The sequence below is a fragment of the Furipterus horrens genome, unplaced genomic scaffold (assembly GCF_987537825.1).
Source record: "Furipterus horrens unplaced genomic scaffold, mFurHor1.1.pri manual_scaffold_5, whole genome shotgun sequence".
NCBI lineage: Eukaryota > Metazoa > Chordata > Mammalia > Chiroptera > Furipteridae > Furipterus > Furipterus horrens.
This window is the reverse complement of record NW_028327175.1, coordinates 182,163,323-182,296,150: the sequence shown is the minus strand read 5'-3', so window position 1 is coordinate 182,296,150 and position 132,828 is coordinate 182,163,323. Positions and strand designations below refer to the sequence as shown.

The window sequence follows — 132,828 nt, the reverse complement described above, 5'->3', positions numbered from 1 at the left end:
CAAAGGCAGGCAGATCGATTTTGAGAGGAGATCAATTTTTACAGTGCTGGCAACTTGGTGGTGTGGGTGCTTGTGGGTGGAGAGAGTTTGCTGCTGTGAAGAACACGTGTGATTGCAGGGGCCATTCCCAGGGAAGCCAGAGTCGCCCCAGCTGCTGATCCCCCCGTGCCTCTCCAGCAAAATGTGTCCTCTGTTGATTGATTGGAGAGGACTGGCAGGAGACTTCTGCCCCATGTTGCAAAAAGAGCTTGTTTCCCTGAGTCTTAAGAAATCCCCAGCTTCAAACATGACAGCCGGCCAGAGCATCAGCCAGCTCCTGAATTGAACTCTGTTCTGGTGCCTGAGCTGAGGGGTTTTCAGAGAATGAATAAGAGACTGTCTAGTGGCTGACTGGTGGGCCTCAGGAGACCCACAGCCTTCTCACCCCAGGAGGCAGCGCTCCCCAAACGCACCAAGGCCTGTGAGCAGACCAGAGGGGCCACTCCAGCCCCTGGCTCTCTGTGCCCAGCTTTTCCGGACAGAGTTGTGCAGGTGAGGCTGATGCATGTCCAGCTTCAAAGGCCTTCTGGAGTGAAAGCCATCAATGCAGACATGAAAAGGTGCCCCAGGGTTGCTGTGGACAGACCTGTAAGGACTTGTAAAACAAAAGGAAGGTGAGGCTTTCTTTAAACCGCTGAGCTGGTTGCTTGCTCCCTGCTACCTCCTTCTCTGGCTCCTCTGTCTTACCTCAGCGCTTCTCTCCGAACACAGGCAAACAATTACGAGGAACCGAAACCCGCCTCCTCTGTCAGGCTGCAAATGTGGCCCAAGCCCATGAAAATGGGGTTTCCCTCCAAATAGGGGACCAAGACATGAGCTGAGGGGCAGAAGGCCTGCTCTGAGATGTGTCATTTTAGAACAATGTGATACGGAACTTTGGCAGTGGATGGTCCATCTGTAAAATACTTTTGTTCTTTTACAACCAACTTAGGGAACTGTTTGAAAGAGTCTTCCCCAGGCCTCGGCCAGCAGGCAGAAGCCACTCGCCCTCCTCTGATAGCAGCCTCTGTGAATGTTCAGACTGGCTTTTCAGCTAAAGACACAGTGACATGGTGGATGTCACAAGCTTTCATCTTCCCTTTGAGCCCTACTGAACCCTCCCAGGGGCTCATAGGGTAAAGAGAAGGCTGAAAAATGCAGACTTTGAAAGCTCCCATTTGTAAAAACAAAATGCTTCTCAAGTCCCCTTTCCTCTCCCCAGTCGCACCCCCACCCCCTGTAGCCGTGACCAGAAGACAGAATTTGAAGCTAGAAATGGGATACCTGGTTTCCCATCCTCCCACCCCCAACGAGTCTGAGTGAGACTTGCTCTGTGCTGGGCTGCATCTGAATGTGCGGGGGAGAGGGCTGGGGCCTGAGGGAGGCAAGGCTGGGACAGGGGCCCCACACTGTGAGCTCAAACCAGTTGTGAGAAAAACTCCTTCCCTCCCCTCCTCCCGACCTTCCCAGTGCGGCTCCTTCTGGCTGGATCCCCTGCCCAGGGCAGCACACCCTTTCCCCTTCACTCTCCCTTGGTTACTATGGAAACAAGGGTGTCATTGATGTGGGCTGAGCTGGGGAACATGTCGGCGCACAGCTGAAAGTCAGCGATTATGCCGTGGGTAGAAATGTGCCGGGGATGAGAGAAGTCCGCAGCTCCTGAAACTGCTGGAAGGACACAATCCTGACCCCTCCCTTCCTCTCTCCACTTCTCTCGCTCCCAGCTTTTGACAAATTTCTTTATTCCCCTCTGGGCTAAAGCAGTGGCTATTTTTGTGCCATTCTGTGCCCCACCCTCACTGCCAGTCGCTCCTTATCCGGGCCTGGCCTGGAGGGTGACACCATGTCACCCTCGTCAGGACTCGTCCCTTGATTCCCATCAGAGTTTGCTTCTCAGGGACCAGTTCTTACTTCTTTTATTTTTAGCTCTGCACTCCATGTGGTTTCAGGGTTCAGTCTGATCCATTGAAAGGTTCTTTTTTTTTCTAGTCCCTTTTGAAAACGATAATCAAAGAAATGGACGTGGTATTTGGTCATGTGGAAAATTCAATGTATAATTTAGACGTCTGTCAGAAATCCGACAAATAAAATTTAGCTGAAATGAAGGCAGCCTGGAATGTGTTGTGTTCTTTGCTGAAGCTCGGAGAGGCCCCGAAATCTGTTTGTTATTTCAGAGGTTAGCATTCCTCAAGGTGCTTGTTTTTCAGAAGAATATAATATGAACACTAATAACAAAAAAATAAAAATAACCCTTTAATAAGCTCTTCCTACATACCAGGCACTTTACATCATGGGGCAGCATCAGTCCTACCTGACAGTTGAGGAAACTGAGGTCCTTCCCTGGGTTAAGGATTTTGCCCGAGATCACAGGCCACTAGAGCAGGAGGGGCCAGGAACCTGGGTCTGAATGCCATGGCAGGCTGCCACCTCTGGGAGACGAAGACAGTAGCAGCCCATTTACCTGTATCTGAGCCCCCAGCTGTCCAAGCCCTTTCCGTGGGTGTCCTCTAACCAGCGCTGCTCCCCTGAGGTTTTCTGTCCCAGCTGTTGGGTGTCCTTGGTCCTCACAGCAGCACAATCATATATTTTGTACCATCCTTTGCACAGACAAAAAAGGGCTGATGGGGATATGTGCAGTTCCTAAGTACCTGACACTGGTTCTTCCTTTGAGAGAGGGTTCAGAGAGGGGATAGACTTGCCCAAAGTCACACAGTGGGTGGCACAATGGGCATCAGTACAGGGTTCTGCCCTCTGGAGAAGAGGAGCTCATCTTCCTCTTTGGTGACCTCACTTCCTCAGTCTTGAGACGCACCAGCACCCAGCACGGCTGGCCCTGAGGGCCCACCTTTAAAGGTAAACTGTTGGCAAAACAGAAGGGAGCTTGAGGCCGGAGGGGAGAGAAGGTCTAGTGTTGCCAGATAAATGGCAGAACATTCAGTTAAACTTAAATTTTGAATAAACGGAATAATTTTTAATATAAGTATACCCCACGCAATATTTGGGACATAATTATAATACTAAAAAAAATTTTAAAAAGTCTTTGTTTATCTGAAATTCAACTTTAACTGGTCATCTCCTTTTTTTCTGTTGTTGTTGATCTGCTAAACCCGGCATCTCTATCCAGAATGCCCGGCTCTGGTCCAATTTAAAAGTGTGTTCTCTGGAGTCAGAGAGACTTGGGGCTCAATCCTTGCTCATCTGTGAATCAGCTCTATGACCTTGGGCGAGTTGGTTACTCTCTTGGAGTCTTGCCTCTTCATCTGTGGAATGGGACTAAAGTGGTAGAGAGACTGAAAAGTAATATCATGTAAGTAAAATACCTAGACCTAGGGCAACAGCTAGCGTGTAGTGGGGACACTCCCCCTCCATTTCTTATCTGTGAAATGAGGGAATATTCCTCACCTCCTGGCATTATCCAGAGAAGCAGATAAAGGCATGGATATCCAGTGCATAGTAGGTGCTAAGTCAGTGATAGCTATTGGAACTGGAAGAAATTCTGGAGTGTAGGCCTTCCCAGACCCCTGAGGCCTCAGCCCTGCCACCTCCCCTCCCAGCTGGCTCTAACTTTCCAGGCAACTAGCACATGACAGCAGCCTTCCTGGAGGTGCTGGCAGTCCCCTCCTCTCTGGGGCTCCCTGGGTCACCCCAGCCACACCTCCTGCAATTAGATTTGTAAGTGGGAACACGCTTTGTCAGAGGCTTCTCATTGGCTCCGGGCAAAAACACAGTTTAGCGCTCAGTCAAGCTGCATTTTAGGGCCTCTGTCTCTCTCTCCCCCTTTTCCCCCCTTAATTGCAATCTGTTCAGCAATTTCCTTTTCCAACACTGCAGAGCACAGAGAAGCTTCAGCACCAGGAGCCGGGCGGGGAGGAGGGAAAGAGAGCTCCTGTCCCCTGCAGTGCATCTGCTGGCCCAGCACTGTCAGGGTGTGTGTGTGTGTGTGTGTCTGTGTGCACTCACGTGTGTGTGTGTGTCCAGAACCAGCCACACACATGGGCATGTGCAGATATGGCCAGGCCCCCAGGGTCAGTCAGACCAGGGCAAATTGTTAAGGGGGCACCCACCTGTGGCAGGTACTTCACAGCTGTCAATCTAATCCTTGCAGCACTATTAACTACAGGGATTATTGCTCACAGTGTGGAGAGAGGGCTCACAGAATTTGACCCACTTGCTCAAGAGGACACAGGAAGAACAAGGCAGAGTCAGAATTTGAACCCAGGCTCATTTGACTGCTGGGCCCCGAGTTCATATAATGATATCTTTTTCCCTTCAGGCTTCGAAGCTCCTTTTCTGTAATAAGGAGCATGGAGAGGTTTCTGTTCCCAGAGTGAATAGCAGTGTCCCAGGGACAAAAAGCCTGTGCTAAAGGAATTAAATATTAATAGCAGAATTGCAGCGAGCAAGCTGAGTCAAGGAGGGGCAGGATTTGGAGAAGAACTTGCTTGGATACCTGACGAGGAACACAGAAGGGTTGGGGGCCGGATTGCCGCCTAGCTAAGCAAACTGCTCCTCCTGTTAGTCATTCACTGCTTTGACCCTTTGACTGGCCCTACAAGCTAACCATTCCTACCTCTATTTCCCAGCTGAGGAAACCAAGGCTCTCAAAGGTTAAGCCACTTGCCTGGAATCACACAACTAGGAAATGGCTTGGCTGGGATTCCTGCCCACTTGAAAGCCCCTTTTTCTCCAGGACTCCATCTTGACTAAACGCAGGGCCAGGACATGCTGGAAGAGGGTCTCCAGGAAACAGGGAGGTGGGAGAGCAGGAGGACCAGCTTTCTCTGTGCTACCCCCTCTTCAGGATCCACCAGACCCTTCCCCAGAGTCCCAGAGGTGACTGCTGCTCTGAAGGCCACCAGCAGAGGGGGCAGGGATCCGGCCCCACCCAGACAATCAAGGGAAGAGGCTGGGTGGCTGTTGCTCTCTGGGTCCTGGCCTGGCCTCAGCAGCCCCATCTGTCCTTAGAGCCCACTGAGATCTCGGGAGGGAAAAGAGAAAGGACCACTGCAGACAGATGCACGAGGCCACTGTCCACCACAGTCTTTCTTTGCCTTGTTAGTGAAATTCATGTTTCTGAGGCTACATAGGCCTGTCACTTGGGCCATTGCTGACCCATATGTGAGAGGATGCCCCATACCAGGGCGCAAGGCTTGGCACTAGCTGAGGACCCCTCAGGGACGTGTCCTTGTGTAGGGCAAAAGCTGCACAGCTATACTTGCTGGCCCTGAGCCTGGCTCTCAACATTGATCACCCCCAACACAGTCCTCATTCCCACCTAGATGACCTGTTCCAGGGAGTTGGAGCCCAGCAGTCATTGCCAAGAGGTCAGAGTCACCTAAAATCATGCTGGCACACCACCCCCACACCTTAGGAATCTGTCTGAGGGCACAGATATGATCTAAGGCTTTCAAAGATGAATGGGGCCTTCCGGAAGCCTCCAGATGACAGGACCAGAGCACTTTTCCTGTCTGCATGCTACAGATAGCTTTTGGAGAGAAGGATCCTGTTAAGGAGCTCTGGCTTGTAAGCAACAGCCCATCCTACGACCAGGGGGTGCAATTTAGCCCAATTCTCCCTTCCATTCCCCCAGCTCCCATGGGGATTCAGACAACTCTGTAGGCCTCTTTCCCACCCTGAGACCCCCCAGATCTGCCAGAGCAATGAGCTGGAAGGAAGAAAAAGAGGGAGGAGGAAGGAGCATTGAGGGGCTGGGATGCTGATCCAGGCGGGGTGGGGGTGGGGGTTCTGCACAGCTGCAGTGGTCCCCTAGCCCCCTGTCTGTGAATGGGCACATCATTCCCTCCCGCCCGCCTGCCACAGCTCCTGAAACAGTTGGTCCTAATGAACGCAAAGCAGGCAGGGCAGCTGTGTGCATTATCCATATGCATGGGGAGGTGTATATTTATCCTCATGTCCCACCCCACCCGCAGCTGCTGCCATCCCCTATGCCAGCAGGGTGAGTGGACGCGAGCACCCAGGCTGCTCCCGGCCCCGGGCCTCCTCTCCTGCCAGCCCTCCCTCCCCAGCCCACGCCCACAGCCTTCACTTGACCCATTTTGGAGGCAGAAGTTTGTGTGTGTGTCTGAAAGAGAAAGAGAGAGTGCGCACTTCATTTCCCCAGTTGGTGCTTTTGATTTCCTCTGAAGTATCTTGATTGCGGACGTACAATGGCATCTTGCTGCCAGTGCTCCCTCAGCAGCTTCTGGCTCTGAGCCGCCTCCTCCCCAGAGCCGGAGTTTTCTGCTGACTCTGGGGCCCATGGCTGGCTGGCAGGGAAGGAGAAGGACTGATCTGGGCTTCCATCCCTTGGCCTGAGCAGCAGGACCTGCCACAGTCCTTCCTGGTTCTTGAGCTGGAGCCAGCCTGCCCCCTGCACCTCTACCTGCCCCCCCTCACTTGGACCTGCTGCTGCCTCCTTGTTCTCCACCCCCACCTGGCCGCTCGCCCCCTTTGTTCTGAACACAGTTCTCCCACTTAGATGCCTTCAGAGGCCCTGCTGCTGTTGGACACTTAAAGCCAAACTATTCACCCCATCATTCAAGGCCCCTCTCATCTGACCCCAAACCTTTTTTATAGACCTGTCAATCATGGACTCACACATATCCTGAGCCTCAGATGAGCTATCCTCACTGTTTCCCAACCTCATCCCACAATTTTACTTCCCCTCACCCGTACTCATAGCCACCTCCTCCCTGGGGTGTCTCCCTCCTTTTTTTCTCACCCCTTTTTCAGGCTATGATTCAAGTCCTGTCTCCCCAGGAAGATAGCCTGATACCCTCTAGCCCACAGGGCTCACTATGAAACTCCCAGAGCCCCCAAATCCTAGGCATTTGGCATTCATTGATTCATCGTTCATTCATTCATTCATTCACTCATTCATTCATCAAATCTCTCCTGAGCAGAAAAGCAAAGCACTTACAAAGTTCTGGTCCCATTCCCTCATGCCTTCCTGACCTCATCACTCACTGCTCTGTCCCTCACTCACCTTTTCCAGCCACACTCACCCTCTTGCTGCTCCTGAAACAAGCATCATCTGCCTCGGGCCACACTTGTACCCTCTTCCTGGAACACTCTTGCTCCAGAGAGCCTCAGACCTTGCCTCCACACATTCTGAAGTCTCTTGCTCAATTGTCACCTTTCCTATATAAAAACTGCCATGCCCCCTCTCCTACTGACATGCCCTACCCACTCACCTTGCTTTACGTTCCTTCATAGTACTTACCACCAACTCACATGTATTGACTTATTGTTTGTCATCTGTCTCTTCCTCACTAAATTATCAGCTCCAAGAAGGCAGAGAGTTTGTCTGTTTTGTTCACCAAAGTATCCCCAACTTTGGAACAGTGCCCGGTATTAGAAGGACTTCAATAATTATTTGTTGAATGAATGGCTGAGTGAAGCAGACACTGCGCTAGGCTCTGAAAATCAAAGATGACTTATGTTTCATGTCCTTCAGGGACACACAGGCTAGTTGGACAGGTAAGCTTTGCTTGTAAGCAGTTAGTTAAAATACCAAGAGCGTTAAATGTACAGAGTGTGATTGGCTCAAAAGAACATAAACATTGTGATAGGTATTAATGCCTGAGAGTGAACTATGCCAGCACCAGACCTGGCACTCTACAATGCATCATTTCATTACTCCTCACTCTGGAGAGGGTAGGGGGGGTGCAGAGAGGAGGCAAGATTCTGAATCTAAGTGGACAACCAGGCAGAGGGCTCAGAAGGCCCACTGGGTCCTGGAACCACATGGGCAGCTAGAGGACTGACTCTAAGCATAAGATTTTGCTGGGTGGAGCCTGGGGAGCTGCAGCTGGTGGGGCTGGCACTTGGTATGGCTGGAGAGTCCCTATCTGTTAGGCTTGGAGCTGCCCATTTGTATCCATGCTCCCTCCCTCCTCAGTGCCCTACAATGTAGAGAGTGTCTGATGACAACACCCAATTCACAGCCAGGCAGCCAGGACACCATATGTCAAATGACTCGCTGCCGTTTTTTTTCCAGGTAGACCAGAAACCCACACCACCCTTAACACAGGGTTCTTGAAAGCCTGCTCCCTCATCTCACTTCTGCAGTTTTGAGATGTTGCCTGTGCCACTTCTAAACCCGCATCCTACAATCTGTTGAAAATTATACCACACACCACCTCACATATCACCTCCTTCTTGCCTGAACATAAATAATGAAAAATAACTTGTGGCACTGAGCAGATGGGTCCTCTCTCAAGAAATAGCCAATTATTAAAGATCTGGTGCAAGGAGAAATAAATATTCCAGTTTGCTGCAGTTGAATTAGCCACGAAGCAATAAAAAAAAAAAAAAAAAAAAAAAAAAGCAACTGGTCGCCCATGGAGGAAACAGTCACTCCCAGTGCAGAACTCCTGGTTAAGTCCATTGCCAAGTCCCTGCATCATAAATATCAGGGACAGGGGATCTTAGGGAAGAAGCCCTGGGCACGTGAAGGCTTCCCTACGCAGAGGTATGATTCCCAAACAGCATGGAGAATATGGTAGAGGCCAAAGCTCTATCCATAAAGTTTCTATTTGTTACTTGTAAAAACTTTCACTGTAGAAAGGAGCGTCTTGAGGTTGTAATTCCTCAGTCACTGGAGGAATTAAAGCAGAGGATGAATACATCCTCCCCTGGAAGGGAAGAAACCCTTTGGGGTGCAGGTGGAAAGAGTGGAGTGTTGGGAGAAAGAGAGAAGCTGAAGGAAGAAGCTGATGTTCCCAAAGCCAGCACCCTGCTGGTCTGGGTCTCTAACCTCTCCCCATGAGCCTCCCAACCCTAGCTGCCACTGCTTCACACTCTGTTTCCCATTCCCCTTAGACTCCAGCCAAGTTTCTGGGATCTTAGCCCTGAATCCCAGGTCCTTGCCTCAGCACTTTTACACAGAGTAGGGAAGGGGCAATCCAGCAGCGCTCCTAATTCCATTTCTTGACACTTTAACTCACAGAAACAGGACTTAGAGCAGTGGTTTTCAACCTTCTTAATGCCACGACCCTTTAATACAGCTCCTCATGTTGTGGTGACCCCCAACCATAACTAAAGCATAGTGATTAATCACAAAAACAATATGTAATTATATATGTGTTTTCTGATGGTCTTAGGCGACCCCTGTGAAAGGGTCGTTTGATCCCCAAAGGGGTCGCGACCCGCAGGTTGAGAACCGCTGACTTAGAGGGTTCTAGAACCAGTACCAGGGTCCTAGGTTCTAGAGACCACTGTTTCTGAGCACCACCAAGGAAGTTTTCCAAAATCATACATAGAGACCCTCACTTTAGAAGAGAGGCTAAAATGTGGTGGGGTCTGCCCATGGATACCCAGCAATCATCTTCCACTTCTTTCTATCCCACAGCCCCAGTAAGAGCAACCCCTCTTCTTTGTAGGCCTAGAATTAGGTTGAGGAAGAACATGACCTAGACGCCCCCCCCCCCCGCCCCCAGACAAGTTGAAGAGGTGGGGTAGGGAATCCCCCAGGGAGCCAGGTCTGTTCCTGAAAATGTTCCTCGGTTCTTCCCCACCCTCAGATAGGAGAAAATGAAGGTGCCTGGGGAAAGGGCATGGTGACAACGATAGGAGCTGCGTGGGTGGGTGTGAAGCCAGAAGTGAGGTTAGACCGTGGGGTCCCGGCGGAGAGAGAGGGGCCTGGAGCACTGACTCAGCGGCTTCACTGCTCAGGGTGTTCCCGGCTGCCCTACCCGCCGCCGCCGCCCCCAGGGGGCCCTTTGAAGCCAGGAGGGGGCTTTGATCTGGGGTCTGCCCGGCTTTCAGCTGTCCCGGCCAGATGCTCTGGGGGAAGGGCAGAGGAGCCGACCAGCCCCCAGGCCTTGCCCTCCCCTGGTCCCCTGCACCCCATCCTGGGCACGGAGACTGTTTCCGGCTGTTGCGTGGGGCACCTGAGTGCACCACCACCACCTTGCAGCTGTTCCCCAGCTGCCCAGCCCCACCCCAAAGACAGCTGGGCGAGAGGCTGGGGGCGGGGAGCGGAGCGCAGCTGCTGGGCTCCGGGCTGGGACGGGGGAGGGCAGCGACATGAAAGAGCTGGAGCCGGCGGGGGTGGCGGGCTCAGGAAACCCCCCGGTGGTCGCCTCCCCGCAGGCCCCCACACATCTGGGCCACAGGAGCCGCCGCCCCCTCCCACCTCCTTGTCGGTGGGGTGGGTAGACACGGTCCCAGCACCCAGCCCTTCTCAGAAAGCAGTGATCGCTGGGGAAGTCGGGAGGGCACGGCTCGAGTGTGAAAGCCCGTACCTCTGAGTCGTTAGCGGAGTGAGGCACAGGGTGTGTCTGTGGGAGCAAGAGGTGCCCGAGCGTGCACACCAACACAGGGTGTGGCAGGTGTCCCGCAACACACACGCCCCTTCTCCACTGGGCCCTGTGTTCTGAGGCAGCTCCAGCTTTTTCTGGGCCTCCTCTACCCCTGACCCTGTTGGGAGGTGGGTGACAGCTGCTCCTACAAAGCCAGGGACAGCTGGGTAGCTGGGGACAGCTGGATGGGGTTGGCGTCTCCCTGCTTCCCTGGCTGCCCAGGCGCCCCCAGGCCATACTCTAGGCAGCTGGCTGCTTTGCCTACTACAGCCTGAGTGTGTAATTGTCTGGGGTAGGCTTTCAGAGCTGGGGGAGTGTGTGTTGGGGGGGATCCTTCAAGCTCATCCCATCACCGAGTCTCCTTCCATATCCCAATCTGAATGATGTACCTGGAGAAAGGACTCCTCCCATCAGCTAAAACAAAACTAGGCCAAGTGGGAAAGAAATTGGGCAGCTTTCTGTCTTGGCTCCCAACTGTTGGCACAGAAGATGTCCCAGGATTCCTGACAACTAGAGAAAGGGACAGTGAAACAGGAACAGATGTGAGCAGAGTAAATCTCTATCTGTCCACCAGCACCTGCCCCCAGGCATCCTTCCACCCTAGTTTGGAGGGGTACTGTTCTCCAGCCATCTGCCCTGTCTCTTTAGCCCTAAACAGGTGCAAGGGAAGAGAAGGGGCAGGCCAGCTGTTGTCATCCCGCTCCTGGCTCTGGTTCTCTGCAAAAGTAGGAAAGAGGGAGCAATGAAACAAGGGCCTACTCACCCCACACTGAGTTTTTTCCTACCCCCACAGGACAGGAGGACAGAGGTACTTAGCAGGATCAGAACTCTGATCTGGCCAGCCCAACTGGCTTGACTGTGTTCTCCAATTTGTGTCCTTATTTTTCAGAGAAAGGGTGACTAGGGGTCAGTGAGTCTCAGACCCCTAGCACAGGACTTAAGGCTTGCTGTAGGCTTCCTGAGGCAAGGGTGGGGGGGCACTCAGGCCCTGATTCTACCCCAGAAGCTACTATATGGAAGGGTATAGGGTACTTTACAACATAAGCAGATCCATGCAGTGTTAGGCAACAAACCAGAAATCTTTTTGAAGAGGTCAGCCCCTCTGAAAAGGAGGAGGGCCTTTGGTGGGTCCCATCCCCTCCTTCCATCTCAGGGGTCCCTGTCTTAAGCAGGACCCTGGACAGTCCCTCATGGCTGTATTTCTGAAACCCCAGGATATGTCAGAATTATTGTGGGGTTAGAAGTGCATATTTCTGGGTTCTCAGTGATTCCCACTGAGCCTAAGTGGGACTCCAGGAATCAACCCTTTGAATTAATAAGTTCCCAAGACATGCTAGACTTTGAGAAGCTCTGCCAAAGGGGATAAAGGCAGGATGTATTTTCACTTTGCAACCCTGCTTTCATGCCTCCCAGAGCCAAAGATTTCCGTGCCTCATCTTCTTTCATGCTCAGGGACCAGAGCTCAAGTCACCAAAGGAATCGTGGAGCTAAGCGACCCCACCCTCCTAATGGGGAAGGCAGGCAAGGCCCAGTTAGACCCAATTCCAAGACAGGGTCTTGTTCTGCTTCTACGCAGTGCCTAGTGCTCAGTATTTGTGGACTGAAGGAATCTTTGACTTATATAAAGATCATTCTTCCTTTGTCTGTCCTAGCTAAGAGCATGTTTGCAGAACCTCAGATGCCAGGGCCCATGCAGCAGGGGGCTAGGCCTGGGAGACTCTCAGCAAGTATTTCCCAAGTGAACCCAAGGCCAAGAATAGATATAGTTAGTGCCTTCTGGGCTCACATTCACAGGTTTGGAACAGGCTAGATAGACCCAGGAGAGAATTAGGCAAGGAGGCCAGGGGCTTCCATTCTTAGAGCCCCTCCCCACACAAATGCCTTAAGACCCCAGGGCTAAGGGAGTTGTGGGTAAGAGGCGAGGCAGGGAGTGGGACTGCGCCATTATGTTTATTAGAAGGTTGGATTTCGGTGTGTGCTCTAAACAGATTACAGAATAAATACCTGCGCCTTGAGAACAGAAGTCCACAATTCATACAAAGTGCTCACTACAGGAAGTTGCTGTGTCAAAACCCAGGCAAGGACCCAACTCGGGGCAGCCCCTCCTCCCCCACTGACCTCAACAAGGGCTGTGCTATGATTTTTTATTTAATTATTTCTTTTATTTCTCTTTATTATTATTAATATTATTATTATTTGCTTTTGCTGTGGTCACTATCATTGGCAAAGTTTCTTTTTCCCTTTCCTGGACATGGGGTTCCTGCCTGTAAGATTCCACTCTGAGGCTGACGATGCCAAAAGCTGCTTGAGAAGTGGCCTTTGAACTCCATCTGGGAGGATGGTGAGAAGAAGGAAGCAGGAGAAATCATTCTTGGTTTAAAAAAAAAAATTAAAAAACATAAGCCCCACAATCTACAGGTCATTCCTTACTCAGTCAGTGATCAAACTGCCCAAAAGAAAAACAAGAGGAGAAGCAGGCCAGTGGGCACTGGTCCTTCCTTCCAGGGCTGGGTGAGGAGGGTTGCCCCCCACCCCCCCACCCCAAGGCTTTAGGGAAAGCTGAGGCTCCTTCTAGCCATGGAGGTGGGAAGGAGGAGGAGTGGAAGAAAAAAGGAGACAGAGAGAGAGCTCAGCGCCTTGAGGTACACGCTTTCCCAAACTCCAGGGCCACCTGCGGCCCAGGCCCAGGCCAGCTCCCATGTCACCTCCGCGTCCAGGAGATTCATAATTAAAAAAAAATCAAAAACAAAGCCCAAAACAAAACAAAATTCAAAAGGACAAGACTTGGGGGAATGAAGGAGGAAGGGAGGGAGGACAAGAAGGTAGAAGGGCAGGTCTCTGGATGCATAATTCCCGAGCCACTGGGGGCTGGGGGGGAAGATTCCCCAGCGCCCCGCCACCTGCGTGGCGTTAGCTCGTCACGTAGTGTTTGGCGGACGGCTGCCCATACACCCTGTAGAAATCCTGGTGGCCAGGCTGCTGGGAGGCGTCGAGCCAGTCTCTGACCGCCAGGCCAGGAAGGGACTGAGGGACGGAGGGTGTGGGTGGGAGCGGGTGTGAGTACTCTTGCGAGGGCACTGTCCAGGGGAAATGGCCGGAGCGGGGGTAGGGCTGGTGGCCGCCATGGTTGGCCACGGAAGAACAGTAACAGTTGTCCACAGAACAGACGAGAATCTTGCGGCCACCATACTGGGGGAGCATGGGCTGCTGGGCAGCGGAGCCATTGGGATACTGCGATGGGGGAAACACAGGACTTGAGTGCACTGGTTGGGCACCAGCTGGCAGGGCCACCAAGTGCTGCGTGGAGCTGCAGGGCCCCAGGGGCTGCCCTGCCTGGCCCTCGCCGCTGGCTGTGCCCGCTGCCCCATACTGGCTGCCCACAGGGCCCGACGAGGTCTCTAGGAAACTGGCCTCAGGGAAGGCCATTGAGTGCTTGCGCTTTTCCGCCCCAGAGCTGCTCACGCCACAAGGATACAGGGGGACGCTTTGCAGGAAGGGCACCGGTGTGCTGAAGGGGCCTGTGGAGAGTTTGGGACAAAAGACACTGAAGTTTCACATCCTAAACAACCCAGCCCTCCTCTCCCCTGGGGACCTCTCTCATCTGCAGGACCAAGCACTTGACCTCATGCATACTTTTGGTTGATGCTCACTACTCCATTAGCAGGAAGATAGTATTATCATTCGCATTTTACAGCTGAAGAAACTGAGGCTCAGGGAGGTAATATGGCTTGCCCAAGTGCCACAGCTAGAAGTAGCCAAGCCAGGACATGAAGAAAGGTCTACCTGGCTAGGCCATGCTGCCTCCCACAGGGAAGGCTCCAGTATATTCCCCTGCCCAAAGGGGTCTCTCCCTTCCATTGAGGACCCCATCCTCACCTTCTAGCATCTTCCGAAGCTGCTTCTCCTTCTTGGCCACCTCGTTCAGGAAGAGTTTGGAGTTCAAGTGGCCGATCTTAGGGGGAGAAAGGCTGCTACCCGTGCAGGTCTGTGTCCTGGGGGCAGTGGACGGGGCATCTGCTGTGAGGAGGTATCACCGGTGAGCCCGCCCTACCACCCCTGCTATGGGCCTGGCCCTCCCTGCCCTCCCCTGGATATGCTCCCCTGAGGGCCAGTAACCATCTGCTCACCTGTCCATTAGGATTTTCACAGACTTGGTGTTCTAGGGAGAGAGAAGGCTTAGTCAGTGGAAACGGCAGCATGGGAGAAGAGAAGACAAAAGCTGCCCCCTCCTCCCTCTCCCCAGCAGGGCTGACCCTCTGATTCTGGCTACAGTGTGGCTCGGTGCTGGGGGATGGTGAAGGTGTCTTCATTTTTAGAAGAATAGCTAACATTTATTGAGCACTTACTATGTGACAGACAATACTGCAAGTGCTTTTTTATATATCCATCATTTTCTCCACACAACTAACCTGGAGGAAGGTTCCGCAGGCACTCAATCCTCTGTTCAAAATCTTTGGGGCCTGATGTGTTTTGGAATGTGAAATGATTTGGATTTCAGAAGGGAAATAAGGGAAATATGGTGCCTGGACCATAAATTACATTCCACCCCTACTAGGTACCATAATCCAATACATTAATGTTTCTGTAGCAAAATGTTTAATATTTGTACCAAGTAAGATAAATAAAGATCATAAATTGCCAACACCAGTTCAGGTCAATTTTTGCTGTTAAATGAGTTGCCAGACTTTTTTTCTGTGAGTGCAGAGTTAAAATTTGGATTGAGAATAAGTAGATGTGTATCATAAACCCCACTTTATAGGTGAGGAAACTGAGGCACAGGGAACATAGATAACTTGCCCAAGGTCACCAAGCTAGAAAAGAACAGGGTTGCTCCAAAGCCCTGTGAACACGCTGGTAGGGGACACTGGCTGGGGCGTAAGGAACTGCAGATGCCAACTGAGGAATGCCCCTGGATCCCACCAGCAGGTCCTGGGCCCAGCCCACCTTCATGAAGCTGACATCCTCTGTCTTGTCGAAGAGCAGCTGTAGGGAGCCCAGCAGCTTCTTGGCCTCCTGCATGCGCTCCCCAAGGTGCAGCGCCTGCGCTGCGTTCTCGCTGCAGAACTTGGCCTGGGCCTTGTCCAGAACCTCCACCGTCTGCCCCAGGTCCTCATCCAGCAGCTGGTGCAGCTTCTCATACTGCAGCCGCACTTCCTCCTTCAGTTGGCTCACCTTCTCCTGCAGGCACAGGGGCAAGAGTGGTTGGGACCTCTGGCTGCCACTTCTGCCTATCTCACATCCTGAATGGTGGAGTCTTGGACCCCAAACCCCAGGCTTCCCAAGGGCAAGGTGTGACCTGCTGGTAGCATAGGGCTCTGTGCCTGGTACCACCGGCCTCAGTAGGGCTTATCCACTAACAGTGCGCTGAGTGATTGACCAAGGGGTTCTGGCACAGAGCCGACCTCGCAACAGATCCTAGCCCAAGGTCCCGCCCCCCAGCCGCCCCCACCCCACACCGTGAACTTGGGCTTAGCTACCTCCACCAGGCGCTTGTCTGACTCGAGTTTGTACAGCTGGTCCTCAATGTCCTGCTCTCGCTCCTCCAGCCGGTCCTGCTGTTTCATCAGCATCTTCTGTGGGGACAGTTGAGGCAGGGGCATCAGAGGGGGCTGCAGCTCTACCCCTTACCAAGGAGAGGTGAGTCCCAACCTTCCCTCTATAGAACAGACTCACCCTATAGATCCTTGACCTAGATGACCTAAAATTTTTGCCACCCAACCTCTTCTGGCCCTCATATCCCAGGGGCCTGGCTGGTGACAGCTGTCAGGCCAGCCTGTTCCCAGGAACAGAATGCCTGGAATAGCTTCTCACACATATCTAAACCATGAGCTTTCTGAGGGCAGGGTCAGCCCATCCTCTGTTCTAAGCACCCCCACCCCCCACCTCAGATGAATCTAATCATCCCAGTAATGCTATGAGATAAGCACTACTATCCTCATTTTAGGGAAGAGGAAACCACAGAGGTTAAGTAGTTCATCCAAAGTACACAGCTGGTAAGTGGGAGAACTGGGATACAAACTAGGTGATCTGGCAGTAGGATCTGTTCCTATCCAGGTCAGGCTGCCTCTCTGGGGAGCCCTGTCTTCAAGATGAGTACCCTTAGATGCGGAGGATCAAACACCCTTGTTCTTGACGCTAGGAGCTAGGCCTCTGAAGTCCTTGCTACCTCCCTCAGCCCCTGAGCTGCACCCAAGGGGAAAGGAGACTCTGGCTCTCCTAAGACCTGAGGCCAGTCTACTGGGAGGTGCTGGACCAAGCTACTCATCTCAGCCCTTAATCTCCTATCTCTGCAGCCCCTACCTCCCAGCCGCTCCATCCATTCTGTCACGGCCCCCTCACTAGACACACCCCTTCAAACAGAGTCTTGCCCCTGTTCAAGAACCCTCAATGACTCCCTCCTTCCAAACAGTTTAGCATGGTAACGAAGGCTCTTTTAAGACCTGGTAGTATCCTGTCCCCAACACCCTGTGCACATCTGAACTCCCTGCACCCCATTGATGGTTTACTGCACTCCACAGCGCCTCTTCCCTCTCCTTGTCTACCTCAAGATTCAACATAAGGCCCCACTCCTCTAGGAAACTTTTCATGGCCCCTGCTCAGAGTGTGTGTAGGTCATGCCGTAGAACTGTCACATTCGGCCCTCTCTCTATAGCTGTGCTGTCCATTATGGTTGCCACTAGTCACATGCGACTAACATGCCAATATCTGAGAAAGATCTACAGAATACACTATTCTGTACTTCATATCACAAACCATGGTTTGATATCCCTACAAAACTCAAGGTCTCTTGAAAATAGGGCTTTGTCTATGGCCATACCACCCTGAACGTGCCCAATCTCGTCTTATCTCTGAAAATAGGGCTTTGTGCTCTGGCTGAGTAGCTCAGTTGGTCAGTGTCATCCTGATACATCAAGGTTGCAGGTTCAATTCCCAGTCAGAGCACATACAAGAAATCAACCAATGAATGCATAAATAAGTGGAACAACAAATTGATGTTTCTCTCTCTTTCTCCCTATAAATGCATAACATGTTTACTGAATAAACCCATGGGTTTTACACATAAAATAATGTTTGCAAAGCAAATTGCACAGAGCCTAGCTCACAGTGAGTCTCAACTCAACAAGAAATGATTGTTTTTCTTCCTCTGTGTGGGCCTCAGAGTGACCCTCAAGTTTGACCCGTGACTCCCACTCCCACCCACACACAGCTGGCTTCTCCAGCTGTCGCCAATCCCTTTCTTACACCCCCAACCCATTTTACATATGAGGAAAACAAGGCCAGTAAGGAGTTCAGGGACCCCCTTTTGTGTTTGTGGAGGAGGTAGGGGAGAGGCTCCCAGCTAAGCTTGGGAAGCCTGGGGCAACCTCCCCCAACAACTCAACCTTTCAAAGACCCAGGACAGGACCACTGAGAACCAGCCCTGGAGGCCTTGCCCCGCCCCCAGCACCTTACACTTACAGCAGGCTCCCACCCTAGTCCAACATGCACGGAGATCTGTTGGAATCTGAGAGTGAGCACCTGTTTAGAAATGTTGTTGGGTGGGGGGCAGGAATAGAGGTTGGCAACCATGGTTCTCCCAGCCTGTGAAACTGCCCACAGGTGTGTGAAGAGGGCAGGCAGCACCTCCCAGTATTGCCCAGATACATGCACACAACTGCACACACACACACAAGTACATACTGCCTTGCGAACACCTCACGCACAGTGTTGTACAAAGCTGCACCTGTCCCTGTTTCCAACCCCCCAAAGGGTAAAGGCTGGACCTCCTGAAGGCCCCAGACAATTGAGGGATGTCTACCATAAAGGCAAGGTGGCCAGAACACCCTTTCAGGAGCATCGTGCCTTTTTACCTCCCCTGTGACAACTGGCCCTCAGATTTTTGCCTGCTGGCTACCTTATACCCATACTCAGGAGAAAAGCCCCCCCATCCCCAATGCCCCAGATATCTGAAAGCCCAGGTCCCACGCACCCACCCGCCCAATCTGTGCAGCATGGACTCCTTGCTCAAACCACCAGTATCTGATGATGGGTGCACCTGGGGCAGAGTCCCAGGAAAGGGCAGCCCAGATGGGCTCCCAGCTCAGTTCTCCTCAGAGGACAGGAATTGGGGCTGCTCTACTCCAACCCTCCAGACCAGTGGGAGGCTCCTCCCCCACCCCCTGAAACTCCTTCAGGGAGTTCATGGCTGACCCCTCAGGGCAGAGCCAAGGAAGGCACCTCTTGTCCAGTCCTGGGGGGAGGAGAGTGGCTCAGCCCCTTCCCTCTTCTAGGGTTTTCTCGGAGCCTTTCCTGGCGGCACGTCTACCCTGGTACCCTGCCGCATCTTCCCTTAGCTTCACCAGTCCCAGGTCCCAGTTCCTGCCTGCCCAGAGCCCTCTGAGGTGGGAGCCCAGTGTGGCTGGGTTTTCCATTTCCCCTCTCCTAGCTCAGAGGCCCTGAGCTCCTGTCTCTGCTGCAGGGGCAGGGGAGGGGGCCGTGCTGACCAGCTCACCCTCGCAGGAATTGTCCCCCCTAGGGCCAGGTGATCTTAATCCTGCCACAGACAAGACCTGGGGTAAGCAGGGATTCAGAGGACCAGAGCCACCTCAGGCACTGGGGCATTGGGGGACGGAAGGAAATATCCACTTGCTGCCCCTTCATTACCCCTCACCTCAGTTACCCTAAATGCCTGAATCAGGTTGCTGGGAAGCTGGAAGAAGGGCAGCAGAGAAAGCAAGGCCTGGACCCCTCTCCACATCCCAACCCCCAGGCAGTTGCTGAGAGCTGATGCCCCATTTCCCACCTGGAGAAAACCAACAGCTGAGATAGGACCAGATTTCACACCTTGATTCAGAACAAGGGCTCTCATTGCAGTGGGGGGCACTTTATAAATGACTCCCAGCCCACAGTAAGTCCCCTGGACTGTGGCACGTCTCAAGTGATGCAGCAGTGGAGGGGAACAGAGTGAAGTGGGGAACCTTGGTCTAGACTAGACACACTAGAGGGACCACGCCTCCAGCAGAAGGGGCAACTTGAGGCCCATCCCCCCCTCAGCAGCCCCTGGGCCAGACAGGTCCCTGTCCCTTAGGTCTGCTCCTGGGTCTGTGAGGGCAAAAGCATCAAGAAAGCTTGAGGGCACTGCATTCCCCTTTCTCTGAGGCCCCAGAATATCCTGCTCCATGTTCCTGTCACCCAGTGTTCTACACTCTGCCTCCAGCTGCTCCCTCTGAAGCTCCTCCCAACCTGGAGAGGGGCAATCAGTCGTAAGCCCCTTACATTCCTGCCCTGGGAAAGCTTCATGTCCCTCTAGAGCCTGACTGGCCAGGCCCAGCTGACACTTTTGGTGCCAGCCTTGACTGGGCAGACGGGTGAGGCCATGGGGACTCTAGGCCATATCAAAGTTAATAAATAATAATAAAACTCACAAGTCAACCTTGTAGAAAAGCAAGGTCAGAGGGAACAGGGCCCCAGGGGCTGGGCAAGAGGCAGGCCTGAGGCTTTCAGACAAGGCCAGGGCTGGGTATAGCAGCCCCTGTGGTGGGAGGGTGAGGGGCCAGGAAGAGGGAGCTAAACCACTCAGACCCCTACCCAGATGATTTGAATGCCAGCTCCAGCTCTGGCTGCACCCCCTGCTCCAGAGCCTACCCTATCCTAACCTCCTCCCCAGCTGCCAAACCCACCCCCCACTCGCCCACGTTAAGACCTTCTCCTCACAGGAGTTAGCCCTCTCACCCCCTGTGACGCAGCACCCTCCCCTGTCTCAGGGCAGTGTCTGCCTGCCCTAGATGCCCCTTTCTGTGCCTTGGCTCCTGCCTTGGGCTACGCTGTGAACCCCCAGGCTGGGGCAACCACAGACCCAGAGAGAAGAGGTTACAGGACAGGAGCCAGGGCAAGGAGAGAGGCAGCACCTGGGAGGCAAGCCCCCACAGACCCCAGAGAGGGTTTCCCAGCTGCAGAGTCAAATTAGCTTTTGCCATGCAGAGAGCAGCGCTCTGGGGCAGCAGAACAAAGAGGCAAGAGAGAAAGCCCCCCTTTGTCTGGGTTTGAATGCCAGGCCAGCCGGGAAGGAAGGCTTTCCCAGAGCCAGGGATGAGGCCAACCAGGCCTGCCTGCTCAGTCCAGGGTAGGGGTCCAAGCCAGGTTCACCTTCTTCCTATGCCCACCCAGACTGCTCCCAATACAGCATTGCAGGAGGGCCCATCCAGGCAGCTACGTCTGATACTGCCTGAGGCAACAAGCTCACCCTAACGGGAGTTCCACCTGCCCCTTGCCTCCCTAATTCCCACCCCACCAGGTGGGAAAGGTTGCACAAGGCTCACAACCACCAACCACAGCCTGAGCAGGCAGCCCCACTGGCGCCATCACGCTGACAGTCATGCAGGCATGCTCAACTTCACCCACAGGTGTGCGCATGCTTGCTCCTTCACACGCACACGCGATCTTTCTGCCCCTACACCACACATACATGGACAACTATATAATTTTGTCAGTCACTCACACTACCTTCTCAGACATGCACATGTGAGATACACAACCAGACATGCCAGCTACACACACACCTGCAGACTGACATGAATATACAGCTCCCCAGAGCTGCAGGAGGCAGAGGAATCAATAGGCTGTGCATGATAGGCGCCCAGCTGTGTCAGCAGTATCTTGGGGTGGGGGTGGGGTGTGGGCCTCTGCCTGGGGTCCATGGAGGCAGGCCAAACCAGTCCCCCTTTTGTGCAGACTCAGGATGGTCAAGGAAGTGGCAGTTACATGATGCTCACACCTTGAATACACAGCCTCTCCACCCCAGCTCCCACTCTGCCTCAGGAGTATGGTGGGGGTTGAGGCAGCAGTGGGCAACCCTCACTTCTACAGCCTACATAATACAAACACATGGAGCAGAGATCAGGATCCCCACCAGGGTCTCGTGCAACCTCTCCAGCCAAGGGCAATGTCAGCAGCAGGGTAATATCACCCCCAGTAGCTGCAAATCACAAACTGGCCCAAGAAGTGGGATCCCCTCTGCAAAAAACATCTCAACTCTAAACCTCCAAGAATGCAAAGAACATTCCAGCCTTGACCTGGGATCCTACAAATGACAGAGGTACAACTATGACTTGAAAACACACACACACACACACATCCTGCATAGCTCCTCACACACCAAGTTTGGCCTTATTTCAAGTCATCTTTCCATGTTGAGGGGGGGTCTTGGGATAGGGGTGCTCCCAGCTCATACCAGTCCCATTGCTCAGATGAACCCCTAAACCTAGGAACTGGAAACAGGTTTGAACATCTAGGGCTGCCAGGCCTCAGCCCACCTAAATGTCCTAATCTTAGGCTCTTGGCCTTTCATAGCCCCAAAAGAGAACATACTTAGTCTAGACATGTCCTAGGGAGTGGTCTCTGGGGCCCATGCAATGGGTATCCAGGCCTCAGGACAATGTGACCTACACACTGGCTTCCCAAGGGCAGAGTGGGGCCACAAACTTCACAGGCCTGATTCTGAGACCCCCTGCTAGTCCTCCCCCCTCCCCCCTGAATGGGGCCCTACTTGCCTTCCTTCTGGGTCCCTGCTCCAGGCCACTGGCCCATGCACACGTGAGTGCTTTTGAGTGAGTGGGCTGGGGCCCCCAGGGAGAGGTTGATCAGGGTTTTCTATTTCTAGCCAAAAGGGCATTTCAGCAGCTGCCCCCTCCCTCTCCTGGGAGGACAGAAGAGTAAGCACAAGAAGCAGAGCTCCATTCCAAGGCATGTGCCAGGTCTCCATGCCACTGCTCCTAAATCCAGGAGAATTCCATTGCCTTCACCCACAGTACCAGCGGAAATCCTTTAGGACAGATTCCCAAGGGAAAAGAGGCCCAGGAAAAGGTCCCTCCCCCTGGTGAGCTGAGAGAGAATGGAGAGTGTAATGGGTTCTTCCATTCAGGTTCCCCAAAGCTCACCCCCTCCTCCTGGGTGGGGCCCCCTTCCTCCACATTCAGTAAGTCCAATTGGTACTGAGTGGTGCTAGGCTATTGAAGGGTTTCCAAATCCATCACCCTGGGGCAGCAGAGAGAATCCTGAGGGCTGCAGTCAGGGAGCTGGAGGGGGATGGGACTCAGGCTAGGGGGCACAGATGCTGAGCAAACAGAATTGCACATCTGGCTCTGATGCAACCCACTACTTCTGAGCCTGCCCACGCCAGGAACAAAAATGAACATACAAATGCACAGCTGCTGACAAAGTTCAGGGCCTGCTTCCATCCATTCCTCCCATGAGCTGGGGATCAGAGACCTGGTGGTGGGAACCCCAGTGTACACTCTGCATGCATGTGCCACCCCTCCCACACCCCAACCACACAACCATTAGACAGGTGCATTTGAGGGCAAGGCAGACAGTCTCAAAGACACTGGTAAACACAGACACACATCTCAAGATACCCTCCTACTACCAAGTTAGGTACAATTATGTTTTCTCCCCCACCCAAATAAAAGACACCCCTAGCATTCAGACACAGCCAGGAGCAAAACTGGGGGTGGGAGCACACATACACTCAGCACCCTGGTTGCTGCCCCCTCCTCTGTTCCTTTCAATCACATCTCAGTCTTTCCCCTCCTCTCACTTTCCTCTGCCAATCCCAGGACTGAGAACTGGACGGCCCCCTCTCTCCTGCCTCTGCCTTTTCCCAGCCTCCTCCCCCAGCTCCTTCCATCTTTATTAATAGCAGCAGCTTCCCAATACTGGGGAAGTCTGGGCTCTGCCCTCCCTCCCACTCATCTGCTTTCCCTAGGCTTCTGTCTTTTCTAACCCTAGTGGGTAAGTAGGGGGAAATGGCTCCTCTTTCCACCCCCCCACACTTCCTTTTAAGAAACCAGAGGTCCTATCCTGGCACAAAAACCCAGAGCTAGCCCACTGTATTGGAAACGAATTATACAGCAAATTTTATTTGTTGTCTTTGCCCTCAGCCAGTGGCAGCCCTCCTGCCTTTTGTTAGTTGTCTGTGTACGTTTCTTAATTGCTAAACAGTGACTCATTCTGACTGGTCCCTCCAAAAGAAATAGCCCCCATTTACAACCGGCCCTTGCTAGCTGCTTCCTCATACCCAAGCTCCCCACTGGCCTCAACTAGCCTCCAGGGGCCCCCACCCAGAAACACTCCCAGTCCTACCAAAGCCCAACCTCCGCCCCAGGCCCCAAGCTGGGGCTTCAGAAATGGCTCAGAGTCTCAGGCCAACCCCCTTCCTTCTGGTATGACTCAACCCTGAAAGCCATGGGACCAGGGAGGGACCTAGGAGGAGCCCCCCTCAGCAGAAGGGGACGGAAGTATTGCCTCAGTCCAGTCCCTAAGCCAGGCCCAGAGGCCTGAGGGGGAAGGCGGTTTTGACATTGGCCGCTGCTGCAGGGTGTATACAATGGGAGGGGATGTGGTTCCATAATCACTCAGCCGGCAGCCCAGGGGAGCCAGCTGCCTGAAACCAGATTGGAAGGCGGCTCAACCTTAAACCCACAGGATTCTTTTTCCGTCTTCTACTTCCCCTCCCCAAATGTGGGAGGGCAGCGATAGAGGGCTGGGCTGGGAGCAAAAGGCTCAGGGTGAGGAAGACACATACTTTAAGGTTTGTTCATGCAGGCGCATGCAACACAGACAGGCACACAGAGGGCAGTGATTCTTACACATGGAGAGTGGGGCTATCCAGAATAATCCAAGCGGCAAGACACTGTGCTGTGATACCGCTGACTGTTCAGGCCTTGTCCACATAGATACCCGGAGTTTTGCTCTCCCTCCGGAAGCTCCCTTCCACCCCCCAACGTGTTTCCAGTAGGGCTTGAAACTAACATGGCTGCTTTTGTTTACTTCCTCATTGGTATGCCAACATCATGGATCATGTCAGCCACAGCAGCGGCACCAGGACACTCATTACATAAACAGCAGCTGGAGAAGCAGAACCTGGGTCACCGCCTTGGTGACTTCCCTGGGGCCTACAGAAACAAGGCTGAGGGACGGAGCTGTGCGAGGAACGGAAAAGCAACACCCAAGATCTACCCTTGACAACCCCACACCTCAGTTCTATAAATAACACAAGATGGGCTCTCTGAGCACAGGTGTAGGCAGGTATTAAGTAGCTATGGGGGACCCTTCTTCCCAGAACCTTGATCCCAAACTTTCAGCGTATTCGAGTTTGGAAGGGGGCTTCTGGCCTGATGTCACAAGCAGCAGCCTGTCCGGATGGGTGGTTCCCAGGCGGTAGGGAGTGTGTGTGAGTGTGTGTGTGTGTGTGTGTGTGTGTGTAGGGTACTTGCCCGGATCTCATTCCTCCGGATCTCCACGTCGCACACCGAGTGTCCCTGATGCGCACCGCTGTAGTAGCAGCAGTACTGGCACACGGCCACCTGCTCGGCCTCGCAGTGGTAGAGGCGGTAGGCGTTGTGCTGCGGGCAGCTCCAGGCCCGCACATCGTCCGCCTCCACCAGGAGGTGCCCGCGGGCGGTAGAGGGCTGCTGCAGGTGCGTCTGCACGTGGGACTGGCAGCAGGGCGCCTCGCAGCGCAGGCAGACCTTCTGTGCGGGTAGCGGAGGGCCACGGCGGCAGAACACGCAGTGCAGCGCCGTGGGCGGCTTCTCCACGTGCAGGGCGTTGAACTTCTCCACGATGTTGGTGAGCTTCAGATTCTTCTCCAGGCCGGGCTTTTGGTTGTAGGCCTGGTTGCACTCCGGACAGCGCACCAGGCCGCTGTCCTTGGCCCACGCCTCGCCGATGCATCCCCGGCAGAAGTTGTGTTTGCACGGCAACTGCACCGGCTCCACGAAGACATGCAGGCAGATGGGGCAGATGAGTTCCTCCTCGAAGCAGTTTTTCCAATTATCTGCCATGGCGTCTACGGGCAGGGGGCCCGGGCCGGCCTTCCCAACTCCCCAACCCTGGGGGTCCGGCTGGTACCGCTGTAGGCCCACCGAGCCCCGAGCTCCGGCCCCAGGAGGCCCCGACAGTCGCTCAGTCACCAGCGCCTTCCGTGCGCCCGCCCCCCAGAGGGAGCCTCGGTCCTCACACCGTGCGCGCAGCCGGTTGCGTCTCCTCCTCCCGAGCGCCTAGCGGGAGGTGGCGGACTGCGCCAGGGCCGCAGCCGGGGCACCAGCCCTGGAGGGGAGCGCCGGAGTCCAAATTCCATATAAGAGGCTGCCTACCCGTCTGCGCGGCTAGGGCCGAAACAGCCCGCGGCCGGCGCTCGGCCCCGCGGCTGACATTGGGGCACGCCCCACGGCGGACAGAGCCCGGGAACCGCACACTTCCTCTAGCGACGGCGGCGGCGGCAATGATGGCTCCCTCCCGGCTCGCCGGCGCCGCGTCTCCCTTGCCTCGTCCAGTGGCCGAGCGCCGGGGAAACAAGTGCGGCCGCGCCGATGTCTGCTAGATCTGAACCAGGCGGGCGAGGCGAGCCGGCGGTCCCTGGGCTGTGGCGTGGCCGCTCCCCGGCTTGCCGGCCCTCTGCGGGTGCGGGCTGCTGGGCGCAGGCGGGCCGACTCCGGGGCGCTGCGTGCGCGCAGGGGCAGTCATTCAGATGAAATTCCAGTCCCCGGCCAGAGACACCAGCCCGCCTCTGCCTTCCTCCTCCCTTCACAAATAGAAACGGAAGGGGGAGGGAGAGAAGTGGAAAAAAAAAAAAAAAAACCCACCCAGAAAGGGAGGGAGGAGAAGCCCCGGCGGTGCTCCGGCCTGACCTCCTCGTCGCTACTCCAGCTCTCCCCCGAGGCCCGGCTCCGGGCGCCCCCGCCGCGGAAAGACCCCGCTCTCGGGCTCCGCGCTGGGCGGGCGCCTCGGCTCTGCCGAGGAAAACAAGGATTGATCAAACTAGAAAGGAATTTTTCTCAACTGCTAATGAACAGGAGGCTCGGCTCGCGTCCCTCCCCCTCCCCCTGGCCTGGCCCTCCCCCTTCGCCACCCCGGCTCCCCCCCCCCCCCCCACTTTCTTTTCTTCTCGGTCTCTGCTCTGGCCTGTAAGGCTCCGGGTTGCGGTCGGAGCCAGCCCGCCGCGGCGGGGCCGGGCCGAGCCAGCCGGGCCGGGCTGCCTCCCTCAGCGCCCAGCCATCTTGGGCTCCTGCGGCCGCGGTGGCTGTGGCGGTCGGAGGTCCGGGCGCGCTCGCTTCGAGGGTCCTGCAGCGTTTTATCTTTATCTTTTTTTTTTTTTTAAAGGGGAGAGCTGGCGGCCTTCCTCAAATTAGGATAGAGAGAGAGAGAGAAGAGAAAATGCCAAGTCCTGATTTCTCTCCACCTCTGCTCCACCCACCCCGGTCCGTTCCAAAAAATAAAAAAAGATTAGAATGGGAAGAAGTCTGAAGAAAGGTGAGCGCCGGCGGCCCCCGGCTGCTGCCCAGGCGACGCGTCCGGGGCGGGCCCGCGCCTGTCGCGCCGTCGGTGGGTCCGTTTGTCCGCCCGCAGCTTCTCAGCTGAGGGGAGGGCACTCGGGCAGGGTCCCCGCAGCGGCCTTCGCCTCAGAGCTTTATCCTCAGATCAAAAAAAAAAGGAAAAAAACACCCAAAACCCAACCCCAATACTCTCATCACAGCCACCTTCAGCCATCTTGCGCGTATTATTATTATTATTTTAGGAATAATCTGTTTAATAAAAATAGCTGAGTCTCTAGCCCCCTCCCCCGCGTTCTGCGCTCCCCGCCCCTTTTAATAATAATCTCGATAATAAAAATGATCTGCGGGCCGGGCAGTCCGCGGCAGCCTTTTCCTGCCTCGGCTCGCTCGGGCTCCGGCTCTCCTTCCCCCAGGAAGGGGGCGCGGTGGGGGTATTCACCGCTGGGGCTCGGGAAGGGGTGCGTCCCTGTTGCCCGCTAGTTGGCCTCCGCCTCCGCTGGGAGGGAAGGGCGCCCTGGCTGCTATCGCGCTGTTGCGAGTAGCGCGGGCAAGGGAGGGGCCCCTGCTTGCGGGACCCACTGGAGGTGCGCTCAGGGGTCCCGGATCTTCCCACCACTGCCCGGCCTCGGAGTCTGCCTGCGGGGGAGGCGGATACAATGGGCTCCCTCCCAGGAGAGTGCGGCCCTCAAGGTGGAGAGCCAGGAGGGCAGGGGGCTGCGGTGAGCTGGACTCCTGAGCTAGGGCGGAGAGAGGCGGAGGGTGGTGTTTCTACATCACGGCCGGTCCCGCTACTCAGGAAGGGGGCGGGGAGACCGCGAGGGGGAGGCGAGGAAAAAGCGGCAGCACTACCGCGGCGCCTTTAATCAGCACCCGCTGGTTCGGCCCACCCGGCACTGGAGAAATAAATGGACAGGGGAGGGGGCGGAGGCGGGGCGCCTTATCCGGAAGTGCAAGAGCTGCGGCTGAGGCGCCCGGCTCCTCCCCTTTTCCCTATCGAGTTAGGGCTGATTCGGAGGTTGCTCCTGCTATTGGGCCCCAAGATGAAGCCCCGCCTCTTTAAGGCGGAGCAAACCAAAGAGCCTCACGTGACTTGTACTAACTTGGTACATTAAACATTCGGGATGGACTTTGCGCGCTTCTTAAATCGGCAATGATGCTGCTGTATAGTGGGACCACCTCTTCCTGCGCTTATTCACCCGTAGCTCTTTTTACCTGAGAGGCAAAGGAGGGTTGTTAGCTGTCTCATGGAACTGAGCAGGGAATTGCAAAGGTTCACTGTGGGGCAGACAATTTTCCTATGTCCTCACAACTTTACCCCTCATTTCTGACGCTTAAAACTACCAAGCAAGGTAGGATTAATTATTTCTTTAATGTTAATAAAGAAACCGAGGCTTAAAGAACTGTAATAATTACCGGAGGTCGACTGGTCAGTCACCAAATATTTAACAAAAGCCAGGCATTTTTCTAGGCCTTGAGGATTCCTCGGAGAACGTGTACAAAAAAATTTTTTTAAAATTAAATATACAGGATAATTTCTGTGATAGGAGCTCAGACAGGGCTCTCAAAAAACAATGATATTTGAACTGAAACCTGCATGTTCAGGAGGAGTGAGACAAGTGATAACCTGGGGGAAGAGTACTTTAGAGGAAAAACAAATGCAAAAGAAATAGATTAGACATATTCCAGGGCAGAATGAAGGCTGTGTGTTGGAAAAGACAGGTAGGAGCTAGAACACACAGGACCTTTAGTGTAGGTCATGGTAAGGAGTCTGGGCTTGAAGCTGATTGTTAGAAGCTGTCAGATTTGGGATATATTTTGGAAGCAGAGCCACAGGACTAGGTAAGGATTAGATACAGGATGGAAAAGAATCAGTACATAATAGGAATGGGGTAGGAATGGGATCTAGATGTGCTTATCACTATATATAGTATATCTTTCTGAACTTTAAAAACATTCTTGGTATATATGTATTAAAAACATGTGATATAGATACATATATATGAGTTTGTGTATATACACACAAACTCATATATATGTAGTGTATTCCCCAAAAACTGTTTAAAAGAGGCTGAATGGTGGTACCATTTACCTAACAGAATTAAAGAGGGTTAAACAGCTTTGGGTGGGGAGATTTTTAGTAGCTCTAAGTTTGATTCACTCATATCCCAGTGGAAATATTGAGGAGGCAATGATATATACAGACTCAGGGGGGAGGGCTGTGCTGGAGATTATGGATTTCAGAGTCATCAGTGATTATGTGCTAAATGGTAGAACAAATTCAAATCCAGTTCAGCATGACTCGGGGTGGGGGCTGCTGATCCTTCCATAGAATCAAAGGGCCTCTCTGCTTCAGAGCCTCCATCTCCTTATTCCTGTTGTGGGAGTTAATGTGGGCCCTTCAAGGACAGAGTCTGTGTCTTTAGCACTTTGCATCCCCTCACATGCTGAGCAAATGAAAAATGAATGAATGCATGCATGTCTGAATGAACAAGGAGAAGATGTTCTTCAAGCCGTTGTCCTTAATTCCATACTCTAAGGCTGGTTCAAAGAAACAACAAGGTCTAGTTTGGAGCAGAGGGTCCTTTGTGACCCGTTCACCAATGACCTCCAGGATAATAAATCTAAAGGATTCCTCTCATTTCTCACCTTTCTAGACTGCTCCCCTTGATTTATCAGATATCATACTCTTCTGGTTCTATCTTTATGAATCAGACTTTTCTAATTTCCATCTCATAAATGCCAGTGGTTCGCAGAACCCTTGCCTTCATTTTCTTCTCTTACTAATACCTGTTCCCTGGGGCATCTCATTTACTCCTTAGGCTTTATTACTGTCTATACTCTGATGACTCCTCAGGCAGTAGTATCTCCAGCCCAGATCTTCACCTTCCTAGTTGCAGCCACCCATTATGCTCTCCACTCAGATGTACCACAAGCACCTTGAATTCAATGTATTGGAAACTAAACTCTATTGTTTTCCCATTCCAGCCTGTTCCCCCTCCACTGTGATCCCAATCTCAGTCAGTGGACATGTCAGCCACTTAGTTTCTAAACTAAGGATCAGGGAGGCAACCTTGACATCTCTCTCACCTCTCTTACCCACATAATCAGTCTTCAGGTCCTATAGATCCTACTCTTAAATAGCTGACAATTTCCTTGTATACTGATTGCTCACTTAACATCTTCACTTGGAGGTACAATGAACATCCCAAACTCTGTACTAACTCTGTACTAATTTCTGCTCCCACTAAACCTGTTCCTGCTGCAGTCTTCTGTTTCTCAGCAAACATCCCATAGCCAATCTTTCAGCAAATCTTGACTACTTCTTAGCATCTCTATTACCGTACTTTATTATAATCTCTTGCTTGGATTGTTTCAGTAGGTCCTAACTACTTTCTCTGCTTCTGCCCTTACCTACTGGAGTCAATTCTCAACAGAGAAGGCAGAGTAGTTCTTTTAAAATATAAATCAGATTATGTCAATTTGAGCAATCTTCCAGTGGCTTCCCACTTCTACCAGCATAAAAATCAAAGTTTTATAATTACCTTCAAGGTCCTATACAACCTGGCCTCTGTATAAGTAATTTATCATTCCCTGTCTTTCATTCTGTTCCAACCACACTGGCTTCCCTGTTGTTCCTCAAATACACCTACTGTAGTTGCTCTTTGCTTTGCCCGAACCATTCTTCCCCCAGATATCCCGACTGCACATTTCTTTCTGTCATTGAGAGGCTTTGTTCAAATGTCACCTAAGCAGTAAGGCCTTCCCTAACCTCTGTATTTAAAATTGCACCCCCCCCCCAGTACCTATCTCTTCTTTTCTGCTTTGTTTTTCCTCCATAGCACATATCTTTATGTACAATGTATTCTACTTTTAAAAGATGTTATCCATCTCCCATCACTAAAATATAAGACCTGCGAAAGGAGAGGCTTTCTTTATGCTGTACCCCCGGTGCCCCGAATGGAACCTAGTACATAATAAGTACATACTCAATAAATATTTGTTGATTCAATGAATGAATCGTATTTTCTCCATCCCTACCACTGCTGCCCAAATCCAGGCTTGACTGGTCACCTTGCCTCCAATCCCACTCCCTTTTGAAACGTTCTTCATCCAGCAGGCAGAGGATGGTTCTAAAATGAAAGCTTGGTGCCTTAATCCATGTACTCTAGGCAATTTGGACTCTACAGTTCCCAAGAAAAGCTTTGGGGCTTTTGTCCTTGTTCTGCCTTCCTGGAGAACTTTTGAAAGTAAAGCCCCTATTCTTTTGCTCAGTTCACCCTTAAGGTTTTGATTTAAATGTCATTTCTTTTGAGAAGCCTTTTCAAAATCTCCCTAGATTGGGTTGGGCACCTCTTCTGTGTGCATATCCTAGCCTAGCCCTTTAATAAAGGGTTAATACTAATTGAGCAAGTACTATGTGCCAGGCATGTCATGAACATTATCTCATAAAATCCTTGCAAAAACTCTATGAAGCAAGTATCCATTTGCCGATGAAGAAACTGAGGTGCAAGTTAGTTAGCCTTAGTTACACTGATAATAATTGGTGAGGCCGGGGTAGAACAAAAAGGAGCTTACTCCTTCCTCTTTTATAGTTCTTCCTTGTCATTGTTCCTTGTCTGTTTTCCCTCTCACTGCACTATGAGCTCCTTAAGGCCCGGCCTGTGTCCAGCCTTCCAGCATATAGCAGAGGGCCTATTACAGGTTTGTTGAAAGAAGTGATTGAACATATTTTCTAGTTCTTACCCTTCCCACAGGGGTATTTGTAGAGGCTCATCAATGCACAGGTGGCCTTCTCTGTCTTATAAAGGCTGTGAACCAGATGGCCCATTATCCTTCTTTTCAGGGTTCTCAGTACTGAGAGAGGTATGGGCTGGCAGTGGGTGATATTGGAAAAACGAAGGAACAAGGGGGTTGCTTCCCTCAGTTCTCTGGCCCCAATAAGTTCACTACTCTCATCACAACCCTGTGAAAGTCTCCCTTGCCCCTCAAATTACTCAGAGAGCTATGTTACACAACCCATGGACACCCACCAGCGTCATCTTGCTCCTTCCTTCATCCTGCCCTTAGCTCTCTCCCAAAGGCTTCTTGGCATGGAGGAGAGGAGGGACTGGGTTGGTCCATCATGCCGCCATAGAAGGGGCCTGGAGATGATTGCCCCTCCCAGACCACATCCTGACCTACCCCTGCAGTTGCAGGACACATCCCCTGCCCAGCAAATCACTCCCCCATCCACCCCTGCCTCCCCCTCCCTGTCCTGGCCTCCCCACCTGCTCCCCCTCTGCAGCCTGCAGCTGTCTCAGCGTCAGGCTGGGCTGAGTCACTCTCCTCCTTGTCAGGCCAGTTTGGCAAATCTCACAGGCTCCCCAGCCCCTGGCCCTGAAGCCTGTGCCCCCTCAACCCCCGCCCCCATCAGGGCTCCTTTAAACCCCCCCACTCCCCAAGAACCCTTCTCTTTCCAGAAACAGCCCCAGCCTAGTCCTCACTCAGGAATCACCTAAGAACAAGACCTTGCTATTCTGTACTCTGGAGCAAGAACCTCATCCTGACCCTGGGTCCTTCTAGGCTAGATAAAGATAGATAAGCATCTCCACCCCCTCTCCAAGGAGAATGGGGAAGGGGGATGGCCTGGGCCATCTGGGATTGTTAGCCTGTCTCCAGACCCTCCCAGTTCCCTTGCTTTGACTGCCAAGGGAAGGAGGGCCTCAGACAGGACCAGAGCCACTGCTCCAGAGGCCAGCCACAGTTTAGTAGGAGGTCACAGGCCCAGGCAGCGCTAACCTCCTCCTGGGTAAGGTCCCCAGATACAGAGCTCACAGAAGACAGGGAAGGGAGTTAACAGTCCCTTCACAGGGGCTGACACCCTCCCTCGGTCCTCATATGATGCCCCCCGGACCTCTGTCACCTGCCTTAGCAGAACCCCTGGGTGCTAAGGCTCCAACCTATCCAAGGACCCTGCTACTTCCCAGGACAATCAGGCCTAACAGGAAAGGAAAGAATGTGTGGGGATCCAGAGCGGTCCTGCAGGTTCCAGGAATCCTGTCTCGCTGCAGACCCCTCTTGCCTATCTGTAAGTTCCCAGGCTGTTCCTGTCTCCCCCAAGGGCACTGAACTCTGTTTTTCAACACTATGCTCTGGAAAGAAAACTGGGCAATCTAGGGAAGGAAGAGCCACCCACTGCCTCATGCAGACCAGGATGAGTAGTCAGCGGTGGGCTGGCCTCGAGTCACCCAGTGGGTGTCCCAGTTCTGAGGCAGCTTCTCCATCCTGCCCACAGGTCTGGATTAAGAGGTTGAATTTAGGAGCCTCCTAAGGGGCACAGCCTTCTCTTGGCCCTAGATGGAAGTGGGAGCAAGGACTCCACACTGGAGGTGAGAAAGGGCCCACCTTCCCAAGGGGAAAGGGTTTTGGTGAGAGGAAGGTAGGAGAGGAATGAAGGTTCTTTACCCACCCATTCATCTTTCCAGATTGTGTTCCATGTTCCTACCCCCTTGACCTTAGAGGAATTCAGAACCAAGTGAGCCCTGGCTGGTGTGGCTCAGTGGGTTGAGCGCTGGCCTGTGGTTTGATTCCCAGTCAGGGCACAAGCCTGGGTTGTGGGCCAGATCCCAGTTGGGGGCACTCAAGAGGCAGCTACACATTGATGTTTCTCTCCCTCTCTTTCTCCCTTCCTTCCCCTCTTTCTAGAAATAAATAAAATCTTTAAAAAAAAAATTTCACCCATTAAAACAAAACCTAAGTGAAAGCAAGACTGTTCCTGCAGTCATTTCCGCATGACTGAAAACGTCACGAGCTGCATGATCCTGTTCCTTGGCACCCCCTCCACTCCCCCAAACAGTCTCCAGGACCTTTCCCCACCCCAGCTTCTTCTAAATGGCCAAGTCCAATCCACTCCCTCTGCCTGGGCACCAGGCTTCCCACTCCCCTGCTCCCAGCCAGAAAGGAGCATAAGACCCAGCACTTCTGCAAATATGTTTAATGCACTTAGATTACAGAGGAAGAGGGGGCAAGAAGAAACGACATCTAAGTAAGTCACCCAAAATTCTTACAAAAGTTCCAGGCTGGCTGCAGCCCCTAGGAACTGAGTCACCACTCACATTAGAAACTAATAAAATTTTTTTTACAAAAGTCTGCTCACTGCAGCATTTGGGTACTTGTACAAAAGAAGGGCTCTCTCTACAGGGACCCAGGTACCTCACCTGGCACGGAGGACCTGGAAGCCAGCGAGGAAAGACAACCAGATAAAAAAATAGTCAAGGGATTTCTCTACTGGTCTGCCCCATAGGGGCACCAACTTGCAGGGTTTTTCCCTGCTCTCAACTCAACTTTAAAACCCAGTCCCAAGACCCTGTGTCCATTTTTAAAAACGCTCTAGGCCTTTTAGACTCCCCCTGACTTCCCAGTCCCTGCCCTGGAGTCAGGCCTTTGGAAGAGGAAAAGGGCAGGAAGAAGTACCAGCTCCCTGGCCAGACCAGAGACCTGCATGAGTCTCCACCCCTCCAAAGAGCAGCTGGTCTGTGGCCCTTCTGCAGCCCATATTGGTCACAGGAGTCTGCCTTATGTATAACAGGCAGATGGGGGAGCCTCTTCTTAGCACCAGGGACCTGGAGGGAGGGATAGGGCCAGGCAAACCTCAAGGAAGCCTGTGGAAGAGGCAGATGGGGCAAGGGAAGCTTCTTACCTCCCCACTATGAGGTTGGGGCTCCCAAAGGGCTGCAGGGAGGGAAGGGATACATTTAGTGAGCATCCACCATGTTTCAGGTGCTGTGTGCTAGGCACAAGACATGGTCAGCCTTGCTTGTTTCCCAGTGAGGGGTCCCTCTCATCAGCCAGCTCAATGGAGACCCCCCCCCAGAGTAACCTATGGGAAGAAGGCACCACTGAACAAGGGAAAGGAGTTCTGGTCAGAGACAGCGGGTGTCTTGCCACTGCCCGACAGCCAATGAACTGCAAGGAAAGGAAATGGAGGCCTGGTCCCAGCATAACCTTAGAGGTTCCTTACATGGTGGGGCAGGAAGGGGATCTCAGGCTTCACGGGCTCAGCATCTCAGAGCTCACCTACTTCCCACCTGACTCCCATACTGATGACAAAGCTTAGTTCAGAAAATACCCCCCTCCCTGTAGGTAGAGGTAGGGCCCAGAAAGAACTGGTGGAGGCAGGTCAAGATGGCACGGAAAGGAGGAAAGCTGGTAGCGCCTCTCTGGCCATGAAACGTCAGAAGACAAGAGCTTCCAAGGCAGGATGCTGTGGTGGGCGAAGGCCAGGCAACGTCCTTTAGAAAAGTCCTCAGACAAGGAACAGATGCTGCCAACATCAGGTCCAGAGCGTTCCACCCTGGTTGATGGGAGCCTAAGGTCTCTCTCCAAGTACTCCAGGCTGATCTACCTTGAAGCTCCGAGTTTGATGGAGTTAACCAGGTAGCCCTGAGGGTGTGTGCAGAGAAGGGCCCAGGTCCCCTGTAAGTCCAACTGCTGTTCCCTGGAGAGCCCGCTTAAAGCCTTCGTGGCCCCTGGAGGCAGCTCTTTGGCTGATCTCCCGTCAAAGGGGTCCTGTACCTGTGGGCCTCCTGGTGGTGCCTGTGTGTGTGGCAGTGTAGACGAGGCAGATCATGGTCCTGTGTGGCCCCCAACAGACAAAATGGCTTTGCTTTGGACAGGCCTGAAGGGTGATCTCAACACAGCAATCCCTAGAGTCGGAGGTCAGAGGGTATGAAAGGGGCTTAGTGATTCTAGGGCAGAAGTGGGAGATAAACCAAGAGGAACCCCCAAACCACAGGCCAGATAGGTTGGCTTCTGGAGGAAGGCCATGAGAACTGCAGTATTGGGGCAAGGGACCGAGGACCACGAGAGGCTCAGAGGCAGGACAGGAATGGGAAATGAGAAATGTAGAGATGCAGGGAGGATGGGCGGGAAGTAGAGTGCGGTGTTTGCAAATTCAGTTATAGACATGTTGAGAGGTTAAGTTTTGTTTTTAATAAGCCAGAGTCCTGCAGCCTAGAGGCTGGGAGGCCCAGGGGATGAAGAAATGGAATAGGAAAGGTGAAAGAGCTAGAGACCCAGGTCCTGAGTGGAAGGTGGGATGATCCGTGAGGTGATGGGCCTCACCTTCTCCCAGGCAAGCTTGGTTGGGTGGGAAAGGTCAGGAAGATGAGGGTGAGGCCACCAAGTCTCTGAGACCCCAGTGGTCCTTGAAATTCATGGGACCAGTCCACTTGGGAAACAGAAGCATCCCTGCTTGGCCCCAGCTAAACTGGGCTCAAGGCTGTGTGGGGGAGTGTCCCAGCTCTCCTCTACCCCAGGCTCCACCAGGCCCCCCTGGGTAAAAGAGCCTCTCTCTGAAGCCTCTTCTGGGCCCTGGGCTGGCAGGCGAACACCGGCACCTTCTCTGGTAGCAGCTCAGGGGGAAAGAGCCCCAGGCCTCTGTCTGAAAGGACGCAAAAGTTCATCGGGGAATAAAGACCTGTTTAAAAAACATTATATACACAGCTTCTGGACATCTCTGAAGAGAAATAAAATACCATCAGTTTCTACAAAATAAAATAGAGGAAGAAAACCAAACACGATCAGAGGAATTGTTCATGGCGAGAGGAGCGGGACTACCCATGGTTTCCCAGAGTTGAGCTGGGCACTGAACCCACAGGGCCACTCAGCCTCCTTCCTGCTGGGCTGCATGGCAGGGGGGAGGTGAGGAGGAGGCCTGAGATATAGGGGCACATCAAAGGTCCAGTCACTTCTCAAACCAGAACTTGTGGCAGCAGCAGGAAGGGAAGGCTTGCATTTGCCTGCCTCAGTGCCCAGTGGGATCAGTGCCTGGTCATGTGGCTGCGGCGTTGCAGGTGAGGTGGGAGTCCGCTGCCCATGCCCGGCATCCCACCGGGCCATAGGTGCGTGGCTGCTCAGTCATCCTCACGCTTGTCCTTCCTTTTATTGGTGGGACTCTCGTACTCAGTTGTTACACCAGAAGTCACTGGGGAGCGGCTGGGCTCTCCTCTGGCCCCTGTAGGGCCCGGCCCAGGCTAGTGCAGCGGACTGTCAAACACCACATCAGGCAGGATGGAGACTTTCAGCTTCTTTTCAGGCCAGCTGTATTCTTTGGGAAGTTTGAACTGTGGAGGGAGCAGGCACAGAGTCAGAGTGCACAGATTAGCAGAACCCACTGCCTTCTTTGCAGATTGCATGGAGAGTGGCCAGGACCCTCACCCAGGGCCACCCCTGGGTGCTGGGGCAGATGGGCCACTGGTTGCCTGGCTTTAACCTCAAATGTGAGGCCCAGGTGGGTGGCTGAAGTCAAGCTGCTGGAGTTCGGTGACCCCTTCTCCCCCTCAATCCCCACCCCCACCCCCAGGCCAATAATTAACCCGGGGTTGGATGGAGGAGGCATGTTTTCTAACTCTTTCTTGACTGTGCTGACCTCTCTCCAGCTCACTTCCTTGGTTCTGCCTCTGGCCACAAGCATGTAAGGAATCTGTTCCCTGAGGCCCTTGGGCTGGAGAATGAGGGGCAGGGGGAGGGTGCAGATGCTACAGGGAAATGGCTTGAGGAATAAAACTGCAGACCTGTCCCTGCCATGGCCTCTCTTTTGAAGGCTAGTGCAGAAGGATCCTGGAACCTGACATCTGTAGCCTTTGCCAAAGGGTCTAAGGGAAGGAGGCCCTGACTTGGCCTCAGAGGGAGCAGAGGAGCAGAATGAGTATGGCTAGAGGTGATTTCTTGGGTCTAGTGCATCCTTAGGAGGAACAAACACTCCATTTTGCTTCCCCTTATTCATTCTCATCTGCTTCCCAGGGTTGCCAGCCTGAGAGTGGGCACAGTGGTGGCCAAGGAGAGGTAAAGTTTTCCAGCCTTACCCATGGAATCATCGATTTGCTTACAGTTTTGTTTCTAGAGCTTCTGCTGGGGGTAAGAGGAAGAGGCTGATGTATAATACTCCCTCTATAGTCTAGGACTCTGAATGTGGTCTGGCACATGGCTGGTGCTCAACAGATGTACAGTGACTTGGAAATAGGACCCGCCTTTCATGACTCCCACTGTCCTGGGGCTAGACTTCAGGCCAGACTGGACAGGAGGGAAGAGCAGGCCATTAGCCCGCCTGGAGCTGGGGCTGGAAGTGAACAGGCCTGATACTTCCTGGCTGGCTCCCTCTCCCTCCCTCTGATGGGGGACTGTCCAAGCCAAGACTAAAGTGGAGAGTGGGGCAGGGTGTGGGGACAGCCTCTGGACAGGAAAGGAAAAAAAAAAAAGTCCTTTTTAGTGACCTACTTTCCTAAGCTTCCCCTGGCTCCTGTCCCTCCTGCCTGGACTGTCCCCCTCTCAACCCCTCAACACCCAAGCTCAAAGCAGCGGTCTGGCACAAAGCCATCCCAGTGCTACATGGCCTCTCCGGAAGCGCTTCTGGGCAGCTGGCTCTGGCCTGACTGAATGGGAGCTGGGCCTCAGGGACTGGTGGCTTGTGGAGGCTGATTGGCTGGCACAGGCTGGGTGCTCAGTGACTTCTGAATGTATAAATGAGTTAATTTATCAAGCTGTATCCCAGAGGATAGACAAGATACTATCCTATTGGGATGACCTAAGGCTCTGAGAAGTTCCTGTCCACCTGGAGACCTGACAGGGCAGTCCCGCCCTCTGCGCTCTTCTCTACCCCGTGGACCTGGAGGCCACCGTGTACTGTCTGATGTGGCCCTAGGAGCCCTCGCAGCTGGGAGCTCCAGCCCTGGATGAAAGCTAGCTTGTACCTGTCCTCTCTCTGGCTTGAAAGCTTGGCCCCTGGGAGGTGAAGGAGCTCTCCCCTAAACACACTTCCTGGCAGAAAGGGCAAGGGAAGGGCCTGTCTCTACCACAGGCAGGGGAGGGCCCAGAAGAACTCTCCAGAGGCTGGAGGCCAGCTTGCTAATGTTCTACTAACCTACGGGGCATGGAGGCCAGGAAGGCTCAGATCCCACTAGGGTGCTGCTTAGTAGGAGGCCAGGGGAGGGGAAGGGACTTTCCAGGATGAGGTAAGTCCCCACAAATGAGGATGCCGGGAACAAGGAAGAAAAACAAAGAGGATTATGGGCTGCAGTCCTGTACCCTAGAAGAGTAGCCAAGGAAAGCACAAGCCCCCACCTGGCCCGCCAGCTCCTCAGGCTCTGGGCTAGGATTGGAAGAGGCAGACGAGAGGCGAGAGCTCACGGCTAGAGAAGGGAGTTAGGAGGGTGGCTCCTGGGTGGCCTGAGGCGAGAGCAAGAGTCCCTTGCTGCCCACCAGAACTCCCCAGTGGAATGTTCTCTGGCAGCAGGCATTAGCTTTCTGTTCAGAACCTGCCAGAGACCAGCTGGGGCTGGGGAGAACTCATACTAGCCTGAAGGCCCTGGCTGCCTCTTCAAGGAGGTTCTCAGGAGCCGGCGACTCAGTTTGCTGGGTCTCCTTATGAGGGCTGGGGGTGGTGGGAAGACAGAGGGAAATAAAAGCCATTTAACACCTTCAGGGTCTCCTTCCAGCCTATCCCTATATCGAAGAGAGGAAAAGAGGGAGGAAGGCAGCGGGGAAGAGAGAGAGAGAGAGGAGAGAGAGAGAAAGAGAGAGAGAGAGAAAGAGAGAGAGAGAGAGAAAGAGAGAGAGAGAGAGAAAGGGAGAGAGAGAGAGAAAGAGAGAGAGAGAGAGAAAGAGAGAGAGAGGCATACATGCTCCTGGACACCAAACCCCCTGTCAGAACCAAATAGGCTTACTTCCTCTGGAGAAGTCAAATCTTCTAAGTCCTCCAACATTTTCTCTACAAATTCTTCAGTCAACAGAATCTGGGAAGAAAGCATAAGACAGGCTTTTATTTTATTTTTTAAAATATATGGGCTTTTTGCCAATTGTCAAGCTATGGGCCTTTTTCTGGCCATGGAGCAGATACAAGCCCATGGTGATCTGCTCTAGGTACAGAGGGAAGTGCTTGAGGCCCATCTCGACTGTCACTTGCCCCCACGACCTGCCTGCAATATCAGAGGAACTAGGGTAGAGAAGGAAGGGCAGCAGAGCACAATGGGGAAGCAAGGTGGGGACATCTGGAGGGACAGCAGTGCTGGCCCCAGGAGGGGTATGGACATGGGTGGGAAAATGCCCTTTCTGGCAGCTCGCGCCTCTTGCACGATTCAGTGCACTGGGGGGGCGGGGGGTGGGGGGAACAGACCAAAAGCCGAGGGGCAGGAGCAGAGAAGAGCAACTGCCAACATCCATCTTGCCCAACCAGGTCACATGTTCCCCTCGCCCTCACCTGGTAGCACAAAAAGAATCTGTTGGGAATAAAAACCCTGTCTGGCATCAGGAAATGCCCCGGAAGGTACATCCAAGAATGTCTGTGCTGGAGAATTTGGAGGCTCTGCACCAATCTCTCATTTTACAGATGGGAAAGGGTCTCTCAACTCCCATTTCCGTCAGCAATATCCACATTCTCTGAGGCCGGATGCTCCCAAACCCTGTCCTGCTGGCCCCATGCAGCCACTGAGTTCTTCAGAACTTCCTTTTAGAAACCTGTTCTCCAGGTGGCCTCCCAGCCATCCCACTTTGCTGCTCCAGTCTGATGCCTGTCACTTAATGCACCGATGTCTAGGACAGCCTGGCCCCAGCACTTAGCTGGTACGACCAACACTCCCACCCCCTAAAGAAGTTTCACGGCCCATGGGAATGTCCAAGGGCACTCACTCAGGCCTTCCTCAACCTGATGGGCCATTTCCCAGAAGGCTCCTCTGCTCAGGCGGGCTCAGCAGAGCCAGGCCAAACTCACCTGGGGGCCTGCACCACACCAGGCCCAGGCCAAGGGTGTCTTTCCTCTTCCCCAGCTGACCCCTTTCTCCACCCCCTTCCTCCCTGTGCTAGCCCATGGGGCCTCCTGGCCTCTGCACCCCACCCTTCTGCCCCGGCCTCTGCTTTGCCTCCTCCAGCAAACTTTGAATGCCCTGGGTGTGGCAAGGAGGAAGAAAGACGATGGGCAAAGACCCTGGGGAAGGGTTCCTCTGAGGGAAAACCCCCTGTGAGAAGGATGGGGATCAAAAACTTGAGAAAATACCCATCAGGTTTCCCCTGGGGAGTTGCACACTCTGATAAGAAGAGAAGTTTCACCATTCAGAACACAGTCAGCCTGTGATGAAGTGAAATGGCCAAGAAAAGCAGCAGAGTCAGTAGAAACCTCATCGTATGGAGGACTCCAAAGAAAGGAAGTTGATGGGGTAGAGGGAGGAGCAAGGAATGGGAGAAAACTACCCCAAATGAACACACCAGCTACCACCACACCAGGCATACTGCTAAATTCCCATAATCTTTTCTCCTCAGTCTCCTTGCAGATGAGGAACCCGAGGCACAGGCAGGTTATGTAATTTGCCCAACACTACACAGCTTGTGAGTGGCTGAGACAAGACCATACCCTGAACTCTCACCCCCATGACTGTCAGGCATGTTTATTCTTCCACTCCTCTGCCCAGCAATCTACTCGATTCCATAGTGTTCCCTGGGTGTCTCTGCTAGGCCCTGGGGGATCCCCAGGGACACAGGAACGAAGAGAGGCCATTCCCCACCTGGACATGCTCCCACCCGTGGTTGACAGGGAGCCAAAGGACATCTCCTTCCCAGGCTGCAGGCCCACAGTCACGAACAAAACAGCTCCAACCGCTGGCCCACATCTCCTCGCTCAAGTTTCTGTTTGAGGAGCTCAGACCTCAAGTGAGGACAGGGACAAGGTTCAGACTGGCAAAGCAGGTCTAGGGAAACGCCTGCCTGAGGTGCCCCTCCCACCCTGTTCTCCCTCCAAGTTCCCCACAGTGGGACTGGCTGACTTCCTCTCACGGACTACAGTGACCAGTCCCCAATCACACACTGATCCTCCCACAGGGGTTTTGCTCCTTGCTCCTCCTCTTAGCCCATGCCCCCCCCCCACCCGCGCCCCAATCACCAAGTCCAGAGTTTCTCTACCAGTTATCACCAGTCTGCTTTAGTAGTACAAAAGTCACATTCATATTTTTTGGCATTTCCGGGACTTGTTGCCATCTCTTCGAATGCTAGCACAAACACAAGCATACCTAAAACCCAATTATATTACAATGGCTCCAGTCTGGGCCAGGCTCGGCTGATTTCTAGCCCACAAATAACTTGGAGGGAGAGACTTTTCTGCCACAGAGGTAAATAGGTCTGGGACTGTAACTAGTTCTTGGGGTGAGATGAGGTGGGGGAGGGCTTACAGGCACTGTGGCCACCCAGTGAGACTCCGAAGAGCTGTTTTTCAACAACAGGAAAGATAACCCTCTAATGCTGAGTTCAGTCTGAAGCTAGCTCCTCAGACAAAGGTCTGGAATTGGCGGTGAAAAGAGGGTGAGTTATGGTGGTTTTTAGAACTACCAACGCTGTACGGTACCATCTGTGTGCAGACTCATTCTGTACTCAGCTGGGGGAGGGGATGGCAGGACCAAAAAAGGGACAAACCCTACTCACTAGTCAATCTTCATTTTTGGTGATTTGCTGGTTCCTGCTGGAAACTTCAAATTATTTTAAAGAAACTAAACAGGGTAAAATTATACATGAGATCTGAATGATATTAAGGGTGACATTCCCTGCAAAGAAACACGACAGACTGTCATAGCTCCAGGCACCTAATTTAATTTCCTTTGGGAATTAAACCTTAGACGCTTGAATTCAACAAACAGGCCCTGTTCTTTGTATATTTCAGACCTGGAGCTGAGAATGTTAACAGATCTTATCAACAGGACACTGGAGATAGACAGCTATGATGGAGCGGCTCCTGGGCGCTCTCAGGAGTAACAGACTCCCTGTTGTGAGACAACTGTGGGAAAAGCCTGTGCAATTCTGGGGCTTAGGGTTCTTGAAGCTCACTGGGTCCCCACGGAGCTGCCTGGCTCTGCCGTAAATAGTATCAGGAATGGATATGACAATGACAGTTGTAACGATAAACACCACCAATAGCCGGAGCAGTGCCTCCCCTGTGTGCCAGGCACTGGGCTCAGTGCTTGACCTGTATTGTTTCACTGAATCTTCATGGCAGTCCTGAAAGGGAGGAAACTGTCATTCCCATTTTGTAGGCAAGCAGGTGTCAAGAGGAGACCAGTCTCCTGGACTTGAAAAGAATGATCTTGCCCTGGCTGGTGTGGCTCAGTGGCTTGAGCTCGCTGGCCTGCAAACCAAAAGGTCCCCAGTTTTGATTCCCAGTCAGGGCACATGCTTGGGTTTCAGGCTGGTCCCCAGTTGGGGGAGTGCTAGAAGCAACCAATTGCTGTTTCTCTCCTTCTCTTTCTCCCTCCCTTCCCCTCTCTCTAAAAATAGATAAAATGTTAAAAAATAAAAAATAAAAGGAATGGTGATCTGACCTCAGGGTAGTAGAGGATGCTCTTTTCCTATCTGGGAAAGTTACCCCAATTATAGAAGACTTGTATACTCAGTGCTGACTCCTCTCTGCTCTAAATGGGGAGAGAAGATGACTTTGGCTTTGACCAACAGCTGGAAAACCAACAATCCTAGCTCTAACCAGCCACATATCTCCTGGCCAACAGCTCAGCTCAAAAGGGCTGGAGCTCTGAGCGTCATAGACATACAGCTGCTCAAAAGCCAGGGTGGCCAGCTGGAAAGGAAGGGACACCATGCCCAAAGATGGTTTCCAAGTGGGGACAGAGGGCAAATTTCCAGGCCAGCTGGAGAATGCATAGTTACTCTAGTCCAGAAAACAGTAGAAAAAATAATAATGAAAATTAGAAAAGCACTCATTGATGTCTGTACTCACCAAGAGCTGGGCATAAAATGTTTATATTTGTGCACAAACGGTCCTGGGAGGAAAGACTCTCTAGTGAGAGGGGAAAGCCGCCCAACCAAATGCCCCTGGGAAATTTTTGAAAATATGAAAACTAGGCCCCATCCAGACCTCCTGAATCAGAATATCTTGGGCAAGGCCAAGCCATGTGCATTTTTTAAAGGCACTCAGGAGATCATGGTAGGAAGATGCTGGGAAATACTCAGGCTCACAGGGGAAAGGAGTTTGGGCATAGGCTTAACCAATAGGGGTGAGTTGTTGGCTATAGCTCCCTGCACCCACCCTACCCCACCTTTGCTCAGAGAGGGGGCTTGGAATCTAGGCCAGCAACTTAGTCCAAGGTGCTCACACCAGGTGCCTTAGGTGATGAGGGAGGATTGTCAACAACTGCCCAATTCCCCGGGCCCCAGCAAGTTCCAAAAGGAACTCAAAAAGTGATCTTTCGTCAGTGCCTGCACTGGGCAGGCTTTGCTGTGCTGCAGGCAGAAGCCCAGATGCTGCAGATCTGATTCAGATGTCTGTGGTCAATGATATTTCTGAGTCTGCAAATAGTGCTGACAATGCTCCCTCCTTCCCCTTGGTATGACAATCCCCACTTTGTCCCAGGTCTTGTCTGCATTTCGTGTTGACACGTTGTTCTTGCTTCCCAACAAGTTTGGCCTTTTTTCCCCCTCCCTTTCCTTCTCTGAGGGAAGGAAATGTGTTGTTTATAGGAGAGGGCCTGCCAAGGAGCTGCTCTGGCACCCTCGATGGCAGTGGAGGAGGCAGGGATGAGGAAGTGGTCCAGTCTGCAGCCCCCTCACCCCAACAGGCCAGACACAAGCGAAAACACATCCTGGAGACTCCCCAGGCTCAGGGGCAGAGGCATGGGGGGCAGGTAGGGCTGCAGTGGCGGCAGCACAGCAGGGCCGCACTCCTTTTCTGTTCCTGGTGGGTGGTGAGAGGTTGGCTCTGGTGGCCAGGAGCAGGCTCAGACTCCTCCTGCTGTGGCTGTTGGCGGGAGAGGGCACAACAGCCACCCCAGTCCTCTTCTGAAAGGGAGGGTGCTGTATTTCCCCAGGCACAGTGCTGGGATTCAAACCCTACTCCTGAACAGCGGTCACCATGACAGCCCAAGCAAAGGCTTCCAGGGAGAACAGGTTGTGGCCAGGTTCACCAGTGGAAGGAGAAAGTACAGGCACTGAAGCGGAGCTGCCCAGGGCCTGGGCCAGGGACTTCCAAGTGTCTTTTACATGTCCTAAGTGGATGGATAGGGACAGGAGAGGGCAGGAGCTTGTCCTTAGGACAGTGGTGAGTCAGAAGAGGAGAGCCTAGCAGTGAGTCCCCAAACTGCCTGGAGTGTGGAGCCCACTCAGAACAGCCGCTGGGTGTCTCATCCCTAGCCTGGGGCCTCCCATCAGGGCTGGTAGGGAATGGGGGCACCACCTGGGTGAGCTGTCAGATACCACACAGCTGACAAAGCACTGCAGGGCATCAAACAAATACTCTCATCTTTGGTGATGTGACCCCTATACAGCCTCTGGGCCAACTTCTCCCCCTTCAGGTCAGTCCTGGCTGGGGACGGATGAACGCCTCAGCTCTGGGCTGGGCTCCACCCACAGCACTAATAGCATGGCGATGAGACTCAAGGGAGAGGGCCTGGTAAAGTCGCTGGGGGAAGGTATGCAGGAGAGGATGCTGGCAGGGTCTGAAGACCTGCCTGCAAAGCTCTGGAGCTGGCCATAGGCTCCACCATCTCGATGAGGATGAAAATAGTAGATGGTAGGGCAAGGAGAGTCAAGGTGTCGACCTCTGGACATTGAGAACCCTACAGAAGTGGAGCAGGATCCCTGCCTCTCCAGCTCCTCCAGGAAGAAGGGAGCGCCCCCCCTGTACTCACCCTGCAGTTGCCAATGGCCCTGCCTTTGTGTGCTGGGGCCTTGACTCTCCTGGGGCTGGAGAGACCGGTGAGAAAAGAAGCGTGGAGAGCAGATGCAGGTGCAGGGCCAGGGGTAGGTGAGTGTGGAGGCCTGTCTGGGGACACTCCACAAGCTCCAGAAGGTCCCAGATTCCCTTACCTCTGCCTTTTTCTCTCAGCCTCTTCTTTGTCACTCTCCTCCCATGTGGGGTGGCTTTGCCATGCCTTTTCCCCAAGAGATACCAGGACTGGGCTGGCAGCCAGAACAAGGTGCCAAGGCTGGGAAAGAGGACTTCCAAGGCTGTGAGGGCTGATGCAAGAAAGTCATCCCAGCCCCTCCCAATTCAGCTGGGACCAACAGGGAGGTTCAAGTAGCAGCCAAGAAGTCTGGGTCTCTTGCCCTCACTGGTGACAAGCCTAATCCCAGGCCTCTAGGAGGTCCTACAGACGCCCAGGGAGACAGCCAGCCCCAGAAGGAGACTTAGAGGCCCTCAAGTAATTACAGGCCCACTTTCCCACAAGCTAGGGAGCTGCCTGTGACCACAGTGGCAAGACCCTAAAGGGAAAGTAGGCTGGCAGTCAGATGCAGAAAATGCTGACTGCTTTGGGGGTGGGGAGGAGAGCTGGGGTGGGTGTTGGCTCTGTAGCTGAGGATTGGCTAGGGGCAGGGCAGGTTTCCTAGGACTTCTTGGAAAGGGCCTCAGAAACCCCTTGGTGAGTGAGGGTGTGGGCTTGGGGAGGGGGGCCCCAGCCAGCTTTCCTGGGAGCTCCCCTGTGAGTTGGCCCCTGTGGTGGACCACTCTAATGAGCCCATAACACAGGCCTTTGATTAAGCAGCTCCCAGCACAGCAACTTTATTGAAACATACCGAAGCCAGCGGCTGGTTCCCACCGCTCCTGGTTCCCCGGGCAACAGTGCACGGGAGGGGACTGTGAGCACGGGAGTCAGTACTGCCCTAGTGCTCAAGCTCACTGAGGGGCCGCGGCAGGGTGAGGGGGAGTGGAGCTGGCCTGGAATGCCAGCGGCTGGGGATAAGAAGCTTGGGAACTTGGGCTGCATCCAGAACTCTGAAGGGACTGAGGGGCAACATGACATCTGCTGAGCCCCCTGGGGGCCAAGGTCCCCAAACTGCTGAGAACTGAAAAAGTTGACCAACCCCCTCCTCAGGGCAAGAACATGTTCCAAGGGGGAGGTGGGACTCCAAGAAGAGGTTCAGAGTTGAAGATGTAAAATGTAACTGGGGGTAGGGGACTTCTTGAGTTTTGGGAGACTCCAGTCCTTACTCTTCCAAGAAAATGTGCTTGAACCTTAAAACACACACAGATGTTATCTGAAGACACTTCTGCTGATACCTGACAGCACTCAGTCATCTACTGGGAATGATGACCTGTGAACTCTCAGGGGCTGGGGTCTCTTGTGTGGTCCCCACCTTCCCCCTCTTTTACTAGCTCTGCTCAGGCAAGAGGCCTGCTCCCTACCTGCTGTCCACGGAGGCAGCCTAATGACCTGGAACACTGCTGGAGGTGAGGTGGGGAGGCCCTTTCCACTTGTGCTGGGCTAATTTCAAATGTTATACTTAAGAGCTTTTGCTATAGTAACTACAAACACCACATGGACAGAAATCTAATGTTACCAAGAGGGAGTTTTAAAATATATTTATATCTTTTTGGTTCAAAGTAATTTTGTTATGAAACAGTGTAATAACAACAGTGGAAAAAGGCAAGATAATTTATGGAACATAATATCCCTAAAGCAGCAGCTTCCATTTCTGCCTTGGCTGGGTCTGAGGAGTGAGTTGGGGTCCTTTGTTTGCTGTTTGTTTTAGTTAAGGGCTAGTATCTTAGGTGGAGGGGAAGGGGCTCCTGGCCTAAGGGAGAAGAAATTCAGCTGCAAGACAACACACACACATGCAGACAAGAAGCACACCCACAATAACACTATATATATGTGCTTCACAGACACGCCCCCCACCCATCAGGGTAGATACACATGCTCTCTTCCCTCTACTGTAATTTCCTGCCCCGCAGCCAGACACCACAAATAAAGCAGGTCACCTTTTGGATTAGGGTCAGATTCTCCAACCCCTTAAAAAATTTTTTTTAATTAAGAAGAAGAATTTTTGATCCTCAACTGAGGATTTTTTTTTTTTTAATTGATTTTAGAGAGAGAGTGGTGGGGATGTGGGGAGGGAGGGAGAGGGAGAAAAACATCAATGTGAGAGAGAAACACCGATCAGTTGCCTCTTGCACATGCCCTGACCAGGGATCGAACCTGCAACCTTTTGGTGAACAGGATGACACACCAACCAACCAAGCAACCTGGCCAGGGCCAGATTCCCTTTTTAAAAAATTTTAATTTCATTACATTATTTTTTATTGTATTTTTTCCATTATCATTTATTCCCTATGGACCCTCTTCCACCTCCACCCCCTTTTTTGATAGTCCTGAGAAAGGTAAGGTAGAGTGTTCCTCCTCCTGCACCCCCAACAAACAAACAAACAAACAAACAACAAAAAGGATGTCATTCCTCTAATACATTTGGGAGTATGCTGGGCCAGGCCAAGACCCTGTGAGGCCTGAAACAGGGAGGCCTATGGCTTTCCGGCCCCAGCACCCCACTTGGCCGTGGCTCTGAAGCTGTGCTCCAGCCAGAAGAGCAAAGGACTATGTGTTCTGAACAAGCCAGGAGATTTCTGCACAGAGAAGCTGGGCTTCCCTCAGGAGAAATGGGAGAGCCATTAGATGAGAGGTGGGAGAGACTCTGCCTGCTGAGGCCTGCCCATCCCAGCCTCAGGTCCACATGCCCGCTTTCTAGGAAGTCTGGTGGGCTTCACGCGTCCTTCCATTCTGCTTCAACCTTGGTTTACCCAGGGTGCAGAAATGACACATCCCTCAATCTTGGATTCCAGGGCAAACAGAACTACCAAGGGCCAGGGACTAGAGAGTTATCACTCGTGTCTCAAGTGACGGGGGCTCAGCCAGGAAGTGCTCCTGAAGCTGATGGGATCGGCAGTGGCCACACTCCACACCGCTTCTCATAACCAGCCCTCAGGAGGGGCGCCACCAAGAGCTCCCAAGGGAGAGGGAGGGGACGGGGTTGGGAAGAGCCCATAGAAAGGAGGTGGGGAGAAGAAAAAGAGCCTTCTCACTTGTAACCAGGGTCCATGAGCTGCGTAAGGGTGCTCCTCAGTGGCGAAGGCGCCTTCTACTCCCGTGGAGACGAATGTGATGGCCATGTCTCCTGTGATACTTTTATACGTAAAGTGCCGCCCATGCAGGAGCCTGCCCCTGGGGGTGGGAACATGAAGACAGTGAACAGCAGGTCTGGACAAGGCTCAGGGACTGTGGGGGCGATGCTGCCTGAGACAGGATGCCTGGCAAATGCCCTCCTGACTGCCCACCAGTCCACTAACAGGGGACTGTAACTAAACATGTTCATTTCAACACCTGCCAAGAGAAGCCTCTCCCAAGTTCTCTCCTGGCATTCTTCCAAAGTGCTCAAAGCTGGCAGACACAGGAGATCAGCATTCAAAGGGCCTGCAGAGCTAGGCGAGTCCATCTCCCTCAGGTCCTGGTGAGTCCAGAGAGGACAGGTGGCAATGTGCCCAAGGTCATGCCCTGAGCTAAGGCTGGGGTAGGGGGGAGTCATGGCCCCTTTGTTTAGAGGATGGAGGTGAAGTAGTTCTACTTTACCACATTCCTGGGTGATGGTGGAGTGCCTTCACAGGGCTGTGCTCAGAACATTCCACCTGCTTCTGCACCCTCCCACAAGATTTAAATATGACTAGCCCAAGGCCACAAGCACATCTTTAAAATCAAAACAAAACAAAACAAAACAAAAGCTGAAGCCAAGTAGGGTCACTCTGAGGGAGCCACAAGAAGTTACTATTAATTCCCAGTCTGGAAATATACCTGCAGGAAGGGCAGGAAGGAGTAACCAGTGGGGCAGAGAGGCCGGTCAGCAAAGGAAGCAAAGTTGCTCTCTGCTTTCTCAGGCTGCCCCAGATTAACCCTTCCCCAGTCCAAAAGCCCTGAGCCTGGCTCAAAGAGAGACTTGGGAGGAAATGGCTGGGGTCCTGGGTTGGGAGTGGGGGGGCCTGCCAGCCACTATTCATCCTGACCACTGGCTATCTTTGCCCTGCTGACTTGGGTGGCTGGCCAAGGCTGGTCACCATTCGAGCTCCTTCCCCAGGCTTCAGGAACAGTGTGGAGGGTCCAAACCAGTGCAAATGTGGTTCTAAAGCCCGCATCTTTGGCCAACATACTATGTAAACATTTATGGCACAGTGACTTGTTTCTCCCTATGATAATGGCAGGAGTTTCTGGGGGTCCTTCTTCCCCTGCCCCTTTCTTCCTTGTCACTGTTATGTGAGTTTCGAGTTATTCCTGCTGCCTCCCCTGCAATAAAATGAGGGTGGAACCCCCGAGAGCTGTGGAGAAAGTCAGCTGCCACAGATTCAGCCCAGTGCAGCATCCCCAAGCAGAGAGCTGAATTCTGGTCATAGGGTGGGGTTTCTGGCAATGTGGACAGTAGCAGAAGGGACACAGCTGGGCTTCCTGGTCCCTCAAGGAGTCTGCTGGGCTGGCCAGTGGGTTTGAAGAACTGACTGTTTTGCATGGGAAAAGCAGCAAGCAGGAGAAAGCAGAGCCCAATCCACCAGAGCCCTTGGCCCACCACTCCAGTGCTGTGGGGACCCTAACTCTGGGTTTGGGAGACGAGAGGAGCATCTGTGACTCTCTAGGTCACTGAAACTCCCTAAGGGAGCAGGGCTGAGGGACTCTTCTTTGGACAAAGGAGAGCTTTTCACCACAGTGGGGACTACTGGCTGGCTCAGAGTCCACAGGCTCCCCCACAGGCCCCCACGGAGCTGCATGACTAGTTCTCCCCGCTTTGTGGGCCCCAGGCTCCAACAAGGTGTGGGGGGAGATGGCAAGCACAGGCATGGTGGCTCCTTGGGGCCCAGCTGGGTGCTATGGGGCTCACCTTAGGCACAGAGGAATGAGGGCTCCTGACTCTTGGTTGAATTTCAGATGTACACTCTCAAGTTGCCGTGTGCGGATCAGCTCATGGGGAATGATGGCTGTAGAGCTGTCACTTTCCAGGCTGTCTTTGCGGCTCCTGTGAAGCAAGCACAGGAACAGGTTCAGTACGGGAACAGGTTCTGACCGCAGGGATGAGCTAAATGGAGGTCTCCCAGGCTAGGATCCTGATGACAATGACAGGGATTGATGATAATGATAACAACAGCCACCATTCACTAAGAACTTGCCAAGCAACCTCACAACACCCCCATGAGGTGGGCAGTATCATTATATCCCTTTGTACAGATAAAGAACTATGGATCAGGGAGGGTAAGTAACTTGTCCAGGCTGTACAGCCAAGGAGTTGGAGCTGGGATGTGATCGCAGGTAGCTCCGGTTCTAAAACCTGCATCTTCAACATTATATACATGTTTATGTCACAGTGATTTGTTCTTCCCTATGATAGCAGCAGGAGCTTCTGGAGGTCCTGCTCCTGCCCTGGAACCTCAGGCTGAGTTCTCCAAGGCTGGGTGGGGTACTAGAGAAACAACTCCAAGAGCTTCCTTTCAGCTGACCCTGGAAAGGCTGTGACATCAGAGCAGGGTCTAAGCTTGCAGCAACATACACATCTTTCATCTGATCACGAAATGACATAATCCTCAGCAAGGGGTGAAACCAGGCTCTTGGGAGTCATACCAGTGGGCCTGGACGGACCACAGAACCCTGCCACTGCTGCCTCACACTCCCTCCTGCCCTGCTTCCCACCAACAGCTCGTCCCATAGCTAGGCCACGGGGTCCCTTTGCTATCTAAGATTTGTTCTTTCAAATTCAGCTGCCCCTACTGAAACCTCTCAAATCTGCCTCAGCCAGAAATGAGGGTTACCCACTGGTCCCATTCAAAAGGCCGGATCCTGCTTTGGGCTGTGAATCTCAGAACAATTCTCCAGTGTCCATCAAAGTACTGGGTTAGAAGCTCTAGTTATTTATAATTCAAGTGGCCAAAGCCACCCAAGATGTCTGGGCCCGACAGGCGAACAGCCAGTGAGGGGCAGGCCAACCTCCTCACACACTGAAGGCTGAGCACTAGGGCCTGGGGCCAGTGAGGCACCCTGAGAGGCAGAGAACCTACCCAGAGGTTGGGCATGATGTCAGCAGGCAGGACGATGGAGGGTCCACTTAAGCTTTGATTTATAAGAGCTCCGGAGGCAACGGGGACCCTTCCTGCTAGCTGGGTGGATCCACCCCCAGATGTATGTGGCTGCTCTTTCACAAAGTGTCCCCTTCCTCTGGTTTTCCTAAGCCAATTCTGAAACTGCCCTTTGCTCTAGCTTCTCCTTGGACAAACCCTTTCACAAGATGTGAAAAAGAGACAAATGCTCTGGCCAAGAGGGTCACAGAATTTCAGCACTGGAAGGAAATTCAGTTGTTTAATCTACGTTTTTCCTTTACTAAATGGACCTAGTAATGCATCAGAGGACACAGAGCTGGTCTGTGGCAGTCCAGTGTGGGAGCCTAGGACCTCTGACCAGTGCTTTCCTTCATGCCTGGCTGCTAGGCTGCCTGACTCCCTACCCAGGAAAGGACACCCACATGGGACACCCCCTCAGTGGGCGCTTGGACGGAGCAGAACTCAGGAGAGACGGTAGTTCTCCTTTGGTGAGGCCCTGTTCTGCTCCAGAGTAAGGAGCCCATAGATTCACTGCTCAGTCCTCACATCAGGCACCCAAGGTAGATTTTTCTACAGATGAGGAAACTGAGGCTAAGAGAGGTGAGGTGACAAGCCTGAGGTCACAGAATGAGTTTACGAGGAAAAGTCAGGGTGTGATTCCCACAATTACTTCCCTGTGCCATGTCTGACAATGGTCCGCACAGGCATACTTTCCTGCTGCCAGGAGGGCCTCTGAGCCTTCAGGACCTGCTAGAGGGAGGATCCCCCCCCCTCTGGCACAGGCAAAAATGCTGATGAATAGCAACCGGGGTGAGCGTGGGGGGCTGGGAGAGAAGAATCAACAGCACACAGGACTGGAGACATCTCAAGCTGGAGGGAAAAATAAATTGTTGAAAGTCAGCTAAAGTCACCTTGGTAACTGCTACAACACACTCACCCAGAACGAGGACATGAAACCCAACTGCAAACAGCTTTAAAGAAATGGAAAAGAACTTAATCATCTGAAGAATTAATGTGACAAGTGCCCACATTTACACCTCCCACCAACCTTCAATCATTTGAAAGCATACTTTAATCTTTTAAGAGAAAAAAGCCCTGCAAAACGCTGGATCTGCAGTCCTGAGGCTCGGGTGTTTCCGGCACGCTGCTCCACACAGTGCAGAAGTCCAGCTTTCTGCTGATTTGTTTTTTCTGGACATCGATGCAGAAGCATGAATTATTTGTGTGGGCTGGGTGAGGTATTAAATCTGCAGCCGACACAGGTTTGCAATGTTTTGCATGGTTGTCAGCTTAATCTTAGTCATAAAAAAATAAGTAGTATGCTCACTAACATGGCCTGAGTTCCCAGTGGAGGGGAAGGCAGGGGCTGGTGGCTGGAAGCGAAAAGGGCTCCTAGGGAGGCGTGGTCCACACCCACTGGAGCTGCTGGGGATATGGGCCAGGCGATGAAGGATGACCTACTGCCCCAGGAGGCAGTGACTAATAGCACTGGTGCAGGCAAATGACTTAACTTCTCCCTAAGCTTCCGTATCCTCTAGATGGGAATAAATAACAACACCCGTTTGTTATAGGACTAAATGAGATGATTCAAGCTAAGCATCTAACAGAGCCTGGGATGTAATAGGTGATCAAAATATATCCGGAATGCATCAACAGGATGTTATATCTGCTCCTCCTGCAGGAATGTTTGCCTTTACTCTGGGCCCATAAATCCAACTGCCTCTGGCCAAGTCAGTCACCCTTTCTGAGCAAAAGTCCTTGTCCTGAGCTTGGGAAAGGGGACTTCTGAGATGGGCCTTGAAAGGGCTCCTAGCTCCCTGAGCAGGTACTGGTCAATCGCTGGTGCTCTGAGAAGGCCCGACTACAGGCCAGTGAAAACCCAGGAGGCCTTTGGTCTGCAGGGCAGGTGCAGGCAGGGCCATCTTCCTTCTGTAGAGCATGACTGGTCTTCCTGTAGGTCTCAATCGCCCTCCACGGCAGCCTTTCAAATCCCTGAAGCTGCTCTCACTGCCCATCAATGGTTTCTGTCTTCCAGAATTTGTGGCCCCAACTTTCAACTATCTTTTTAAGACAAAGTTTTGGAATCTTCCATCCATTCAGAGCACTTTCCTATGAATTCATTCTGGCTTGCAAAGCCAAAGTGTCATGTCCAGAAGTGAAGGGTCTTGTGTGGAAATAAATATACTATGTGGCCTAACCAGTGCAGATCACAGAGGGACTGCTGAGTTTTTTGTTTGGGATATTTTGTTTCTATTAAAACTGTCATAAAATTGTCTATCCCCTGTAACCTTATTGTACTACCAACTCATACTGCCTCCACCCCAATCCACGAACTCTCCCTCAGGCTTTCTCCCATGGGCTGCACTGAGACCTCTTCACCCCCATCTTGTAGGTCCTGTGGATTATCTGGAGCGAAGAGCAGAACTCCGCATTATCTGGCTGGTGTTCTAAGCAGTCCGGATATTTCTGAAACCTGACTCTGGCATGTATCATATCAGCATTCCCTTCTGACTTCACATCGTTGACAAAACTGATAAACTGCCATCGATGTTCTCATCCCAGGCTTGGACTACACAGTGAGCAGGACAGCGCAAGGCAAACAGGTTGACAGACTGACATCATTCCTCTTTGGGTATGCTCACCCAAATGGGGATAAATCAGCCCAACCCTCCCATCACCAAACCCCTCACACTCCTGGATGCTCTGCGGACATTTCTCTGCCTTGCCAACAATGGTATCAGAAGATATTCTCAAATGTATTACTAAACCCCACCTATATAAGGTCTACAGTACTTTTCCTTGTCTAGCAGGGAGAAATAGGTAACTTATTTCTAAAAAGGCGGTGAGGATGGTCAGGCAAGTCTGACTGTTCGGGAGTCCATGCTGACACTCAGGGCTGTTTCCCTTACCGAGTACTCACCACTTACTTGCTGAATAAGCTAGTCAAGAATTTTCCCCAAGAGTTGACACAGAGCTCACTTGTCTAGAGAGTTAAGAAGCTTTCAGTCTGCCAACACTTCTCTCTCATTCCCTCAAAGATGTCTGACATCAGCCTCCTGAATCTCATCTGACAATGTGCCTGATACTCTGGGGCACAACACATTGGACCAGATCTGAAAACATGGCATCAATGCTCTTATACTTTTGTGGTAACCCTCCTGATCTGATGACCATTCTTTCTGAGACTGACATATAACAGAACTCAAGTAAATTTTGCTTTCTCTCTGTCATTGATTAACTCTATCCAAACAAGGGGGCCTAGGTTTTTCTTCTTGTTTCAAACAGAAGTACAAGAACTAAAGTACTTTTTTCTGGTCAAAGCACTTTTTTGAAAGACTCAGTTCTTGAATTTCAGCTTTTCTTAACCCTGTTCCTTAAAAGTTGTGCTGCTATAACATACTTCTCATTCCAGCTTTTGCTCAAATTCTCCAAAAAATCTGAGTTACGTAAAGGATTCTCTACACATTTATACTGGTCCCTGAAGGTATTATATCTCCTTTTAATTTTCAATAATACTAAGAGGCACCTTTTATTGAATGCAGACTATGGTGCAGGTCCTATGCTAAAACCTTTTAAAACTTTTATTTCCATAACAACCCTACTATTTTTCCCATTCTGCCAACGAACTGAAACTGAGAGACTTAAATAACTAGCCCAAGATCACACAATGAGCAAATAACGGGCCGAGGCAAAATCCCCAGGTCTTCCTGACGCCAGCTAAAAATGTAACCACAATATTTCTCCTTAAGAACCTCCCATCCCTTTGGTGGTCTTTCTTCCGTGGGTTTCAAGGCCATGAAGACATATTTATTTTTTCCCCCTGAACTCTTAAAAGAACTGCTTCCTTGAAGCCAGGGCAGGGCTTCCCAAAGGGTATTTAATGGAATTTTAATTTGAGAGAAGCTTCTAGAAAAGCAGATGTGGCAAGGGCTGAATGTAATATGCTTTATCTTGGATTAGAGACTTAATGTTGGCATTTTGAAGACTCTGAGGAGGGCTATAGAGGGCAAAGAAGCTGTTCTCATTTTGTAAGCCAGCATCTTCTAGAACCTCCTTTTCACTAAACAACAAACAAAACCTCCTAAAAGAGGGAGGACCCTCCCTCTGGAGACTACTGGCCAGGCACTGCTCTGGTAGGGCACAAGGGTTTCCCTGATCACCCAGGTCTGCCCAAGATGCACTCTCCCGAGGCCCTTCTCCTCCATCAACCTCTTTGTTGGCCAGAATGAGGTACGAGGATGAGTGTCTCTCATCATTTCCTCTACCCCAAGACAGACGCTCTCAGGAGATCTGATGGGTGGTTGGTTATATGCTGCTCACTTTCCACTCAGCCTGATGCCAGGGTGCCCATTTTGTGACTTTAACCTGAGAAGTGTCATCCTTTCTTTTTCCTGGGTAGGGCAAGCTCTAACAGCTGCTATCATAGCTTTTTAACCCCCCCCCCCCCCACTATTCTTTGTAAAGTTTAAAGAGTCAAATAGTTCTATAAGGTTTGTTACAACAGTCAGCAGTCTTCTCACTACCTCCTTTTAAGGCTTTACCTATTGACTTCTCGCTACGGAAGACAAGCTTTTAGAACCCTTCCATCCCATCCTCCAGCTTCCCAAGATAAGTGCATCACAAGTTTGTTTGGATCATTATTAAGTGTTTACACTATTATACTATGCCAATGCTATTTAAAACTGAGCCGTGTAGTATATACTATGATTATGCTTCCTTTCTGGTGTAATTTTCTACTTTTCTTAGATTTACTGGTTTGGTTTTCAATGATCACTAATTCAATCCTAAATTGCCAACGTTCTACAGATAATTTTCCCACGACATTCAAATACATCAAGTATTTATCAGTATTATCTTCTTAAAGACATTTCTCCAGAGGATCCTTCCTCCAATTCAAATCAAATGCCTTGCATTCTTGCTGCCCAGCTGTCACCATGGGATCCCTCTTCGCCTTCACCTGGTCACTTCTCTGGTCTCTTTCTCATGTTGGATCCCATTTCCTGTACCCACTACGTCTTCCCCACTCATTTTCTTAAAAAGTTATTTATTTATAGAAAGATAGGAAGGGAGGAGAAAGAAAGGGAGAGAAACATTAATGTGTAAGAGAAATATCAATCAGTTGTCTCTCACACGCCCCCAACCAGGGACCTGGCCCACCACCCAGGCAAGGCATGTGCCCTGACTGGGAATCAAACCAGTGACTACCTTTCGGTTTACTGGACAACACCCAACCTACTGAGACACGCCAGTCAGGGCTCTTCCCCACTCATTTTTATGGAGCATATATTCTAGCATATTTTACTTTATTTTTTAGTGCGTTTCTCTCAGCCAAATGGTCTCTTCTATCCTGCCACCTTCTTGGGTTCCCAGGCCTTCTTTCCAGTTATCTTTTTCCTGGGAATTGGCCGGCAACTCCTCTACCTTTATTCTCTTTTACAGACTGTCCAGTGGTGAAGAGGCCTGGATCTAAAGTCAAACAACCTCAGGATCAAATCTTGGCTCTGACACTTATTCTTATTTTATTGACTCTAGATGAATCATATCATATAGCTAAGCCTCTATGCTCTAATTTGTAAAATGAGGACAATAGCAGCACACAACACAGGGCCTGGCACATGGCAATGATCAATGAAAATTGCTGGCTGGGCCACAAAAACCTGTCTCTCCCAGGATTCCTCCTATATTGGGAGCACCAAGGGGTAGTTTCCAGGATAGCTTAGAGGCACACCTTAGTAATTCAGGAATTGATCTAAAACTTTATTTATTTCTCCTTTACCACCTATCTACATAACATGTTCTATATTTACACTTCCCACTGCATAAGGTGACTTTTTATGTATCCAAAAATACCATCTCCTTCCAGTGTCAAGACAGACTCTTGGTTTCTAGTACTGCATGGTTTACAGTACATGCTCCTGGTCACCCTACCCACACTTTACAGACTGACAGAACTGTATCCATTCCCCTCTCTACCCTGGTCTTTCCAGACTGAAGTCCTAGTTTTTACATTTTAGCCCAAGGCTATTGGTCATATTCCATCAATCGCAGTAGGTGTGGAAAGGAGAGGAGCCTAACCACTAAGACTCCTTTTTTAACCACACTCCCAGTCCCGTGACTGTGGTGACGTATGCACTAGCCACACAACTCAGGGCCTTCTCCTTGGGGACACGCAGGAGCGGGAACCAGGGCATAAGGGTTGGCAACTATTCAGAAATGAAGTGGGTTTGGCCTGCTGAGCCCCGTCTAGCATGGGAGAGTCTTCCTTTTGCTTTCCGATTGCTGACGAAAGCTCTGAACTTTCCAGGGAAAGAACCAGTTGTAGGTCTGCCTTCAGGGTGGGACTGGAACAGGGTATGGGTGGGGATGAGGGTACCAGCTCACCTCCACAGTTACTGCAAAAGGTTCAATCACTCAGTCATTCTGAGAAATTCTCTGATGGGGACAATGCCAGGAGTAAAAGGCAGGGTTACTGGCAAACGAATGCTCAAATGATTAAAATATTATTGGTAAACCAGTAACTAAATGATAAAAAGCAATACTTTCACTGAGGATATCTCAAGTATGGACTGTGATGATGGAAGAGTGGGACACAGCGTGGTTGAAGAAGGCAGAGTGAGGAAACTGACATTAAGATTGAGGGATTCCTTAACTAACAACTCCTCTAGGCACCAGACCTCCATCCCCAGCCTGCACTCTGACTTGGGTAGGCAAATAGGACCCCAGCTTTCCTGAATGAGCCCACTCTAGCCAGAGCCCTTGGCTTTTCGTTTTCTGAGACACTGAGTCATTTCCTCTTTCCAGCTGTCACCTTTGAGCCTTCCTCTTCCCTTCCCTGGAGAAGTGACACATTGCTGAAGTGTTGGGTGACAATGAATATCAAGGATGGATGATAAAAATACTCCTGATTGTGCAACTTGGTGATGAGGGGATGTATTCTGGATGGAGAATTCAACATGCTGGCCATGAACTCCGAGGCTAGGGTGTTAACAATGGCCATAGCTTCATCATTTTGGGGAAGTGGAGCGAGAATGAAGTAAGTTCAAACAGAAATCCATCAAGATGAATTTGCCGTGGAGACCGTTGTTTTGCCCTTTCAAACGTGTATTTCTGAGAAAGACACAGAAAGGCAGGCACTCAGCATGACACACATGGGTCACAAAGGCCTGGGTCCTTCCTCAGCTCTGCAGGGCCTGGCTGAGGTCCTGAGAGCAGACCTATTTCTTTCAGGGTTTTCTTTTTAGTGAAAACAACCATACTTCCCCAGCATGGGAGAGGTAAGGGGAGCCAATGTGACACATGCAGGCTCCAGGCTGGCCGCTGCACTGATGCCACAGACACCTTAGAACAGGGTTACCAAGGACCACCCTGCATGCGAGCGGCGATATCAACAGCCCAGCTGTTTTCCCAGATGGATACTCACCTTCCTCCACCCAATTCACTAGGTATTTTCTTCTCTGAATTAATGTTCAAAGGCCTTAAGAATGAGCAAAATAAAACACACTTTTGTCTAAAGGATGACTCCCTAGCCAGGTCACAAACTATTCAGATTCAAAAAGAGAGGTAGCAAAGTCACCTCATGCAAGAGGCCAAACAAATAGGAGCAGAGACACTCAAAAATGTGGAGAGAAATCTATGTGTGTGTATATGTGTCCATGCTGGAGGGAGGGTACAGCTGGGAATGTCACAACAGAATTCAAAACCTTAATTGTCTAGGAAGTTAAGGCAAAAAGAAAAAAAGAAACCCTTAAAAGCTAAAATTTCAGAAGAATGAAAAACTTGGATCAGCAGGAATGGCTGCTTAGTTGGCTTTTTATTTTATTTTTATTAAAAAATTTTTTAAAAAAGATTTTATTTATTTTTAGAGAAAGAGAGAGGGAAGGAGGAAGAGAGGGAGAGAAACATCAATGTGTGGTTGCCTTTCACATGCCCCCAACTGGGGACCCGGCCTGCAACCCAGGCATGAGTCCTGACTGGGAATCGCACCAGTAACCTTTTGGTTTGCAGAATGGCACTCAATACATGAGCCACCCCAGCTGGGACTAGTTTGCTTTTTAAAGGTGCCTAACTACAAAGAGCTTCTCCTATAGTCAGGAACCTTCCCCATCAACAGATATATACACATGCATGTGAGCCCTGCCCTCTCTGGGAGGGCATGCAACCCACAAAGCTCCCAAAAGGTCTCCCAGCCTCAGTCAGTGAGTCACTGGCAGAGAGAGGAGGAGGTCCTGGGATACTCCTGCAGGTTCCCAGCATCAGAGTAACAGTTTATAGAAACATAAACATCCCCACATGATGCACTGGACACTCATATCCTCCGACTCACTGTGGTGCGGCTGGGGAGCTAAGGCCAGACTCTGTAGAACATTACATGTTTAACCAAGCAGAGAAGGTGCCCAGCGAGCCTTCCCACCCCACCCCCAGGTTCATACAAGTGTTGGCAAGTGTAGTATCTAAGCCAGGCTCTCCTCAGTGGCCCAAACTCACCTGGGCGGGCAGTGGAAGGAAGGCGCCAGCCAAGCCCAAGGAGGCTTTTCTCAACTGATCCTCCTGGGGAAAGCCAGATATAAATTTCACGGCTGGAATGCAGGGTTGTGAAATGCTGGAAGCAGCCCCAAAGAGGGCCAAGGACTCTCCTTCCGGGAAGGCAGTGGGTGGAGGGCTGGCAAGTGCTAGTGGGAGAGGAGCAGGTTGCCCAGAGGGGCCTGCTTTTCTCAGAAGCAAGAAGTAAGGCTCAAGGAAGAAAGAAATCCCCAACCTCTGAGGTGGTGGAGGGGCCAGAGATAGGGTTTTTTGTTTCAGAGCATGAAGAAAACAAGGCTTTGTGTCAAAAAGTAGTTCTGGTATAAATGAGCCAATTATGACACAGCTCATTATTTCTGGGATTTGGAAGCACAACGAGGCTGACAGCCTGTCCTTTCTAGGGTTAAATACACATAGTAAGCTCCTAACACGGGGCTTTAGCCTCGCCCCTGATGTCATGTGAAAGGTCTCTATTCATGCTCCGACTAGCTGGATGAGGCCCATCAGTGACGGTTATTACCACTTAAGAGACACGGTCTTGTGTGTCCCTCACAGGGTCCCTGATTATGGGGTGAGGAGGACCACACACCAGGTTAATGGCCGATAGGCTACCGTTAGTGCCAGCCTTTTCTAACCTTAGGCAAGTTTTCATTAGCCTCTCTGTACCTCAGTTTCCTCCTCTGTAAGATTATCTACTGCGTAGAATGACTGAGGATGAACTAAATTCATATGCTATAAAGCACTTGGAACACCACTTGGCTCGTATTAGGTACGATTTGAGTGTTAGTTGCTATTGAGGTATGAAAACAGAGAGCACCTGACTCCCCAAGTAGGCCAGAGCCCAGCTGCAATGCCCACGCCCCACTGGCTCCTATGAACTGCAGCTTCCTCAGGCCACATGCAGCCCCGAGGCCCACGCAGCAGAGCACCCCAGCCCAGGAAGGCTGACTACAGGAAAAGCAGTCCTGGAGACACAGCAAGGCCCATTTGGTTGTTCCCCCTCAGGGAGAGGAGCAAACACTGGTGCCAGCACATTTGGCGTCGGTTTCTCAGTCACAGTCCATGTGGTTTATCTGAAATGGGGGCAAGTCCCAGAGTGGGAAGCACAGATATTACTACTGTGCTTGCTTATCTGAACTGAGTCCATCGTCATCGATCCTGAGATAATAGGGAGCTAGAGTCTTGAGAGACTTGAGGGGTGAGTTGGAAAATGTTCTTGGCAAAGGAGGAAGAACCGTTTCTCAACCAACTGCTAACAAATTAGTAACCGGCACCAAGAACCTCAGAGGAAACGTCCTGATTGCCTCCAAATTGCAGGTCCCAGCACTGGGGAGACCTGACTAGGTACTTGAGCTGCAGGGAGGGGAGATACCCCAGAAGGCTGGCACCTCTGGTCTATTCCCACCCACCTCTCTAGCTCAGCCAACTTAGGCCAAAGGGTGGAGGCTGCAGCCTCTGTCCTTTGTCTACGGACAGCCTGGGACCAGGGCTGGACACGTGCATCCAATAACCCAGAGCCTTGTGCCTTCTTGCAATGTCTGGGGGGCATGGCACCTGGCAGTATGCCCAAGACAGGGAGTAAGATCTCAGACCTGTATCAGATATACAAGAGGCAAGTGGGGTGTCTCTGGCAGAGTCCCTGCCCTTCTGCCCAGAAACCCGGACCTTCCAGAGCTGGGTTTCTGGACTAAGATTGACCATAAGTTACAGGCAGTCTGCTTGAGCCTTTAAGTCTTCAAGTACCTCCCAGCCTATCACCAGTGACAATGGGGCCTAGAGGGAGAAGCCAAGCTCAGGGCATAAGAAGAAGTGTGGCTCTGGGACAAGGTCCAAATTCACAGGTGGAGTTTCCAAATGCCCCACGACCCAGCCTGGCTATCTGCTGCTGCCAAGGGAAGATCATGGTGCTTCGAGCCAGCAAACTTCGAGGTAGCTGGCTGGAGAAACCCACGGCTGGAGCTGCAACTGCTCTGAGGTGGCAGTGGGGGCTTTACTTGGCTCTTGCCAAAGAGCTCAGTTCTCATGGCTTCTGCACGGTGAGCCCTCTTGGGCAGGCCTATCCTCAGAATAACCCTCCTGACTTCATAGTCTGCTCCCAGGTGGTAGCATTAACTTTAACCAGCTAGGCCTCCCTGTTCCATCCCTGTCAACTCCTTCTCCTGCTTGTTAAAATTCCAGGGCGCCTTCGGAGCCCATATCTCATGTTCTTCCTCCTCTGAGAACCCTTTCCTGGCTACTACTGATCACACTGACTTTTCTGTAGTGTATTAAAGCACTACCACCTCTTGGGCTTGCATCTGGCGTGAGAATTGAAAGAAGTGTCTATTTTGTAAACATTGCACCTACAGCTGACTCGCACCAATGAATGAATGAATGAATTAATTAAACTGTTCATGTGCTCCCAAAAGAGCCTACCCAAGGCGGACTCCTGGGTCCTGAGCCTGCCACAATGCAAGTGTGTAATAGAGATTTTTTAGGAGAAGGACAGATTACTCTGGCCTTGCAGGAGTGAGCTGCTTCCCTTTTAGTCCAGAGCACAGCCACTTCCTCCCTGGCAGGCAAGGTTCCTGCTCTGGCCTGCCAGCTCCCAGGTCTCCCCTGCCAGCAGCTATTCCCTAGAGTTGCCTTGGGACTAAGAGTAGAGTGGGGTGCCCAGCTCCAGCCCTGCCCACCACTTGTCCCCTATCAGAGGAAAAGAGGTCAGCAGGAAACGGATCTGACCTCTCGGGTGGCCACAGTTTCTCCCAAGGGCTATGGAGGGCCCCCTGGACAGGCAGCAGAGGCCTGCAAGGGACTTCCCTTCCCTGGGCCCCACGGAAGGGAGGCAGGAAGAAGGGCCTCAGAAGCAGGCGTCCAGTATGGGGCTGGCTAGACAGGGAGGCCCCTGGGGTTGCAGCTATCAGCCGGAGACCAGGCTCCAGGAAGGAAGGAAGGGCAACTCTGGTTGAGGCTGAGATAAGGAGGGGAGCTGTGCTCAGCACAATGGGCTCCCACAAGGCTGAGAGGCCCCAACTCAGATTTTGCCCCAATTTGGCCTCCCATCTGCTCACACATCCCATATAAATATTTACTAATGTTTATATTCCTGCTTTGCTGGGTCCCCTCTGAGGCTCTTCTCTATGACCGACAGATCTGTGTTCCCCAGACCCTAGGCCCATCCAGCAAGGGCTGTCAGCATTGTTCTCTCTCATGCAAGCCACAGAAATAGGCTCTTTAGGACAAAATTATCCCCTTGCCCCAGTCCCAGGACACTAATGTCCAGAAGCTATACTAAGCCCCTCCGTGGGTAAGAAACTTACGGGGTCCGGTCATGGGTGAGGCCATTCTGCCGCTGAGGGTTGATTGGTGGAAGGACGGGTTTGCTGTTGATCTCAAGTCCTCTCCTCAGGGTCTCCCGGATCTGCTCCGTGTCTGCAACAACACCGCTAAGTTGCCTGGTGGCCCCTGGGCTCCCAGCATCCCCCAACCCTGCTCTTAGAACCTGGTTTTGCAGATGCGCTGGGGGAAGGCCCCCGTGAAGGCCTCCAGAGCCTGCTTGAGGCAGCGCTGTGAGAGCTGAGTGAGCACAGAGTGAGGACAGAGGGCTGATAAAGGCATCAAGTTCTCAAGAAACTTTTGGTCCAAAGATTGCCATTCTTGTAGAAGACAAGGGGGGGCGCCCCTCTGGACTTCAGAAGGGCACCCACCATTGTCCTTTCCCATCCTGCTTTAACCTTAACACAGTTTCAGACAGTGACTGCCTGGAACCACCCACAGATTCTGCCCACTGACATGGATGCCAGTAGGACTGCAGGTGCCCTCCACGAATGGTCAGGTGTCTCTTAGACAAGTTTCTGGGTTCTGGGCGGCCAGCTGGTATCTGTGGAGGTCATCTTCCCACCTTGGCCCAGGGTACCCTGCCTCTCCATGGGTCTGACAAGCTCCAGGAGATAAGAGAGGAGTCCCCTGGTGGGATTATTTCTTTGCAAGGTGCTCTGCTGATCTTTGGGTGAAGACTACTAGTCTGGTTCCCTATACTGAAATTTTGGTTGAAGATTTACATCCACAAACTGTAAACACACACAAAAAAGCAAATTAACATTGGTTGCTCAAATGATAGGCTTAGAGTGGAAGATAGAAGTGATTCTTAACTTTTCTGCTTGACTTATTAAGGTAACATGGGTTCCTTTTGTAATTAAAAAAATATCCAATAATGGTGCCACTTTGGACAAGACTATGAATTCCTCCTTAAATTATCTCTTTTGTCAAAAGCAACTGAATAATTCTAATAACTGTATATGTTCTCTTGGAATATCCCATGGCCTTGGCACACCGTTAGAACAAGCAGGAAGGAAACAAAGGGTCAGATATTTGTATTAGCGGTTTAAGTTGTCATTTATGGAAAGAGAAAACCTTTCGTTAAGTGTTATCACATATGTTGGTATTTTATTCAGGACTATAGGTATCTTCATCTTCAAAAAAAAAAAAACGGTAGAGGAATAGAGAAAAGAAGCAGAAAAAGAAGCTGTAACACATATATTTTGTAAAAAGCTGTTTTTCTTTTGTAGTTAGTTATGGATGCCCTTTGCTAAAAACAACAACTGTTTCTATAGCCAAGACCAACAGGATGACCTTCCAACAAGAAAGCCATATTCTTCTCCTCCAAGGCCTTACTCGGAACACAATGGGTACAGGGTCCCCTGCCCACCGCCCCTAACACTGCATCTACAGGACAGTGGGGCAGGGAAGTTTGCAAGCTGGCCTCACACTCAGGCCTCGCTTGTCTAAGGCCTGGGAGGGCCTGAGGCCAGAGTGATCCTTGGGTCTGGCATGGCTTTCAGACCAGAGCTGGGCCCTGTGTCAATTCTGTGGGTGGCCAACGCTTGTTCTCTTGTACTTGGGTGGACTGTGGCCTTTTCCTGTAACTGTTCTATGGCTTCCACTCACCTCTGTGACCTCAGACTGTGAGGGAGAAATCTAAAGCACAATGGTCACTGCTGGTGGTGCATTTGAAACATACACAGGAAACAGGAGAAATGGGTCAATAAAGCTCCCTTAATTCCACCCTGCTGGAAGACTTCACATGCTGTTTAAATTGTGCCAAGAAATAAACTATTGAACAGGCCGTTTATGCTAGAGACCCAACTTATAGAGCCTGACAACTAGGCCTGGGGAGAGGGAAAGAGGAAGGCCAGTGCAGGCTCCTACCTTTGCCAGAGAGCCGCCGGGGTTGCGTGCCTATGCAGATGCTCCGGCTGTCTTCGTCATCCTCAGGGGGCCGGCTCAGGTCATCCCAGGCACACTTGGCACTGACACCGCTTAGATTGGAGCCGTCCGTCTCGATGCCCTTATCAACTCTCTCCTGCTTGTAAAGAACCAAAGAGTCAGAGTTCCTTCAGTGAAGCTGTAGCCTGAGGTCAACACCACCTTTCCAGTATTTACTGAGCCCTTGTTGGTGCTGAGTCTGGGACAAGTGATACAAGAGCAGGATCTATGACCTTGTTCTGTCTTGGTTACTAACACATGACAGTCTCTGCCAGCCACCGGACTCCTCCAGGGGAATCAGGGATTAGGAGAAGCCAGGAAGAAGGAAAATCCCAAGGGAAGCTTTTCTATCACCAACCTTTCAGTAAAATGACCTTCACAACCATTTCAGAGCCTCAACTCTGCCTACCATATGCAGGCCTGTGTTGCCGACGCGGCAGAGCCAGGAACTACTTCCCTGAGGAAGGGCACAGTCCTTCCTCTCCTCCCATCACCCAGGAAGACCACTCCACCCCTACCCCCAGTTGCTGCTACAGAGGACAGGGTGGAAGCTGGCCACAGGCAGGAGAGGCCAGAAGGGACCAACGTCTCCCTGGTTCCACATCTGCAGTTTCCGCTTCTAACAGCAGGGGGTGTGGTCACACAGCGAAGCACCACCAGAGTCAGAAGGGCAGGGCTTCCTGCATTGCTGACTTGTTTGGCAAAGGACTCTGGATGAAGTTCCATTTATTTCCTGGAATGAAATGGGGGTCTGGACGACACTGACCCTCTGCAGACCACACCAGAGGCCCTGCTTTTGTGCAGGCCTTGGCACTATTGAGTCCAAACCCTCTTCAAATGGCCTCGCCAAATACCTCGTGGAAGAGTTGTACCCCAACACCCCTGGGGTTTCTGGTAAAACATAGTTAGTTCTGTGATATTGGGCTTTGGATTAAAGATCATCTGAAAGGCTCTAGCAACCCTGCTCCTAACAACCATGTGGGCCAAATAAAGCTCCTGAGTGAGCACCTCGATAGGAGTCTGCATGCTCTTCTCCCCAGGCCTCCAAAGGCACCAAACTGGCTGCTGGTCGGCCAGGGAGCCTATCTGGGGAAGTGCAAGGTACGCTTACATTTTTTTCTGGAGACCAGGCCATGCCCTGGATGCCTCCTTCTCATCAGTCACACTGTCCTCCTTTCCAGCACTACCATTAGCCTGGGCAAAGCTGGGATTCTGAGCAGGGACAGGGACAGGCTGACGACAGGGAGCAGCTCTGTGCTCCAGGCAGGACATGTGGGCCCTAGTCTGCTCAGAGTCAAGCCTGAACTTTTTCCTTTCTAAAGGCCACCTGAGGCCCCTCACTGAAGCAAAGAGCTAATAAAGACACCTCTTGGCTCAAACAGCTAAGACAACTTATTTTATAAGCAAAAAGAGAAAGAGTTAAGACCCAGAGAAGGCTAAGGACTTATTTAAGCACACAGCTAGCCAGTGGTAGAGCTTGGAGCAAAGGAATAGGAGCCAGCTCTAAAATGAACCACCGCTGGCAAATGTGAGCACAGAGAGGTTCCCACATGGCGCACAGAGCCACCAGGAAAGAAAGCTGGACTTTCTCACCAAGGTCCGCCTGCTTGCTTTTAAAGACCACTAGGTGCTCTTGGTCCTGTTGGCTGGTCTCAGGGGAGCCTAAAGATTAGGAAGAGAACCATTCTTGGCATGCAGAGAAAGGACAGGCTGCTTACCCTACTAGTTCAAAGGACCATGTTCTTTCTCAATACTTGGCACTTATGACAGAAGCAAAACAACAGCCCACAGTGTCCCATGCTGGATCCCAGTGTGGCTGTAGAACAAGGGCTTAGGGAAACATACCCCTTGGTGGTTCCTGGTTCTTGCATAAGCAGAAGCTACAAGGAAACCAAGTTTAAAGTAGAGATAACAGAGAAACCTGGCAGCAATTTGAAAACTTCAGTGTTACAAGCACTAGGAAAATAGAGGAGCATCGTCTGTAAATGAGTAGGGTTTCTACCCAAGAACTCAGAGGTCTGCAGTAAAGAATGCAGGAACTGCTGGCTACATTTCCACCTGCTACCTCTTCCCTGCTACTTTTTGTCCCTCCTAGAGGAAATGTAACTCCTGGCAGCTGCCTGTGGCCTACCAGTTTTACAGAGGCATAAGAGATGACAGGGGGTAGGAGGGTAGAGGCAGACACATGTCAGGCATATTATGAGTTGTCTGCTGCTCCTGCTTTGCAGCAGCCCATAAGAAAGGAAATTACGCTCTATGTGACTTTCAAAATCCACCTGCATGCAAAAAGAGTGCTTCTTCTAAAACAACAAAGATGACACTGAAACTTTATAGCTGGGCCATGTGGGTGGGCAACTGCAGGCCCGTATGTATAAATACTTCCTTTATACACCACGAAACACCAACCTACCCAAGGAGGGAGCTGGTGTCTGCTCAAGAAGGAAATGTATTTAAAAAGGGTATTAAGATCACTAGACCAATCAGGGCTCCCCACTGCAGCTGGGTTGTGCAGGTCAATATCACCCATTCTGTTACAGGGTGGTGGTGGCAGTAGTGGGACGGCTCCCTAAAAGAGAGGTTATGTTCTTTACAGAAGGGGAAGTGGGACGGTCAATACTGGGCAAGCAATATCAACTACATTGATTTAGTTGCTGGTGATCTTATTTTTTTTAAGTCCGGTTTATTGATATATGACTTGCATACAATAAAATTATCATTTTTAAATGCAAAAATACATGTGCCTGAGACCACTTTTCCTGTCCTGAAATCTGCTCCCTCATGCGCTCTGCAGAATTCAGGGGACAAGTTCCAATTCACGCCGTATTTCTACTCACTCACAAAAAAAGCTCCTCCATTTTCCCAGGATGAAAGCAGTGTTATTTGGAAGAGGCCTAGGCACAGTGTGCTAGAAAGGTTTTCCTCACTCAAGACATACTTGCAGGTGTGGATCGATCTCAAATATGGTCTCTCCCCTCCGCATGTCAGTTATCAGCCAGGGGCCGCCAGCGCTGTGGACAAAGAAAGGGGGCAGGAGGGTCTGGGCTGGGCCTACAGCCTGCCCTGTTTGTTTGCTGCCCCAGAACACAAGGCAGTGGTTAGTGGTCAAGGGCCATCAGGGAGCAAGTTGTCAGAAAGCCCTGATGTGAAAAACCGGTGCCTGAACAGCAATGTAGGGAAAACCCACATGTGGGGGAAGGAGGGAGTCCCACCCCCAGGCCTGGGGAACCAGGCACCCACCTGGTAGGAAAGGGATGTACTCACATGGGCACTGTCCGCAGCAGCTCCAGGATGCCCTGCCCATTCCACTGCTGGGCTGCATGGAGCTCCTCAGTGCAGACGCCAACAATCTGAGACCCAGGGACAAGATGCCATTGTGTGTTAATGGCTGCTCCTCCCACCCATCTAGGAGGTCAGCCACCCAAGCTCTGTCAGTGTCATCTCAAGTGATGGGACTACAGGCAGGATCTGTGCTCAGGGGCTGGTGCATCCAAAACGGGATGCTTCCCTTAGGACGAAACAGTTGCCTGGCCAGGATAAGAATGGGTCCACAGATGTGGCATTGAGGCCTGATTCTTGTCCTGCTGTGATAGATCAGGTGTCTGGTGACACAAAGTCTAACCCTAGACTGTGGAGGAGAAAATCAGGGCCCTGTCAACTTTGATGGGTCCTGAGCCCATGTCTATAGAAGCAGGGGAGGTCCAGGGAGAGGCTCCTGCCCAGTCTAGAACCATGGGGAATGTAAGCAGGAGATTTGGAGACTCCTTATGCCAGAAACGACAACCAAAGGGCCCTACCACTGGCAGAAAAGCTCTCTTCCTTATCAGGGACCGAGCCTTTTAGTAAATCTCAAGGGAAACAACTGATTCTTCACACAGGCCCTACCAGGATTACAAGGAGGCCTTCTGCAGCTGGGAGGCTGCATGCCCGAAGCTGCACTCCTGCTAGAGCTCCTGTGCCTGCAGCTGCCTGCGTCTTAGCTAGTTTGCAGATATACCCCATCACCACGCTTCAGCTACAACCATTCTCTCCTACCCAATGGCCCCTTCCCTTTCGCCCTCCTCCCATCTCAGCAGGTTAAACAAGACTATCTGAATTGACCTGACAAACCTTCAGAGGGAGTTCCCTTCAATTCCCTTACCCAAACCCTCCTGCCCTCCACAGGGAAGCTCAAGCCCATGTCCACCCTGTGCCTCACCTGGAGGAAGGTAACTACCCCAAAGGGTGTCTGCACGGGTTGCATCTGCGGGTCCTCTGTCAGCAGCATGTGCTGAATTCTTGACTCACTGTTATCCAAAGGGCTGTGCCAAGACACATGGTCCCCACTGCAGAAGGTGTTCTCTGTGGGAGAGACAGGAGGATCCTCGGTGTCTGACGCCCTGCATCCAGACCTAGAGCTCAACCTGGGATCTGAGAAGCCCCGGCTGGGAGGCTCCCCAGGCTCCCATGGCAGCCCCTGTGAAGGAGGGGAAACACTCACAGATGACAGCAAAGAGCATGGGTTTTTCCCCCACCCCCAACCCCAACCCCAAGGTGCTCCTGCTGGTCAATTCTGCCAGCCATCAACGGAAAAGGACAGGCTGCTAGTGGGCATGCTCACTTGGCCTGGCAAGTCCAAAGCTTTCTGGCATCTGCTCCACTTCCCCAGCACCTTCACTTGTTTGAGGCAGGGGGTGGGGACGCCAAGATTGGGCCTACCAAGGAAGAATAAAGTACTTTATTGTGGGGCCACCTGAACCCAAGTCCACAGGGAGACTGGAGGGCAGTGAAAGCCTTTCATCTTGGAAAAACAGACCAGGGTTTATGTGTTGCTGAAACTGTGCTTAAAAGAGAACACCTAACCTTGCAGGGCCTTTGAGATCTGTCAGCAGTTTCCCCTAAGTAGATAGATTTAGGGAATAGTTCCTCAAGGAGGAACACTGGAGGCCTGAACTAAATGCAAGTCTGAACTGGGCCTCACGCACCTCGGCAGAGATCTTCAGTCGGGTGTGGTGGCTGTTTCCATGAGGACACAGACATTGTGCCCAGGCTGCCCAACAGAAATGTGCAAATGTGGCCACCTCATGGCCTTACTAATAAACTTCACACGGGTCCATTACTTAAGAAAAATTTAAAGTAGCAAGAGCACAAGGGAAAAACCACCCATGTGGTATGGAGTCTTACGCCACCCCTGACCCTTATCTTGGGTGCCCTTCCAAAGGAACTCTGCTTTTATCAGCCTATATGCAACTGCAGGTTCTTTCTTTTCTTTTTTTGTCTTCTAACACATATGATAGCATGCCATTTTGTACATGTCATGTATTTTGGAATCATTTCACATGAGCACACATAAAGCTACATCATTCCTCAAATGGCTGTATGCTAGTTCACTGTGGTCTATCACATATGATCTGGGAATCTCAACAGCTGATATCCCTTTACTTTTTATCAATATTTGGAGCAAGACAGAACACACACACACACACACAAACACACGCACACACACACACAGACTAAAGGCCTGTGAAAGTTTCTACTCTCCCTTGTCTTGGTATGAACACTAACTTTCTCCAGTGTCAGATGAAGTTCCACACCACTTTTTCTAGAGGTTATTGGTCCTAAACTCAAAAGCACTGATTTAGGAAGGAGAAAAAAGACTTCTTTCTCTAAGAGACATGGAATAATAAAGGGGAGAGAAGGCACAGCTCCAGGTAGAGCCAACTAGAAACCTCCAAATCTCCAAATTCCTGCTGGACCCACTCTTCCCAGATTCCCTCTCCTTTTACAGAAGTGCATGTCTATTAGTAGCTTGCATTATCTACAGCTTAGAAACAATGCAACAAGTAAAAAGGCTGAATGAGTAATTAAAAGCTTCCTCCACAATAAAAGGTCCAGGCCCAGATGGCTTCACTAGTAACTCTACCAAACACTTAGAGAAGAATTAATACCAATTCTTCACAAACTATTCCAAAAAAATCAAAGAAGGAATAACACTTCACAATTAATTCTATGAAGTCATTAATACCCTGACATCAAAATCAGACAAAGATACTGCAAGAAAAGAAAGCCATAAATTAATATCACAAAAATCCTCAACAAAATATAGGCAAGCTGAACACAGCAACATACAAAAAGGGTTATACACAATGACCATGTGGGATTTAACCCAGAAATGCAAGATTGGTGTAACATAAGAAAATCAATGAAATGCACTCTGTCAATAGAATAAAGGTTTAAAAAACCCCGCAGACACAGAAAAAGCATTTGGCAAAATTCAATACCCTTTCATGATAAAAAACACTCAAACTAGGAATAGATAGGGATTTCCTCAATCTGTTAAAAAGCATCTACAAAAATCCTACAGCTAATATCATACCTGATGGTGAAAGACTGAATTATTTTCCTCAAGAGCAAGAGAGAGATTCCCACTCTTACCACTTCTATTCAATGTTGTGTTAGAGGTTCTAACCAGGGCAATTAAACAAACGAACAACAACAAGAAAAGAAAGAAAGAAAGAAAAAGAAATAAAAACCTAGGTTGCTTGGAAAATAAAATAATTTGTATTATCAGATGACATGATTTTACATATAGAAGTCCTAAGGACCCCGCTAAAAAACTATCAGGAAAACAAGTTCAGCAAAGTTGCAGGGTACAAAAACAATGTACAAAAATCACTTGTATTTCTATACACCAGCAATACACAACTGGAAAGTAAAATTTAAAAACTTCCATTTATAGTAGAATAAAAAAGAATACAATGCTTAGGAATAAATTTAATAGAAGAAATGTAAATTTTGTACTCTGTAAACTACAAAATATTACTGAAAAAAATTAGAGAAGAACTACATAAATGGAAAGTTATTCAATGTTCATGGGTCAAAAGACTTAATATTATGAAGACGGCAATACTGCCCAACCTGATCAACAGATTCAATTCAATCCCTATAAAAAAAAAACAAAAAAAAAACCAACATCAGATGCCTTTTTTGCAGAAATGCCTAAAATTCCCGTGAAAATGTAAGGAGCCAAGAATAGCGAAAACAATCTTGAAAAAGACAAATAGAGGTGAAAGACTTAATCTTTCCAATTTCAAAACTTGCTATAAAGCTACAGTTATCAAGACAGTGTGGTACTGGCATAAGGATAAACATCTGATCAATGTAACAGAATTCAGAGACCAGAAATAAACCCTCATATTTATGGCCAATTAATTTTCAACAAGAGCGCCAAGACAACTCAATCTAGGAAGAATAGTCTTTTTAGCAAGTGGTGCTGAAACAACTGGATATCCACATACAAAAGAATCAAGTTGGAATACTTCCTTACATTATAAGCATCAATTAATTCAAAATGAATGATAGGCATAACTGTAATAGCTGAAATTATAAAACTCTTAGAAGAAACATAGGAGTAAATCTTCTGACCTTAGATCAGGCAATGGTTTCTTAGATAGACACCAAAAGCACAAGCAACAATACAAATTAATTGGACTTCATTAAAATTAAAACCTTTTGTGCTGCAAACAGTACCATCAAGAAAATGAACAAAAATGCAAATCAAAACCACAATGAGATACACTTTACAACCATTACGATGGCTATTATAAAACAAACAAAAAAACAACCCAAAAAATAGTAAGTGCTGGTGAGAATGTGGAGAAACTGGAACATTTGAGCACTGTTGGAGGGAATGCAATCACTGTGTAAAACAGTATGGTTGTTTCTTTTTTTTTTTTTTTTTTTTTAAGTATATTTTATTGATTATATTGTTACAATAGTTCCAATTTTTTTTCCCCTTTGCTCCCCTCCGCCCAGCACCCCCCTTCCCCAACAATCCCCTCTCCAAGTCCATGCCCATGGGTCGTACATACAAGCTCTCCCGCCTCACCCTTTCATATATTCTTCTTCTTCTTTTTTTAAAATTAATTAATTAATTAGTTAAATATTTTAACAATAAAAAATAACAATTCCTCCCTCTCAGACTTAAGACCCTTTACAATCTTATAAAGGACAATGGATGAAGGTCTCGAGCTCCTCTAGCTGCTTCAAGCTGGACATGGTCGTCGTCCTACCTACCCGTAGGTCAAGAAATCCCTAATAAGAGTGGGGATGTGGAGGGGAGGGTGGCCTTCCCACAAGGGGAAGGATCGTGCAGACTCCAGGTTGGTTGGCTGTCTCTGGACAACGGCATGCTTGGTTTGACAGGCTGGCATCCTTGTTGTATTCTGGGGGCAACAGGGTTAAAGGACATCATTTAATCCGTAACCACTAGATGACAAAAGACAGGTATTAATTTTTCAATGTCCCACATTAGGGAAAAGAAGGGCTTCTTTGGAGGAAGGTGTGCCAGGTACATCTCACCTGTCCAAAACCCTTTTGCCCATAGTATGGTTGTTTCTTAAAGTTAAATAAAGAAATACCATATAATCTAGCAATTCTACTTCTGGGTATGTACCAAAAGATCTGAAAACAGAGACTCAAACATTATTTGTACACCCATGGTCACAGCAACATTATTCAGAATAGCCAAAAAAGGGAAGAAGGCCGAGTGTCGATCAATGGAGAGTTAGATAAACAAAATGTGGTGTTTGTTTTTCAGCCTTAAAAAGGAAGAACATTCTGACACATGCTACAAAATCAATGAACCTTGAAGACATCATGCTATGTGAAATAAGCTAGTCACAGAAAAACAAATACTGTGTGATCCGACTTGGATGTGTACCTAGAGTAGTCAAATTCATAGACAGAAAACAGAAGAATTGCCAAGGGCTGAGGGAAGAGCATAATGAGGAAATTATTGTTTAATGGATATAGAGTTTCAGTAGGGGAAGATGAAAAAAGTTCAGGATATGGATAGTGATGTTGGTTGCACAACAATGTGAATATACTTAATGCCATAGAACTGTACGCTTAGAAGTGATTCAAGTCGTAAATTTTGTGATATATGTATATTTAACCATAATTATTTTACAAAAGAAAGTGAAAAGGCAACCTCAGAATGGAGAATATATTTGCAAACCACATATCTGACAGATATCCAGAACATACAAGGAGTCTTAAAGCTCAGTAACAAAAAGACAAGAAATAAAATTTTAAATGTGCAAAGGATATGAAAAGATCTTTCTCCAAAAAAGATAAATAGCCAGTAGGCCCAACACATTAGCTATCAGGGAAATACAAATCAAAACCACGGTAAGATACCACCACTTCATACCTATGATGATGGCTAAAATAAAAAAGGGCAAGTGTTGGTGCGGCTGTGGAGAAATTGGAACCGTCATATATTGCCAATGGAAATATAAAATAGTAGAGCTGCTTCGGAAAAGAGTTTGGTGATCCCATAAAATGTTAAATGTGCAATTATCATATGACCCAGCAATTCCACCCCTAGGTATATACCCTAGAGAAATGAAAACGTGTCCACACAGACTTGTACATGAATGCTCGTAGCAACAGCATTCACCATAGCCCAAAGGTGGAAACAACTCCAACGTCCATCAACTTAAGAACAAATGAATAAAACATGAGGCACCCACCGCACAACTGAATACTATTTGGCAATAAAAATAAATGAAGTACTGATACTGTACTTAGTGAACCTTAAAAACAAGACACTAAAAGAAGCCAGCCACAAAAGGCCATACGTGATGCCATTTATATAAAATCTCTAGAAGAAGCAAATCTATGTAGACAGGTTAGTGATCACCTAGGATAGGGATGGGCAGGAAGGAATGGGGAGTGATTGGGATGAGTTTGCTTTTTGGGGTGATGAAAATGTTCTAGGGTTTATTGTGGTGATGGTTTCACACTGTGAACAACATGGTATGTGAATTATATTTCAATAAAGATGTTAAAAATAAAGAAGGCAAAAGGGAGGCCTCTGGGGGAAAGGCAAAGTGTATAAAGCAAGGCCAAGGCCCTGGAAGCCTTGTTACCACCCCTTTGGGGTTTGCAGCCCAGCCTGGGAGAAGCCTGACTCAATGCCGAGACACCACAGCATATTATAGGTCTATGTGACCTGAACAGTCACCTAGTCCAACATTTTCATTTTCTGCAAATGGGGAAATGATTCTTGAGACTGCCCAAGGGCAAAGGGCAAGTCATTTCCCAAACTTTTGAGTCACCCAGCATATATCTGTGTACCACCTGTACTATTACCTACCTGTGTTTCCTTCTAAAATTGACTTACTTTTTAAAACCTAAGCAGACTTACTTTAAATGGAAACTTCCTACCACAACACTAAGTAGGGAAAAATCAGTGTTACCATAAAGTAGAAGATAATTTGATAACTTCAAAATAATTGAATGAAAACAAAATATTTAAACTCTCTAACAGATGCTGTTGCTTACCTAACATTATAAAAACTAAAATGAACAAGGGTTAAAGAGAGGTTAAAGGTTTAAAGTGTTCATCACATCAAACTGACAAAATCAGCAGGTTTGAGCCAGCGTTCTAAAGATGAAAGAAGAGTCCTCACTATTCATGTTATTGAATGTCTTGTCCAGTTGCCACCTAAAACTCCTGCTGGCTTTGGCAAGTCATGGCATCAGGGTTAATTTTGCAGTTGGGAAAGCACTGCTCCTAGGCCTCTGCTCCACCCCTTAACCAGTTGTGACCCTGGACAACTTGTACAACCACAACTTCTGAGCATGCTTCCTCATCTGTAAGCAGGAAATAGTGTGCCTACTCAGTGTGCTCTCCACTGCTGAGTGCTATTACACTGGTTCTGGAATACAGTACGGCTACTGCCACCCAGGTCCTAATCCCTTTACCGGGGAACAGGACCAGCCACAGAGCCTGTAGCTAACAGCAAGTGCCAGTAGGTGGCACCATCACGCCTGGTTTAAGAAAGAGCCGGGCCAGTTGCCTCCCCTCGGGTGCCCCAGCCCTCGCTGACCTCAAGGGACTTAGGCTAGAAACAGGGAAAAGATGAAAAGATTTGAAGCCATGACCTTTTATTAACCAGAACTGACATTTATATATAAAAATAAATGTTGTGTAAACCTAAGCTGTTTAAATGAAGAATGACCAAAAGTTACACTTAATTTGGGAAGGAGAGCAATTTAGGCAGCTGGGAGGGGAGACCCTGAGGCAGGAAAGGGAGACAGACCCAGCTGCTGCTCTAGGACCAAAATATCTCTCTGAGTGTGCGTAATCAAGATCTGGCAAAATGTACTAGAGAATTAAAGGGGGGCAGGGGAGGAGAAAGCATAACTACCCACAGGAAGGTTTAGTGAGCAGGAGGTGAACAACCTTCCAGCCCGGGGCAGGGTTTGCTTCCCTAGCTCTGCATAGACTTATTAGCTCTGCTGTGACCAAGAAAGTCTTTCTGAACAATGAAAGAGCCTTGGTCACAGTTTTCAAGCCTGGGACAAAGCCACAAAGGGCTCATTCTTGAGTCTGGTCTGGTCTTTATTTCTGGATGCTCGGCCCCATTCTGTGTGGAGCCACCTCGGGCGTCGGCACTCAGGCCCAGTGCCCACCCCAGGAAGCTCTCAGCCCCCTTCTGCGGGTTTTCAAATGCTAATGATGCCGCATTCAGAGGCCCAGCGGTTCAGTCCCGTGGTTAGAGGAGCTCCTACCTCTCTGGCTTCCTGAAGCATCCTAACCAAGAGATCACGATGTAAACCTCTGGGGTCCCCACCTAAAGCACACAGCAGAGGGGCCCTCTGGGGTCTGACGGCAGGCCTTTTCAGGTGAGGCCATTGTCCTTTTCTCTGAGCTCTGCCTCCAGCTACCATGAGAAATCTCCCTCAGTTGCTGCCCGCTGGGCAAATTCACTGGAGGCAAAAAACCACTCCAGGGTGGCAAAGAGAGTCCAGAAACTGCTGCGTACAGTTCTGCCCTTGCTTGGTTGACAGAAAGGTTTCCTTACTCTATGTCTCTTTGTCAATTAACAAACAATTCCTTGGCAAGAACTCTTAGAAGTTGGTGGTGTATGGGGTGCAGATTCTCTGGCCCCTCAAATTGTCCCAAATATCCAGCTTTAGTTATGGTGGTTTGAAATTGGACTGTGCCAGATATAATACGTTAGCAAAATCTAAGGAAATGGGTTGCAGAAGAAAATGGCTATTGTTTGCAAAATAATTAGTGCTGCCTTTGAAATAACTAAGAAATAAATATATTCTTCAAGAGTTCTTAATTCATCCCAACTCTGGAGAATGTCTCCTTTCCGTGTGAAAGTACAGTCCGAGTGATGTTCTACACAATTGCTCAAAAAGCAACGCCAACCCCTCCCCCACCCCCCAGTGGACAAAATTAATATGCCTGGTCTGAGGCGAACAGGTAAATGTTGTCTTTTGGAGCCCAAAAGAGTGGCTTTCTCATGGCTGAAATTGGGAGCTGGGAGTCAAAAGCCCTTTTGAGTGTTCTGGGATAAGTTACATGCTTTCCATGGAGAGAGGAGAGTGGCTGGAAACCCAGCTGAATTGTGTCACCTATCAAATCTGGTCTGCAAGAGGTGCTTTAGGAAGGCCAGGAAAATAGGAGGTGGCCCAAAGTAGGCTGACAGACTAGAGTCTGTCAACTTAGAGGTCCAACTTCTGAACAATGGGATAACCATCACAGTCTCTCAAGAAATGTCTCCATCTTTCTTGCCTTCTTAGTACTCAAAAATTACTTTGACATTCAGGACCCAAGTGTCCTATATGAAGACAGAGCTGGTTCCTAGGAGGGCTTAGCAGTTTTTCTCTAAAATGCCACATGTGCCTGACATACCCTCAGTAACACAGACCGCTGATAAGACCTGCCCTCCTGTCTCCAAAAAGTTCCAGGATGAAAAACCAACATGCAATGGGGAGAATCTGACAATTGCCTAACTCCATCCTCGTTCCTAAGACGGTCCAAGCTACTGCTGCAGCCACTATGGGTTAGCTGCTCAGTGCTGCTGGGCCCAGAGAAGGCTTCCTCTGCGACTGGAAGAGAATCCCTTAAAGCCAACGAAAAGCCCACAAACTAAAATATACTTATGCGGGCAGAAACACAAGTCTGCATAGGCCCAGGCAGCCTCATGACCTCACAGGGAGAGGAAGACAACCTGGAGGTTTTGCTAATGAACCAGCTCTGGTTGAGGCAGTGGAGGAGGTAAAGTTCAGAGTCAGTCCTGTTGGCCTCTGCCCAGCTCAGATGCTCCTAACTGGGGCCACTGAGTCTGCCCATACCCCCACTAGATCCCTCACATAATCCTATTCTAATTTCTAAAGCTCAGGGGCTTTCTCTTAGCTCTAAACCAAGCTGGGGGGAAGGGAGAGAGGCTGTGTGTGTCTAATCTATTCGTTTCTCAGTACAGTTCTAGAAATAAAGAGGTCATAGGACATAGCACAGCCTGATGTCACTGCTCATTCTGGGAAGGAGGCGACCCCAGGCACTACAAAGGGTGCTGCCCTCACTGTTCCAGGATCTTAAGTCCCAGGGCCTCCTCCAGGCCCCTATCTTCAACCTGACAGCACCCACCAAAGGGAGGCCACCAACCCTTGTCTCACTGGGGAAGATCTTTTCCTGGTAACACCAACTCTCCTCCCTCCAGGAATCCAAATAAAGCTGTGAGTGCTTCCCTGCCTAACCACCCCTACTCCCCACCCCAGCCCCAAGCCAACGCTAAGAGCTCAGCTCAGAGCCTTGCAGCAGTGGTGAGGCAAAACCTACCCTAGAAACTCTAATAGCAGTTGAGACATATGCACATCACATGGGAGGAAAAAATAATGACGTCCTGGGTAATTCCCTTTTAACATTTGAATGCTGCAAGGAGAGGATACCAGTGGGACACTCTGGAGCTTAGAGGCTTCAACTGGTACAAAACACTGGAATTTGGCACTCCTGCTCTCCTCTGAACACATGCACAGCAGGCGAGATGCTCACAGAGAGGGGACCCTATGAGCCTAACTGCACAACAGCCCCACTGCAGGGTTTCCAATCAAACTCCTCCTGAGGCCCAAACAGAAGCCCTTCTTTAAGAATACAAAAATAACAATAAAACCAACCAACCATGTCTGGGAGGGGGAGAGAAAAAGATTCTCTGTATGTGTGTTATGAGCTTTTATGGCTAGCAGGCAAAGTTCTTCATAGCTGGATGATAGCCAAGTGTGTAAAGTGTTTCCAACCTGGTCAAGTGATGGAAGCAAAAATTCACCCCCACCCCCACACACCCCTTTTTAAAGTTCTAAATGCAGTTTTGTGACTTAAAAGTTAATTTGAATGTTTGGTTAGAGAGCTTCTCTCAACTAATTCTGTCTGATATTAATTTGGCTAAATGAGGTTGCAAGACATGTGAGGGAAATAGATGTGCTGTACCACTTGATTAAATTTAAAAAAAAGGGGGGGGGGGCGAGAGAAGACACGTTTGTTCTTACAAAACCGAAAGGAAACATAAAGATTTTTCCTTCTAGGTTTTGCCTAGAATCAAAGGAATCGCCGAGGATTAGAAAGCTAGTCAGAGGAGACTCAAAATTGTTTCCCTATGTATTTTCTCAAAACCTCTGACTCTCCAGCTTCCTTCCTCTCCCTCAAAGCCACAATCATAAAGGCAAATAGTGAAATATAAGAAAAATCCCCTCAGAAGCACAGAAACTCAGCACACTGGAGTACAGTCACAGCAGGGCAGGTAGAAGCCCCCAAGGACCCTCACCCAAAAGCGATTCTTGGGGGGCTGCAGACCTTTCGAGACTGGCTCACTAACCAGCAACAGTATGGTTTCCCCAGAAACAGACTGTGGACCCCAGACACTCAGCTTGTGCCTGCATACACAAGGCCAAAGCAGGACAGCCTCATTCTCCCAGAGGTGTGAGTGAGTGACCTTGACTGCAGAGCTCAGCTGGGGCTCACCCACCACCGCTTGCAGCTGTCACCAGTCAAGTCCTATTCATTCATCCACTGTGTGCTATGCCCTTCTGTAAGGAACACGGGTCCTTGCTCACCATTTCAGGAGAGCCTTGTCTACTAGGCTGGCAGGTGCTTTCACTTTTCTTTTAAAGCAGCTCCATCTGTTTAGACACCTGTCAGGATGGGGAGTAAGAATCTTGCCCAGAGGCTTGTAACTGGGCAAAACCTGCCCTTGCTGCTCCGATTCTCTTTAACGGGCACTGAGGGCCACCATGTACACACAGGTCAGATTCCAAGTGTCTTTGTTCTTACAGCCAAAGTGACTGAGGAGGTTTTAAACTTGCAGTCCCCTTATACATTTCACCACCCCTCCTCTAGCCCCAAATATCAGGAGATCCTTTGAAGCTTTAAAATCAAGCACATGCTTCTACTCCTTTCATCTTTTTCCTGAAGAGCCTAGTTAAATGTACAATGAAAATCCATATAGTTGCCAGACACATGTAAACTAGCACAATCACTGTGGAGGGCCACATGGCAGATCTAGTGACATAAAAGGTACATTCCCTTTGACCTAATCACTCTACTTCTTAGCATCCACTGTAGAGCAAAACACATCCACAAGGAGGAATGAACAAGGATGCTCACAGCCTCTGTGCACTTGTTGGCCACAGTGGAAAAATGGAAACAACCTGAAAGTACGGTTAAATTATGGCTTATCCTTACTATAAAATCACCAACAGCAGCAAAAGGAATTAGACATATCTTTATATATTGATGTAAAAAGACTTCTAAGACATACTGCAGGAGAGGTAGGAGGCTGGTGGGCTGCTGGAGCTAAGTTAAAGAATCCAACTGGAAGAGAGGTATACAATTTCACTTACATTAAAGAAGGGAAAAAGAAAAGCCCCGAACATTTCTATAGTTGCCCAGAAGAAGGTGAATAAATAGAAGAAAGGCCTGGACGGTTCCAAGGACTCACACCAAAGAATCAAGTGGTTCCCTTAGGGAGGGGCCCAATATTGGGTTGTATGGTCATGAAGAACTCTACCTGTGGAACCTGACTTTTTAACCTCAAAAATGTACTCATGTATTACTTCTATACTTAAAAAATTAGGGAAATTCTTCTTCAACATCTCTGAAGTGCAGCAGGAACCCCTTTAGCGCTCCCGCAGCCATCACACTGGTCACTGTGCCGCTCACAAAAGGGGGAACAAATCAAGGTTCCAGTGGGAGAACTGAGCAACGAGGAGATAGCCAACCTCACAGATGAGGAGACAGACAACCTAAAAGATGCAGAATTCAAAACACTGGTGATGAAGATGCTCACAGGCTTGACAGATATGCTTAAGTACGGCAAATGCATAAAAGAAGTGAAGGCTATGCTAAGTGAAATGAAGGAAAATCCACACAAAACCAATGGTGAAGGAAAGGAAACCGGGGTTCAAATCAATGATTTGGAACATAAGAAAGAAAAAAACAGTCAACCAGTGCAGAATGAGGAAGCAAGAATTGAAAAAATGAGAAAAACTTCCTAAATTTTGCAAAGGAGATGGACATACAGGTCCAGGAAGCACGGAGGGTCCCGGGCGAGGTGGGCCCAGAGGGGACCACACCAGGACGCATCATGACTGAGATGCCAAAGGTGAAAGATAAAGACAGAGTCCTGGGGGCAGCAGGAGAGAGGCAGAGAGTTGCCTACAGGGGAGTGCCTATTGGATTATCAGCTGATTTCTCAGAGGACACTTTGCAGGCAGGAAGGGACTGGCATGCAGTATTCAATATGATGAAAGGCAACCTGCAACCAGGATTACTCTATCCAGCAAAGCTATTATTTAGAATGGAAGGGCAGATAAAGTGCTTTCCAGACAAGGTAAAGCTAAAGGAGTTCATCATCACCAAGCCATTATTATATGAAATGCCAAAAATGTCAAAGGGACTTAAGAGAAAGATCAAAACTATGAACACTAAAATGACAACAAACTCACAACTATCAACAACTGAATCTAAAAAACAAAAACAAAATCCAACTAAGCAAACCAGAATAGGAACAGAATCATAGGTATGGGGATCATTTGGAGGGTTAAGCTGGGAGTGGGGAGGGGGAGAAATGGGGAAATGGTGCAGGGACTAAGAAGCATAATTAGTTGGTATGAAATAGACAGGGGGAAGTTAAGAATAATATAGGAAAGGGTGAAGCCAAAGAACTTATATGCACGACCCATGGACTTGAACTAAGAGGGGTGGGGTTGCTGGAGGAAAGGGGGTTATTGGGCAGAGGGGAGCAAAGGGGAAAAAAATTGGGACTACTGTAACAACATAATCAATAAAATATATATATATATATATATATTTTTTTTTTGGTTATAAAATATACTTTAAAAAAAAGAAATAATAATCCCCTTTCCCTCCCTTAAATTTTTGTTCTCGTCTTATTTCTGTACACTGCACATTTTTTTTTTACTAGCATTTTTGAGCATTTTTACTGCTTTGCAGCTCAGGATTAACACTGCCCTTACAGTATCTAAAATCTAAAATCAAAGTGGTAGACACATCTGTAGACCAACAATTGGACAGGTCCAGGTGAAGATACTGCACCTACCTGCTACTCTAATTTGTTGGGGGGGGGGGGGCGGGCGCAGAGCTGATGCACTTTTGCTGTGGAGCAAAGCTACATTTGTATCTATTCCCAGGTCAAACACCTTTAGCATAGCCCTCGCTTTGCCTAAATTCCAAAGAGGAAGAGGATGTTGCCCCACAGAAGTCTGGAAATCAGGATAGACACACTGCTCTAGAATAAACTTTTTTTGCTTTGTTGTCGTTTTGTGGTAGTTCGGGGAGTGGAGAGAGTTGTGTTCCTTGTACTTACAGGCTAGAGAGGTGCAGATAAAACAAGTATCTTTGTTTTTCCTTCAGGAGAGGGATGATGAGGCCAGAATGTGGCTCTGGCACTTTTCAGAAGAACCTGGGTCTGCCCTGGCCCTAGGTGCATAAAGCATTAGGTTTCCGATTAATATGAAGAAAGAAACCTTCTGGAGTCAGGTAAGGAGCTAAGCAGATCAAAAAAGAAATTCTTCCCTGGCTGGCATGGCTCAGTGGATTGAGTGCCAGCCAGCAAACAAAGGGTCGCCGGACTGATTCCCAGTCAGGGCACATGCCTGGGTTATGGGCTGGATCCCCAGCTGGGGGCACCTGGGAAGCAACCACAGATTGATGTTTCTCTGCCTCTCTTTCCTCCCTCCCTTCTCCTCTCTTTAAAAAGAAATAAATAATAAATAAATAAATCTTAAAAAAATAATAAATTTTTTAAAATTATTATCTCAAGTGCTGTCCTCATTACAGAAAACATGTCTCTCTTCATCCAGACTGCCAGTGCAAACATAACCAAGAGTGGAACTGGGGCCACTGACTGGCAGATCTGGTGTGGAGCTCAGGGTTTCACTGCAGCCTTCTCTGGAAGAGGCCGCTGCTATGTGAGTCCCTAGATTCAGTCTGGAAGCGGAGAAAACTGGATGAATCAACCAAACCAAACCAGCATATCTCAACCCTTCTTCCCAGCATGCTGAAAGAGTCTGCGAAGAGAGGACAGCACATGGTATGGAGGGACCTGAGCACCGGAGGACCTGGTTTCCTAAGAATTCTTTTCCACCTAATCCACAAGGCCCTGGCCAGCCCACCATATAGCACTGTAATTCAAACTTCTCCAAAGCACGTTTTTAAAAAATTCTTTTTTCATTCCTGGTCTGAAGCTTAAGCTTCAGAAACAAACAAAACAAATAACTTGTTGTTAGTGGATTTTAAACCAAAGTAGAGAAAATACAACAAACTCCCATAAAACCATCCTTTGCCTTCAATAACCATCAATTCCTGTACAATCCTGAATCATCTATAACCACCACCACCCCAACTTTCCAAACAGTCACACCGAATATACATGTTATGTTTAGTCTTAAGTCTAAGAACAAAAACAGATAGGTCCTCGAGTGAAGAGACTTCATGTAATGGCACTTTTCTTTGGTTTATTCTCTGATGCATGTTTCTTTGCTGTGTGACTTTAAAACAAGTCACTTAACTTCTCTGCATCTGTTTCTTTGTGTATCAAAACATGATGATGTGATGATGCTACTGTCTACTTTGCAGGGTAGTTTTAGAATAAAAAAATTTAAATATATAAAAATTACCTGGCATGCTGAAAGTTCTATATCAATTAAGTAACTATTACTTCTTTGAAAGACTCTACCACTGGAAAGCACGGCCACTCTTTACAGGAAAGAATGAAGGCAGAAGGGCACAGTGGGAGGGAGGTAAGACACACCAAGTCTATATCCACAGTGGCAGGGCAGACAGTTTCCACAGGGAGCCGGGATTCTAATTTTTGGTTCAGGAAACTAACCCTGCTCTTTCTGTCTTAATTTACATCAAGAAACACAGCTCCAGTATTTATGGGTGTTCTCAAAGATCACTCAGCTGAGTCAGACCTGGAAGGGCCTGGGACAGAAGGAACAAAATGGGGAAGAAGACAGCCTGTCTGCAGGAAGCCAGACTGGAGTCCAGCAGAAGCAGTACTAAGCATGATGGATTAGAAGAAAAACAAGCATGTCTCAGGTGGTCTCTGGGTTCAGTGCGCTGAGCTTCTAGATCACCAACCCCATACCCAGCACTTAATAAAGTTCCTCTACAAAGGCCTGGGCCAACAGCTGCCCAGACTTTACTAGGCCAACTTCGGAGCTAGTGAGTGTACACTCTCTTGAGGCCTATCCACATGAAGAAGTGCTTCCACACCCCAAAGAATAGTTAACAGCTTTCTAGTTCTCTCCTCTGGGTAACAAAGAAAACGTCAAATCCCTCTTCCATATGGCAAGACCTCAAATATTTTTAAAATACCTGTTATGCGTCACAGTTCACCACTCCTCACACCTCATCCCAAAATCTTTTCTTCTTCAGAATCAAATGTTTCCAGTTTCCTCTGTTTTAAAGCCACTCCTTCCAGACCACAGTTTGAGGAACTTTTGTCAGTCTGAAAGCCACTCTTCTCTGGATATGCTCTAAGTTGCCAATGCCTCTTGTAGAAAGTGGCACCCAGGAGAGGCTGTTGGGCTGGGATGGAGCATGAAGCAAACACTTACTTCTGAGTATGTGTGTAAAAACCAGACCCCCAGGTGTCTATGTGTCTGCTCACGTACTTCCAAAATTCCTATCCAATCAGACACATGAAGAGGTTTAGAGATAACAAATTTTGGGCGATCTGGTTACAGGAAGAGGCAGCAGTAAATTACGAGGGTGTTTTTGGTGCTTAGGCCAGACTCCTTGCCAGGACATTTCTTCCTACTTGGAGGGATGGGGTAGGGGCTGAATTGTGAGGTTAAGCTTCAAAGTACATGAGCTGGGCTTTCTGAAAACCATGGAGGCTGCTTAGCTTATAGACCTCCAGTCTCAAAGAACCTCCTTAACAATGGACTAAAGTCAGCCTTCAAGTTACCAAAAGCTGGAAGACTCCTGTGAATCATTCTGTGGACTTCAAAGGCTACAAAGTGCTTCCTTGGTGCCTAAGCTGCCAACTGGCCACAAGAACACTGTGGCTGTCACAGCCAGGGGCTGTCCCTAGAATCCCCTTTGTGGAGGACAACTGGGCATAGATGCCAAACTGCAAAATGTCCAGACCTTGTGACCCAGCACTCTCACTTTAGGAATTTATTCTGAGACAACTGAACACAGTTGCCAAACATGTACATACATGGGCGTTCCATGGAGTGTTGTTTAAGGTGGGGGAAACTGGAAACTATCAAACTTTATCAAGAAGGGTCTGTTTATCCTGGAGGGGGTCTGTTATCTTACTATCTGTAATACTGATGTAGTAAAAAAATATGTATTTTGGTCTTTAACCCCAGCTCCTGGCCAGAGCTAAAAAAAAAAAAAAAACAACTTTGTAATTTCATACACAATAAAAGTGCTCGGAGTATTTTTTTGTTCTTGGTCTTTGACCCTGGATCCTGACAAAGAGCTCCTAAATCCCTCTGAAGCTCCTGGATGATAGGAATGTCTGTCTTTTAAGGCAATTCCTGGAGGTCTTCTGGATAGCTTTAGGATGGGGCCAGGTCACCAGAAAGACCAAGCCATGACTAGAGGCTTGGAACATTCAGCCTCTCCTTAGTCTCCTGAGAGGGAAGAGGGATTAAAGATTGAGTTAGTAATCAATCATCCCTTGAAGTATGGGGTTCAGACAGGCTCCGGGCGGGGCGGGTGGCATGCCTGTAGAGGACATGGTAGCTCTACCCCCTTCCCACATGCCTGATCCTGTGCATCTCTTCCATCCGGTTACTCCTGAGCTGTATCCTTTAATAATGAACCAGTAATCTAGTAAGTAAACTGTTTTCCTGAGTACTGTGAGTTGTTCTAACAAATTGTCAAACCCAAGGAGAACCCCATTTATAGTTGGTCAATCAGAAGTAGAGGTGACAATTTGGGACTTGAAATTTGCACCTGAAGTGGGCACAGTCTTATGGGACTGAGCCCTCACTTGGGGGATCTGCCGCTAACTCCAGGTAGATAGTACCACAACTGAATTGTACGACACCCAGTTGGTGTCTGCAGAGAATTGGCGAATTGCTAGGTATGGAAAAATCCATACCTCTGGTCACATAAGAGTAAAGTATAGAGGAAAACAGAGCATTTTCCTTTCACCTTACAACCATTACAAACATTGCTATTGATTTCCATTTACTTAGCTAGAAAGACTTCCATGACATGATGCTGGGTGAAGAAAGTATGCTGATATATACAATATTGAGTTAGTAAAATTGTCTAATTATTTTATGCACAGAGCTATGTCTAGAAGGATGATAACCAAATGTTAATGGTGGCTGTCTCGGGGCTGGGATTTAGATAATGTTTACTTTTCATTTAAAGTAAAAATTCAACCCCACATCTCATTGTTCTACTACTTGCTTTTTACATGTTGGCAATATAGCTTGGATGTTTTATTTTAAGCATCTCTTTTTTTTACTGTAAAAATCATTATTTGTGTTTGGGGGAATAAAAGTAATCAGGACAGAACACAATGCATGTGTGATCTGAGTGGCCCAGTGGAGAGGGGCAAAGGACAAAGGCTTCTTGTGCTGAGCTCACCACACTGGTGGGGACCCAGACATGCCCCACCAGTCCAGAAAGTTGGTAAGTGCTCCGTTCTCCCTAAATCTTCAAACCCAAAGAGGGACTGTCCAGAGCTAAGCCAGGGCTCAGGAAGGCTGGGACACTGGGCTGCAGCCTGAGGCCAAGCCACCTCTCTGCCCCAGATACACAGCCTCCAGCGGGCCAAGCAGGACAAGGCTGAGGAAGGCACCCCTGCTTCTGCTTCGGAAGCCCCTGCTATACACCAGCAGAACAACCTCCCATTGCCGGGGCTTGCTGCAATCCCTCTTGAAAAGCACCCGAGTTCCTTTGTCCTTTCCTCCTCTGGTTCTAGTTTCAACTGTCATGTTCCTGGAGAAGGGGCTCTGTGAAGAGGCCCACTGTCAGGGAAGTTGGAGGAGAGCTGTGTCTGGCTCAGGAGAGCCATTCACTTCCCACTGAGAGTGATAAAGAACCAGGTCAAGAAAGCAGGACACCTTGAGCTGGTAGACCACTGCATGGTCTTCAAGGCTCTTGTAATAACTGCACCAGAGAGCACACCTTGAGATGGTGGCTTGTCCTATGTTAACGGCCTGGGGCTGCTTCTCAGTGCTCAGTGTCCTGTCCTCTGGGAAGTTCTCTGCAAAATTCAGTCATGGTTATCCTTTGGTTTTTCTTTTCTGACAATAAAAGCTATGTTCTGTGTAAAAAATTGTTAAATGTCAGTAAACTATGAAAAGGAAAACAACGATAACTCATAACACCATTGCTCTAAGACGGCCTCTGTGAGTGCCTCCATGTAGCACTTCCAGTCTTCTATGTGGAGGCACAGAGTGTTAGTTAGCGGTATCAGGACCCAACTTCATAGTGTGGTAATACGCTTCTTTTTTTTCCTTTTAAGTCTGTTTCCCTTTTTTCTGCAATATGCCTCTTAAATGACAATATAAATGATATTAACTGCTTCCATGTATTATGCCAGGTACTACACTAGGAGCATTAAATATATTACTGGTAGATCCACTTCAAAGATGAAGTAGTAACCAAGTCTTGGAGATGCTGTTTTGACTGCAGGTCCCACAGGTCCCTTATGGCCAAATGGGAATCAAACCCAGGCAACCTGTCTCTTGGGTCCTGCTCTTATCCAGGCTGTTCTCCAGCCCTCTTCACTGAACATTCTGTTTTGAGCCACTTCAGGTTACCAAAGGGCTTTACCTCCTGCTGAGGTGCTGGGTCTGTCTACTCCTAACTTTCCACCCACTTCACCACCCCCCACAGGAAGCATCCCTGAAATGCAGGTGCTAGAGACAAAGGAGTCACTGAAAGAGCCAACCAATTACGACTCCATAGGGGGCCAGAGGTGAGCAAACTAGCCTAAGGGTGAATCACCTTAGCTTATTGGCGGTATGGAACAGCCCTTTGCTACTAAGAAGCTCAAGGCATTTCATGGAGTAAGTACTCCAAGTAAGATACAGACCCACGGAAGCTAAAGGAATGCACTGCAAATCCAGCAGCAGCTCAGCAGGAGATGCAGTCACCCCTGCTCCAGCAAACCCCTCCCACTATGATCCCTCTACCACCGGCCAAGACACAGGCCCCAGCGAAGGCAATTTCAATTTCGCAAGGCCTCTGGATATCCCACAGAGATTTAAAGATGGCCACTTCTCCACTCGGGTCGTTATTCAGAAGTGGAAAGTACTCTCTAAGTCAGGGGTTGGCAGACTTTTTCAGTAAAAGGCCAGATATCAAATAGTTGAGGCTTTGAGGGCCATACAGTTTATTATAACTACTCAACTCTGCTGTTGTAGCACAAAAGAAGCCACAGATAACATGTAATGGGCAGGGCTGTGTCCAATAAAATTTTATTTACAAAAACAGGTGGCCTGCAGGCTGTACTTTGCCAACCTCTGCTCTTAGGGTTGAAGCCTTCCCTAAAAGCACCCAGGTTTAGATATTGGCTAGACTCTCATTTACATGCAAACCACTTAGGGTATGAGCTCATTTCTGAGGGGCTGACCTGTTCCTTTTCAGTGGAGTGGGAACACAATCTTTCAACTATTAACCTAAAATCTTGGTCTTGGAAGAGTGCAGAGAAACCAGGGATTGTTTTGCTTTATAGTTGTGTATTACTAACAGATGAAAGGGAAAATATTTTACAGATCCATAGCAACCAGAAAAGAAGATATATCAGGCTGAGGGAAAGAAAATGTCAAGAAAATCAAAAAGAGCATGAGGAAGAAAAATGACATTAATATAACCAGGCAGCCCCATTTGGCTTCACTTAGCTGACTGGAGCAATGGGCAGCTTATCCAAACCAGGAAACGAGAGAACTCGACAGCTCTCATTGGAATGATGGAGCATCTCCTTTCAGAAAACTTTACTTGAGGCAAAGATATTAAGATCACATACACTTGGGACATCTAGAGAAAAAAGCCAGGGAAGCTGTTGATGAGGAGCTGAACTGCAGCCCAGCCATAACTCACACCTTGGGACGTGCGCTAAGCTCCTTACTCAATCTTCCTGACTTCCTTCACTCACCTGCAGAGCAGGGATCAGGAAGCAAAACCCATTCTACCTCCTGCATCTGGAAAGAGGGCGCTGTGGTCGTGTGCTGTTGGAGGTATGTGGAAGTTTACACTCCCAAGAGAGGAGGGGTTCCTCTCCAATCTGGGGTGCCTCAGGGGAGGCAGGCTGGGGGCAGGATTGTACTGAGTTAAGGTCCCAAGAATTAGGATGAGAAAAGAAAAATCTATGATTCTGATGGCTACGCTCCCAAGGCTGCAACAGCTCCAGCACCTTCTGGGGAAGAGCCACTCTTAAGATGCAGGCAGAAAGTCTGAACACCTCAAATCCAAGCACGTCTTAATATATATTTATATTTTTATAAAGGAGGTTTTTCACTCCCCAACCTGGATATTTGACCTTCCTCCTCAAAATGCTTTCACAGCTTTCCACTGCCCTCAGAATCAAATCCAGATCTCGATCAGGGCTTTGAGCACAAGCGCAAGGCCCGGCACTTCCCGTGCCTGCTGGCCTCCAGCTTCCCCCAAGCTCTTCCCTCTCCCTCACCTCCCTCCAGCCACATGAGCCTTCTGCCAGTTCCTCATATCCCTCAAGCTCCTTCCCCTCCTCAGGGGCCTCCACATGCTGTTTCCTCTGCCAAAAAAATCCTTCTCTTTGTCCTTGCCCGACTCTGCGATCCAAAAATGAGTCCACCACCTTATTCTTTTGGAGCACCCCGATCTTTCCCTTTCAGTGATCTATGGAATCAAACATTTATCTGCCTGTGTTTTCAGTGTCTCTTTCCATGCCTATGGCAGAGATCAGATCTACCTGACAAGAGTCCTTGGCATGTAATAGGCACTTAAAAAAATAAAACTAATGAAAAGAGCTCCTTTCTCCAAAGTCCTCTCTCCATTTAAAGCGGATCCTTAGAGGCTCTGCGGCTACAGCATGCAAACCAGTGCTGGCTGGGGCATCCTGCCCTCACCAGCTGCAGGCCACCACCTCTCTGAGCCCATTTCCTCATCTGTAAAGTGGCAATATCAGTATCTTCCCCAACAGGCTACCTACTACAGGGTTAAAATAAGAGAATGTAGGTGCCTATTAGAGCTTGGTGCTCAATAACTATTGTTTATTTACTTACTTTTAACTATAAAAAAGCAACTTAAAAGAAAAGTTCTCAACATAAAAAGACTGGCATATATAATAATCTCACTTTAGGAAAGGTAGGAGGAGGCAAAACTCAAGAAAACTCTACAATTCATTGAGATTCTTTATATAAAACTTGACCTGCTGTCAATACCTGGAAAAGGCTCTGACTTGAGGCGGTAGGCTGTGTTGCTCACCACTTTCAACTTCAGAGAGGAGAAGCCTGATGGATGGGTTCCTGTGCTAAATCTAAACTGCATGAGACACTGTATAAGGGCTTCCTGTCTCTCCTAATGCCAAATTCATGCTGTTTAACATAAATTAACATCTCTCGGGCCAAGTAATCTAAGAAAGGGAACAATTCTCAAAGACTCAGGAGAGGGTTCTGTCGCTATAAATACAATTTTATATAAAAAACATTCTGCTGTTGGTTGAAAACAATTAAAACACTAAATGATTACAACAATATTATTATAAATATTAATCATTCATCTGCAATGGGTATTAATATGTAAAATGTTCATTCCCCTTAACCTAGCGATCCTATTTCTGGGAATTTATCCCACAGAAATACTTAGGCAAGAGTGCAAAGAAACACATATACAAGGATGCTCACTGTAGATTTGTGGTAGGGAAAAATTGGAAATCACCTAAATGACTGGTTAAAAAAAAGCATAGCATATCTTGAAAATAAAAAAAGTGTATAGTTAGAAAGAACATAATTGACATGGAAAGATGTCCAAAAGGTAGCAAGTTAAAAAAAACAAAAAGCTAGCTGAAAAACTATAAGAAGCATATATAGATATATGTACAGAAAAGAAAATCTGGAAATAGAAACAGCAATCTTTTCCCAGTGGGGGGAATGAATTCAGAAGGGGTTTCACTTTCTGTGTCATATTTCTATGTTTCAGTTTTTATAGTGAGCAAATATTTCTTAAATAAATGGGAAAAGAAAAGAAAATGTAGAATAAAATCTCTGCTGGCATTAGTCTGTCAATACCACAGAGCTTCATCAGCCGCCAGCTCTGATGGCTCCTGATGCTCAAGCAGTGCCACCTTGTCTCCCTTCTTGGGCCTGAATCACAAATTGAGCCAACTCAGCACTTATCATGAGGTTGCCATTAAACAGCAGCAAGCAAAGGCACTTCAATTTCCAGTGTCAGTTACAAGGTTAGGAGGCCATGTTTCTCCTAAAACTCCAGTGAAATTGCCTAGGAATTTGTGGTTAAGGCCTACCAATGGCAGAACTGAGAGCAGACAGCCTCTCCAGCAGAACTGTAAAGCGCAGCTGAGAAATCAAGTCCTGCTGAGTTGGGGAAGGGTTTCTTTCTAATGAAACCCAGAGGGTGGGGGGCAGGGGAGCAGTCACTGGCAATCTGAGAAGAAAGAATAAACTGATGATAAAATTTAAAGGGAATGGGGAAGTAAGAGAAACTGGCTGCAAGGTAGGAAGGAAAGAAGCTGGGTACCTACTGGTGAAAAATCACTGATGTATTTACTGCACAACTTTCCAAATAATTCAGGCTGACGCTGGTTTGGTTCTAAATCTGCTGTAGCAAGTGAAATAATGACAGTCACCCTTTCCTCATGACTGGAACATTCTCTCTCCACATGATACTTTTGTACTGGCTCAGTGTCCTAAACAGTATGCAAGGTTCCTCTGACCCCAGGTAGGGCTGGGACTTCTTCAGTGGAAGTGCAGATACTCTTTGCCTACCTGGTGGTCATTCTCCTTATTAACAGAATCCCAATTTTCTTCCACTGCCTTTTGTTGGCCATGACTTTCAGGGAATCAGGGCCCATCCTCCATCCCTAGGAAATAGTGTAGATACTGATTTGTAAACCAACAAGACACTCTCACCTTCCTGACACAACTTTAGCCAACAAACTACAAGAGATCAATGAGGACAGTTCTGTAGTGGTATTGATTGGTCTTTAAAAGAGAAAAAGTACAGAAGTGTCTCTTTTATTGCTGGTAGACTGTGTCCAGTGTGATCCCAGGATCCCAAAGATGGCTGGGGATTATGGCAGCCATCTTTGGAATGAGGGCACCAGTTTAAAAAGACAAGCCAGCCCTGGCTGGTGTGGCTAAGTGGATTGAACACTGGCCGAGAACCAAGGGGTCTTTGGTTCAATTCCCAGTCAGAGCACATGCCTGAGTTGCAGGCCAGGTACCCAGTTGGGGGGTGCATGAGAGGCAACCACACATTGATGTTTCTCTCCCTCTCTTTCTCCCTCCCTTCCCTTCTCTCTAAAAATAAATAAATAAAAATCTTTTTAAAAGACAAGCCAAAGTGCTGAGGAAGGCAGAGCAGGAAGTGAGGAAGAACTCAGGTCCTTCACAACATTGTGAACAGATGACAACCAACCCTGGAACTGCCCCACCTCCAGATGACTTGCTATGTAAGATAAGTGCCCTTATTGTTAGGCCATTTTAGTCACTGTGTTCTGTTACTTTCGAATCAAAACTATTCCAGCATATACAACAAGACAGAACAAAGATGCTTGCTCTGTTTATGCATTCTCTAATGATTCAACTTCCAAACATAACTGCACAGCTTGTTACTGATGCATAGATTCCCCTTTGGCCCTGGAAGAGCAACTGATTTTGCCTACTCAGAACTTTTTCTGCTGATAGCTACCCTAAGCTTTAGAGGACTTCTCTCTTACTCCATGTGGTTAGAAGTGAGGAATGAGGAAGGACTTAATTTATTTTTTTATCGTCACCAGAGGACATTTTTCTCATTGCTTTGAGAGAGGGAGAGAGAGAAACAGCAACGTGAGAAACATCAACTGGTTGCCTTCTTGCATGCGTCCCAACCAGGGATCAAACCTGCAACCTGGGTATGTGCCCTGACTGGGAATCAAACTGGTGACCCTTCGGTTTGCAGGCCAGCACTCAATCCACTAAACCATACAAGTCAGGGCTCTTCCAATATTCTTACATTAATCCTGGGAAAGAACTCAGATTAGTTCTGCCTGGGTCATGTGACCACCCTGGTTGGTGGTGGTGGTCCAAATGGAGCACCAGGATTTATGTTTGAATTCTCTCCCACTTGCTCTGGCTAGTGTGGCTCGGTTGCAGCATTGTTCCATAGACCAAAAGGTCACAGGTTCAATTCCCAGTCAGGGCACATGCCTGGGTTGCAGGCCAGGTCTCCACTTGGGGACACACAAGAGGCAACCACACATTGATGTTTCTCTCCCTCTTTCTCCTTTCCTTCCTCTCCCTATTTAAAAAAAAGTAAAACCTTAAAAAGTATATTAGAAAAAAAAAGTCTTCTGCCTACTGAGACTACAAACTGAGAAAACTAGAAACTCTAGCCGCAGTGTTCATCTTTCCTGGCACATGGGGAGAGTCAGTCTGCAGTACATGACCAAGACATGAGTCAGAGCCCTGAGGACACTCTGAACATATCGATCAAGCCACGCCTGAAACCCTGGACGTCCCAGGTGTCTGAGCCAATAGCCTGTTATTAAGGTAGTTTGAGTTATATTTCTGTCACTTTCTTATAACTAGAAGCATCCCAACTAAAATAAACACTAACTGCCTCACCCCCTCTTGAATCCTTCACCTTCTCTGGATATTCTTCTTTCCCAGGCCTCTCTTGTTTCTACTCCTTTTGTCTACAGCCCAGCTTCCCACTTCTGAGCAAAGCAACCAAAAGGTATCCGTCCTCTGGCAGGTTGGGGCTAAGTTACAGGACCCTTCTGAGTCATTCCTCAGAGCAGCCTTCAGAGGCAGCCTCACACAGCCCCATAGCTGGGTATGGGCATCGCGCCCCCCCCCCCCCCCCGAGTCTCACTGTCCTCTTTCCTTGCCTGCCATTGCCATGAAGCTATTTCTAAGCCTGGATGATAAAGCTATGGATGCCTTTTAGATATGGATGAGCAGCCTTGACTATGCGGCTCAGTGGGCTGGGCGTCATTCTGCAAGCTGAAAGGTCACTGGTTCGATTCCCTGTCAGTGTACATGCCTGGGTTGTGGGCCAGATGCCCGGTTGGGGGTGTGCAAGAAGCAGACGATGGCTGTTTCTCTTGCACATTTTCCTCCCTCCCTTCCCCTATCTCTAAAAATAAATAAAATCTTTGGACAAAAAATCTGGAAAAGCAGGTCTAAGCATTCCACTTACTGCTAACACTGTTCAGCATGTTCTCACCTGCAAATGGGTGACGCACTCCACATAAAGTCACTGAGTTGAAGGTGGACAGCACATGTGAGGCAAGAGCATCAAACAGCTATGCTGCTAGTTACACATGTAGACACATATCTATGTACACATCAAACATAAAACGCATGTTCTGTATAACAACAATCTGTGTAAACCTTGCAGGGTATAACCAACTGAGGCGGAGCAGTGCCTACATGTTCTGAGGAAACCTTAATATGCCTAAGCCCAGTCTTACAAAACAGGTACAATAAGGGGCAAATATTTACACTATAAAAAGATGCTTCACCTGATAAAAGGACTTCCTACAAGGTCCCACTAAAATGCCTGGGCTCCATTGCATTAAAATAGGACTTGATTTGTATAAGGCTTACAGGCACTGTCAACTACATAAATCAAGAAATCACAGTTTCTGGCCAAGATGGAGGCCTAGACTGACACGCTCTGCCTCCCGCCACAACTAAGAAGGAATACAATTGCGACCACAAAACCAGAAATAACCAGAAGTTCCAGAAAATAAAGCTACATGGAAGTCCAATGTATGAAGTTATAAAGAAGTGGTGCTCGTCTGGACAAGTAGGAGGGGCAAAGCCGGAGCAGAGCGATCAAGGTGTGCTGGCGACAGCCGCAGTGGGACGACGGTAAGCACAGACACCCATATTACAAGGAGGCAAGAAGCGCCTGGAGAACATCCCCAGCTGCAGACCAAACCTGTCAGCTCACGATTCTAGTGCTGGGGAGGGCAGACCCCCATTGCCTTGGACTGTGAGGGCTGGAGGACATGGGGATGGAGGAGGAGGCTCCCAGTCTCTCAGGGCAGAGTGAAAAGCAGGAATCCATCTTGGACCTCCATCCCCACACAAAGCGCCACAGTGTGGTGAGAAGGGTCGACAGGTAGTGAAGAGTGCACGGGGCTCCGCCCCCTATAGTGCAGGAGGCGTGACAGCCCCGCCCAGGAAGCAAAGGTAAACACAAAACTGTCAGGATGGCACAGATCATGATAGAGATCCCGGTGATGCAGCTGACCAGAGAGCAAATATCTAATCTAACAGCTCAGCAGATAGGAAATCTTTCTGAGGCACAGTTCAGAGGTTTGGTTATATGAATGCTTACAGACCTAACAGCAGATCTTAAACAAGACGGGGAAGGAATAAAGGCTAGTCCTGCTGAAATGATTGAAAACACATACGAAACCAGTGGTGAGGGAAAGAAAACCAGGGATCAAATCAACAAATTGGAACATAGGGAAGGAACAAACAGTCAACCAGTGCAGAAAGAGGAAACACAAAGTGAGGAAAATGAGGAGAGGCTCAGAAGCCTATGGGATAGCTATAAGCGGGCCAACATCTGAATCATAGAGTTGCCAGAAGGTGAAGAAGAAGAACTAGAAATTGAAAAATTATGTGAAAAAATTATGAAGCAGAACGTCCCTGATTTGGGGAAGGAAACAAACTCACAGGTCCAGGAAGCACAGAGAGTTAAAAAGAAAACTGGACCCAGGTAGAACCACGCCAAGACACATTATAATCAAAATGTCAAAAATTAAGGGTAAAGAGAGAATCGTAAAAGCAGCAAGAGAGAAGAAGAGAATTATGTACAAAGGGGTCCCAATAAGACTATCAGCTGATTTCTCAAAAGAAACTCTGCAGGCAAGAAGGGACTGGCAAGAAATATTCAAAGTAATGAAAAGCATAAACCTACAACCACGATTACTCTATCCAGTGAAGCTGTCATTCAGAATAGAAGGACAGAGAAAGTGCCTCCAGGACAAAGTAAAACTGAAGGAGTTCATCAGATCCAAACCACTGTTACATGAAATGTTAAAGGGACTTGTTCAGGAGAAAGAGGATCAAAATTATGAACATTAAAATGAAAACTGTATCACAAGAACCAATAACAGAAACTAGGGAACCGAAACAAAGACAAACTAAGTAGGCAGTGAGAGTGGGAAAAGAATTATAGGTATGGGGAACATTATGGGGGGAGGTCAGTGGCGAGGGGCAAGGGGGGAAAGGGAGGGAGATGGTACAGGAATTAAGAAGAATAGTAAGAGGGAGTGGAGTAGACAAGAAGATGTTGAGAAGAACTATATGCATAACCAATGGGAATGGGCTAAGGGGGTGACAACTGGAGGGAGGGAGGTCATTGGGTGGAGGGGAACAAAGGGAAAAGAAATTGGGACAACTGTAACAGCATAATCAATAAAGCATATTTTTTAAAAAATCAGTCGAACTTAAATTTTTGTTATTGTATAATGTGATGAACAAAACAAGGTAATTTTATTTGTATCACTATTATTAATTTTCTGTGTGGGATAAAGATGATAGCACCAAATGTCATCATATCAGTTGAGGCAGGCATCTGATTCAGGGACAAATAAGGCATTTCCTTTCTAAAAGGGTTTTACTGTTAAACAGGGTATTTATTGTCAATTGATTTTAGAGAGGAAGGGAGAAAAAGAGAGGAACATTGAGTTTTGTTGTTCCACTAATGTATGCATTCATTGGCTGATTCTCAAATGTGCCCGGATAAGGGATCAAACCTGCAATCTTGGCATATCAATATGACATTCTAAGCAAATTTTACCTGGCCAGGATCATATAAAATTTTAAAAGACTGAATAATAATAATATTGCCGGTAATATTATAGTTCTCACTACATAACTGCTCTAAATTTTTGACAGGTATTAACTCATTTTATGCTCTCAATAACTTCACTTGTAGCTGCTATTATTATCCCTGCTTTATAGATAAGTGAAAGGGTTACACTGCCCAAGGTCAGGAGGCAGCAACTGGCAGGGCTGAGATAAAAATGCAGCTGTCTGGATCCAGGGGCTATGCCCTTAACAATCACACTACGGTGCCCCCCTGATCTGGCGGTCACATGCAGGATGGGAAACACTAGAGGTAAGAGGTGTGGAAATGGATGCTCCTCAGCCTATTGCCAACAAGTTCTGGCACATGGAGCTGAGGACCTGTACTAGGCAGTGAAATAGGAAAAAAAAAGAAAAGATGATGATTAAAAGTAGGCACAAGGGAGGTTTCTAGAGAACCAGCCTGTTTCTTGATTTGGGTGCTAGCTATATGAATGTGTTCAGTTTGTGAAAGCTCATCCAGCTGTATTTTTTATATACATATTTTCATGAATGAAAACTTTAAAAATGGAAGAATGGATTTAAGATGATTTTGGTAATATTATGAATGCCTTTTGTCCTCCTCTATTTTCCAAATGTTCCAGAATATCCAAGCGAGGCATCATGGAGCTCAGAGGCCACGCTGACTAGTACAGTCACCCAAGCGGATGATTTGCAAACCTCACCTTCTAGCCTGACACATTCAGCAGCCCAGGGATCTGCTGAGCTACGGACAACACGGCATCATGGTTAAGAGAATGGCATTAAGAGCTATGGCGCCTGGCCCTGACTAGTGTGGCTCAGTGGATGGGGTGCCATTCTGCAAACCAAAAGGTCACCAGCTTGATTCCCAGTCAGGCTACATGCCTGAGTTGCAGGCCAGGTCCCCACTGGGGGATGTGCTGAGAGGCAACCAATTGATGTGTCTCTCTCACACTGGTGTTTCTCTCCCTCTCTTTCTCCTTCCCTTCCTTTCTCTCTAAAAATAAATAACATCTTAAATATATATATATATAGAGAGAGAGAGAGAGAGCGGTAGAGAGCGTGAGTGCGCTTGCTACACTGCCTTTGCACCTACTAGATGTGTGATCTTGAACATGCTACTCTACCTCTCTGTATTGTCCTGCTTTCTGCAGCTATGAAGCTGGTATAATACAGTGCCTAACTCCCAGGCTTTACTGCATATTAAATGAGCATTTACAACTGTGCCTGGGATGTAGAACACATACTAAATGTTAGCTCCTATCCTTACCATTTAGGCCCACAGCCACGGTCTCCTCTCTCACATCAGTTATTGTATACTTTGTTTTTATCATTTCCCTGTTATTGAGATAATTTATTATTATTCCCTGCTATGTTCCAAAAAGAATTTAAGGTAGATTTGTTTTAGCTACTATTTAAGTAGTATAATCATATTAAAGAAAATGTGGAACAGAGAAAATCAAGTATTACTCTTTTAGGAGTGTAGGCGCCCTGTCGTTGCTATGAAATGCTTGAAGTGATCTGCAGGCACAAACCATAGCCATCACATTAGAGCCACCATACAAGAGCCATTGGTGAAGAAGGGACGATAGAGCACACATCAGTCAACAGACACTCACAAAACAGCCAAAACTTTTCATTTTGAAAAGCTGAACGGTTAGAAGGACAGTACAATGAATACCAATATGCCCTTCACCTAGATTCACCAGTTGTTAACATTTTACTATGTTTGCTTTCTCTTCTCTCTCTCTCTTTCCACACACTTCATTTGCTGAACTGTTAGAAAATTAAGTTGCAGACATCATATCATTGCATTCATAAATACTTTAGCTTTTATCTCCTAAGGACATTATCCTATATAACCATAATACCATACATATCATACCCAAGGAATTTCATGGTTGCTCATACAATCAATTATCTAATACACAGTTTATATTTATATTTTTTCCAACTGTCCTAAAAATGACCTTATTTTTTCAGTTTAGAATCCAATCAAGGATCATAAATGTATTTAAACTGTCATTTTCCCTTTAATTTAGGACAACCCCCACCCCTTGCCTTTTTATATCTTTCATAGAATTGACATTTTTTGAAGAGTACAGGCAGTCGTTTTACAATCTGGATTTGTATGTTTGCTCAGGAGTCAACTCAGGTGAAACATTCTTGCAAAAGTGCTACATAGCTGATATTTTATACTTCACACTGCAACACATAAAGAGTTACATAATAATAATTTGTTCCATTATTGGTATTACTACATTTGATCATTTGGTTAAAGTGTTATCCACCCAAATCTTTTCATTATAAAGGAATTATTTTTCTCTTTGTAATAAGTAATCTGTAGAGGGATCCTCTGAGTCCTTGTAAATATATCTGGTTCCCCAACAATCTTTTTATCCAATGGTTATAGCATCTGTTGATAATCTACCTGAATCGTTGCAAAATGGTCACTAGTGATATTTATGGTGTGGTTGAAATGAAGCCTGACAAATCAAATTCTATTCTTACACTCACCTACATTATTATTTCATAACTGTAATATCAGAACTATGTCAGAAGTTCATCTGCTTGACCCCAGCTGACAATAATTCACAACACCTTACATTTCTCTGATCTCTGTCCACCTGAGCAAGTACATTAAGTAGAAACAAACATATAAATGCACTGATTTAAGCAGCAGGCAAGGAGATACCTGCCTATACAAGCAAGAGGTTGCCTAGTATTTAGAATCCCCTTTCCTATAGCAGGTCAAATTCCACATCAAAAAAAAGGCTATTTTGCCCTGACTGGTGTGGCTCAGCTGGTTGGGCGTCGTCCCACAAAGTGAAGGGTTGCCAGCTGAATTCCCGGTCAGGGCATGTGCCTCGGTTGCAGATTTGATCCCCAGTCGGGGTAACCAATAATGTTTCTCTCCCTCTCTCCCCTTCCCTTCTCCTCTAAAATAAAAATAAAAATAAAATACAATAAAATAAAAAAATTTTTAAAGAAAGGTCTATTTTTCCAAAAACAGCTCTATATTTGAGGTCAGCTTCAGGCATCCCAAAAAGGGAGAGAAGGGAAACACAAAGTGTTCAGGCAGCAGACTCTTGGCACAATTTTTTTTTTCTTGGTACAATTTTGAAAGTTTCTTGAAACCACACTAGGATAATACCAAATCACATGTGTCAGCTGTTCCAGACAGCATGCTTACCTGACCCTGTGAATGTTACTTGTTCCTGGTCAACAGTTCTTTAGAGCCCAAACACCATCCCCAGACCAGATGGAGTTGTTTTAGAAACAGATATCCCATGCCCACCTCTGACCAACTGAATCAGAGCCCTGTGGAAGACTCTGGGAATGTGTGTTGACAAGCTCCTCAGGGCATCTAAGGAGCAGCCAGGTTTGAGAACCCTTGCTTAGAGAAGACCCACACTGTAGCCTCCAAAATGAAACTATTCCACAGTACACACATGGCAGACAGTAGTTAGTATCAGTCCTATTATGTGACAGCCACCCTGCCAACAACCGGGTCTGGAATGAGAGCAGAGGAGTTCAACCCAGAGGCACTACTGAGCCCCCAATTTATAATCTACTAGAGGCTGAAAAAGGTCACTGCACTTAAGAGAAGCTGCCAGATCTATGGTTCTTCAAATTTAGTTTCTATCAGAAGCATCTGGGAATATCACCCCCAAAGATTCCGAGCCAGAGGTCTCCTGTGGGACTCAGGAATATGTGTTTGCAACCAATGCTCTAAGTGCAGGGGTCTGAGGACCACACTTTAAGAGACCCTGGCCTCAATGCTGCTCTGCCCTTATCTATAAACAGTCAAAGAGCAATAGAGTTGGATAAAGTTTCTTGGTCTACATTTGAGGCTACTTACCAAACCAAAGAATCAAATCTGAGGTCACTGGGAAATGCTTCTGAGCAAATTAGCCACACAGAAACATTCAGGTGATATGAAACCCTTCATAAAAGGTACTAAATCTCACTCCAACACTTCATCCCACTGAAGGACAGGCAAGCTGAGCCAAGAGTGGGAGACCAAGAGCTCAGCACAAAGCCCCACTTCAGGTTCCATATTAGCAGCTTCCAGGGGGCAACAGGAGCAGAGGTTCATCTCCTAGAGGGCACTTGAATCAAGTAATATTTCTGACTATTACGGTCCTGCCTGATGCCAGCTTCTCCTTCACACTGTGAGGGAGCAAGCTCCTGGCAATTCCTCCTTCCTGTCCACGCTCTATTGTTAGCCCAAGCCTTTGTCAAGATTAACATGTGTGCTTGTGGCCCCAGAAACAGAAATGGTTTAGGTCACTGGCAGCAGGAAGCAAAGACAGTGCTGATTATGGAAAATGGGGCAGACAGAGAGGCGCTGGTCAGTTCCATGCCAAGTTGGCCTTCGGCTCACCGGGACTCAGAAGCACGGCTATCAGACTGTAACAAGGGCTCAGGGTGTCGCAACAGCAGCATGGACTCTCACTTGCTGCCAGAGGTCATAGTGACATAGCCTTCTCTTCCATGGCCCAGGGAGCTTTCTATCCCCAAACACCAGGCAAAACAAGTCATCACCCTCATGGTACAAACGGGGTATAGTACTCCCAGGAAAGGTCCCTCTGCAGATATTAAAACATACCTGTGAGTTCCCAAAGCCAACCAAACTCATGACAATAAAACCACCACACCAGTCAGCTCTTGGGGATCTTACCTGACTGGAACACGTATCTGGCCAAGCCCTGCATTAGCTCTGCTGGCCATGTTGGGGGAGCAGACTCCCCTGTTTCTCTCTTCAGACGAAATGTCAACTCAAAGCCAAAACCACTAGGTCCGTCCGTTCCTGTAAATCTGAAAGACATAAAAAGCAAATATTTTTAGCTCAACTACTTTAGGAAAAAGAAAAACACTGTTTTAAAAGTCTATTTAAAGTTCCCCCTTATTCTTGGTGGCCTTACCATCCAAATCCCCTAGTCAGATGAATCTCCCAGAATGTGAACTTTGAAAGGAGAAAGGACCTCAATACCCTGGAAGGAAACAGAACTTTAGCCTCACCCTCCAGCCAGTTATAGTACTTGCATATGAACTTGGCCCAGCCAATCAAATTCCCCTGCTGGCATTCTGAATTACAAGTTCCACATTTTGTGACTCTGGAACATTCCTTTCTGCGTGATTGAGGGTCCATTACTGAAAAATCTTCCTTATTCATGTTCCATATCTTTTCAGGTTGTTAATAAGCACCTAATAAGTTTTCTAAGGATACTGGTCCTGCTGTATGCTCTGTGAGGATGAGACCCTGTCTCTGCTCTCACCTCCCCACTGGCCCACAAGGGCACAAGCCTTGGGCTGGACTGTCGGGCCTCCAAACTCAGCATTTGCAGACAGGTCCCAGGGCAGATCCCAAACACTGCGAGGGCCTGTGTTCTCCCTGAAACCTGCACCCCATGCGCATTCATCAATCAGCACGTGTGAGTCCTAAAACCTGGTGCCTCGTGTGCACTCTTCAATCACTGGAAACTTAAGGTAGCAAGGTTTGCCCTTCCTTCCCATCCCCAGGCAGCCCAGAATGAGAAAAGTTCCTGCCTCTGGAGCCACACTCATCACAATGACAATGAGGCAACGAAGGCCTGCCTCCCTGCCTGCTAGGAAATGCTTGGGAGCCCCAAGTCTCCGGAGAGGGAGCTGATATGGATTAGAAGGCAAGGCCTGATTGGGGGGCGAGGGGCACACACCTCCCCAGGTGAGAGAAGTGTCAGGGAGTGTTCCTGAGAGCTCAGGAGGCCTGCCAGCATGGGAAGGGTTAAAAGTTAAACTACATTCATGATATAATTTTCAGTAATTATATCTTGTACAAACATGAGCCACAATGATTATACACGTGTAAGCTGCTCAGCATACAAATACAAACCATAAACTAAGATGACAGCCCACACCTTCTTGCCAGACAAGCTACTGGAACAGGGGGTCAGAAGGGAGAATTCTGAAGGGGTGGTGATGCAGTGGTACTTCCCTTCCTCTTCATCCTCCTTCTCCTCCTCATCGTCACCACCAATCCCAAGAGGCCAGGCCCAGAGAGTAAACAGAAAGACACTCAAAAGCGTAGAAGCTCTGATACCAGTCCTTGCCCTGCTGTGTGCCTAGGTGAACTCAGACTTCCTATACTTGCTATGGTGGGGTGATCACCCACCATAGCTAAGTTCTCTAAAGGACTGAAAAAGAACCCATCCTTAAAGTCACCATTATCATACCCAATTATATTCAAAGGAGGTGTCCACAGTTTGCATTTCCTTTGAGCATCTCACAATGTGGGAACCAAAATCCATTTTGAGGGTACACACCTAGAATTTTGGAGACCATGCTAGAAGATGCTTGGCAGGACACAGTGTAAGCTACTGTCTTTGCTTGCTGAACTACCTTGTTTGGGGGCAATTCCACGCAGGGAAGTTGAGGGAATAGCTAAGCAAACTGAGGCGAGAAGAGCTGTCTCCCCGGGGCTGCAGGTATAAGAGTGTGAAAACCTGGGGAAATGCAAGACTGACTGGGAATTAAAACTCTATAAAAGGAGATGGGTCACTAGGTCAAAGGGAAGATTTCAAGCAGCCACCAGTTAGAGGCAGCTTTGTAAAATGTATTAGACTATTACTCCAGGGCTTTCATCTTGGGCCAAGATAAATATATGATTTCTAACCACAAAAACTTGAGAAACACACTAAAAGAAACATGTTCCTCGGGATGCAGAGAGAAAAAAATCACATGCATCCAAACAGCACCACCTCTCTAAGGAGGGCTGTGCACACTTGCACATGCATGTAGGGGTGTGCATGCACGCACATGCACGTGTATACCATCTGCCTCCACACAGGGTGCTTTCTAGGCCAGCTCTGTGGTGGGCAGGCCAGCCCTCATAGGACGAGCTGGGAGGGACAGGCCCAGCCAGATGGTCCCCACCTGTGTTTGATTACCACCCACCAGGCTGGCTGGACAAAACCTCTAAACTCTGAAACATGAATTTGCAATGGCCCAGCCTCAGGATAAACACACAACCTGGAGCCTGTCAGGTCTCTTTTTTCAAAGCAGACTGCCCAGGCAATAGCCAAGTGACAGGATCATTCAGTCTTTAAAGTCCCCTGTAGGGGCCTGGCTTGGTCTGGACTTCCTCAACATGAGAGCTTCTCCAGCCAAAGCAGTTTTGTCTGACCAGAGGATGAAGCCCCTCCTAGGGAGCAGCTGTCTCTCCCATCTTCCAAGAAAGGAAAACATGAGAGGAAATTGGCCTGTGTGGCAGAAGGTGGGATCTGGGTCAGAGCAAAGAATTTTTCTAACACAGAGGCTGCTAAAATACTGGCTGGTGGAAAAGGGGCCAATGGAATTTCTTGCAACAGGAATTTTTTTAAATTACATTACAGATTCTCTGCAGTCTGGTGTGGGGGGTGGTGAGGGGTTCTAACTGTCTTGTTGCAGAAGGATCAATGAGATGGCCTCTAAAAATTGTTTCCAGCTCAAGAACTTCTGACCTTGCTCATTGAGGTGCCCAGGGGAGAGGCTGGCTTTGTCCCAGCAGCTTGGTGAGCCTAGGAAAGGCTGTGCCAACCTTAAGAGTAACATCAAACCTACTGACAGGAAGAACACATACCTTAAGTCCTAGACACAACTGCCCAACCCCTGGAACTGCCCAAAGGTTTGTATCAAAGCATCTGACTAAGAAGGCATCACTCAGCCATTTTGTTAGAGGACAAAATGACCGCTAACTCCAGGCAGAAGATGAATAGGAAAGATTTTTCTGGGGAAAACACAACAGCTGGGGTGAGCAGAAAGAGATGACCTAAAAGTTGGCATCTCATGCTCAACACCATTAATTATTAGGGAAATTCAAATCAAAACCACAATAAGGTACCATTTCACATGTTCTAAAATGGCTAAAATAAAAGACAGGCAATAATAAATGTTGATGAGACTGTAGAGAAAATTAGACCACTCATACACTGAAGGTAGGAATGTAAAATGGCAGACCTGCTTCGTAAAACAGCTGGGCAGGGCCTCAAAGAGTTAAGAGTTACCATATGACCCAACACTTCCACCCCAAAAGTACAGACAATGTATGTTCACACAAAAACCTATACGCTAATGTTCCTAGTAGAAATATCCGTAACAGCTAAAAAGTAGAAGCAACCCACTGTCATCAATAGCTAATTGGGTAAACGAAACATAGTGTATTCATACAATGGAATAAAAAGGAATGATGTGTTGACACAGGCTACAGCAGGGATGAACCCTGAAAACATTATGCTAAGTGAATAAAGCCGGATACAAACAGCTACATGTGGTGTGATTCCATTTATATGGAATGTCCAGAATAGACAAATGCATAGAGACAGGGAACAGGGGGAGGAAAGAATGGGGAGTGGCGGCTAATGGGCACAGAGTTTCTTTTGGGGGTGATGGAAATGTTCTGGAATTAAATAGTGATGATGTTTGCACAACCTTGTGAATATACTAAAAAATACTAAACTGTACGTTTTAAATGGGTGAATTTCATGCTTTGTGAATTATATCTTAAAAACAAACAAAAAACCTGGCATCTCAGATATACCTAAATGCTAGGAGAGGCAAGGCCCACTATACCAAGTAAGTGGGTCTTTATCTGGTTCTATTATTAATAACCACTATGATAAACTATGACACCTATTAAATTTGAGGCCTTGGACTAAACACTTTTCCTATGTCATAGCATTTAATCCTCCAACAGCTCCATGACTCAGCTATTTCACTAATATATGCAAAAATAATTTGAAAGAGTTTAGTAAAATTCCACAAATCACATGGCAAGCAAGTGATGAAACTTAGACTTGAGGTCTGCCTGACTCCAAAGCCCATCTTATTACTGTGTGACCTCAGGCAACATATTTAACTTCCTGTGCCTCAGTTTCCTCATCTATAAAAAGGGAATAATAATAAGCAACAATAACTATTTTAGAGTTATTGTGAGGATTAAATGTTTAAAAAGTGGAACACTGTAAACATTATATCACTAACATTAAGTGGAAGAAGCCAGTTACAAAAGACCATATATCATATGATTCCATTTATATGATATAATGAAGAATATATTGTGATATATAAATTATATATTCATTACACAAAATGTTCAGAATAGGCAAATCTATAGAGACAAAGTAGATTTTAAATTGCCTAGGGCTGGGAGACTGGTGACAAATGTGGAGTGCCTGCTAATGGGGGTGGGGTTCCTTTTGAGGGTAATGAAAAAGTCCTGAAATTAAATTATGATGATGGTTACATAACTATGAATATACTAAAAACCACTAAATTGTACACTTTAAGTGGGGGACTGTATAGTATGTGAATTATATCTCAATAAAGCTGCTTTTTAAAAAAACATTTTATTTATTCATTTTTAGAGAGAGGGGAGAGAGAAAGAGGATAGAAACATTGATGTGAGAGAGAAACGTCGACTGGCTGCCTCTCACATGCGCCCTGATGGGGCACCAAATCTAGATCCTGGGCACGTGGCCTTACTGGGAATTGAACCGGCAACCCTTTGCTTTGTGGGACGACATCCAACTGAGTCACACCAGTCAGGGCTAAAGCTGTATTTTAAAATTGTGGGGGAAAAAACTAAAGACCCATAGTTAAAAAAAAATCACAAACTATAAATATATGGATACAGACATCCGCTTTATGCATACAACAAGATGTTCAACCTTACTCATAAGAGAAGTATGACTTAAATACAAATTAGAAACAATGAGATACCAATCCTGCCTATCAGATTGGCAAAAATTAAAAGTATAATATCATATTTATTGGTGAGGCTACGGGAAAAGATGCAGTCTCAAATGTTGTTAGTGGGGATATAACTTAGTATAGCCTTTTTGGAGGGGAAGTTAGTTATGCCTAACAAAATTATATACGTGTTTACTTTCGACCCAGTAATCCCACTTCTAAGAATTTGTAATTGGAAAATATTGGAAACAATACAAATGCCCACATTCTAATCCCTGCAACCTGTATATGTTACCTTCATAGCAAAAGGGACTTTGCAGATATGATTAAAATAAAGATCTTTAAAAAAATAAACAAAAAACTATTTTTTAATCCTCACTCCCGGGTATGTTTATTCATTTTAGAGAAAGAGGAAGGGAGGGAGAGAAGAAGGGGGGAGGTGGAAGGGGGAGAGAGACAGAGAGATAGAGAGACAGAAACATCAATTGGTTGCCTCCCATACATGCCCCAACCGGGAATCAAACCCACAACTTCTGGTATGTAGAATGATGCTTCAACCAACTGAGCAAATTAAAGCTCTTGAGATGGGGAGATTATACTGGATTGTCTGGGTGAGCCCCTTCTAACTACAAAGTTCTTAAAAGTAGGAGAGGTAGAAGAGTAGGTCAGAGAGATGTGATATGAGGACCTGGCCTGTCCTTGCTGGCTTTTGAGATGGAGGAAGGGGCACGAGCCAAGGAATGTGGGAGGCCTTGAGAAAATGGAAAAGGCAAGGAAACTGATTCTCCCTTAGAGCCTCTAGAACAGAATGCAGTCTGGCTGATACCCTGACTTTAGCCCAATGAGACCCATGTCAGACTTCTGACCTCCAGAACTGTGTAAGATAATAAAGGTGTGTTGTTTTAAGCCACTAAATATGTGGTCATTTATTATAGCAGCAATACAAAACTAATACAGCCAAGTCAGAATCCTGGGAGTCACCATACGGTCCAGTCACTGAGTTGCCAACTCTCCTCCCCGCTCCTCAGCAGCTCTCAGATCTGTCCTCTCCACCCCCGTACCATGGCTGAGCCTCCTGCATCCCTCAGTTGGATGGCCAACACTGATCTCCTGCCTCCTGGCCTATTCTTCTCTCTGATGGAAATACAATACGCCTCTTCCCTGCTTAAAAATCCTCCAAAGCCCACCCCATGAACCTTTGGGATAAAGCCTAGGCTGCTCAGCAACTCTCACAATGAACTGCGTCCCACTCACCTCCTCTGCCTCGTGTTCTAAGCACCAGATCCAGCAAATGAAATGGCAGATCTCAGGTCATACCAATGACTTCCTCAACTCTGAGCTGCACCAAATGTTCCTTCTTTCTTTGCCCTCTGCTAATCTTCAGGAAGGCTCAGGTGTTACCTACCCTTTCTGAGCTGGGTGCCTAAACTGAATATCTTCTGTTTGCGATTCCTGAGCCATCCCCATCGTGGCAGACAGATCCAGAGGTGGCCCTCGCAATCCCTGCCTCCTGGTGTTCATGCCTTTGTGGAATCCTCTCACCCTGAATGAGGACAGGAACTGGGACTTGCTTTGAACACCACCCTAGGTGATGGAATAGCACTCCCATGGTTAGGTTATGTAAGACCACATCTGGCTAGCAGTCTCTACCTTTGCTACTTGCTTTAAAAAAGCTTCCTTGAAGGGGGTGGGACCACTGGAGGGAAGGGGTGTACTGGGCGGAGGGGAGCAAAGGGGAAAAAATTGGGACAACCGTAACAGATCCTTCCCCAGCAGAGCCTCTGATAGAATGTGGTACAGCTGGCACTGTACTTGCAGCCTTGTGAGACCCTGAGCAGAAGACCTGGCTAAGCTATGCCTGTACTCCTAGTCTAGGCTGCTCAGTTTGGTAATTTGTTACACAGCCAAAGAAAACCAACACATCCACCTTGTTCTCTTCCCTATAAGGCTGACCTGTGTAGGCTCCTGAGTCCTCTGGCTAGCAACTGGGTTCAGCCAGTGGGAGCTCTGACAGGAAATCAGAGGGAGAGAGGACAGAGAGGTTAAGGCTCTCTCCCTAAGAGATTGCCTGGAATTGACTGTGCCACTCAATGAAAGGTCACTGTGGAGGGTCACTCTGAAGGTCACTACACAACTCTTTCCTTCTAGGTTTTTGAATGTGCCACAATTTAGAGCATCTGACACCGGCTACTGGGGTACCTAACACCTAGGACAAGACTCTAAAACAAATATTTTAAAATTGATCAATCTGCCCTGGCCAGTGTGGCTCAGTTGGTTGGAGCATCATCCTGTAACTGAATGGTTGCAGGTTCGATCCCCAGTTGGGGTGCGTATGGGAGACAACCCACTGATGTTTCTCTCACACATCGATCTTTCTCTCTCTTCCTCTCTCTCTAAAAGCCATAAAAAAAAGTTCTCAGGTGAGGATATAAATAAATAAATAAATAAATTTGATCAATTCATCAATTGGTTTGCAAATGTGGGTAAATTATGTATTCATACTGGAATTTGTTTTCCATATTATGAGAGGAGTGTAACTATCATCTATTACAAAACCAGGAAAATCATATATGAGTTTCTTGACCATTTTACGTGACCATGCTTCTCATTGGATATGAGGCTGCTTCTAAAGCTGCACTCTTGTGGCACATATCTTTATGTATATTGCTTCACACACACCCCCCCCCGCAAATACTCCACATTTAGGAGTCCCATAATAAGAGATTTTAAAAGTTGATTTGTGAGTACTTAGGAAAGGAGGTGTTATCAGTAGGATCTAGCTCTGTGTGTGTGTATGTGTATCATAATATCATATGTGACTAACTTTATCCCCCTTTTTGGGTAGGGTCACCAAACTGGCAGGTCTGGAAAATGAGGCAGGCCACAGTTGTTGGACAGTGTTTCTGATATTGACCTGCCTTTCCATCCTTAGGTCCCACTACACCCCCACCATTACCAACCTTGTGCTGTGACTCCCAGCTGACCCCCATCCCCCAAACATGTTCCCTGTCCCATGCTATGACTGCTACTGGCCCCTTGGCCTAGAAGACTGTTCTAGTCCAGCCTTACATTCCCAAGTCGTCTTGTCAATGCCTTCTAATGACCACATCTTTAAGTGAAAGTATGCTCTTTTTCCACACCATTTTTCTTAGAGCACTGTTTTTTCTCTAATGCAGTACTACTTCATGTGATCTCCCCTACATTTTAAGCAGGGGTCTCTCACATTATACTGTGGACTCTTGCCATTCTTCTTTTCCTTTGTAGTCCTCCAAAGTGACAAACACTGAACACAGAACGATGCTGGGCACTTAGTGAGTGCTCAATAGCTAGTGACTGACTATTGGTGCCATGTACATACTGAGGCTAAATAAATGTTTACTAACTAGACTAAATCTGAGAAAAGAGGCAACGTTTTACAAGATTTAGGGTAAGAGATAAGGAGGTAAATGGCAACCCAAGGTTGTGTATGGGCTGAAGTGCTTAGGCAGAGTGCTGAGCTTGCCAGTAGTGCAGAGAAACTGAGAAGTGAGGATAATAGATGCCAGAGATTCTTAGTCTTGGGTTCTTTGCTCACTTCGTAGGTCCCAGAGTGGACTTAGGGTGGAAATTGCTTAAAATTAGAGAGGAGTCTAGCAACAATGGCAAGAATAGAGGCAGTAGGGGTCACCAGAGCTAATACAAACCCCAGCTCTACCACTCTCTAACTGATTCTTGGGCAAGTTAACTTCCATGTGCACCGGCTTCCCCACCTGTTAAACTGGGACAAGAATATTTAATTCACAGGGTGATTGGGAGGCTTTTAATGGCATGGCACAGTGTCTAGCACCCAGCAAGCACCCCTACATGGAAGCTAGTATTCACCTTTTGTTTAGTTGGTGATCACTAGACACAGTTCCTACTCATCAATTCTCTTTGAAAACGTCAGCAGATGCCATTAGCTTCCCTACTTCTGGACTCTGGAGCTTAATCAGTCCCAGTCCTTCAAGAGCTTCCCGGGGCTTTCAGCTTTGCCTAAGCTTCTGACTGTAAATTCCTCCCAGAACCAGGCCTGAGATGACTCCTGACTGTTACCACGCTTTGAGTGACAGCAATTACAACAGCATTCAGTAAGCAATTACTAAATAAACAACTGCAAAGATGGGGTTTTTATTTTGAATAATTCACAATTACTGACACTTCATAAGCAGTTTTTTAATGGTGTTTGGCAACTACAGAAGTCCTTATATGCTAGGTATAAAACTTTGTAAAATTATTTTGAAATATATTTATATGGCAACACTCTGACATAGCTAAGATTTTTTTAAACTTCCAGCTATTCCATTTTGTATAATATTTTAAAAAGAAGAAAAAGGTGGTAAGGGGGTTGGGGTGGGGAAAAAAGTGAGGAGATTAAGAAGTACAAATTGGCATTACAAAACAGTCACAGGGATGTAAAGCTCAGCATAGAGAGTATAACAACTATGTATGGTGTCAGGTGGGTACCAGACTTATCAAGGGGATGATTCCGTAAGTTATATAAATGTCTAACCACTATGCTGTACACCTGAAACTAACATAATATTGAATGTCAACTGTAATTGGAAAAACTTTTTAAATTAAAAGAAAAAAGAGGGAAGGAAGCGAGGAAGGAGGGGAGGAGGGAATGAAGGAAGGAGGGAAGGAGGGAGGGAAGGAAAAGAAGAAAGAAGAAAGAAACCTATCGGCTGAGACTCTGCACCCTCACACTAAGCTGGGACTCCAGTGAGGCTAGAGTGCAGGGCAGTCAACCTTTGAGTTTTCTTTTCTTTTTTGTTTATTAATTTTCAGAGAGAGGGAAACAGAGAAAGAGAAGGAGAGAAACATCGACTGGTTGCCTCTCACACGCCCCCAACTGGGGACCTGGGCTGCAACCCAGGCATGTGCCCTGACTGGGAATCAAACCAGTGACCTTTTGGTTCACAGGCCAGCACTCAGTCCACTGAGCCACACCAGCCAGGGCAGTCACCTTTGAGTTTTAACTGTGAATAGTAGATGTTCTTTCTACTACACGCCATCCAACCAGATTCAGGGAATGCATTTGCCTCATTCAAGTAGATATTTCTTGGGATCCCTTGCTGGGAGCCAAGGACCATATTCCCACAGCATTCCTCAAGTTTAAAAATAGTAGGTCCCAAGACTGACTCAGCTGAGAATCCAGCCAACAAACTCACCTGGCTCCCAACACTTAGGTGGCTTAATTCCATCCCAGTAGGCAAAGAGCTTCCCAGACTGGACACAAAATTGAACTAAAGCATGAAGCAGACCCTTTCGCTGCAGGGTGGTGAAAACTCACAGTTCACTCTCCCCTAGTGGAGACCTACTGTACCTTTTTCCCTCTATTCCCAACCATCACCAAAGAACTGAAAGGTCAGTCAGTCCCCTGAGGGATTTCAAGCCAGAATGGCACTCTCTAGGAATTCTGGGCCAACAAAGAGCTTGGTGCCTGGGTTTCTTAGCATCATTATGGCAGCTGCAACTCTTGGCTTTGGTTTAAAGCAGCATCTGTACAAATATCTTTTTAAAAATAAAAAGGACAGGCTAGGCCAATGACAGCAAGATCAGAGTCTGATTGGGAAGTGAGGTACCATCTGTACACAGGTGTATAGCTTGGGGGCTTCCTGCACACCCAAGAGCAAGGCATTCTGCCCAAGGGCCTTTTGTCTACCTACTACCCTCTGGGAAGCCAAATGCCCCAGATTGAGACATCTGAATGAAGGTAATGGGAAGAAACAAATCTTTTCAGCATCTCAGTTCCCCAAGGGCTGTACTTTTGTGTGTTCTGTACATCGGCCCATCACGTCACAGCTGAGCAACTGAGAAATGGTAATAATATTCCCATTGCTGTCCAAAAAGATAATCAGGCTGAGACATTCAATGACAAGCAAGATAAGACAGTATTAAAAAGCAATGAGCTTTCCTCTCAGTCACTATCAAAGATTCAAATATCTTAATGGCATTTCCTTTGAGCCACTCCTGCTGCTGTTTCCTTTTTAGGGAAATAAAACCATCACTCAATTCTGTTCTCTTGCTTTTGTACCAGTGCCGAGGTCCCACACTGCTGCAAGTTTCCTAAAGCCCCACTCCTGCCCCACACTGCATCATCCCTTTGCTTCCCTCCTCAGTCAACAGTAATTTGTTCAATGTCACATTTTCTACATTGCCTTCGAACTCTCCAGCCTCGTCTTGCCCCAACCTTCTCCTCTCTTACAAGCCCCAAACTTTACTGGCCCACTTTCTGTTCCTTGGACTCCTTCCTACCTCAGGGACTTTGTACTAGCTATTTTCACTAATTACAATCTTCACATGGTTCAGTGACCAGAGCATTGTATAACTTCCAGGAGCACCAACTGCACAGAAAGCCACTGGATGGTTCTGAGCAGACAAGTGACATGCATGAGATGCTGTGAACACTGCCCCCAGCCACAAAGCTAGCACAGAACTAGGGGACCCACATCAGCAATGCTCCTACAAAGCTCCAATGCCAAAGGGTCCCTGCTCAGCTACTGGCTTCCTTCTGGGCCCTTTCTATGGGCAAAACTCCTGGCTACAAGAATGAGAGACTGCCACACTAGCTCTAAGAGGGCGGGAATCCAGCATGTCTATGACCCAAAATATTGGAAAAGCTGGAGTAAGAAGGAGAACGGGTTAGGGCAAGCCACAGTGTCATCTGTCAATTTTTATTATGTTTTTACCAATGACCACCAAGTTTTTCAGAAGCATTTAGGAGTCAAATCCATCACAGGCAGAAAGCACAGCCAGCCAGTCTGACCCCCTGGGATCAGGAGCCTGGGGCAGGCCTCATTCTCTAGTACTTACCCCTCCCCATAGGCATGGCTCCTGAGTGCCTGACCTCATGTTGAAAAGCCTGAGATCAGAGTAAGGGAAACTGGTGGTCAGAGCAAGGCACAAAGTGTCCTCAGGGTCAGCACTGGAAAAATAAAACATCTCCTGGATTGACCTTCTTGTGGAAAAGCTGACTCTATGACCCAGAACTCAAGAAGCCTGAATAACACAGGAGAGAGTAGGAAGGTAAGAAATCTTTGAAGGTCATTAGCTTTTACTAACATTCTATTAAAGGGCCTGGAGTCCAATGAACCATGCTTCTCTGAGAAACTCCTATAAACCCGTATTTCTCACTGACAAATGGGCAACTGGCCTAGCCCCAGACATAGTCCTGACCATGGTTCTGGTTCTGAGCCTCAGGACTTCTGCTTGCAAAGGGCCCTCCACCAGGCCTCTAGGCATGGACTACAGGAAAGAAGGAGGTTCTGCATGGTGACCCAAGGCTCCGAAGCTGCATCAGGCCCACCTCCCTACAATGCTTTCTAGTTAGAGGACCCTTCAGCCAAAAAGACTGGACTCTCCATGAAGTCCAGGACAGGAGCATGCTATTCGTTACTATATACCTCATGCCCAGAAACTATCCCAACAATTACTATCTCTGTAATGAATGAATGGCTGACCCTCCAAATGAAAAAGAGAGGCCAGTGATTAACACTGGATAGGAACCAAGTATACCACCCAACATCCAGTAGACCCAGTGCCAGGAGAGGGCAGTGGGCCACCCTTCTTCCTAGATCCATTGATCAGATCCTACTGCAAACATACAGTATGAGTATATTATTTGATTCCTATTTATGGCAGAAAGGCTCACAAGCTCTAAATGGTAGCCATTTATTTCAGGCAATTGCCTGAAAAATATCTCACCCCTATCTTGGCATCTGTGCTTATACCTGTGAACCTTCTGTATACCTTGGATACTGGGAGCCTGGGGCTCTCTGTAAGTCCAGTCTCACATTTTCTGTATCCACACACCCAATAAAGGGAGAAACTAGGAGAGTCATGGTGTTCACTTCCAGGTGACAATGATCACCAAATCTAAACACTGCTCACCTTTCTAAGGGAAAATGAACAACAGGAACAACACACAGCCTTGGGACTATCACTAACAGACATGGTAATCTGTGGTTAAACAATCAAGGTATTAAGTGGGAGGTCGGCAGCCAGTATAATCGGTACAGACACTACCTAAATTGCTCTTCACTTCTATGCAAAGTCAAGCAGCAAAAAAAAAAAAAAAAAAAAAAATGGATGTAGTGAATGCAACATGGCAATAAGTAGGAACCATCTTCCCAAACAAATGTGCTGTTTCCCGTATCTAGAAACCCTAGCAGCCACGAGCCAGCTGAATTTAGAAAACAGTGTTAGCCAGATAGCAGGGAAGCTTTGGAAGATGTTAAGTCCCAAAATGAGGGGACTCACACAAGACAGAAGCCCTACACACACACCTGGGAAAGCAGCACCCATGATTAACTGCTTACAGAAATCATCATGAGGACATATATAGGATCACAAACAAAAGATGATAGGATTAGGAATAATTTTTTTCTTTTATCCTTCTCTAATTTCCAACATTTTTGGTAAAATGGGTCAATTGTCTTTATAAATGAAAAAAAAGAAAAGCAAATTTAGAACTAAAAAGTGACAACAATGATGGATAGATAGAACAGGAAAAGTACAGGCCAGGAAAGTTTTGGATCTTGGACAATCCTCCTGACTGGATTCAACCAAGAGAGAGAGCTTGAAGTCTGACTGGGACCTCAAGGAGCCTGATGCACTCACTTCTCATCTAATACAAGGTTAAGCTTCCTAGGGTCTGCAGTCGACAAGTTTGCACACCAGTCTTCTATAGTCTGTACTGGAGAACACAGTCAATCATGAACCTTGGAAATGAGGTTGTAAACCTCAGGACCAGCTACAGACTTTATAGAAGATATCATTGTTTGGGAAAAGAAGGTAGAGAACTCATGAGTCAGCCACAGTTAAAACCAACAGAGACCGGCCAAGATGGAAACATAGGTAGACATGCTTCGCCACCCTCCACAACAATAAGAAGAAATACAACTACCTCAAAACTAAAAACAGCCAGAACTACCAGAAAACTGAACTGCATGGAAGTCCAACAAACAAAGATACAAGAAGCAATACTTATCCAAACAGCTAGGAGGGGCAGAGAAGGGGAGGAGAGGATGCAGTGTGGCAGCTGTGGTGGCAGCAACGGTAGCAAGGCAGTGGCTGTGGCCATCCAGCAGAAAGCGCAGTCACACACTAAGTCAGGAGGGACACATGGGGAGGGATTCCAGTCACAGACCAGACCACGCAGCTCATGGTTCTAGCACGCTTCTGACTGTGAAAACCAGTGGGGGCTGGGGTAGCAGAATAAATTGTCATACTCTCAGCAGAGTCCATTTGTTTAGAGGGCCCCCATGGTCCTAGAACATCTGCAAACCCACCCATTCTGGGAATCACAACCAGGCCAACAGCTAGAGGGATACCAGTCCCATAGAGGAAGAAGGAGAAGTGCCTGAAAAGGGGGTGAGTGCTGAGTAAGCAATATTGTTCCCTCTCAGACCCCTCCCCAACAGATAGCACCACAATGTGGTGAAATAGGTGGCCCATCCTGATGAATACCTAAGACTCAGCACCTTACAACATAACAGATGCCACAGCTCTACTTAAGACACAGAGGTAAACACAGGAGGCTGTCAAGCTGAGGAGACACAGAAGTATGGTCCAAAAGAGTTAGCAGATCAAGCTTCCAGTGGGAGAACTAAGTGATAAGGAGATAGCCAACCTAACAGATGCAGAGTTCAAAACACTGGTTGACTTGACAGACATGCTTGAGTATGACAAATGCATAAGGGAATAAATGAAGGACAGGCTAAGTGAAATGAAGGAAAAGCCACATGAAACCAATGGTGAAGGGAAGGAAGCCAGTGTTCAAATCAACAATTTGGAATATAGGAAGAAATAAATAGTAAACCAGTACAGAATGAAGAAACAAGAATTGAAAAAAATGAGGAGAGGTTTAGGAAGCTCTGGGTCAACTATAAACGTGCCAATATCCAAATCATAGGAATGCCAGAAGGAGAAGAGGAAGAGCAAGAAATTGAAAACTATGTGAAAGAATAATGAAGGAAAACTCCCAAAATTTGGTGAAGAAAATAGATATACAAGTCCAGGAAGCACATAGAATCCCGAACAATCTAGACCCAAAGAGGACAACACCAAGACCCATCATAATTAAAATGCTAAAGGTTAAAGATAAAGAGAATCTTAAAAGCTGCAAGACAAAAGCAGAGAGTTACCTACAAGGGGTGCCTATAAGACTATCAGCTGATTTCTCAAAAGAAACTTTGCAGACAAGAAGGGACTGGCAAGAAGTATTCAAAGTGATGAAAAGCAAGGACCTACAACCAAGATTATGCCATCTAGCAAAGCTATCATTTAGAATGGAAGGGCAGATAGTGCTTCCCAGACAAGGTGGAGCTAAAGGAGTTCATCATCACCAAGCCATTATTACATGAAATGTTAAAGGGACTGATTTAAGAAAAAGATCAAAACTAAGAACATTAAAATGACAACTCACAGCTATCAACAACAGAATCTAAAAAATAAAAACAAAAACAAACTAAGCAAACCACCAGAAAAGGAAAAGAATCATAGGTATGGGGATCATTTGGAGGGTTGCCAGCTGAGAGAGGGGAGGAGGAGAAAGGGGGAAAAGGTGCAGGGATTTAGAAGCACAATTGGTGGGTACAAAATAGACAGGGGGAAGTTAAGAATAGTATAGGAAAGGGAGAAGCCAAAGAACATACAGGTATGACCCATGGACATGAACTAAGTGGATGGGACTGCTGGAGAGAAGGAGGGAAGTGGCTGGAGAGGAGCAAAGGGGAAAAAAATTGGGACAACTGTAACAGCATAATCAATAGAATTAAAAAAAAGAAATAATTAAAAATTAAAAAATAAATAAAACCGACAAAGACAAAGGAATTCAGATGTGGACCTAGCACCTACTCAAGAGGAACTTACTCACATAATGGCTTGAAAAGTGACCAAAAGGAAAATGCCAGAAAACATAATTAGTCCCACTGTCTAAGTTCATGATGTGAGAAAAAGAAGTATATGTGGTGAGGGGTGGAGTGGGTGTGGAAGGAGGAGAGAAACAAAAACAAAGATATGTCACCAAAGAATAGATACAGACAGCAGATAAGCATATGAGAAGATGTTCAACATCTCATGTCATTAGCAAACTGGAAATTAATACAGCAATGAGATATCACTCCACCCCTATTAGAATGGCTAAAATCCAAAAACTGACAATATCAAATGCTGGTAAGGACACAGAATGAGAGGAACTCATTCATTGCTGGTAGGAATACAAATGGTACAGTCACTTCTGAAGACAGTTTGGCGGTTTCTTACAAAGCTAGACATAATCTTATCACATGACCAAGCAATTTAGCCCTAATGAGTTGAAAACTATGTCCACATGAATGTTTATGACAGCTTTATTCAAAACTGCTAAAAACTGGAACTAATCAAGATATCCCTCAATAAGTGAATGGATAAACTATAGTACATTATACAATGGGCTATTATTCAGTGATAAAATGAGCTATCAAGCCCCCACGACATGGAGAAACTTTAAATGCATATTGCTTAGTGAGAGAAGTCGGTCTGAAAAGGCTACTTTCTATATGATTCCAACTGTATGATATTTTGGGAAAGGCAAAACTAAAGAGACAGTAAAACAATCAGTGGATTCCTGGGGTTTGGGAAGAGGGAGGAAAGGGTGAATAAGCAAAGCACAGGGCATTTTCAGGGCAGTGACACTACTCTGTACGACACTGTAATGGGAAGTACAAAATATGTATTTGCCAAAACCCATAAAAATGCATAACACAAAAAGCGAACGCTAATGTAGGGACATTAGTTAATAAAAATGTATCAGTACTGGTTCATCAATTGTAACAAATGTACCACACAAAGCAAGATATTAATAATAAGGGAAACTATAAGCAGAGAAGAGAAAGGGTATATAGGAACTCTTTATACTACCTGTTCAATTTTCTGTAAACCTAAAATTGCTTTCAAAATAGTCTACTAATTTTTAAAACCATTACAGAAACTTTTTTTTTTAAATGATATGAAAATCTGCATTAAATGACAGAAGAAAAAAATATCCTCTGCAGGGTGACAAGACATCTTTTTATCAGCACGAAAATCCTCCACAGATTGGCAGTTCAGACACCTCAGCTGGATGGTGTGGGTACTCCATGCTAAGTGGCCCTCATTTCTACACCCTCTCCCCAGAGACAATGATCCTGGTCAAGTCACGCTCTTGGGGCCTCACACAAAGCACAATGACCACACAAGAAGCATGACCATGTGAACTTGACATCTAAGCAGGAAGCACCACCTTTGTTCTTTAAGAGTTGCAGACTTTCCTGGCCTTGACTTAAGAGATGACACAGGATTCTGTCACCTACTCTCCATTTCTACCCTCTTATCAGCAGGGCTCTTCCTTCTCTACAAAGTTCCTTCAACATCCAGCTCACATTTCCCCTACAGAGTACTTCCTGCATAACTAGTCACACTCCATTAATCCAAGATATCTTTGAACTTAGTGGTCTCCAGCTCCAGCCCACTCTTTGCACACAGGCAGAGGAAGGGAAGGCTAAGGATTGCTGGAGAAGGACTGCTGGAGCAGGACTGCCTGGGTTTAAATAGCCCAGCTCCAGCATTCACTAACTAGGTACGCAAGTTCCTCAACAGCTCTGTGCCTCAGTTTCCTTGTAAAATAAGACTGATGACCCCCACCCCATAGAGCTGTTGTGAGGATTAAACGAGTTTATATAAAAGCACTTAGAAGAGTGCTTGCACACAGTAAGAGCTATAAGTGTTTGCAATTATTATTACATTTTTAAAAGTCTCTTTTTTTTTTTTTTTTAAAGTATATTTTATTGATTATGTTGTTACAGTAGAGGTTCCTTTTTCTGAACAAGCCTTTGACTGGAATGTCAAGCCTAAAGGAGACATGCTTGGGCTCATGTTGTTAAAAGTCTCTTGAAGCACTGAAGATCACAGGGTGAGGAGACAGCTTCAAAGCCACGGAAGTCAGATAAAGCCAAAAGCTGTTCCCAGCCCCAATCCTATCTTCTTTCCCAGGAACTCTGCCATTTCAGATGTTGCATTTTTCAAGGACAGGAGTCAGGAATGATTTCTCATTGTCCCCTAACCCCAATCTTCTCTAATGTTCTGCTGGTATCGGGGACCTGACAGAGCTTTGCTGGTGGGGTGTGCTGCAGAGCCCGGTGCTCTGTGCAGGAGAGCTCGCGACAGGCAGATCAGTGAGCTGCAAAGGTGTGTGCAGCAGTAAAAGACCATTTGGAAAATGTCAATATGGAAAAAGCCATGGTGTGAAAGTCGGGGGTTTAGAAGGATGGGCTGAACAGGGAAGACTCCTAGGACTGAGAGACCTGATCTAGTCAAACCCATAAAGGCTTCCGAGTCTGCCTCTCTCTGCAGGAAGGAAAGGAAATCTCCCAGTGCTCACCAGCCCAGGGCGCCAATCTGACATGACAGTCACTGCCCAACAGTCAGGCCTCTTGGACCTCTTTTAAAAAATAATTGACATATAGTATTAAATTAGTTTTAGTAGCACAACAGTCTTTCAACATTTATATACCTTACAAAGTAGTCACCAAAATAAGCCTACTAATCATCTCCTCTCGGACTTTTTAAAAGTGACTGGGCCCAATCAAGGAACCTTCTCCCAACTATCATTGAACAGTTTGGAATCCCTACCCTACAGTGGAACAGCTAATCCACATTGCAGATGAAGTGCTTTATAAGAGATGAAACCACATCCCCACACAGACCTGCTGGGAGCCCACAATGCCTTAGGTGTTCCTGTGGTTACAAAAGAAAAGGAATGCTCACCATTTCAAAATTCAGAGCTCTGGGGCCTGAAATCCAACCCAGAGTGGTGGTTTCAGCTTCTGAAAGGGCTCTAGCCCTGCTGCAGGCCCCTATTCCTGTCCTGGGCTGAAACCAAGGGTACCCCACTCTTTCTAGGTAGCCCCAACCCTCTTCCCTTAGCAGAGAGCAGTCACCACAGCACACCAACAGGCATCCTGAAACTAAACACCTCTGAGATGAACAGCAGTGGAAGCAAAGCTTCAGGGAGGCCTGCCCTCCTATGAGCCTACACAGCACTTCCTCGGCCTGCTGTGCCCAGCCAGGGGCAGGGCGGGGATTTGCCATCTGTGCGTGTGGCTTACAGAGGCATCCCAGTTGTTAGCCTATAGACAGCACTGGGATGAAAGCAACCCACCCAGCCAGAGGGGGAACCTGCTCCCAGGACAGGTGTGTTATGGCCAGAGTTTCTACGGGAAAGCCCAGGGGATGAAGTGGCACAAAAAGTTCCTGCAAACTAAGCTTTGAAGAGGGCAAATTAGCATTTCCCATCTGGAGGGGTCCAAGACCACACAAAACAACAAGTGGAAAAGTTTATCTGCATCCAGTGTTTCAATAAATAACTCATTTGGTGCAGAGCCCAGCTGAGAGAGACCCGAAGGGAAAAGGAGATTCTCCACCAACCCAGTGGAGGCAGCCACAGAAAACCAGTCATCAGTAGTTCCAGACCCCAAGGGAGACAAGAACAACTCCAAACCCCATGGACATACCTGCTGAGAAGCCGGCGTTTGTGGGGCAGGTTGGGGGCGGGGGGCACATCACCCTGACTGCAGAGGTGGTGTGGGCTCTACCCCACAGAGCTCCCAGTCTTTGGGCCAACACCACACAGAGGCTGTCTTTGGAACCAGCCGGGCATGTCCAGCAGATAACCTGCCCAGGGAAGTCTGCCTCAGGGAAGTCTGCCTGAGATCACAAACACTCTAAACCTAGCCTAGCCAGCCCATGCACCATGATTACCGGCCCTCCCCCCTCCCCCATCCCCGACCCCTGTAGCTTGGGTCCTGCCAGGGCTGCTGGCAGTAGCAGGTGCAACCCAAAATCCTCACAGAAAGCCACCTCTTGCATAACCTCCCAAATCTCTACATTCCAGTCTACAGCTGTCTGGCCACAAAGGAAAGAGCCAGAACTGCAGGCTTCTGACAAGCATTTGGCGGCTGAGGCTCAGCTGTCTCATACCCCCCAAGCCCAGTCAAGAGCAACAGGACAGTCTCTGCTGCTGAAGTCAGTTGGGAGTAGCCTTAGGGTCCCTAGAAAAGCACTCCACTGTCCCCGATGGTACCCGAGCTGAAACTTATCTCTCCAACTTCAGAAACAGCCTCTTAAGAACCTTTTAATCCAAACAAGTGCTCTCTTGTCCTATTTCCTTTGGTGAATGTAAATAGGAAAAAAACTTGGATGGAACCGGCCATCCCAAGGGCTCATCCAATCAGTTTACTTTTCACCCTGTTTAGGGCTACGAGGATGGGGCTCCCCTCCTGCCCCCAAAGCAAGCCTTCTAGGAGCAAGAAGAAATGCAGGGTACCCTTGGGCTTCTGCTTGTCCCTATCCTCAACAAGCTGTGAGGAGGAGAGCTTAATGAGAGGAGGTACCCAGTAGACATTTAATAAATGCTGTTGACCAATTAAAATGGAAAGGCAATATCGCACAGTGGCTAAAAATATAGGCTTTGGGGTCACTAGACCTGGCTTCTGATTTGTCACCTGTGCAGTAAGTTCTCTAAGTCTAAATTTCTGTATCTATAGCAAGAGATAGTATGAATTCTTTATGTTATAAAATTACTATGAGGGTAACATAAAATGACAATTTTGTATTAAGAATGTAGCAGTAACATGGAATATAATAAAAACTAAAAAAAAGTTTGCTTATATTGCCATCTTAAAGACAAACAATGCCCATACATTCTTATCTCCCAAATCATGACTCAGAGCATAGAAGAGGGGGGATGCGAGGATATCCTGCTGCTCTCATTAACTTTCGCTATGGCCTTTGGGGGCTGCTGGACTTCCCTCAACTGTACAATTAAGGGGGATGGGCTAGGTCAGTGTTTCCTATTTATCTGTGACAACAGATAATTCTGAATCATACTTTTAAAAAAAGTTCCCTTTTCAATTCTCTTTCAGTTTTTCTAATCTTATCTAGGGTCAGGTTCTATCTGGCATTCATACATCTTTTTAACACCTCTCTCAGACTTCTTGCTAATCTCTTCAACAAAGAAAAGGTGGCCTCAGGCTTAGAACCTGTGACAGACCACAGTGATAAGCTAGAATTTAATAACATTGCTTTGTTATTACTGTGTTTATTTTCATAATTACCTTTAAATTATCACAAGTGATACTGGTTTCCATATATGACAGTGATTTAGCTTTAAAAAATTTGTTTATATCAGTTTTTAAAAGGAGGGTTAGAAAGAACATAAGGTAGATAACATACCATATATAGGTGGCAAACATATTGGCAGCACCAGAAGTTTTAGGAACACTGGGCTAGAAGATTTTTAAAGCCTCTCTCAGTCCTCAAAGTGCAACGCTGGTGCACTGAAGTGTCAGGCTGCAATCTCACCCCAGCTCCTTCCTACAAGATTCCTCTCAAACTTCACCTCCTCCCTGGAGCTTCTTCAGATCCAGCAGCCTCACAAACAGTCACTGGCTCCACTCTTCTCCCTGAGTATGCTCTACATCCATGGATTAAGGTACTGATTATTCAGTACCATAACCACCTCTTAAAGTTTACTTCCCCTCAAGAACATGAGCTCAAGACAGGAATTACCTGTATATCTTGGCATTTTATTCCCAACATACCTAATATGATGTTCTGTGTCTAGTACAAATAGATGCTTGATGAATGTATGCTGAATAAATGAATGAATGCTTTTGTCCTTTTTCACTGAATGAGAAGACAAAAGACAGTGGAAGAAGAATGTTGCCAGAAATTCACTTGCTTTAATTCCCATTTAACACCTCTTAGCACTTATGCTGGAAGGTAGAACACTCACCTTTCTGACCTCAGCTTAGAGCACTAGCTTAAATAAGAATCCATGCATCTGTTTCCAAGAGGCCTTGCCACATGAAATGCTTGGAAAAGCACACTTTTCTTTAGGAAACTTACCAGGATTGAGAAGTGACCAGTCACACCAGCGCAAGGCCAATCACAAAGGTACTTTTAACTTCTGCAATATATACAAGAACTGGGTAAATTTCCGAGAACATTCTACCATGTCGTTCTAGTGATAGGATATAATACCAGAAAACACTAGGTTTGAGAAGCAAGGTAAAAGCCCAATGAAGGTCTCATTACTATCATAAGTGCTTTAGAAATAGAAATGACACATATGTACAAGGTTACTGTTAAATTAGGAAAAACAGTAAGGAACATCCTCTTTCAAATTGAGGTTGTCCCTTCTGAAATATGAAGCTTTCTCAATTACGTTCTTTATGTCATTTTGGGCCTTGAAATCCTACCTGATAAGCAGGTAGTCTATAAAAATCTTTAAGCCACACAGGAAATGGTATTGTTTTAACTATTATAAATCTGTCAACAAAAAGGTACAGGCTAGCTGCACTAGATACCCTCTGCAAGTTCTTATTAAGAGTATAAATTTAAGTCCTGCACAGTCCTTTTACTCCCTGTATCTGTTTGCTATTCTATCTCCATTATTAATACGGTAATGCAAGGTCCCTGTTCAGCAGGATTAATTCCTTGTTCCCAAAGCCTTCTGCTGACATTGCAATGGATCCATTTAGAAAGCTGCAAAGGCAGACCCTGGCACTGCTCCTGACTTAATCAGTGAGGAGATGGGGCCTGGGCCTCTGAGCTTAAGGAGAGAAAAGAGAAAGTTGGGTTGGGCATCAGAAAGGTGGTATAGTCCAATGGTTAAAAAAGCTCAGACTTTGGACTCAGAAAGCTGAATTCAATCATAACTTTTACAATCTAGATGTGTGACTTTAGGCAATCAAATCATTTAACCCCTTCAAGGGACTCACTTTCTTTATCTAGAAAATGGAAATAACAAAAGAACCTGATAAAATTATAAAGCATTAGATAAAATGATATGGGAGATAGTAAGAAGTAAAACAAAGCAAAAAAAAGAAAAAAAAGACTTCTGCCATCTTCTTCATCATCATATTATTATTAGCTCCAGAATCAGCCTCTTATGCTGAGATAGGGCAGGAAGAACCTTGCTATTCTTTCAACCTATACACACTAAGCAGCCACCACGACCAAGATACTAAAAAGATGGTGTAAGAGGGGGAAAAAAAAGTATAAAAAGCAAAAAATGAGGATATAATAGAAATAATCAGCTCTTAATTAATCATGCTAATGAGGGAGAGGAAAGACGGCATTTAAAGAATCCCTCCCTTAAAGAGTATAGATGGAAATAAAATGTTTTTTTTTTTTTATTACAGAGAGTAGCTTATTAGAGTAGGTGATATAATTGTTTAAGAGGAAATATAGCACAGTCATAAGAGCATGCACTCTGAAGCCAGACTGCCTGTGTTAGAATCCTGGCTCCATCACTTCCACACTGTGTGACCTTAAGCAAGTTATAAAGTCTTTTTGTGTCTCAGTTTCCTCATCTATAAAATGGGGCAAATAGTAGTACCTACGCCAGCATTATACAGTTGTGATGAAAATAAAATTAGTTAATATATATACACTGTATTTTTCACACCATAAGACGCACCTGACCATAAGACGCACCTAGGTTTAGAGGAGGAAAACAAGAAAAAAAATATTCTGAACCAAATGGTGTGCTAAAATATTTAATGAAATATAACAGAATAACATTTCAATCATGTAAAGTGAACAGCAGTCAACAGCAGTATGAACAACCATCATCACTGTCATTAACAAATGAGGAGAGACTTTAAGGTTAAAGTACTCTTCTAGTTTTCTGGGAACCCCAAGAATTCATCATCACTAGTGTCAGAATTTATGAAACTCAGTTGCTCACAATCACTGATAACACTTTCTTCGCTATCTTCATACTGACCAGACGCCCTGAGATTCAGCAGTAAAGTGGGACATTTAAGCGTCCCCAGGGATTTCACATGGGCCCACCGCTTCCTCTTCTAACAGCTGTCAGCACTGTTGACAGGTCAGGTAATATACATCATGGTCTGTGATGTAATATCCACTCCATAAGATGCACAGACATTTCCCCCCACTTTTGGGGAGGGGGGAAAGTGCGTCTTATGGAGCGAAAAATACGGTACATATAGTGATTAGAAGAACACATGGCTCATAATCAATGCTCAATAAATGTTAGCTTTTATTATTATTATTGCTGCTATTGTTTTAACTAATTTATTACTAAGTTAATTTTTTTTAATTTACTGATTTGAGTGAAAGAGAGAAAGAAACATCAAATTGATTGATTTGCTGTTCCACTTATTTATGCATTCATTGGCTGATTCTTGTATGTGCCCTGACTTGGGGTTGAACCTGCATCCTTGGTGTTTTAGAACAACGCTCTAACCAACTGAGTTACCTGGCCAGGGCTTAAGTTGATTATGTTTAACTTAATATTAAAATCTGTTTAAATTTGGTTGTTATAGAGAGAAATAGGGGAGGCAAGTAGGATTTAGAATTATACAAGGCAGCAAACGGAAGAAAGACCAGGATAAAAAAATGTACTGTGGCTAATCTGAGCACAGATAACTGCATGTTATAAGAAAGTAATTAAAATGGACAGAGGGATAAGAGATGGATATAGAGATGGATATATTCATGATAATGTAAGTAAAGTAAAATGTTAAACTCACAACTATCAACAACTGAATCTAAAAAATAAAAACAAAATCTAACTAAGCAAACCAGAATAGGAACAGAATCATAGGTATGGGGATCACTTGCATGGTTATCAGCTGGGAGTAGGAGGGGAAGAAATGGGGAAATGGTGCAGGGATTAAGAAGTATAATTGGTTGGTTGGTAGAAAATAGATAGGGGGAAGTTAAGAATAATATAGGAAAGAGTGAAGACAAGGAACTAATATGCATGATCCATGGGCATGAACTAAGGGAGGTGGGATTGCTGGAGGGAAGGGGGGCAGTACTGGGTGGAGGGGAGCAAAGGGGAAAAAAATACTGGGACAGCTGTAACAGCATAATCAATAAAATATACTTTAAAAATGTTAATGGCAAAATCTAGGTAGTGGATATATAAGTGTTCACTATAAAACCCTTTCAACTTTGCTTCATGTATAAAATTTTTCACAATAAGCTAGCAGGAAAAAAAGAAAGAAAATTAAAAGCCATCCACACAAGTTCTGGGTCAGAGCTATGCTGCCTGTCCTCTGAGCTCAAACACAAAAGCAAGCTTAGAAAAATCTGAGTTTTAGAACTCTTGCTCATCATTGACACTTTCCTGCACCAGATAAGCAAAGCTCAGGTACTGCTGACCTGGACCACACTGGCAAAAGTACACACAGGCAGAGGACAGAAACCCAGAGGTTCCACCTGAGAAGTGCCAACCCACATCACACCTGCTCAGGAAAAGCCTCAGAAAAAAAGGCTCAAGGCTAAGGAACAGGTAGGTGAAGGGCTGGGGGGACAAATGGCACACACTCACTCATGGACTCTGTTGTCACCATAGAGATCGCTCAGGCCGAAGCTGATGTAATGCCAGTGTTCAGGGATGTTGGCAGAAGAGCTCCCCACGTTCCTGTACATGCTAACATAGTCCAAGGGGTCTGGGCCGCCCAACCTGCAAAAGACAAGCACGGGGGTGTCAGTGTGAGCCTGAAAGCAGACAGTGTGAAGCTAAAGGGCTCTCCCTTACAAACCTAAAGGGCACCAAACTGGAGGAACCTAGGGTAAAGGATAAGTAAAGGGAGGCCACACTTCTCTGGGATAAGACCAAGGGCTGGGTGGTTAGAGGCTGCTCAACTCCACAGGCACAGCAGACTTCTTTCTTCCTATCCCCAACAGGCAAGACCTCTTTTAGAAATAAAAGACTGATGGTTGCCCCATATGCTCCCTCCTGTTTCAAATTACCAATCCCAACTGAGGATGGCAGGGATTATCTCTGTTCCACAGTGCCTGTAAACATTTCATGCTTCCAGGCAAGAGGTGCATCAGTCAATCCAATTGGCCTCTGTTGAAAGACCATCCTGAGTATCCCCGATGCGCACTGTTCCTGGAAGCAGAGGCTCAGCTCCACTCTTGCCTCTTAGATAATTAATTCCTGAAAGACTATGTATACAGTGTCCTGTGTTAATTACAGTTTGTTCTAAACCCAATGCCTCCAGACCCATGCCCTTACCCCACAGACTAAATAAAGTTGGTCTTTCATTATGCAAGTGACAAAGGCCAAACTTAGGCTAGCTCAGCTCTGCACAGATAAAGATACATAACTACAGTAGAAGCCAGGCTGAGCTCTGGAAGATGACCCCAGGAGACCACCGTCTCAAAGGCAGAGTTGGAACATTAAATTATTTGGAGCCTCTGAGGATCACGTTAAATTTCCCCCATAATTCCAACACAGAGGGAGTTGAGGAAGAGATTCAGTCATTATCTCACTCTGAGGATTTAATTCAGTAAGGATTCCCTTTAGTAATCAGTGCTCTTAAAAAAAAAAAATCCTGCTTTTCTTCAGAATGGATAGGAAAACTGGTAGACTTGAGAAACAGACGGAATGGAAACCATCAGTGGAAGGAAGTCTGCATTTAGCCCACAAACACTGCATTTGTGCTGCCTGGTACATCTGACTGCTCCACAGATTGCAGAAACTTTGCTGCCCCTGGGACATTGATGGAGTGCACTCTGCAATTGGGATCATATGCCCAAGGAACATTAACAACAAATAAAAGCCATGTTATGTGTGATCCCAGCAAGCATGCCAGCACTATGCAATTAAAACACTATTTAAAACCAGAAGGGCCCTGGCCAGGTAGCTCAGTTGTTAGAGCATCATCTCCATACGCCGGTCATGGGACATAGAAGCAGCAACCAATGAATGCATAAAAAAGTGGAACAACAAATCGATGTTTGTCTGTCTCTCTCCCTTCCTCTTTCTCTCTAAAATAAATTAAAACTAAAACTAAACCAAAAACCATTAAGTCTGGTCTCATCCTCTTTGCCAGGATATTACTTGCTTTTGTAAAAATCCTTATTCTCTGTTAGTAAATGCTAAATTATTTATAGAACTTGTAAGAAAGTCACTACAAATAGCTTAGAATCTCAACTGAGTGGATTAGGAAAAGGAACAAGATCCGTGTCTTTTCTTAACTCTGATTTTGCCAAATCATTTGACCAATCCCACAACCAGGTGGATTTAGGAAAGCTTGTCAGGGGAGGGAGGAAAGAGAAGGGTAGCTACCTCTGAAAGGACCCCAGGATAGCTACAGAGCCCAGGAACAGATGGCAGTGACTACAAGCTCCACGTCTGCTCCAGTGTCTTGCTGCAAATTCCTCGTCCTGCCCCTCCTTCACCCTCAGTCCACACAGCAACAAGAGGCAAAATCGCATCCACCAACCGTGCTACATCTGCCACGCCACTGCATCCCTCTTTCCGGCCAAGTCTCCCAGGAAGTACTGCACCAAGGAGAGAGGCTTTACCTTAAAACTCCAAACACAGAGAATGACCAAGAGTCAGACCAAATGAACCTCATCCCCAAGCACAGAGAGGTCTGCTTTACTTACCCAGAGACCTGATGGGAAACAAATGAGTATGCAGAAAATTTTCATATTTTGCACTTAGAAAAAGATGTTATCCAAGGACCCAGAGCATCCCTCCACTTAATTCCCTGAACACCTGACTTCACTCCCCAAGGCAGCTGCAAGAGTGGTGTGGTCCCAGGGCACAGACCCTGCCTCTGCTTCTGCTCCCTGCTCACATAAGTCTTAGCTTTCAGCCAGCATGTCCTTGCTGACCAGGGTCCACTAGCCAAAGAGCCACCCTTCTGTGGCAAGAAAAGGAGGTACGCTTGACCACAGCTAGACCCAGGAAGCCTTGGTTAGTCATCCTGCTATGAGAACTGAATAGGTCTTGTGGAATCCCAAATGTGAGGGACATGGATCAATTAATTTCAGGATCTTCATCTGCAAAATCCTTCAAATCTTAGTTGCAGGGCTGTTCCCTCTTAAATTTTTCCGCATCTAGGTAGCACTTCTAATGTCACAGAGTTCTGCACAATTGTCTTTATTCATTATTACATGTTAGTCCATCTCTGAAGATAAGTCCTGCCTGGTTTAACAAGCTTGCAGCAGAAAGAAAAAAAATGTTGCTTAGTCCTTTGCATGTGCTTCAATACCTTTTACACACAACTCTATCCTTCATGGCCACTGGGTGACAAGAACAGTTGCCCAAGTCTGTGTAGAAATTTCTCCTTCACTCAAATGAGGCCTGAATAAACAGCATGACAAAGCCAGGCCCACTTTTCTCATGACACGATCCAACAGAGTTCATAACAATACATACATACTTCAATACAGAGGCGTAATTAGAATGAGGATTAAGTTATTAAGAGCTGCTTTTCACTCAGAAGTTCTCTTCAAAAACTCCTTTCAACCAAAGAACAGTTTGCTTGTCTGAGAGAACTGTACCACTGACTACACCTCCTCCTGGCTACCAGACACAGGCAGGCTCCCTAAGGAGCAGGTGGCTGGTCCCCAGGCCCTCCATGCTGCCAGCCTCTTCATAAGCTCCCATCTACACAGGGAACTGGTCTCAGTCCTACAGAGCCTAGCTTCTGCCATTTCTGGAGGAAGTAAGACACTGTCCTGGAGGAGAAAGACTCCGTCCTAAAGGGAGAGGTAACCAGCAAAGACATCCACTCACTTCCCCGCTTTGGGCCCACTTGCCCCTTTGGCCACACCCCAAGAAGCTGTCTGAACAGTCTTTCAGGACTCAATGAAGGGGGCCATCTAACACAGTGCCTGCAAGAATGTGGTTCTGGACAGATTCAACCAATTCCTCAACTTTTGGTACAGAAAGACCATGAAGAAAAGCTCTTTTCCACAGTCCTCACACCAGTTTTGCCCAGAGGCTGCAGGAAGAAACAGGATGCAAACAGGAATGGGAAACTAGAGAAGACCATTCCTATCCCAAGGGCAGCCCATAGGTAAACAGGTCCAATCATTAACAGAGCTACTTAAGGGTTACTATCAGCTTCCCTGAGAAACTGCTGCCTAAATCCTGAAGCTTGTGGCCAGGAAGCTCCCCAACATCTCACTGCCTTCTTTCCACCCTGTCCAAGTCCCCAGGTCTTCAGCATTTACTATGGTCCCCTTCCATCCTCAGCTAAACCATGGATCTCCCCGACCCTGCCTCTGTTCTAGCCAATGTCCTAAAGCAAAGCAGCTGCAGAACTAGAGGAAGTTCTGCATGAAGAGAACTGTGCAGGGCAAGCAGAAAGCTTATCAGGAAAAGTTGTTTCGTGAAGCTTAAACACAAAAGCAGTGCACTGATATGATGTCTGAGCTCATTAAGAATATCAAAAGGTGACCTCCTCATCGCAAGCACCACTCTCACAACTTGCTCCCCTCCTAACCCACAGTGGAGCCCGGGTCCCCAGACCCGCCCCTACACAGAGCTGTCTCCTGCCCTCGGAGCTCCTCCAGCCGCGCTCCTCCAAAGCCCTCTCAAATGCTCCCCAGGCCCCGCCTCGCCTCCCCCTCTAGCGTCCCCTCGCCCACTAACGACCCCCTGCAGGCGCCCCCTCCTTTCACCACGTTTACAGTTCCCTCTCTCCTATCGATCCTCGCTTAGCTCCTACACACCCCCCCAGTTCACTCGATTCTCCTAATCCCAGTTAACCCTTCAACGCCCCCTCTTAATCCTTCGATACCCACAGACTCCGTTAACCCCTTTATCCCCATTCCCAACTTGAGCCTTAACTCCTTTCCTCGCAGCAGGAAGCCCTCCTTCCAAGGGTTTTAATCATTCTCCTTGTCCTCCCCCGCAAATTACTTCGCCCCCGGTGCTTAAACTCTTCCCAGCCGGCCGCGTCGGTCTCCCCGCGGCCCAGGACATACCAGTATTTGACGATAGCTGTAACCTGGAGAGGATTCGGCTGGTCAGGGTAAAGGCGGCGGCACTCTCCGTAGATGGCGTGCAGTCCCGGGGGAAAGAGCGAGGCGAAGGCCGGCGGGGCAGTAGGGCCAGGGGCCGGGGGCGCGGTGGGGCCGGGGGCACCGCTAGGCCGCAGCTCCGCCATCCCGGCGCGTAGGGCGCTGGGAGGACTCGGGAGGGCGGACGAGCGGGAGAGTACTGACGCGCCAGCAGCGGACGCCGTAGGTGCGACTCCCCGAAGCGATGGGGGGGTGCAGCGAGGTCCAGGCTCCGCGCCTGCGCACAGGGAGCCGTCCGCCCGGGCCGTCGCCGCCGAGATCAGGCCAGAGGGTGCCTCGGGGGCCGCAGGGCGCTCAAGGGGGCGGGGCACCGGCGCGCCCTATCCTGGACTTCACTGGCTAATGTCTGGGCCAGTCACAGAGACGGCGTGCCTTGGCAATAGATCCCGCCTCCCTCTCCCTGTGTTGGAAGAGTCCCAAGGCTTTTGGTCTCCCCCTAGTGTTAGGATGAATCCAGATTTAAATAGATATGTGGAGGCATCCTTTTGAGATGGTAAGGTCCCATGAAACCACTGGGAAGTTGGCCGACAAAGAATTTGTCACAGGTTTGCTGACACGGTGCTTACGAGGATTTAAACATAAATCTGGTAATGGGTTGATTCATTCCTCCGTGTGGCAT

The 132,828-nt window shown here is 48.0% G+C and overlaps 2 protein-coding genes across 3 annotated transcripts; both read right to left on the bottom strand.

The window, feature by feature from the left end:
- Positions 1–12,253: 12,253 nt before the first annotated feature.
- On the bottom strand, positions 12,254–25,913 carry TRIM8 (tripartite motif containing 8). Its single transcript, XM_090278511.1, has 6 exons — positions 24,575–25,913; positions 15,800–15,895; positions 15,267–15,500; positions 14,450–14,481; positions 14,199–14,314; positions 12,254–13,840 (listed from the first exon to the last, which is right to left on the bottom strand). The coding sequence occupies exons 1-6, from the start codon at positions 25,142–25,144 to the stop codon at positions 13,233–13,235; spliced, it is 1,656 nt and encodes a 551-aa protein (XP_090134637.1). The 5' UTR covers positions 25,145–25,913; the 3' UTR covers positions 12,254–13,232.
- A 7,678-nt stretch (positions 25,914–33,591) lies between these two features.
- Positions 33,592–132,477, bottom strand: SUFU (SUFU negative regulator of hedgehog signaling). Of its 2 annotated transcripts, none has more exons than XM_090278509.1 (12): positions 132,114–132,477; positions 127,708–127,842; positions 102,271–102,407; positions 69,451–69,593; positions 68,517–68,602; positions 68,191–68,263; positions 65,199–65,355; positions 63,311–63,422; positions 50,285–50,419; positions 48,450–48,588; positions 39,337–39,405; positions 33,592–36,738 (listed from the first exon to the last, which is right to left on the bottom strand). In XM_090278509.1, exons 1-12 carry the CDS (start codon positions 132,293–132,295, stop codon positions 36,649–36,651), a joined length of 1,458 nt encoding a protein of 485 aa, XP_090134635.1. In that variant the 5' UTR covers positions 132,296–132,477; the 3' UTR covers positions 33,592–36,648. The 2 variants fall into 2 exon arrangements, with proteins under 2 accessions (XP_090134635.1, XP_090134636.1); XM_090278510.1 differs by having other exon boundaries at positions 65,199–65,352.
- Positions 132,478–132,828: the final 351 nt, after the last annotated feature.

Bases quoted from the DNA above. Each gene is read 5' to 3' on its own strand.
- TRIM8 (XM_090278511.1), bottom strand. From the start codon at position 25,144: ATGGCAGATAATTGGAAAAACTGCTTCGAGGAGGAACTCATCTGCCCC. The intron at 14,482-15,266 runs GTGGGCTGGGCC...CTCTCTCCCTAG, and splicing joins AGGATGTCAGCTTCATGAAG to AACACCAAGTCTGTGAAAAT. The intron at 13,841-14,198 runs GTGAGGATGGGG...AACTCTCCACAG, and splicing joins GCTTCGGAAGATGCTAGAAG to GCCCCTTCAGCACACCGGTG.
- SUFU (XM_090278509.1), bottom strand. From the start codon at position 132,295: ATGGCGGAGCTGCGGCCTAGCGGTGCCCCCGGCCCCACCGCGCCCCCG. The intron at 65,356-68,190 runs GTATGTCTTGAG...GTTCTTTACAAG, and splicing joins AGATCGATCCACACCTGCAA to CAGGAGAGAGTTGATAAGGG. The intron at 63,423-65,198 runs GTAGGAGCCTGC...GTGTTGTTGCAG, and splicing joins CCGGCGGCTCTCTGGCAAAG to ACACGGAGCAGATCCGGGAG.